Genomic DNA, 144,179 nt, shown 5'->3' on the forward strand with positions numbered 1-144,179 from the left:
CGTATCGTCAGCAAACTTGTAGATGGAGTTGGAACCAAATTTTGCCACGCAGTCGTGTGTGTACAGGGAGTAGAGTAAGGGGCTAAGTATGCAGCCTTGCGGGGCCCTGGTATTGAGGACTATTGTGGAGGAGGTGTTGTTGTTCATTCTTACTGATTGTGGTCTGTTGGTCAGAAAATCGAGAATCCAGTTGCAAAGTGGGGAACCAAGTCCTAGGTTTTGGAGCTTTGATATGAGCTTGGCTGGGATTATGGTGTTGAAGGCGGAGCTGTAGTCAATAAATAGGAGTCGGATGTAGAAGTCCTTGTTGTCGAGATGCTCTGGGGATGAGTGTAGGGCCAGGGAAATGGTGTCTGTTGTGAACCGGTTGTGACGGTATGCGAATTGCAGTGGATCAAGGTGTTCTGGGAGTATAGAGGTGATGCGCTTCATGATCAACCTCTCGAAGCACTTCATTACGACTGAAGTCAGGACCACGTTGCCTGGTTCTTCTTTGGCACCGGTATAATGGTGGTCTTGAAGCAGGTGGGGACCTCGGAGTGGAGTAGGGACAGGTTAAAGATGTCCGCGAATACCTCTGCCAGCTGGTCCGCGCAGGCTCTGAGTGCACGACCAGGGATCCCGTCCGGGCCCGTCGCCTTCCGAGGGTTCACTTTCAGGAAGGCCGATCTGACTTAGGAAGCTGTGATGGTGGATATGGGTGAGTTATGGGCTGCTGGGGCACTCGACAGCGGATTGTTGGTTACCTGCTCGAACCGAGCATAGAATGCATTGAGATCATCGGGGAGGGGTGCGCTGCTGCCAGAGATACTGCTCGGCTTTGCTTTGTAGCCCGCTATGTTGTTTAGTCTTTGCCACAATCGCCGAGGGTCTGTCTGTGACTCTAGCTTGGTTTGATATTCTCTCTTGGCATCTCGGATGGCTTTGCAGAGGTCGTACCTGGATTTCTTGTATAGGTCAGGGTCGTCTGACCTGAACTCCTCAGATCTGTCCTTCAGTAGGGAGTCAATCTCGTGATTGAGCCATGGTTTTGTGAAGGGTAGGTCGTGCCTCACAAGCCTTATAGAGTTCTTTGAGAAGGTGACCAAACAGGTGGATGAGGGTAAAGCAGTTGATGTGGTGTATATGGATTTCAGTAAAGCGTTTGATAAGGTTCCCCATGGTAGGCTACTGCAGGAAATACGGAGGCATTGGATTCAGGGTGATTTAGCAGTTTGGATCAGAAATTGGCTAGCTGGAAGAAGACAAAGGGTGGTGGTTGATGGGAAATGTTCAGACTGGAGTCCAGTTACTAGTGGTGTACCACAAGGATCTGTTTTGGGGCCACTGCTGTTTGTCATTTTTATAAATGACCTGGAGGAGGGCGTAGAAGGATGGGTGAGTAGATTTGCTGATGACACTAAAGTCGGTGGAGTTGTGGACAGTGCGGAAGGATGTTACAAGTTACAGAGGGACATAGATAAGCTGCAGCGCTGGGATGAGAGGTGGCAAATGGAGTTTAATGCAGAAAAGTGTGAGGTGATTCATTTTGGAAGGAATAACAGGAAGACAGAGTACTGGGCTAATGGTAAGATTCTTGGCAGTGTGGATGAGCAGAGAGATCTCGGGTCCATGTACATAGATCCCTGAAAGTTGCCACCCAGGTTGAGAGGGTTGTTAAGAAGGCGTACGGTGTGTTAGCTTTTATTGGTAGAGGGATTGAGTTTAGGAGCCATGAGGTCATGTTGCAGCTGTACAAAACTCTGGTGCGGCCGCATTTGGAGTATTGCGTGTAATTCTGGTCGCCGCATTATCGGAAGGATGTGGAAGCATTGGAAAGGGTACAGAGGAGATTTACTAGATTGTTGCCTGGTATGGAGGGAAGATCTTATGAGGAAAGGCTGAGGGACTTGAGGCTGTTTTCGTTAGAGAGAAGAAGGTTAAGAGGTGACTTAATTGAGACATACAAGATGATCAGAGGATTGGATAGGGTGGACAGTGAGAGCTTTTTTCCTCGGATGGTGATGTCTAGCATGAGGGGACATACCTTTAAATTGAGGGGAGATAGATATAAGACAGATGTCAGAGGTAGGTTCTTTACTCAGAGAGTAGTAAGGGCGTGGAATGCCCTGCCTGCAACAGTAGTGGACTTGCCAACACTGAGGACATTCAAATGGCCATTGGATAGACATATGGACAATAAGGGAATAGTGTAGATGGGCTTTAGAGTGGTTTCACAGGTCGGCGCAACATCGAGGGCCGAAGGGCCTGTACTGCGCTGTAATGTTCTATGTTCTATGTTTCCGGTTGGGGAAACAAAGTGCAGGGTTATGGGGAAAAGGCTGGAGAATGGTAATAAGTCATAATGCTCATTCGGATGGGTGATGCAGACCTGATGGGCCGAATGGTCTCCTTCTGCACCAAACAGCATTGTGGGTGCACCTACACATCGGGGACTGCAGAAGGCAGCTCAGCACCACTTTCTGAAGGGCAACTAGGGATGGGTAATAAATGCTGGCCTAACCAGAAATGCCCATATCCCATAAAAATACATTTAAGAAAACAATTCTGTAATTCTGCTAGGTTGTGCAGGGCACAGTTTTACTGAAAAGGGCATCTGTCTGTCACCGATTGTGTGAATCTACAAAAGTCCCCAGTGGAACCCTGGGCGAATCCATTGGCAAAAACATTCAGTGCAGTGGTAAGCTTCAAAAGCAACAGCACGGGATGCCCTCCAGGGCTGTGTGGCATGGGTTCCTCCTGGGGAATGTGGCCAATATCACATTGCTGGACAAGCCAAGGTATCTACGCCACTGTCTTTCACTCATCTCCATGTATAATCTGCATCTTCTGTGGATCCTCGGTGTCACCAAACACCTTTGTGGATTTTGCCCCTTCTCAGCAGCATCTGGGTCTTCCTACTGCCCCACTGGCTCTTAATCCTCAGGGTGATGGTCTTCCAGAGCTGTGTCAATCAGTGATAGGCTCCATTTCTCTTCGTTCTGATCATTTAAAAAAATTATTAATTCATGGGAGCCAGCATTTACTGCCCTTCCCTAATTGTTCTCAAGAAGGTGGTGCTGAGCTCCCTCCTTGAATTGCTTCAGTCCACCCTACAATTTATAGCTCTCAACAAGGCAGCATTGCCTGCAGTCTCCACTCCTCCTTTTATCTGTGAACAGCTAGGCAATCAATGGTAGTTCCCCTTGAATGGTCTCCCTCCATACCCAAGGCAGGAATCAAGCCTCTAGCCTTTGACATGCCCTCAGTCTTTACATGGCATAGCAAGGAGGGCAACGGGTGGCTGAGCATTCCCCTCAGACATGACTGTTTATTTACAACAGTGGTCTTAATTAGGCTCAAAAGACCCATGTCCTATAATCTTCAGTCAGGTTTCTAGTAATTGTACCCCAGTAGCCTTCACAACTACTATCAATACCTAGCCCTCACATCACCACTGAAAGCATGGTGCCCAGTACACTGGGAATATTAAGGCTTGTGGAGCCCATTTTACCTCGATGCAGTGACCTTTGATTGTTTGATCCTACATCCATTCTCAGATGCTAATTAAGACCAAATGCACCGCAGCATCTAAATTTAATGGATTTTCACCTGCACGTGCACCATTAGTAATGGAGCAAAGTTCATTCAGTTTATGCATTAGATCTTTGAGTCCAGCATTCAGCTGAGCCATGCTCTCCATGGGTTGAGCAGGAAATTTATAGTGTGCCCCTTCAATCGGCTCAAAATTGTTTTCTCTTTGTTTCTCATTTGTCCTGGGCTGCTCCCCAATTGTTTTTTTCTAGCTTGTTTTTCAAACTGCATCATCATTCTTCGGTAAATGTTAAAACGGTGCTCTTGACTTTTGTGTGTGAGACCAGCATCCAACTTGCCCCTCCTACCCACTGAAATACCTATCCAGCCTCCACCAGTTAACCATGACACCATCATTGTTCATGTGGATATCCCTGGTCTCCCTACTGAACCTTATGGTGACTTCCCGATACCGTTTTCTGAGGCCTCCCCTTCAAGCATACTTTTCAGGATTTCCCCCATGAAACCATCCAATACCCACCCCCTTACCAACTACCAAAATCCAGATCCCTCTGCTGAATGTCAGTGTGCCCTCTGTGTCATTCGTAGTGGCATTCCTCAAACCCCAGGACCAAATCCATAGTGACAGACCACGCCTTACATAGCATACTACGCATGACTGTATTTGCACAGAGAGGCCTTCCCTTGCCCAAACCAAAGACATGGTTACCATGCAGAGCCCTCTAATAAGGCCCCTATAGTCCCAGGATCGTCTTTTCAATACACATCCAACAGCATGACATGAGCCCTAGGACTATCTCTTCAATATGCCCCCGATAGCAGGGCCCCTGGACAGTCTCTTCAATATGTCTCCTCCGAAAGTCGGGCCTCAGCCCCAGTACGGCCTCTGCAATATGCCCAAAACAGTCTCTGACATTTCCATGGACAGTCTTATAACTCTTGCCCTTGGTCAGTCTTTCACTACTCTACTTTGCTCCTTGGCCCAGCCCCTAGTCCTGCCTCTGCCTCACCAGTCATCCCTAGTGTTCCCCCATGAACTCCAGTCCTGATTGCATTACCACTGTCCTCTCATATGCTACCCCTCCCCCCCCCCCCCCCCCCCCCCGCCCCCCCATATCCTGCCTCCCTCACATTCCTTCCCCATTGGTCCTGCCTCCCGGGTAGGATCGTTCTAATTATCCAATGGTGGGGCACTTAATTCCAGCGAGTTGGCCTTTTAATTAAGATTCATGCGATGCAAATGAATGCAAATGTGGTTCCTGACATAGATCAGGGAAACCCGACCTGCTTTAACCTGATATTAAAGGTGGGAGAACCAAACTCCAAAATAATTTTCTTTAAGCAATTAACAGACATCTTCAATCACGCCAAACCTAATTGCTGTCACAATTTCCACCACCAGCAGAAGTGGAAAATTCCACCCATGGATACTGTAAAAATCGCCATGAGCCACGAGGATGACCTAGTTGATCCCCCGGTGGGGCTTGTAGAATTAGAGCGCCCACGCTGAGGGGCGATGGCCTAACAGTGGGGCTCGTTAAAAAGTACCGATAAAAGTATTCCAGAATGGGAACCGGCATCTTAGGATGGTACTAGCTGGGAACTATATGTACTCTCCGCCACTTTGCGGACTTGCATTTACTTGGTGAATAAACCTCTCTGTTTAAATCCTACTCGGGATTCCTATGATTGTAATACTGGCCATGAGGAAAAACAGAACTACAGGCTGCAAATCTGGATGTCTCGGACACCGCTGAATCTCGCTACGGGGCGCAAGGTCAGGATAAGTTTTAAAAAGCCGCTCTTCAGGAGGCTAGATGCTTTTGATGCGAGCATAGAAGACTGGACCCAGTATATTAAACAGATGCGTTACATTTATAGGGCGGACGCCATTATAGGAGATGACCGCCCGAAGGTGATCCGACTGCCTGTGGGACCCCTACCGTTAGCTTCATCAAAATATTGACCTACCCTGAGGCAGAGTATGGAGGTGACTAGCGTAAGATGTTCCCATTCAGATGAACAATAGCCACTAAGAGAGAGCCTTGGGACCCAGCCAATGCCCGAGCATTGTCGATGTCAGACCCATTGACCAAGAGCCTCTACAGCTTGGTGAGATGCCTCCCCTGAACCCCAGGAGGAGAACTCACAGCAGGTTGAAGGAATCATGGGGACCAGGAACCCCAGATCTGCCAACAAGCGCTCTGCCCTTAGCGTGGGACACATCCACTTGGAGCCATGGCTTTACACCTGACACAACCCGACGAGTATGAGTACATGCAGCTAAACTGCGTCGCCTCACCAAGAGTGGCCCCCATCAAAATCATTGTCCAGGTTCACGGCTACCCGCTTGAAATGGAGATTGACAGTGGGGCTGCTGTGTTTGCAGCAAACTGCCCAGTCTTCAGAACAGTGACCACGACATCACACAACCCTGCCATGGCAATCTCGGCAAGACATGCCAGATCATCGACATGGATACCATTATTACACATGAGAACACCACCCACCAGGTACGCGGTACATACTCGTGCGACTCGGCCAACGTTGTCTACCTCATACGCTGCAGGAAAGGATGTCCCGAAGCGAGACCATGCAGACGCTGCGACAACGAATGAACGGACATCGTGCAACAATCACCAGGCAGGAATGTTCCCTTCCAGTCGGGGAACACTTCAGCAGTCAAGGGCATTCAGTCTCTGATCTCCGGGTAAGCGTTCTCCAAGGCGGCCTTCAGGACGCGCGACAGCGCAGAATCGCCGAGCAGAAACCTATAGCCAAGTTCCGCACACATGAGTGCGGCCTCAACCGGGACCTGGGATTCATGTCGCATTACATTCATCCCCCACCATCTGGCCTGCGAAATCCTACCAACTGTCCTGGCTTGACACAATTCACACCTCTTTAACCTGGGGTTACCCCATCTCTGGATCTGTAAAGATTTAATCACCTGCTAATGCTCGCATTCCAAGCATTGTCTGGCATCTTTGAATTTGTCTATATATGTGTTTCTGGAACATACCTCTTCATTCACCTGAGGAAGGAGCAGCGCTCCGAAAGCTAGTGACATCGAAACAAACCTGTTGGACTTTAACCTGGTGTTGAAAGACTTCTTACTGTGCTCACCCCAGTCCAACGCCGGCATCTCCACATCATCGGTCATAGGATGACAGAGGTACCAGAAAGTCTGGACAAGAACGCCAACGCCTGGACCTGAGGGACACTGAGGCACATTTGGCAATGTCCACGGGAGAATCGTTGGCCCTTGCGGGCATGGCGATGACTCCAGTTCCTACAGGCAGCAGTCTGTCTGTTTGCCATTGATAGTGATACAAGGGCCCAGGCCCAGTCAGTTGGGCTACGACTGGCTGCAGAGGCACCACCTGGACTGGCAGCAGATTTTCAAGATGGGCACTGGGGAATTGGCAAAGTCCTCGGGAAATATCCGGAGGTTTTCCAGGAAGACCAGGGAAAAATAAAGGGTGCCATGGCTAAAATCTAAGTAGACCCAGAAGCCCAACCAAGGTATTTTAGGGCCTGCCCAGTTCCCTATACCTTGTTGGACAAGGTAGATGACAAGCTCAACTGGCTGGAAAGCTTGGGAATCATTTGTCCTGGATAGTTCACAGAGTGAGCAGCGCCTGTAGTCCCGGTGCTGAAATCGGATAAAACCGCCTACCTGTGTGGTGATTACAACTTGACGGTGAACAAGGCCTCTCGGCTGGACGTGTACCCGTGCATGGAGGATCGCTATGCGAATTTGACTGTCTGGCACTCCTTCTCAAAATTAGATATAAGCCATGCATACCTTCAATTGGAGCTAAATGCAGCATCCAGAAGGTTTGTGACAATCAATACCCATAGAGGTATTTATGAATATACCTGACTTCCATTCGGGGTGTCGTCCAACTGTGCGACTTTTCAGTGGGCCATGGAAAGCATCCTCCAAAGGTGGCAGTTTACTTGGATAATGTCCTAATCGCCGCAGCCACTGAAAAGGAACACCTGAAGAATTTAGAGGAAATCATCCGCTGATTCTGAGGCATAAAAAGGGGCAAGTGTGTATTTCACGTGAAAGAGGTCATATACCTGGGGTACGTTGTCAACAATGATGGCTTGCACCCAACGGAGGGAAACATATGGGCCATCAAACTGGCCCCCACGCCTGAGAATACGATTGAACAATGGTCGTTCCTCAGACTTGATAAATGTTAGGGCAAATTCATCCCGAACTTGGCAATCATTCTAGCACCACTGCATCACTTCTTAAAAAAACACCAGGACTAGGCATGGAGGGCCGCAAGAAGGGGTGTTGCCAAAGTAAAGTGGCAACTATTGTCCTCAAGGCTGCTGACACACTACGATCCTTCCAGGTCACTTTTGATCACATACGATGCCTCCCCATATGGCATTAGGGCCTCTCTCTTCAACAGCTCCTCATATATATCTGGGAGCTTGCCCTCTCCTGTTTCCTCCTTGGACAGGAGTTTTGTCCTGCAGCACCAGGGGTGGTAGCGCCAGAAACAAAGGTACTTCCTTTCTCATAAAATCCCTCACATGCGGATATCTGAACATATTCCCCTTCGGCAACTGATATGTCCCCTCCAGCTCCTCCAGGTCTGAAAACTTCCCTCCAACAAACAAATCCCGAAAGTATTCTATCCCCACCTTCCGCCACCCCCGGAACCTCGCATCACTGGGGCAAACGTATGATTGTCGCAAATCAGCGCCCATAGCGATATGTTTTCCATTCTAAAATGCTGCCCGCGCTGGTTCTACACCCTCAATGCTGATACCACCACTAAGTTTGTGGAGCACCTGGCTGGTGAGAATGGATAGGGCGTCAGAAATAGTACCCTCAAACTGGTCCCTTTGCACGGCACCGCTTCCAACCGCCCCCACACCGACTGCTCCTCCACCACCCATTTATAATGGCCAATCCACCTAATCTTCACATCTTTGGACTGTGGGACTGTGTCGGTCTGGGGCCTCCTTGCAGGCAATACTCGCCATGATCCCAGCAGTTAAGCAGCCCTGAGAGCTAACCCCTCACCCAAGGGAGCGCCTTGAAGGCGCCGGGAACTGACATGCGCCATGATATTGCATGACGTGCAACTGGTGGTCGCACACCAACTGCACATACATGGAGTGGAAGCCCTTCCTATTTATGAAGGGAACTCCCTGATGAGCCGGTGCCAATAGGGGAACAAGCATGCGATTGATCCTCCCCTGGACCAGGAGCATGCCAGCGACGACAGCTAATCTAGCTGTTTGGTAATCTTGTTGGGCCGGTCCAGGTTGAAGGTGATATAATCCTATGCCCGGGCACATAGGTATGTCACCATCTGGCACAGGTGGCATACAGTTTTCCTGGTGTCGGCACGGACGGTGCGGCAGCTCCTCGAAAGAGAGGCACTGACAGTATATACGTGCCCTGATGCTGCGCCTCCTCCTCGGCCTGTTGAAGGCCGGTACTTGAGCCTCACCGACTGGCCCCTGCTCTTCTGGGGCAGGGTCCTCTTATGCAGGGTCCTCCCTGGGCTGGCCCTGGCGCACTTGCTGCTCTGCATCCGCAACAGCAGCAGTGGCCAGAATCTGGTGAGGCCTTTACTCTGAGAGAATGCCGGCCAATGTCTTTTATAAGTTAAAATCAAGGCACGCTTCAGTATTTACAGGAGGTCCCCCACACAGTTCAGTTTGGAGACCATTACTCTCATTCATTAATGGTAATTTTAAATTTGAGTGATAATATAAAATGGCTGATTTTGGGTTATTAGACACCGTACCCATTTTAGTTTCAACGGAAAGGGCAATTGGACATCTAACTCCCATTCTTTCATCCAGGACCGCTAGCACTAAATTTGCACATGTCACATATAATTGGTGTTCTTTTATTAACAAATCTGCTTCTGATTGGCATCAAGTTAGAAAGAATTCTGAAAACCAGCATTCCTGTTTGGTCAACATTACCAATCCACGTTATCATTTCTAAAAGTCTGGCCAATGTCAGCTTCTCTAACCAGGCAGCTGAAGAAGTGTGTAATGAAGGTACAGTACTCAGTGCTAATTTAAATAACATTTTTGTTCCAAATCAATAAATTATAGTAACATTTCAAAACTCAGAATGGCCGGAATTTCCTGGCACCCCTGGTAGCAGTTTTTCCAGCTGAGAGGCAATTCGCCATTGGTTACTGGCGGGACCTTCTGGCCATTTGCATTGCTTACAGTCGTGCCATCGGGCGACCTATCACAAGGCGTAGTCTTCGGCAGGGCAGGAAGATCCCACCAGATGGAAGGACTGGAAAATCCCGGCCTCGTGTTTTTGAGATTATGGGGATAGACATAGTGGTGTTCTTTGTGTTGCTACTACTCAGGATGGATTCGTAGTATACACAAAGACAACAAAAAGCTAAGTTAAATAAACAAAGCTAAAATTTATTACACTACTTATTATACAGTTCGATCACTATTCCTAAAATAAGCAAAATTACAACTAAACTACAATCTACATTATGCTAACACTTGTCTCATGCACACTATCTTAAATTGTTCTCTGCTCTGCTCCTTGTCTCTCTAGCCTTGTCTCGCCTTCTCTACACTCTCGCCTAGATGTCTGAGAGGCATTCCTTTTCCTTGGTATGTTCCCAGCTCGGGGTCAGCTAGAGTATTACATTAATCCTTAATGTGCTAGACATTGTACATAATGTCACAGTTTTCACTTGTGGGGAAATCCAATAGCAAGATACATGAACATAAGATAGTCATTAATAACTTTTATATGGAATTCAAGAAAAACATTTTTACCCAGAGAGTGGGGCGACTGTGGACTGTGGTGGTTGTTGCCAATAGCATTTAGCGGGAGCTAGATCAGTTTGTGAGGGTGAAAACACTAGAAGAATATGTTGATGGAGTGAGGTGCAGTAGGATGTGAGGAGGTTCACAGGAAGCTTAACCACCAGCATAGATCTGATGGGCCCAATGGCCTCTTTCTGTGTTGTAAATCATGTTTTTAAAAAAACACATGCACGTAATGAAAACAGGTTACTCATCCTTTAAATTTAGGGACATGCTAATTTATTCTTTGGAAGCATATGCCTTCCTTATTCAGATGGTGACAGTTGGGCAATGCCCACATAAATTATATAGGGACAAACTAAAACAATTTTGTACGTGGTGCATTTTTTAAAAGCAGAATCGAATTTTACAACCATATGGGTCGCTCAAAAGATTTATAGCATGCCACAGTCATATCCAATTATTTTACTGATTTTAATTTGACATATTAATATATCAAGGAGTTGGCTTCAAGAACGCAGAAAACTAGGTCTGGAAAATGAAGGATTCTTACAGTGAAAAATGTGTTAATAACTTGCACGAACTACATTATCAATTCAGAAAATGACATATTAGGTCAAAGTCATAAAAGGAATTGTAAAGTTCCCACTTCACACAACATATCAAATTATGAAGCTAATTAACTCAAAGAGTTGACTGCTCCGTTAATTACCATTTATATGCTGTGAAAATATAAGCCAGCACTATATTACAGAAGTATGTTATGAATTATAAAATTAAGGTCAGATTTTAATGGGGAACAGCTAACAAAATGCCAAGGGCTGGATTCGAACAATTCAATCGTGCAAACACAAATGTGAAAACAAAGGATTGTGAAGTCATTTTTACTTTGTCAATTTTCTGAATGTTTTGGACTAAATATATGTCTAATAACTGCTTTTGATGTAGATTAGACACAAGGAAAGTATTTTCCAAATCCCCCAGCCATTGCTTGCAGAGCAAGACCTATGAACATGCAAATTAAGAGCCACAAAGCCCCTTGAGCCTGCCATTTAATAAGATCATGGCTGATCTAATTTTAATCTCAATTTCACATTCCTGCCTACCACCAAGAAACTTTCACCCTCTTATCAAGAATCTGTCTAATTCTGTCTTAAAGGTATTCAAGGATTCTCCCTCAACCACCCTTTGAGGAAGAGAATTCCAAAGTCTCACAACTTTCTGAGAGAGAAAAATAATCCTCATCTTAAATGAGCAGCTCCTTGGGCGTCATTCTCCGACCCCCCGCTGGGTCGGAGAATGGCCGTTGGCCGCCGTGAATCCCGCCCCCGCCCCCGCCGATGCCAGCTCCGAAACCCCCCGTCCATCCTTCCTGGGATGAGCCGATGGTTCTCCCGGATCGGGGACCACACCAAGGCTCCCATCTCACCCCTATGTCATCTCCATTGCCCCCAAATCTTTAGCGTTGCCGTCACCACCGGACTCGTGGTGTACCTTGTCGGCGAGAGCGGCAGCGGGGCCGTCACCAGCGCCCTCAGGCTTGTTCCTTTGCAGGACGCCATCTCCAACCTCTTCCATGCCGTCCCCTCTCCCTCCATTTCCCACTTATGGATCATCCATTATTGGCTGCCCAATAATAGCTACCCAGATTCGGCAACGCCAGCCCTCCCTGTCCCTACTACGCTCCAGAAACCCCCTCCTTACCCTCGGGGTCTTGTTTGCCCACACAAAACCCATGATGCTCCTACCTACCCGCTTAAAAAAGGCCTTGGTAATCACAATAGGAAGGCACTGGAACACAAAAAGAAACCTCGGGAGGACCATCATTTTAATCTACTGTACCCTGCCCGCTAGCGAGAGTGGCAACACATCCCATCTTTTGAAGTCCTCCTCCATCTGCTCCACCAGCCGCGTCAAATTAAATTTATGCAGGGCCCCCCAGCTCCTAGCTACCTGGATCCCCAAGTACCGAAAGCTCTTTTCCGCCCTCCTCAACGGTAGGTCGTCTATCCCTCTTCCCTGGTCCCCTGGATGCACCACAAAGAGCTCACTTTTCCCTACATTGAGCTTATAGTTCCAATGAACTTGACAGTAATGCGTTTATGCACTTTTTACACACATTTATGTCTAATTTTAACACTTACAAAGGACATCTGGCTTCCACCAAAGGTGTCCTGGGACTAGATCCAAAGGGGAACCATACCTGCCAAAGGGGTAACCTGGCTATCCAAATCAATCCACAAAGTTCAAACCTGCTCTTACCTGGTCACATTTTCACACGTTCGGCAATAATTTCTGACCAGCGGTGTAAAATCATGGCCCGCTGGAATTACAAGAGTTTAAAGCACACTCTGGAGAACTTTGTTCAAATCTCCCCTGGCTGGAGTTCCTTGAAGTCTGCCGTGAAAGTGTCACCGAGTGCCACACGCAGAGAGGAACGCCAGCGAGGTCAGTGAGGTCACGTACTCTTTACAGCACTGGCGGCCGGAAATCCGATACGTTTAAAGGTCACAGTGTAACTCAGAAGTCAGGGAGACGGTAAATGGATGGGATTGGGGTGGTTGGGAGAATTGCGTTGAGAAGGGCAGAGTCTGAGGGGGTCAGGTGGGGAAGGGGACAGACATCGGAGAGGGGGTGTTGGACATTCGGTGCGGGGGCAGGGGGGCAGTTGACATCGGATGGAAGGCTGTCGGACATCGGGTAATGTGGGTCAGGTTAGGGTAGTGGGGCCGGGTCGGGGTGGGGGGGGGGGGGGGGTGTTGGAGGGATCATTTAGGTCTGGGAGTCTGGATCGAGGGGGACAGTGGGGAATCCCGTGTGGGTAAGAAATACCATGGGGATTTATTTGGGGTGGGAGTGTGTATGTGTGTGTGGAGGGGGGGTGGAGGGGGGGGGGGTCTCCCATGCGGGGCTCGGTCTGGGTCTTTAAAATAGTTACTATGAAGTGCTTCTATGTTCTAACTCTTTCAGAGTAATTATTAGCATAACACTGGCAGAACCATCCGAAGTTAACAATTTAAATCGCTTAGTTAGATGGGTCCCAGCACAGTGCAATTGTCCAGGAGAAGTTAGCGCTTCTTGACAATTACTGAGTAAACCTTTACCTCGGAACTTCCTCGAGGGATTCCCCACTGCACCTTTGAGGTATCCCCCAAATTTGACGCTGGGGTGCCAGGAAGTTTCGGGCAGTTGTGATTCACATTCCTGGTCTACCAAAATCCCACTACAGTGGAGGCAGCTGATGTCCTTATTGGCCAGCAGCCCAGTCCATCACACGAACCCGCCTCCCATCCACTGACTCTGTCTGCACCTCCCGCTGCCTTGAGAAAGCAGACAGCATAATCAAAGACCCCTCCCACCCGGGTTATTCACTCTTCCAACCTCTTCCATTGACCAGGAGCTACAAAAGTCTGAGAACACGCACTAACAGATTAAAAAACAGCTTCTTCCCCGCTGTTACCAGACTCCTAAACGACCCTCTGACCTCTTCATACATCTTCTCTACTGAGTAGAACTACTCCGTATGCTTCACCCGATGCCTGTGTCTACATATTTACATTGTGTATTTATGTTTGCCCTATTATGTATTTTTTTAATGTATGGAATGATCTGTCAAAACTGTACGCAGAACAATACTTTTCACTGTACCTCGGTAGACGTGACAATAAACAAATCCAATCCAAAGGCTTCACAAAACACGTCCAGCCCCCATTCCTGTCCCATCCCTTACCCCCAATGAAAATGAGAAGTGCCATGTTTGGTGCTGGGACTTTTAATTTTAGGTTATGTCAGAAAATTTTTGCTCCGATGGACAGGCTCTCCAGCAGGGCAAAACGTCCAAGCCACAGTTTTGGAATCAAAATGCGTCAGTTAAAATAGTCAACTCACTGTCAAATCAGGCACAGAAAGCAAAATAAAAAGAAGGAAAGAAAGATTAGATTAAGAGGGAAAGCTAAAAGAGGCAGGTAGGAAAGTTTTTTTTTAAAAGTCGTTACTCTTTTTTTTTTCAAACTCCAATAACAATACAGAGGTGAAAGAATGAAACTTCACATTTGTAATCATTCATTTCCAGTGTCAGAGAGCTTGTTTGTAGTAATGATGATGAATCATGTTGATAGAAACAGCTTTTAGACTGAAAGAGAGAAGACTTCATTTTCTGTGGTGAATTTAGTTTGTATCTGCCATGCCAGTACAACAATTTCACACTGTTCAATGCATGTCATTACGTGAGGCTGACAGCAAGACGTTTCCTTCACAAAGCTCGTGGTAAAGTGACACATCTCAGTCAGCAATATCCAAATTTTCCAGTTTAACAACACCCACCCTGAAAGGTTTTTACATCATTTGCATTCAAGAGCATTCACTTACGCTAATTTGATATCAATTCCACTCAAAAGTTAGCATTTGCTATCATTTAACATCAACTGTACTCAAAAACAATCATTTAGTTCTCATTTACCATCCCAAGTACCGTAACTGACATCAATATCATCAATTGCCCCAAACCACAGTGCGCAAATATTTGTGATTGACATCACTTAAGCACTCGGGCACCAAAATATTATTTTTCATATTTGTAAAACTCGATAGCTTCAAACATCATCAAGCTGAGCTAACTTTAGAATAATCAGACCCAGTTTTGATGAGATACTTTTGTGTTTCTCTTTATAACTAACAGCACAAACCTGCCCCCTATCCCCACCTCAACCCCCCAAAATTCAGGGAAATTCATGGACCACTCTCCCCATAGTGGAAGCTTCAGATCCCTATTTAACATTGATGTTGGGATCCTGTGAGAAAACCCTGCCTGGGTGTTTGAAATGGAGGGTGGGATTTTCTGGTTCTGCCAACAGTGGGCCTTCCTGCTGGCTGGACTGGAAAATGCTGGCAGCAAGGTTTTCCAGTCCCTTGCATTTATCTTAAGTGTAAAAACTTAAACCAGAAAACACACTCATTCCCTCGCCCAAAATTCCAGCAGTTTTCTTCCTCCCTCCCCCAAACTCTTTCTCGCTCCCCGCTCCCCACCCCTCTCTCTTTCACCTCTACCCTCAATCCTCTCTCTCCTCCTCACCCCCTCTCTCTCCCCCCTCTGCCACACACTCTCTCTCACCTCCCCATCCCCTCTCTCTCCCCTCGCCACCCGCTCCCTCTCCCTCCACCCCCAGCCACACACTCTCCCCCCTCTTCCTCTCACTAGCTCTCCCCTCCCCACCCCCTTTCTCTCCCCACCCCCAGCCACTCTCTCTCCTCCCTCTGCCGCACATTCTCTCTCCCTACCCCACCTCCTCTCTTTAGCCCTCCTATCCCATCCCTATCTCATTCCCCCACCCTTCCTCGCCACCTCCCCACACCCTCTCTCTCCCCAACTCCTACATCCCCTTTCTCTCCTCTCCATCACTCCCTCTCTTTCCCCCCCCCGCCCCGCCCACGACTCCCTTTCTTCCCACCACCACCGCGATCTCAACCCTGACCCAACTCTCCCTCTGTCACTCCACATCCCCCACCCCGCTCTCACCCCCCCCCCCCCACATCCCTACTCCTCATGCCCCTTTATTACCTTTCCCTTTTCCCGCACCGTTATTTCCCTCACCTTTTCCCCTCCCTTCATTTCCTTCCTTCCTCCCCTTCCCTCCCTCCCTCTCTCTCCTCCCTCTCACTCCCAACTCCACACTTCACCTCTCCCATTCTCTACCCTCCCACCCTCTCTTTCCATTCACCCTGATGCACGATCAATTGCACAAAGACTAAAGCTGGGGACAACTGTGGCTTTATTACAGTCAGATGTGTGGCCTCCTGCTGCAGCTGGCGAAATGGCAGGGTCCGGTGCTTCGTTGCTTCGTTGGGAGCGGCGTAACGGTGGCGGCGAAGTCGGTGCTGGCGGTGGTGGAGGTGGCACCAATGGCGGTGGTGGCGGTGCTGATGCTGGCCAGTCATCGGGGAACTCCGGGAGCGTGCCGTAGTCCTCTTCGTCCTCTAGTGCGGAAAAGGCAAGGGGGGTTGGTCTGGTGGGGTCAATATTGGCGGCGCGGTGGGAGGTGGGGGGGTGCATTGGTGCGGGTGTGTGTTGGGGTGGAACCTGACGGTGCCAGGTCCCTGAGTGAGACAGTATCTTGGCGGCTGTCGGGGAACTCAACGTAGGCATATTGAGGGTTGGCGTGGAGCAGGTGAACCCTGTCCACCAAGGGTTCCACCTTGTGGAGTCGGACGTGCCTACGGAGAAGGACCGGTCCTGGAGCAGCGAGCCAAGTCGGGAGCGACACCCTGGATGTGGACTTCCTGGGGAAGGTAAAAACACGTTCATGGGGTGTGTTATTAGTGGCGGTGCACAATAGTGACTGGATGGAGTGCAGAGCGTCAGGGAAGACTTCCTGCCAGCGAGAGGCTGGGAGGTTCCTGGACTATAGGGCCAGCTGGCCTACCCTCCAAACCTTCCCATTCTCCCGCTCTACTTGCCCGTTTCCCCGGGGGTTGTATCTGGTCGTCCTGCTGGAGGCTATACCCCTGCTGAGCAGGAACTGACGCAGCTCATCGCTCATGAATGAGGATCCCCTGTCACTGTGGATGTAGGCGGGGAAACTGAACAGAGCGAAGATGGTGCTGAGGGCCTTGATGACGGTGGCAGACGTTATATCGGGCTGGCATGGGATGGCGAAGGGGAATCTGGAGTACGCATCGACCACACTAGGAATGTACGTGTTACGGTCGGTGGAGGGAGGGGTCCTTTGAAATCCACGCTGAGGCGTTCAAAGGGGCGGGAAGCCTTCACCAGGCGCGCACGGTCCGACCGGTAGAAGTGCGGCTTGCACTCCGCACAGACCTGGCAGTCCCTGGTGACTGTCCTTACTTCCTCGACGGAGTAGGGCAGATTGCGAGCTTTGACCAGATGGTACAATCGAGTGATCCCCGGGTGACAAAGACTGTTGTGTAGGGCCCGGAGTTGGTCCACTTGTGCGCTGGCACATGTACCTCGGGAGAGGGCGTCTGGGGGCTTGTTGAGTGTACCGGGGCGATACAAGATCTCGTAATTATAGGTGGAGAGCTCGATTCTCCACCGCAAGATTTAATCATTTTTGATCTTGCCCCGTTGTGTGTTACTGAACGTGAAGGCTACCGACGGTTGGTCCATAAGGAGACTGATTCTCTTAACGGCCAGGTAATGCCTTCAATGCCGCACCTCTTCAACGACAGCTTGAGCCTCCTTCTCGATGGATCAGTGTCGAATTTCAGAGGCATGAAGGGTGCGGGGAAAGAATGCCACGGGCCTGCCTGCCTGGTTTAGAGTGGCGGCAAGGGCGACGTCTGAAGCGTCGCTTTCTACTTGGAAAGGCAGTGACTCATCCACTGTGCGCATCCCGGCCTTGGCGATGTCTGCTCTGATGCGTGCGAAAGCATGTTGTGCCTCGGCCGCAAGGGGGAATTGGGTGGACTGAATGAGTGGGCGGGCCTTGTCCGCATAGTTTGGGACCCACTGAGCGTAGTAGGAAAAGAACCCCAGGCAACGTTTGAGGGCCTTAGGGCAGTAGGGGAGGGGAAGTTCCATAGGGGGCGCATGCGCTCGGGGTCGGGCCCGAGAAGTCCGTTTTGGACTATATAGCCGAGAATGGCTAACCAGGTTGTGCTGAACACACACTTCTCTTTGTTGTAGGTCAGGTTGAGAAGAGTGGCAGTGCGGAGGAATTTATCGAGGTTGGCATCATGGCCGCAGATGGTGACATTATCTAAGTACAGAAAGGTGGCCCGCAATCCGTACTGGTCGACCATTCGGTCCATCTCTCTTTGGAAGACCGAGACCCCATTTGTGACACCGAAAGGGACCCTAAGGAAGTAGTAGAGGCGACCGTCCGCCTCGATGGCCATGTATGGACGGTCCGACGTCCGGATGGGGAGCTGGTGGTAAGAGGATTTCAGATCAATTGTTGAGAAGACCCGGTACTGCGCAGCCTGATTGACCATATCAGATACGCGTGGGAGGGGGTACACGTCGAGCTGCTTGTATCGATTGATGGTCTGGCTGTAGTCCACCACCATCTTGTGTTTCTCCCCAGTTTTAACCACTACCACTTGGGCTCGCCAGGGGCTGTTGCTGGCCTCGATAATACCCTCCTTAAACAGCCGCTGGACTTCGGACCTGATGAAAGTCTTGTCCTGGGTGCTGTACCTTCTGCTCCTAGTGGCAACGGGCTTGCAATCCACAGTTAGATTGGCAAAAAGGGAGGGGGGATCGACCTTGAGGGTCGCGAGGCCGCAAACAGTAAGGGGGGGTAAGCCCACCGAATTTGAGGGTGAGGCTCTGGAGGTTGCACTGGAAGTCCAGGCCCAACAGGAGTGCAGCGCAGAGATCAGGAAGCACATAGAGGTGGAAGTTACTAAATTCTACGCCCTGGACCGTGAGTGTGACTGTACAAAATCCTTGGATCGGGACGGAGTGGGATCCGGAGGCAAGGGAGATCCTTTGATTGGCAGTGTGGACCGCGAGGGAGCAGCGCCTTACCGTATCTGGGTGAACAAAGCTTTCGGTGATCCCGGAGTCCAGCAGGCACGAGGTAGCGTGGCCGTTGATTTTAACCGTTGTCGACACGGTGGCCAGGTTGTGCAGGCGAGATTGGTCCAGCGTCATCGAAGCGAGCTGCCTGTAGCCTCGGATGCTTTGGGTGGCGAGCGCGTGCGGTTCCGATGTCGGGATGTCCGGAGACCCTGTGGGGGACAAGATGGCGGCGCCCATGGTGCGCACATTGTGGTGTCGGGACAAGATGGCGGCGCACATGGTGCGCACATTGCGGGGCCGGGACAAGATGGCGGCGCCCATTGGTCGCAAATGGACCCGGGAGGAGAAGATGGCGGCTCCCATTGTGCGTCTGGCGTGAGGGAGCGGGCGATAGCGGGCACGATCGCAGTGACTGCGCGGGCCTGGCACACCGCTGCGAAGTGGCCCTTTTTACTGCAGGCTTTACAAACAGCAGTGCGGGCCGGGCAGTGTTGGCGGGGGTGCTTCTGCTGGCCGCAGAAGTAGCAGCGGGGACCCCCGGGGATGCACGGATCGCTGTGCGGCGCAGGCGTATTGCGAAGGCAGGGCCCCGGCTGAGCAGATCGTCGGCGGGGTCCAGGAGGGGTAGGAAGGGGTAGAAGGGTGGGCAGCGCGGCGGGAGAGGTACGATTGTACGTTATGGGATGCGACCGGGATGGAGAGCGCCAAGGTTTTCGTCTCCGCCAGTTTGAGCGTTGCCCCTTCCAGCAATCGTTCTCGGATGCGGTCCGACGCAATCCCCGTCACGAACGCATCGCGTATGAGGAGATTCGAGTGTTCGGCGGCCGTGACGGCCTGACAGTCACAGTACCGGACGAGTGGGATTAGGGCCCGCCAGAAGTCTTCGATGGACTCACCAGGTAGTTGCGAGCGGATGGCAAGTACCTGCCTGGCGAAGAGCGTGTTTGTCTTCTGTGTGTAGTGCTCTTTGAGGATTTCCACTGCTTTTGTGTAATTCGTGGCGTCTTGGATCAATGGGAACACGCTGGAGCTCAGTCTGGAGTACAGGACATTTATCTTCTGAGCCTCCGTTGGCGCGGGGTCCGCCGCATTGATGTAGGCCTCGAAACATGCTAGCCAGTGAGTAAAGTCTTTCCTGGCGTCGGGCGAGTGCGGATCCAGCTGCAGGATCCCTCCCTTCTCCCTTCCTGCACACCTTAACCCTGTCCTTCCCTCTTTTCCCTTCCCTCACCCCTTCCCCTCCCCAATCCCCCCACTCCTTCTCCCTCTCCTCTCCCTCCCTTCCCCATTTTTCCTCATCTACTCCCTCCCTGCACCTGCCTTCTCTCCAATCCCTCAGCCGTTCCGCACTGCCTAACTCCCCTCTTCCTCCTCCTTCTCCCCCTCCTGCCATCCGCTCCCTCCCCTCCACCCTCCTCCCTACCCCACTCCTCTCTTCCTTTCCCCCCTCCGCCCCCTCTCTTTTGGAGGGAGTGATTGCAGGAAAAGAGGGTGGAGGTTTGGGGAGTGGGGGAGAGAGAGTTCGGGAGAAGGGTGGGAGGTTAAGAGAGAGTGAAAGTGATGGGGGGACGGGCATAGGTCAGGAGGCTCTGGAACATCCTGCCATCCCTCTCCCCTTTCCCTATTCCCAATGCCCCACCCTATTCCTCAATCCTCCCCCCTTATCTTCCCCTTTCCCTCCCCCTTTCTCCTCCTCCACTCACTCCCTCTCCCCTCCTATTCCAATCCCCACCCTATTCCCTCACTCCCGCTCTGCCACTTCCCCCTTCTCCCTCTCCCTCCTCCTTTCTGCTGCCATCCCCTCCTATGCCTCCACCTTCCGCCTTCTTCCCCTCCTCTCTGCCCCTCCTCCCTCTCTCTCCCCCCTCCCCCTCCTCCTCCTGCCCCTCTCTCCTTCCCCTCCCTTTCCCCTTCCTGCCATCCCTTCCCCCTCCATCCTCCTCTCTTTCTCCCTCCTTTCTTCCCTCACCATCAGCCCTCCTCCCTCCCCCTCATCTTTCCCTTCCCATCCCACTCTCCCTTTCTCCCTCCCCTCCCTCCATCCGCCTCTCACCTCCCCATCCACCCCTCCTTCCTCTCTCCCTTCCCTCCATCCTCCCTCCCCCTCTCTCCACCCTTCGTCCACCATTTTCCCAGCCCCATCTCCTAGGGAGCCCCATCTCCTAGGGCCAAGTGCTGTAAAATGGGATTGGAATAGATAGGTGCTTGATGGCCGGCACAGATACGATGGCTGTAAAACTATGTGACACTAACCGGAGATCTTCATTTACAAGGCCGCCTGGAAACCTGACCTTTTACAGCTGGCCCAGCTACAGATTTGAATTGACTGCGGCTTCGGAACCATTAGTAGTAATGGGGAGGTCTGAGAGGTTGTGAGGTGGTGGGGACGAGAGATTTTGGGTGGGGGAGAGATTTCAGAAAAAGAGCGTGGAGATTTGTGGGGTGGGGAGAGAAGGTTCAGGGGGAGAGTGGGATTTTTAAAAGAGAGGGGAAGGGAGGGAACAGGAATAGGTCAGGAAGTCCCAGTGGGGCCTAAGACCTGGAAACCTGACAAAGGGAGGAGAGGAGTATTTGGATGCTGGAAGGAGAGGAGAGAGTTTGGAGGCTGGATAGCTTTGAGTGTGCTGGATAATTTTGAGCTGTTGTATATCTTTGAGCATACCAGATAGCTTTGGGAGTGCTGGACAGTTTTGAGCTGCTGGATATCTTTGAGTACACCAGATAGCTTTGGGTGTGCTAGATGTCTTTGAACACACCAGATAGCTTTGGGTGTGCTAGATGTCTTTGAACACACCAGATAGCTTTGGGTGTGCTGGATATCTTTGAGCACACCAGATAGCTTTGGGTGTGCTAGATGTCTTTGAGCACATCAGATAGCTTTGGGTGTGCTGGATATCTTTGAGCACGCCAGATAGCTTTGGGTGTGCTGGATGTCTTTGAACACACCAGATAGCTTTTGGTGTGCTAGATGCCTTTGAGCACACCAGATAGCTTTGGGTGTGCTGGATATCTTGTTTGCCAGGGCGATACTTAATCTCGTAATTATAGGTGGAGAGCTCGATTCTCCACTGCAAGATTTTATAATTTTTGATCTTGCCCTGCTGCGTGTTGTTGAACATGAAGGCTACCGACCATTGGTCAGTGAGGAGAGTGAATCTCCTGCCGGCCAGGTAATGCCTCCAATGTCGCACAGCCTCAACGATAGCCTGGGCCTCTTTTTCAACGGATGAGTGCTGAATTTCAGAGGCATGGAGGGTGTGGGAAAAGAATGCCACGGGCCTGCCTGCCTGGTTGAGGGTGGCGGCAAGGGCGACGTCCGATGCGTCGCTTTCTTCTTGCAAAGGAAGTGTTTCGTCTACAGCGTGCAATCCAGCTTTGGCAATATCAGCTCTGATCCGGGCGAAACCCTTTTGGGCCTCGGCCGTCAGAGGGAAATGAGTGGACTGTATGAGTGGGCGGGCCTTGTCCGCATAGTTTGGGACCTACTGCCGTAATATGAGAAGAACCCCAGGCAGCGTTTCAGGGCCTTGGGGCAGTGGGGGAGGGGAAGCTCCATGGGGGGGCGCATGCAGTCGGGATCGAGCCCCAGAACTCCGTTCTGGACCACGGAACCGAGGATGGCTAAACGGTTTGTGCGGAACACACACTTCTCCTTGTTATACGTGGGGTTGAGAAGAGTGGCGGAGAAATTTAGCGAGGTTGGCGTCGTGGTCCTGCTGATCATGGCCGCAGATGGTCACATTGTCGAGGTACGGAAACGTGGCCAGCAAGCCGTACTGGTCGACCATTCGGTCTATCTCCCTTTGGAAGACCGAAACCCCATTAGTGATGCCGAAAGGGACCCAAAGGAAGTGATATAGCCGGCCGTCTGCCTCGAAGACGGTGTATGGCCGGTCCGATTTACGGATGGGGAGCTGGTGGGAAGGGGATTTCAGGTCCACCATTGAGAAGACCTGGTACTGTGCAATCTGGTTAACCATGTCAGATATGCATGGGAGGGGGTACGTGTCGAGCTGCGTGTACCTGTTGATGGTCTGGCTGTAGTCCATGACCATTCGTTTTTTCTCCCCAGACTTAACCACTACCACTTGAGCTCTCCAGGGGCTGTTGCTGGCCTCGATGACGCCCTCCCGAAGCAACCGCTGGAGCTCGGACCTGATGAAGGCCTTATCCTGGGTGCTGTACCGTCTGCTCCTGGTGGCGATGGGTTTGCAATCTGGAGTTAGATTGGCAAAGAGGGAAGGAGGATCAACCTTTCGGGTCACGAGGCCGCTCATGCTGAGGGGTGGTAAGAGTCTGCCAAATTTAAGGGTCAGGCTCTGGAGGTTGCACTGGAAGTTCAGGCCAAGGATAAGTGCAGCGCAGAGGTTAGGGAGGACGTAGAGGCGAAAGCCATGGAACTCTACGCCTTGGACTGTGAGCGTGACCGTGCAGTACCCCCGGATCGCTACACGATGGGATCCGGAGGCCAGGGAGATACTTTAATTGGTAGGGTGTATCTTAAGGGAGCAGCGCCTTACCGTATTTGGGTGTACAAAGCTCTCGGTGCTCCCGGAGTCCAGTAGGCAGGAGGTCACATGGCCGTTGACTTTCACGCTGGTGGATGCGTTGGTCAGATTATGTGGTCGGGACTGGTCGATTTCCATGGAGGCGAGCCGTGGTTGATCGTCGGGTAGTGAGGCGGTCGTTGTGTTGAGTTCCTGGAACGCCATTGGTGTCTATGTGCTGCGGGGTGGACAAGATAGCGGCGCCCGGAGATCCTGGGGATTACAAAATGGTGACGTCCATGGAACGCACGTTGCGGGGGTGGAGCAAGATGGCGGCGCCCATGAAACGCACGTGTTGTGGGGGGGAGAAGATAGCGGCGCCCATTGGTCGCACATGGCCTGGGGAGGAGAGGAGGATGGTGGCGCCCATTGTCCGTGACTGGGGGGGTTGGGGGCGACCACAGCCGCTGAACGGGCCTGGCACACCGCAGCGAAGTGGCCCTTCTTCCCGCAGGCCTTACAAAAGGCAGCGCGGGCCAGGCAGCGTTGGCGGGGGTGTTCTTGCTGGCCGCAAAAATAGCATCGGGGCCCCCCGGAGATCACTTGCTGGTGCGTAGCGCAGGCGTATTGGGTGGGTAGCTGCCTGTGGGGCCCATGAAGCGTAGGAGGAGTGGGCCACGCAGTTGGGGGCGTAGGACTGGACATTGCGCACGGCGACCGTCATGGAGAGCGCTAGTGTTTTAGTCTCTACGAGGTCGCGCGTGGCCCCTTCTAGGAGCCGCTGCCTGATAACATCAGAACCAATCCCAGTTACAAAAGCGTCCCGCACAAGGAGATCTGAGTGCTCCTTAGCTGTAACGTCCTGGCAGTCGCAGTCCCGAACTAGTGGAATCAGGGCCCTCCAGAAGTCCTCGATTGACTCACCCGGTAGTTGAGTACGTGTTGCGAGTGCGTGTCTGGCGAAGAGCGTGTTCGTCTTCTGTTCATTATTTTCTTTGCGTCGAGTCATGGCATCAGCGTAATTGGGCGCATCCTGGATCAGCGGGAAGACTTTGGAGCTGAGTCTGGAGTACAATATTTGGATCTTCTGAGCCTCTGGAACAGGGGTCGGCGCCGCGTTGATATACGCTTCAAAACAAGCTAGCCAGTGCTGGAAGTCCTTTCTGGCGTCGTTTGCATGTGGATCCAACTGCAGGCGATCTGGTTTAATCCGGAGGTCTATCTTCTGAATCTAATACGAATAAATTGAGGCACGATCAATTTGACTGGAGATGAAGTTGAATCCAAACTGAGGCTTTATTAGTACCAGATGTGAGGCCTCCCACAGCAGCTGGTGAAATGGCTGCGAGCTGGAGGCCACACATATTTATAACCCGCCACCTGGGCGGAGCTGGCATGCAGGGGCCACAGGTGAACCTGTAGTGCAGGTTCTACCGTACAACCTCTAATATCAGAACACTGTGGTTTACCACACACACCAGCTAGCTTTGGGTATGCTAGATGTCTTTGAGTATGCATGGATGGCTTTGAGCACGCTATCGAACATGATATCAAACTTATCCTAAGTTAGAACTTTTGATGTCAAATTATAATTGAGTCCATTGAGCACACTTGAAAGCAAAAGTGATGTTAACATTTTGGAGTAGGAACATCTGTTCTTGCCTGAATTTGTGTGACAGCTCTCTGGGATTTCTGCACTCCATTACCTCCGCCCTCGTGAACATTCACTGTTTTAACCACTCCACTATTGGCGACTATTCCTTCAGCTGCCTTGGTAATAAGCTGTGGAATTATATCACTAAACCTCTCCGACCAAACCTTTCCTACGTCTTGGTCCCTATTGTCCTCCTTTAAAACACTCTTTAAAATCTGCATCTTTTGCCTTAATGTGACTCAGTGTCATTTGTTTGATAATGCTTGTAAAGCACCTTGGGATGTTTTTTTCTGTTAAAGGTACTATATAAATTCAGGTTGTTGTGATTTGTACATAAATAATGGTAACTCTTTAGCTTCACCATTATTCTGATGCCCTATATCCCAAACATGATTAATAGCTGTATGAGTATGGATCCAACTACAGTCAATAAACTATTGCCTTCAGCAGGCGAGGAAAGAAACGGGAAGAAAGAGAAGAAATAATAAATATGTAAGAAAATAACTGAATCAAAGATGTCTGCATCAACTAAAAATAACGTTTTTGTTAATGATGAGTGAAACCCATGAAATTGGACACCAAGATCCAAGCTTTGCTACACTATTGGGGCTGTTCAGCACAGGGCTAAATTGCTGGCTTTTGTAAAGCAGACCAAGGCAGGCCAGCAGCATGATTCAATTCCGGTGCCAGCCTCCCTGAACAGGCACCGCAATGTGGTGACTAGGGGCTTTTCACAGTAACTTCATTTGAAGCCTACTTATGACAATAAGTGATTTTCATTTCATTATTGCTGTTGAATTAATAAATAACAAAACTTCTCAAAGTTAAATTAGTGTAAAATTAAAAGTTGAAGATTGTCCCAGAGAACAGGGAGTTGGAAGTCTGTTTTATCACAGTAATCCATGATATAAATTTCTTACGTTGAACCAAGATAATTTGCATATATACTAATTCTATATTTACTTCCTTTCTTTTCCCCTCTCTTAAATGGTCAGTAATCTATACTGCATACTAAAGATAGCTCCCCCAATACCTCACCAAAGTGACTGCTTTGCATGTTCGAACCTTAACAGTGAATGCCAGTGGGTCATTAGTATGTGGAAGCGCATAGTTGCACCCAATTCTGTTCACACCTGACTTCCACATCTGTATTTTCCAGCAGGAACCAATTAAAATTTCACGAGTGCCCCCTTCCTGAAGCACAGTATATTGAATCCAATTGTTAGACAGGCCTGATGCTCCAAATGTTGGGTTGGGGTTTGAGTCCAGTGGTGAAGCAACATAGTGAAATGCTCACACTGACATTGAAGAGAACAAAGATCTAGTGGCCTCTTCAATGAAGACGTCTCCTTTCCCAATCTCAGTTTGTTTTTGACAACATGTTAAAGGGGCCTCCAGGGATCCAGCAACAGCAATGCTATGAAGCAAGGGAAGTAGCCAGTCACACTGAGAAATTCTCACAGACAGCAAACTACAAGAATAAAAAACACTGAAACCCATGCTTTGCATCTTTTAATTTCACAGATAGCAAAATAATTTGCTTTTATTCATTTGATGTGGGCATCACCGGCTGGGCCGGCATTTATTCCCCTTGAACTGAGGCCATTTAAGAGTCAACCACAATGCTGCGGATCTGGACTCACATATAAGACAGATGGGGTAAGGATGACAGATTTCCTTCCCGAAAGGACATTAGTGAACCAGATGGGTCTTTACAACAAACATTCATGGTCATTGTTAGACTTTTAAAAATCTTGTTATTAAATTCAAATTTCACCATCTGCCTTGTCGGAATTTTAACTCAGGTTGCCAGAGTGCTAAATTAGTCTCTGGATTACTAATCCAGTGACAATGCCATTTCACTTAGGGGGAGGGGGCAGGGGAGGGGGGGGGGGGGGTTGCATCTACATGAGATTAAGGTGTAAAATAAAAATATCATAAACAAATATGCAATTTATTACATAGAAGAAATCTGACTTGCAAAGAAAAGATAGAATGATGCTTTCAGGGCCAGTGAGGCTGTTTAGTAGTAATAATGAACTTGGTATCCTGTTAAAAATCAAGTTAGATCTTATTGAACAAGACATTAATTTTTCACAGGTTTTCAAAAACTTGGCATTGAGAGTGAAGTTTCCACCAGTTCAATAATTTGCTTGACTCTAAGTGTGGGAAGCTCAACAACGCGCCAGCTGGAGAAGTGTAGAATCACTGACAGAAACTTCTGGATTTCTGCATTTAATTGTGCATGTTTAGACTCCATCAGTTTCAGAGGAGTAATGACGATGAACACTTAACAGTTTCGCTGCTGCCATTACTATCACAGGTTTAGAAATCATAATGTACAAGCAAACAACTTAGTTTTAATTGAAATTTGTTTTAATCCAATACATCACTTTAATTGTGCACCATAATCAAGCTCGATATAAATCCAATGATTTATAACATCACTGGAGAAGGGATTATTCTACACCACATTTTTAACGTTGGCTATTGTTGACCATCACTTTTATAACATAAAACACTGAATAACACTAAAGCAAACAAAGATTGAGTCCACAGTAAACCGTTACTTTCTAGCACAGCATGCAGTACACTATGTACTGTCAGCAATTACAGTTAATATTAATATCGCATTATAATATATTAACACATGGACCTAATGGTAACAAAGGCAGAAAAAATCAAACTGAACTCTCCCCACAGACTGCAATTCTCATGTGCTTCTTCAGAAAGCTTTCGTTCAAATGACTGAGTCTCTCCATGAGCTTTCTATTATCTCTGTGGGATTCTGCAAGAAACACAATGATGATCATAAACTGCAGGAGGCTTGCTCAGTGTCAACAATTTCAGAGTTTACTCCGGCACTGAAGGAAGTAAGGCAGAAAGGCAGCAATGGATTCTTTGCTTTGTGTCTAAAGCAAACTTTATTCCCCCCACCCGCTTCTCCCTCCCCACAAAGTAGCTATCTTCTATTTGGCTCATTGATGGAATGATGGTGTCTAGTTGCAGTTACATTCTGTGGGCCAAAAGTCACAGGTCGGGATTCTCCGAGCCCCCGCCGGGTCGGAGAATCCCCGTGGGGAGGCGCGCATCCTGCCCCACCGCCCCGACGCCGGCTGCCCTATTGTCCGGCGCCATTTTTCGGGGGCCGGCGGGATTCCCGCCACGCCGGTCGGGGGCCGTTGAAAGCGACCCCCTGGCGATTCTCCGGGCCCCAAGGGGCTGAGTGGCCGTCCAGTTTGGCCAGTCGCGCCGGTGTGAATTACTCACCTCACGCACAGCGGGACCTGGCAGGTAAGTGTGCGGGGGCGGTCCTGGGGGAGGCACGGGGGGATCCGACCCGGGGGGGGGGGCCCCACGGTGGCCTGGCCTGGCCCGACATCGGTGCCTACCGATCCTGCAGGCGGGCTGTTTCCATGGGAACTTTCTGTCCTCCACGCCAGGCCCCTGTAGGGCTCCGCCATATTGCCCGGGGGCCAGTGCGGAGAAGAGAAACTCCGCGAATGTGAAAAATATGCCAGCCATTCTACACATGCGCGAAACCCGTGCCGGCCCTTCAGCACCGGCTGGTGTGGTGCCAACCACTCCAGCATCAAACTAGCCCCCGAAAACCTGGAGAATTCCTCACTTTCGGGGGCTGTTGGTGCAGAAGTGGTTGGCGCCGGTTTTCCCGCCGGAGTGGCTATTTCGTCCCCAGAAGTGCCCACAATCTCAGGACATAATCGTAATCCTCATAGCATGTGGTCAGATACATCTGTGACAGGTAGGTTGATGAGAAGCCCTTACCCAGAGTGTAATGTAAAGACTTAGAAGCGATTTTCATAAGATGAAGAATGTGGTGGTACCCAGGGTGAGCAAGAAGGAAAGGGAAAGTGCGGTGACATGCTACCCTTTGCTGCCCTCATGCAGTGTTTTTCATTTCTTCCTACACTGTTGAGCAGTTCTCGGCATAAGTTAGTCAGTGTCAACACAAGAGTCGTATAGTTATTGTTTTGGTCGGTGACAGAAAGATCCAGGAATGTGAGACTGGTGGGTGGATTGCTTGGGAGTATTCATCACTGAAACATGGTGTGCTGTCCTGTGGCATCTAGCGAGCACAGCTGGCACTTAAGTGGGAATGGTGGGACCCATCGAGACTAATGCCATTTAGTGATTTGTTCAGATTACCAGAGGGACCACCTTCTGGCTGGTATCTTGCTGTTGTACAGTGTTCTGGAGGTGCCAGGAGTCTGTAGATTTCTTTTTGAAGAGTTACTCCAAAGTTGCATGGTAATTTTGAGGGAAAACAACTTACACAATTTGTGCACAAAGCCTCTGCTTCAGTTATGTTGGCATCACAGATTAATATCCATATTCCGGCAACATGTATATGGATAATGCTGGCCAAATCAGGCGTGACCTGCTGAAAAGATACTCCTTGTAATTAAAAAGTTTAAATGGAAACAATCTAAACTTGAAAATGTCAAGTGATAGCACTGTGACTATTTCCTTTGGCAGCTTGCTCCATTCTGGGGTTGGTCTTGGGAAGAAAGTTGTTGATGCACAGTTTTGAGGAAAAAAATATTTTTTTGCATTTTGTGTGGATGACTACCTCATGTTTTGTCATTGCCGATGGCACCAAGTACTTGCTTCTGTCAATTTCCATCATATTTTATAGAACTCGGTCAATCTATTTCCCTCCCTCCTCTACTATAGTTATTCCCGTTCAAATTCCATTATCAAGGATGTGACACTGGTGTATATCCCACACTGATTCATGCAGAATAGTGCAGTATATCTTTGGATCGCTTCATTCTTGTTTATATCACTCACTGTACAAGGTTCCCACACACAGCTTGAAAATTCCAGAATTGGATGAGCAGAATTAAACCAATAATATTTAAACTAAAGTTCCCCAATGAAACACCTGTAAAGTTCTACCTGCTGCGGAACAGCATAACGTTCCAACTATAATACATACATTTATTTATGTAGAAGCACACTGGCTGGAATATCCCCAGAGCAACTCGCACTCCTCCAGTTACTCTGCGGTAAACCTATGAGTTTCCACATGTCTTTGGCCAAGTAACACCAGTGCAACGAGTGCACCTCTGTGGAATTTCCTTGCCATACATTTCTTGGCTGCATTTTATTTCATGCAATTTTACACAAGTCCTCCATTTTGAAAAAAAATACAGACACCTGGGGCAGTATGGATTGTATGTGCATCATCCGACTGTCGATTCTTCATATGTTATATCATGAGTATGAGTGTGGGCAGACTATTCTTCCACACCAGGCATCACAACTTACTTAATCCTATCTTTACCCAACATATATACAGTTAGCAGCAGGAATTATTGGATAGTGATCAGGAGCCATTTTCACAGGGATTGATTGCTCAGCTTATTCGCCATAATCATAGATTATCATAGAATTTACAGTGCAGAAGGAGGCCATTCGGCCCATCGAGTCTGCACCCGCTCTTGGAAAGAGCACCCCACCCAAGGTCAACACCTCCACCCTATCCCCATAACCCAGTAACCCCACCCAACACTAAGGGCAATTTTGGACACTAAGGGCAATTTATCATGGCCAATCCACCTAACCTGCACATCTTTGGACTGTGGGAGGAAACCGGAGCACCCGGAGGAAACCCACGCACACACGGGGAGGATGTGCAGACGCCGCACAGACAGTGACCCAAGCCGAAATCGAACCTGGGACCCTGGAGCTGTGAAGCAATTGTGCTATCCACAATGCTACCGTGCTGCCCCAGTTACTCCAGTTACATCATTTATACAAAGTTTCAACAAATGAAAAAAACATGGATTACATTTAAAATTTACTATTTACAATCATCAGATGTCTCAAAGTGCTTCAGAGCCAATGATGTAGTTAGTCACTGTTATAATACAGGAAATACAGCAGGCAATTTGCACACAGCAAGCCCACTCAAACAGTAATGTGCTAATGACCAGATAATGTGCTTTTGTGATGTCGATGAAGAAATAAATATTGACCAGGGACTTAAACCACTTAAAAGGATGACAGGGCACACGGTTTAACATCTCACCCTGAAAGATGGCACTTCAAACAGTGCAGCACTCCCTCAGTACTGCACTGGAGTGTCAGCATTGAGTTTTGCGCACATGTCCTGGAGTGCGTCTTGGCCTCGGAACTTCAGGGCTCAGAGGCAAGCGCGCTATCGACTGAATCACAGCTGTCAGACTCACAGGAGCAGTACATTCTTCCATGGATATTCACAACTTGGCTTTTTGTCCTTTCCTTAAACCACAGAATCTGTGGAGAGTTGTCTTTTACCACTACCTCAGCTAATCCAACACAGTGCTGGTCTGAATTGTTCAAATACCAATCAAATCATCATAGCGCTCGTTGACCTGAATAAAACTTCAATTCCAATGTTACTTACTACATTAAAGTCAATCAAAGAAAGTAGGGCACTGCTAGTCTGTTGCAATCGCCTCTCCCCGATTATTTCAGTAAATTTTTATTACTGAAAAATTGAGATAAATGGCCAAGGTTCTTGACACGACAAAGGTTGAAAGGATTTGGGGAGAAGATAAATCAAGAAAGTTTGGTTTTAAACGACTAGTATAGAGAAAGGAGTTCCACTGATTTGAAGTCTTGGGGAAGAATGGCAATGTGGTAAGGTTTCATAAAAGAGAAAAATTGCACAAAATCTAACAATTGTAGCTCATCAAGGACAAAAGGGAGCGTTTGACCAATTTAGTGAAAGACATTTTTAACAGTACTTGGGCCCACGCTGACGGACAATTTGTCCCTTAATGCAGAACTTGATACATGAATAGAGAAGGCAGTTTCCACCTTTGGTCGACTCTTGAAATGTACATGGAAAAACACCATGCTGACCCTCAGGATGAAGCTGATGGTTCATAAGACTTGTGTCTCAGCACCTTGTTATATGATTGTGAAACATAGACAACTTACAGTTATCAAAAAAGGAAGCTCCACCTTTGCTGCCCGGGACACATTATGGGCAATATCCTGGCAGAACAAAATAATAAATGCAGCAGTCTTCTCAGCAGCAGAGCTTCCAAGTTTAGACGGGGCTTTTTTGACTCAGGGCACATCCGCAGAATGGAGGACTGTCATAGACCCAAATACTTTCCATATGATGAGGTAACTGGAGCCAGACAACCAATGAGACACCCACAGTTCCACTTCAAGGATGCCTACAAGCATGTTATGTAGGCCCCAAGCATTGACTATTGCACCTAGTGCCACTAACTGATGACAGAATAAAATAACAGCAGCTCCTATGCGCTGGTGTGCACCACCACAATGACAAGTGGCTTGGCAACAGACAGCAACATTCAAAATAACAACCCACCGTGAAATTTGGAAAATTCACGTGTGACACTTCTGGCAGAGCCTGCCTCCCAAGGATTGGCCTCTTCAGTCATCAGTATAGGTGCCGCATATTAAGTCACCCCATTTCAAATGGTTGAAAGATTAGACAGGCTCGGCTTGTATCAGATGCAGTTTAGAATACGAGGCAACTTGTTAAAACATATAAGATCCTGTGAGGTCTTGACACAGTGGATGTGGAAAGGATGTTTCATCTTTTGGGAAAATTTAGTACCAGCTGTTACTTTTTAAAAATAAGGGTCTGGATTCTTGTTCCTGAGGCTAAGTGCCGGCACAAACGGAGAACCCTGACCGATTCCAGTACCAATGAGGGGCTAGTACCGGCGCTGCATGAAACGGCCACAGATTGTGCGGAAAACCGCCAGAGAATTGCAGGGTCCCGGGCCACAACCTGCACCGGTCCCGCCAGAAAACATGTCGCCGGCCATGCTCAAACCCTAACCCGCCAACCCCGACCCCACAGACCACCCCCTGTCCACCCCCACCATTCCCCCCAGCCCTAGCAGAAGCCCCCCCCCCCGGCCAGCAGTGCTGGACACTGTCCGCAGCCGACATGCCAGGCTCCCAATCACCGGCACCACACGTGGCCCACACCGTCGGGAGCTCAGCCCATTGGGGGCAGAGCACTGCAGGTAGGCTGGCCGTTGACAACCCAATGGCGATGCAACGGCGCGCAGCGCGCATCCTGATGATGTCGGTTTGGGGGGGGCGGAGCATGGCGGAGCGGCGTCAAACCAGCGCTTGCCCTGATTTCGTCGTCGGAATTCATTCTCCGCTCGATTGCCGATCCCGATTTCAGCATCAGGCTACGGAGAATCCAGCCTAAGGGGTTTCCCATTTAGGACAGAGATGAGGACATTTTTTTTCTTTAGAGGGTTGTGAGTATTTGGAATTCTCTTCCTCAAAAAGCGGTTGAAGCAATATTTTTAAGGCAGAGGTAAATAGATTCTTGATAATCAAGTAGATGAAAGGTCATCAAGGATAGGAAGAAATGTGGGGTGTAGGTTACAATCAAATCAGCCATGATCTTATTGAATGGCAGAACAGGCTTGAAGAGCCAAGTCGGCCAATTCCTGCTCCTTATTTGCATGATCTTTAATACAACTTCCTTTAGAGAAGGAAATCTGTTGCCCTTACCTGGTCTGGCCTACATGTGACTCGAGACACGCAGCAAAGTGATAGACTTTCCCTCAGCAATGGGCAACAGGTGACACCCACATCCCATGAACAAAAAACATGCTGCATTTTATTGTGAGATTTTGATAATTCTACTAATTTTTAGGATTTGTTCTTAGTTGGTAACCATCCATAAATCTATGGATTTTATTCTTTAAATTAAGTGATTCAGTTTGAATTTGTGTCAGTGAGACAATGGACAGTCAAGGCAGTGGGGATTCATTACTGGAAGGCTGTTGTTTGTGAAAACCCAGGCAGTGACTCAGGCCGTGCCCAGGGGATGCCAGGGCTGTGCCTGACAGTGCCGGGGTAGTGCCCAGACACTCCCTGCTGAGCCAATCACTCACCTGAACTCCTCTGGCAGATTCTGCTCATCAGGTGCACAATGTAGGAGATCTGTCGTGATTCAGGGCATGCCAACATGAATGGGTAATCTACCAAGGAGGCACTATCAGGCGTAGAGGCCTGATAATTACATTTACATGTATTCTAATGAGAATCCCGATGTTGAACATCGGGATTCCGTTATGTCATCGTTGGTGGGGGTCAGGGATAATCGGTACGGGAATTTCCGTTGGCATAAGTCGCGTTTTTGGACTCCTATAGGATTTTCCACTTCCCCCACCAATCCCTCCCTGCAACATCGCCCCCCACACCCCCGCCCACCCCGGCCCTCCCCGATAATGTGAAACGAAAATCCCCCTGAAGTGTTTTTAACATTTGTTCTTAATAGTTTTAGTATTTATAGGGATAGGTTAGAGTATGTTCATGTGAATGGTTACAATAGATGCCTTTTTGACAAGAGCATGTGAGTTTGTTTGTGGCAGTTCTGTATCTAAAGGAAATGTGTTATTTGTTTGCAACGGAATGTAAACACTGGAGACCAGGGATGAACATTTTTGCTTTAGTTCTCTCATTACAGGCGTGACTCATGGGCTAAATCGATGGAAGTGATGAACTTAGACTATTTCCGAATAAAGGATTCTGGAATAATGAGAAGTTACGATAAAAGTTGGAAAGTTGTTGTTAGCACAGTGTTACAATGGCTTCTGGGATATGACTCTTCTGGATATCGTTCAACATCACTTCACAGAGAAAGACATCCTCGCCTCTGCTGGGTATTCTAGGAACTTGAGGGACAAGGAATTTAAGATTACGTTTCTTGTGAAGTATATGTAAATCTTGCTTCATTAATTCTATTTGATGCATAAATACTAGTTACTTGTACCTTGTTAGCTCAAGCAAAACCCTAGTGTTAGAAATTAAGCATTTGAACTTAGACACTTTAATTAGAAATGTTTTACACCTGGAAACTCTAAATCCTTACACTTTGACAAATAACTAAATGATACTTAAATAAGCTCAGAGTTGGAATTACCTGTGTGCACAGCAACTGAACATGAGTACTATTGGCTGTCAAGGTCAAGCCAACTCTCAGATTCTGAGCTGATCTATTCACAACGCAAGGATTCAATAAATGGGGAGATACTGACCAAAATGCATGGGCCGTCTTAAAAAGCCGCACTGAAAGGTTTCCAACCTCCAATAATTGTGTGATCAGGTTGTCAGGCAACAGCAGCAGTTTTCAAAGTGATTGCAATTGGGCTTCAAAAAAAACCCAGAGGTTATGACTGACTGATTAAAATAAAAATGCACAGCCAATATCCCAAGTGAGGAAATGAAATGAAAAACAAAAGCCAATATCAAGTGCTTCATAACTCCGTGATTGTGGTCATGGATTGGCTAACCACAGGAGCAGAATATGATTTATGAATACGAAAATGAAAAACTGGTATTAGAGGTAATATCTAGTGGCAAAGTATTCTCATCATTGTTTAGACAAAAGGAGCCAGCAATACATAGATGTAATATACTGACATGTACCAATGTATTATTCCTTAATATGAATCAGTTATTCTTTACAACATTAAAATCTGACTGAAATAAGCCATTTAGTCCCCTCACCTCTAATTGAAAACATAGATTTGTTGGCTTAATTTATTCCATCTCCAATCTGCCCACTTTCAAAGCCTGTCGCCCTTCCTCGAGCCCAAAATCTGCATCTCTGTGCCCAGCTTCAAAGCCCATGGTCCTCTCCTCAGTCCCAAGACCTGGAATTACCCAGTTCACCTTTTAACATGAATTTCAAACTCCCTCCTTAAAGTCATCGATATTTGTTTATGTGTGAAAACCAGCGGCATTAATAGGGTTTGAAAACTACTAATTTAATAGCTGAGAGATAAAGCTCTTTTGTTCTCAGGGGAGAAAATAAGAGAAATGAGAAAATCAGCCAGATGTACCTTTCAGCAGTAGTTAAAAGGAAAATTATAATGTTGGTGTGATCCCCGCAGAGATCAATAACCTGAAAATAAATCAATCCCCAAATCACGCCAATGAATGGAATCAAGGGAAGGGGGATGGTGGAGAAAGGAGTTTTACAACTAATGCCAGAATTTTACACAGGTGGACATGCGCCTGGTCCGGATGTGCAAGAGGCCACTTGAGATGAAGTAGGGGATGCGTCACAATGCCATCGCCCCGTATCACGATATTTCAGTCGGTGAGATCAAGCGGGAGGCAGCTCTGTGCCCGCCAACACTTAAAACGCTGATTAAACCTATTGAAGGGGCAATGGAGTAAAATTGTACATTGTCCGTGCAGATTTTCGTCCACACATGGACAATACTGTCAGATGCCCAATCAATTTTTGGCGAATTGTCATCTAAGGGTGGGATAAAAGGAGGCAGGAGCAAAGGCAGGGTGAGTTGGAAGCAGTGAGTTTAGTGTAGTGATATTGTACAGATTTCTAACAGTTGCAGTGCTTTCTTGTGAGCTTTTTGTGGAGTTTAACTTGTCCTTCGGGCTCTTCAGTTTTGTCAGATATTTCTGAGCATTTCAAACCATTGGCACCTACAGTGCAAGGGGCAGCCCTACCTGCAGTCAGCAGATGGGTATTGTTTACTCAGCAGGGGGCACCACCTCTGAGGAGGAAGAGAGAGCTGAAGGGAGAGGAGGTCAGGTGTCTGCAGGCATCAGCTCAGGGAGACACGTCTGGGAGGAGAGGCACAGTGTGTGTAGGGCCAGCAGGGAGGATAAAGAGGACAAGGAAGATGGGCCCCAAGTAGACACCACGATCCAGTTGCCAGGATATATAGGCAGCGATCCAGCTACCACAACATGACAGAGATCCAGTGCTGCAGGAGGCTCTGCATTGGGCAGCACAGTAGCATAGCACTATGGCTTCACAGCGCCAGGATCCCAGGTTCAATTCCGGCTTGGGTCACTGTCTGTGTGGAGTCTGCACGTTCTCCCCGTGTCTGCGTGGTTTTCTCCGGGTGCTCCGGTTTCCTCCCACAAGTCCCAAAAGATGTGCTGTTAGGTGAATTGGACATTCTGAATTCTCCCTCTGTGCACCTGAACAGGCGCCGGAATGTGGTGACTAGGGGCTTTTCACAGTAACTTCATTGCATTGTTAATTCTGTCTCCGAATTACTTCCAATTGTTTCTGCAATGCTTTGCTCCTCTCAGGCGGATGTCTCGTGGGTGTGAAATATTACAAGTATTTACAAATGTGAACTGGGTGCCATGGCTGCGGAGGTGGAGTGGGTAGCTAAAAAAACACAGAAAAACCATTGAAAACTCCTGGGCTTGCTGGGAGTTGCTGCTCGGGCTGGGGGGAGTAGCGCTCAGTGACTTGGTGCCAAGTCGGTGGACTTGGGGTGTCCCCCTCCGAATTGGGGTAGCCTGGCTCAAACCGCCATTGCTGAATGCTGTTGTTCAAATACTCCAGGCTGCTCACACTGCTGATTGCAGCCTGTGCCCTTTGAATGCTCAGAAGGCCTCTGGTCATTTGGGAGCACACCCAGGCCACCCCTCTGGACACCCTCATACCCCAGATATATCATCAAGGGCCAAGCTCAATCAGGGGCCCACCAGGTTGACACTCCTCAGAAGCACTGCCCCATTGAAGAGGAAGCAGGGAATCAGCAGAGTTCACCTCAACCAGAGGACAGCTACACCGCAGCCTTTGGAACCCTTCCTGGTTCTCTGCCCCTTCTCAGGAAAGCAGACTCACCAGTGACCTCCACCCCTCCGGATCACCAACTGTCTCCTCCTGGTGAGACTGGCAGCGCTGGCTGCCTCTACCATCACCTCTCAGGCAGTGTTCAAGAGGGGAGGCTAGAGTCTGCGGCCATACTGGAGGAGTGGGTCTCCCTCTGTTCCTCACTGGCATGGAGCTGTGGGTCCATCTCGAACTTCCAACCTTGGGGAGCAGGTCTTCTCTGAGCTACTTGGTGTCTGTAGTGAGTGTGTGGTAAGTGGAGCTCTTAAAAACATCTCCAGCTGCCAGGCTATGGCACTAACTCTGGCCCCAATGATAAAACGCCTGCTGAGCCTGCAATTGCCCAGAATTTGCACCAGCAGAGTGCTGGCCCATTAACATGTCCTGAATTGCACCACAAATTGCGCCCAACAGGAACACGATCCGCACACAATTCAGTCCTGATATCAACACTTAGTCTCCCAAACGGAGAATTTTGCTCACTGCTTACACTAAGAGTTTCAAATCTCTCCCAGCCCTGTCAGTAACAATTCTATTCAGTTGAAGAACTAAATGCTTTTGAAAAATTTCTGTCCATCGACCTCAGACAAAAGCTCTTCTCATAGTCATTCAAATAATTTTTAAATTATTTATCTCTATCTGGAGGGCTGCCACATGTAGAGACGACCCGGTGAAACCTAGCAGCCTCCCAGTAGGTTCTGAGGTTTGGCGGGGCGTGGAGGGCGGAATTTCCTTTCGGAAACTCCATAGCCTGCTGAGGCATCCCCCGCCCCACCGAACCCACCCAACAGTAGCAACAACTGCTCTTAGAACATAGAACATAGAAAAATACAGCACAGAACAGGCCCTTCGGCCCACGATGTTGTGCCGAACCTTTGTCCTAGATTAATCATAGATTATCATTGAATTTACAGTGCAGAAGGAGGCCATTCGGCCCTTTGAGTCTGCACCGGCTCTTGGAAAGAGCACCATACCCAAACTCAACACCTCCACCCAACACCAAGGGCAATTTGGACATTAAGGGCAATTTATCATTGGCCAATTCACCTAACCCGCACATCTTTGGACTGTGGGAGGAAACCGGAGCACCCGGAGGAAACCCACGCAGACACGGGGAGGACGTGCCGACTCCGCACAGACAATGACCCAAGCCGGAATCGAACTTGGGACCATGGAGCTGTGAAGCAATTGCGCTATCCACAATGCTACCGTGCTGCCCTTAAGAACAAATAAATCTACACTATATAATTTTACCGTCATCCATGTGCCTATCCAATAGCTGCTTGAAGGTCCCTAATGTTTCCGACTCAACTACTTCCACAGGCAGTGCATTCCATGCCCCCACTACTCTCTGGGTAAAGAACCTACCTCTGATATCCCTCCTATATCTTCCACCTTTCACCTTAAATTTATGTCCCCTTGTAATGGTGTGTTCCACCCGGGGAAAAAGTCTCTGACTGTCTACTCTATCTATTCCCCTGATCATCTTATAAACCTCTATCAAGTCGCCCCTCATCCTTCTCCGCTCTAATGAGAAAAGGCCTAGCACCCTCAACCTTTCCTCGTAAGACCTACTCTCCATTCCAGGCAACATCCTGGTAAATCTTCTTTGCACCTTTTCCAGAGCTTCCACATCCTTCCTAAAATGAGGCGTCCAGAACTGTACACAGTACTCCAAATGTGGCCTTACCAAAGTTTTGTACAGCTGCATCATCACCTCACGGCTCTTAAATTCAATCCCTCTGTTAATGAACGCGAGCACACCATAGGCCTTCTTCACAGCTCTATCCACTTGAGTGGCAACTTTCAAAGATGTATGAACATAGACCCCAAGATCTCTCTGCTCCTCCACATTGCCAAGAACTCTACCGTTAACCCTATATTCCGCATTCATATTTGTCCTTCCAAAATGGACAACCTCACACTTTTCAGGGTTAAACTCCATCTGCCACTTCTCAGCCCAGCTCTGCATCCTATCTATGTCTCTTTGCAGCCGACAACAGCCCTCCTTACTATCCACAACTCCACCAATCCCTCTTGTGGCCAATGCACCACCAGCACACAGCAACCCACTCCCTAGTCACCAAGACCTGTTTGTCAGGCCCCACCACCCCCAACCCCATTTACCTATCTATGAGGTTGCCTCAGCCATCGAGGCACTTTCTCTCTGCAGCTGCAGTCCCAACAAAGGCTCGTGGTGACACTGCTGATGCTGCTGAGTTGCTGGTCCATTGATTGGGCCAACAACTCGAGTAGGGCAGGCTTCTGCCCCAAATTGGACAGCTGCCAGAAATATTCTTCCCTGGGTCCCACTGACAACTGAAGCAGGGTCAACTCATGCTTTCAGCTTCGACAGCAGCACATGTTTTGCCCTCACACATCTCAGCCTCGTGTATGAGAGAGAGTGAGTGAACAAGGAGTGAGACAGTGCGAACGAAAGCCAAAGCAATATAGTTAGAAAAAGTGAGATTGCGAACGATCGAGTCAGTGAGTGAGAAAAGACTGAGAGGAGAGTGAAAGGAGAATAAATGTCAAAGTGAGCATTTGAGGCCTAAATGAGAGAGGGGTTATGGAACTGTTCAGCCCAAGACCGCAAGACACTATAGAGAGTCGTGAACACCGCCTCCCATCCATTGACTCCGTGTACACTTGCTGTTGCCTTGGGAAAGTGGGCAGCATAATCAAAGAGACACCCCCCACCCCCTCCCCCCACCTGGGTTATTCACTCTTCCAACTTCTTCCATCGGGCAGAAGATACAACGTCTGAGAACACACACCAGCAGGTTCAAAAACAGCTTCTTCGTTGCTGTTACCAGACTCCTGAATGACCCTCTTATGGTCTGAATTGATCTCTCCACACATCTTCTCTACTGAGTAGTACTACACTCCGTATGCTTCACCCGATGCCTGGGCCTATGTATTTACATTGTGTAGTGATCGTATGTCCTATGTGTTTTATGTATGGAACGATCTTCCTGGACTGTACGCAGAACAACACTTTTCACTGTACCTCGGTACACGTGATAATAAATCAAATCCAATCCAAAATAGGACGCTTTCGAATGAGAGTTCCTGCACCACTCTTGCGCAATTTACAGCAGCAAGTTTCAAGGTATTATTTATCTAGGACGAGTGAAGATCACCTGCTTTTTGGCCTCTTAACTTCACAGCTGTTACTGAAGTCAATCAATAAGTGACCGATCAGAGGCACACCTAGCATTATGGGAAAAGTATAAATGTCAATGTTTATTTTCGATCACAATAAATGGCTTTGCATTTGAGAACTGACAGAACTCCTCCTTGAAATGTGGAGAGACTCGAGTGTTATGTGATCCAGCGGTTGGAATTCAGGCATTTCAGTGGGGATTCTGCAGCACCAGAATGCAGGCTGCTTGATCAGTGATCCAGTTACAATTAATGAACTTTTCGGAGAATATACAGAAACTGTAATTCACCAGATTTAGCAAAAAGTAAAATGTAGGCTGTATCATTATGTTGTTAGTGCATTTGAAAACAACATTGTACAAGCTCATTGTTCCTAAATCTATTCCTACGTACGTAAGGAATAGGAGTCAAAGTAGGCCATATGGCCCCTGGAGCCTGCACTGCCAGTCAATACAATTGTGGATGATCTTCTGCTTCAATCCCTGCCCCACCCCTCTGTCCCTTGACTTCCTTAGCGTGTCTAAAAAAATCTATTGATTGCACTCTTAAATTTTTCATCTTGTCCTCCCACCCCAAATATTGCAAAATAAATCATGTTGGGCACTTCCGTGTAATTTAAACTGTTCCTTTAAGCATTGTAGCATTTTTTTTGTTTTGCAAGGGTAGTTAGACAGAATTGTTTCCTTCCCAAGGTCATCCTATTCAGTCGTTCCAGTAAGTTTCCAAGGTAACCATTTTTTTGAGAGGTTTCGAACTTCACATTCATTGACTGCTACATTCATGATCAATTTGTATCCTCCAGTGAAGTCAATGGCCTCCTCTCTGCGGGTTCTATACCTGGCTCGGAATCAAATAATCGCACCATGCCCTGAAATAATTGCCACTAACTCACTGCTGACATTGCCACTTGAGGAAAAAATAGGATTGATGAGATTCATTGATTCGTCCTTCACTATATTCTATGACAATTAAGTAGGATGAGGTCAGAAGATTCGGACGGTTTAATTTTGTGGGCTCGTTGTTCAAGCTCCATTCCGAGTTTTCCATTTTACTTTCCTTAATTTTCCAGATCAGTGATTTTTGTGCTCGGAGACATTGGGTAGGGTTTTCCAGTCCAGCCCATGGCAGGGCCAGAAATAACTGCCCGAAGTCGACGGACCTTCTGCTGGTCCGTCAAATTTTCTGTCCCACCCGCAACAATTCCCACAGCAGGCGGCACCCAATAAAAGTGACGTGTACCTATCAGCGCCCTTACTGAAAACATTTGTGATTTTATAGTTTGTTGATTTTAAAATACTGGCATTTTTGTCAAGTTTTGCTTCATTTTTTCATGTTAAACCCAGCATTGCTCCTAAATAAGTAATAATTTAGGGATTTGTTTTTTAACTGTAAAATCTGTTCATTTTAAATCCCATGGTAGCTGGCCTGGAAAATTCGCAGGATGTATTCCAGCAGAAATTCATCTGATTCTGCCAATGTTTACATGGCCAGGTGCAGAGCTTCGAGGCCTTTGACAGTGATGGAGAACGTCTGTGACACTATTTGGCAAAGACTTTGGAAATGCCTACAGTAGCCTTCTCGCCGAGAAGAACATCACTCATTCAAAGCGAAATGCTTCAATCCAAATTGTTTTTTTTTAATTTAGAGTACCCAATTCATTTTTTCCAATTTAGGGGCAATTTAGCATGGCCAATCCACCTACCCTGCACATCTGTGGGTTGTGGGGGCGAAACCCACGCAAACACAGGGAGAATGTGCAAACTCCACATGGACAGTGACCCAGAGCCGGGATCGAACGTGGGACCTCGGCGCCGTGAGGCAGCAGGGCTAACCCACTGCGCCACCGTGCTGCCCTCAATCCAATTTTGTGGGGGCTCCTTATAGTCGGGGGTCCAGGCCCCAACCTCTACCGGGCCTACAGTTGGGGCTTACTTAGGTCACAGTTTGGCAGATGGAGCCATATCTGGAACTATTGGACATCAGATGCCATTAGCCATGGGTGCAAATCCCGTCAAGGCCGCAAAATAGCGCATGAGGCCAAAAACAGGATTTCTGCCAGCGGGATTTCCAGTCTCGGTGTTCCTGCGCCCTCCCAGATGATGCAATCAGGTTCAAGCCCAGGAAGGGCATGAACCCGATTTGAATGAATTTGAATCCATTTCAATATCATTAGCGAGGTAATAGTCGCTTCTTCAGACCTCGATGAATTTTCCCACCCACCAGCGAGAATTTTCCCACCCACGTGGGTGCAATTCAAACTTACTTTTTTAAAATGGGAAACAGGTGCCATGACCTCTGAGAGGTAGGAAAGAGGTCAACACCACTGTCTCCACCTAGAACCAGGATGTACGGGAGACAGTATCCACTGTCCAGCTGTAGGGTGGAAGGGTGTTGCGGTGGGGAATGTTGGGGACAAGGGGCGTGGGAGGTTCGGGGTCCATCTCTGGGATGGGGGTCATGACTGGGGTGTGCTGTCCTGGAGCCTTCAGCCTGTGTCTTTTAGAAAGTGTTCACAGCCCTGAATGCGTCTGGAGCCTGGCTGTATTATTAAAATGGATACAGCCCTGAATGAGGCTCCTGCCTGTGTGGTCAAGAGGTGAAAGTGATTGGTTAGTTTCCAGCTGTTAGTGGCATGGGGGTATAGGATGTCTGAGGGTGTGGGCTCATGAGGTGGGGGGAATAGTGCAATGAGACTGAAGAAGGCCAGCCTAAGGGGCTGGTTGGATGAGACCCCGACACAGAAAGTGGGACAGTAATCAAACTGAGAGGGGGGGGGGGCGCTCACTAGAAATGACCCAGATGTCTGCCTGCTAGGTTCGTCCACCAAAGTGCGTGTCTCTGCGATGGTGGATGGTGTGGGTGATAGCTGTGACACGTCATCCATGTCCTCCTCGGAGATCTCCTCCAAGGTACTGTCAAGGGTGGAAGAAGGGGCTCTGCTTATTGACATGTTTCATCAGTTGATATTGTTGTAAGGTAAGGGACATGGTTTAATACATGGCCCGGTGAAGGGTTTGGACAACAAATACTTTACTTGAAACTGGTCATCTGGATGAAGGTGCAGTGGCTCCTCACTTTTCTGTCATAGGCCAATCTTGTTCTCTGTGCAGGCCCAATCCTGGTTCTCCCCTGTGAGTTCCATGTCCCTCGCTCCCAAAGGAGTCATGATCCTTAGTTCGGGCATACCTCCACCCCTCTTCTTCCTCTCTCTCCAGTGTGGGTAATCTTCTCCTCAGGGACACAAAAAGGGACACTGTAAGCTGGACACATGGCAGGTCAGAGGTCGAGGACAACTGGCATGTGTGGGCACTGTGCTGAAGCTGGGAAGGGTTCTCATGAGGATTGTCGAGGGGGGGGGGGTTGCAGTGTGAGGATGATGAGGTTCAGGAGGGTACCCTGACTCGATTGCTCGATGCTCAATTTACCCAGGGGTTAGCATGAGGCACTCCCACAAGGTCACCAATCCAGCCCCACCAAGAGGGCGGGGGGGTTTAGTGTCGGAAAAAGTGAATGACCTCCTGAAATCTGCAAGGATGTGTGCTTCCATCTCCCCGTGGCATTCGACCGTGCCCACCACCGTGTCCAACCCGGTGCCCACTGTTTTAATTCACCGGGTCTGCCTATCTTTGCACAGTTTCTCGCAGTGAAGCTGCTCTCTCTTTCCTGCTTTTTTACTCACCAGGCCTGTCCCTCTCGCTCTGTTCTTGTCCCTTTGCTTCACTCTTGCCCCATGGAAGTCGGTCCTCCCCCAATTATTTATTTTTGCTCTTGGTTGCCTATTTTCCTTTCGTATTGTCATCCTAAACCTTACGATGCAATCATCACTGTCTTCTAAATGTTTCCCCACTGACACTTGCTTCACTTGGCGCACCTCATTTCCAAGAACCAGTTCCTACAGTGCATCCTTTCTTGTTAGGCAGGACATATACTGCTATATAGAATTGTCCTGACAAATAGGAACACTTGCCCCTCTCTGCCCTTTACACTATCACTATCCCAGTCTACATTTGTCCCCCATTATGACTACTTTATAATGTTAGCATTTATGTCAAGAGGGCTAGAATACAAGACCAGGGATGTACTTCTGAGGCTGAAAAAGGCTCTGGTCAGACCCCATTTGGAATATTGTGAGCAGTTTCGGGCCCCGTATCTAAGGAAGGATATGCTGGCCTTGGAAAGGGTCCAGAGGAGGTTCTCAAGAATGATCCCTGGAATGAACAGCTTGTCGTATGCGGAACGGTTGAGGACTCTGGGTCTGCACCCGTTGGAGTTTAGAAGGATGAGGGGAGATTTTATTGAAACTTACAGAATACTGCGAGGCCTGAATAGAGTGGACATGGAGAGGATGTTTCCACTTGTATGAGAAACTAGAACCAGAGGACACCATCTCGTATTAAAGGAACGATCCTTTAAAACAGAGATGAGGAGGAATTTCTTCAGCCAGAGGGTGGTGAATCTGTGGAACTCTTTGCCGCAGAAGGCTGTGGAGGCCAAATCATTGAGTGACTTTAAAACAGAGATAGATAGGTTTGTGATCAATAAGGGGATCAGGGGTTATGGGGAGAAGGCAGGAGAACTTTGGGGATGAGAAAAATATCAGTCATGATTGAATGACGCAGCAGACTCGATGGGCCGAGTGGCCTAATTCTGCTCCTATGTCTTATGGTCTTATCTCTCTGTATTTCCTTGCAGGTTTATTCCTATCCACCTTGCCACTAGCTGGTGGCCTATAGGCTACATCAAGCAATGTAATTGCACCCTTTTGTTCCTTAGCTCTAGCCAAACTGATTCTGTCCTTGAGCCCTCTGGGACACCCTTTTTCTTCAGCACTGCAATGCTCTCTCAATACCACCACTCCTCCTTTCCTATCTTTCCTGAACACCTTGTACCCAGGAATATTTAACATCCAGCCCTGCCCTTCCTTGAGTCAGGTCTCTATTATTGCCACAACATCATATTTGCACATTGCAATTTGCGCTTGTAAATATATCTTATTTATTATACTCCGTGCATTCATATGCAAGCACATTATGCCTGATTTGGACATAATTTATTTTGCCTTTATTCCTACTTCACCTATTAACTTACTATTCTCTATTCTAATGCTCTCTGTTGCTCTCAGTATTTTGTACACCCTGATATTCCTCTTTAATATTCTTTGCTGGTGCCCACACCCCTGCCAGGTTAGTTTAAAGCCCTCTAAACAACACTAGTAAAATGCCCCACAAAGGGATTCACGCCCAGTTCTGTTCAGGTGCAACCGGCCCAGCTTGTACAGTTGCCAACTTCCCCAGAGCCAGCCCCAGTGTCCCAGGGATCCAAAAGCCTTCCGCCTGCAACACATTTTCTGCCACACATTCACCTGTCTTATCCTTCTATTTCTGTATTCACTTGCACATGGTGCTGGGGGTAATATAGAGATTATGACATTTGAGGAACTGCCTACTAATTTTCTATCTTTCTCCCTAAATTCTCATTGCAGGGCTATATCCCCCTTTCTACATACTCAGTTGATACCAATATGGTCCATGACCACTGGCTGTTCACCTTCGCCCAGAAAAATGTCCTGCAGCAACTCTATGACATCCTTGACCCTAGCACCAGAGAGACAACATACCATCCGGGAGTCACATCTATTCCACAGGAATGTTTGTCTGTTTCCCTAACTAATGAATCCTCTATTGTTATTGCTTTTTGGCTGGTTTAGTTCAGTGGGCTAGACAGCTGGTTTGTGATGCAGAACAAGGCCAGCAGCGTAGGTTCAATTCCCGTATCAACTTACCCGAACAGGCGTCGGAATGTGGCGACAAGGGACTTTTCACAGTAACTTCATACTTGTGACAATAAAAGGTTATTATTATTATTTATTCTTCCGCCCTTTCTGTACCGCCGATCTGCTCGTGGTAACTGCAGTGCACTGAGCAAACAGTGCCCTCACCAGCTTACAAAACCTATTTGTGAGCAGGACCCCAGGGAATTCCTGCATTACCTGTCTAGTTCTCTTGGACTGCCTGGCGGTTGCCCATTCCCTTTCTGCCTCATACTCCTAACTCTCCGTAGGTCCACCTCTCTGATTGTGCTATCCACATGCTCTCAGCCTTGTGGCCACAGTGACTCCAAACACTGCTCAAGTTCTGAAACCCAGAGCTTACATTTCTGAAGCTGGTAGTATTTCCTGTGCATGTGATTGTCTAGACCACTGGTAGTATCTGTGACCTCCCACATAGTACAGGACAAGCATTGCACATAACCAAGTGCCCTGCCATGCCTCCATTTCACATCCCTAAGCTAAAGCTATTTTATTTTGCATTACTTAAATTACTTTATTATTCTGGTTCTGACTTTCCTTTATTCCTGGGGTTTCCCACTTAAACCCAAGTAAAGCTACTTTTTTTAAAAATGCACTTTTTTAACTTACAGCAATTTAAAGACAGTCCCGAACAGCAGTTTCTTACCAGCCAATTAACTTATGATTTTCCTTTGAGTTCACTATTTGTTTTTTCTCACTCTCCTTTTTAACTCAGTGTGGACAGCTGACTCCCAAGCTTCAGTCCCAATTTATACTTTCCCATGCTGGGTTGCTCCCTCAAAGGTCCACCACTCTCCAACTTCAAGGTAAGCAATGTAAGCCTTGGCCTCAATTTATACTCTGTCACTCTGGGTTGTTCCCTCAAAGATTCACCACTCTCCAACCCCAAGGCAAGTGATGTAGGCCTCGAGCCTTGGCCTCAATTTATACTCTGTAACTCTGGGTTGTTCCCTCAAAGATCCACCACTCTCCAACTCCAAGGTTAGTGATGTAGGCTTCGTGCCTTGGCCTCAATTTATACTCTGCCACTCTGGGTTGCTCCCTTGCAGCTCCGGCCCCTCTCCGACTCCCAGGTAAGTGCTGCTGAAGTATAACTTCCTCCCTGCAAACAATTACCCTCTCAATGTCTTCCATATGCGCTAAAAAGAGTGACATTTTTCAAAATGTTGTACCTTCTCGTTTTCTTACAACGGTGTGAATTTCTACAGACCTGATTAACCATTTTTCATATTGCCAAAAATGAATTCAGATTCATGCTGGTCTTCTGTTTGATGGGGTCAGCCACCTTCCAATAACTTGCCCTGATGACCATTCTTCACATGGAAGCCGAGACAGTCAGGAGTTTTTTTTTTCTTATTGCTACCAACATGGTAATCTGAAAGAACGTCACCCATCTTTCATAGAAGCCACCAAACCTTTAAACCAATGGAATGCAAATGGGCAGACATCCATTCTACCAGATCACTGTCTGTGCACTGAAAATGTGAATAACTCCCAAATGCCAACTACGCCCAACAGTGCCTTATCTGCAATCCGTGTGCATGTGCTTTCCAGCATGGGTTCCTCGAACCAAGAGTGCCCTGGAATTCTTTTCAACACTCAGTACGGCATCATTCATGCTTACAAAATATTCTGTTCAGCTGCCAGCTTGTTTGTTGGTATTCCTGTGCATGAAATACAGGACATCGCAAAGCAAATGTTGCTCATTCGCCTCACTGTTCACTGTGACTGCAGAAACAAAGGATCCCACATCCAGTCCCTCTACTATTAACTTAATAGTAAGGCATTTATGTTAAAGGGTGTGAAGGGTAATTTTTCAAACTTGGTGCTTAGGCTATGGAACCAGTGAATTTTGCTCTTCAGGGGAAACACTGTGTGAATACTTACATCCATGATATGGAGGTCCTGAGGATCCAATCTCCTATCTTCAAGAGGCTTCCTTAAAATGCTGAGGGATAGGTGAAGAGATGAAGAGGAAAAGAAAGCTCAGCAAACACTCACTGCTGCCCAGAAATCTGTTTCAACACTGAAGGAGTGTCCTGAAGGGGGACTTGGTTAGAGGTTACTGTTGCAGCCAATTACAGTTAATTTGGATCAATGAGCAACTCCGTGCACCCATATGGCAATCCACCCCCACTTGTGCTACCGTGCTGCCCAAATCATGAGGCACGGCCCTCCTACCTCTGATATCATGGCCTGAGAGGGATAAATGAGAACGGAGAGAGACAAATTGAGCTTTGCCGCTGCTACGTCCTTTGTGTAATTAACACCTTCTTTCAGAACACACCATGCCATAAGGTGTTCTGGAGACATTGAAGATCAGAGCATTGGCACCAGCTGGACCTGATCATCATCAGATGTGACGCTCAGAACAGCATTCTCAACACATACAGCTACCACACCATTGGCTGCGACACACATCACCACCTGCTATGCACCGGGCTTCGGATGCAATCCTTGATGTTTTTTCATTCAAAGCAGAAACGCTTTCCGCATATCAGCATCAGCCATACTGCCTCCCAGATAAACTTAATGATTCTGTCACTCAATTCAGCAGGCACTCTCGCATCCCTACACATTGTGCAGAATTGAAATGGAACATACCTCTACAATGCTGCACTGTCAACGTATGAAAAGCAAGAGTGGGAAGAAATTGATTGGTCCAAGGCTAACATCACAGCGATGGAACCTGCCATTGAAGCCAAGCGGTCTGCTCTCTTTAATTATAAGTGAGATCCAAGTGGGGAAACTCTGAATACACTAAAAGTCACTCGAAGTAAAGTCAAACTAGGCGGTGTGCCAGTGACGACTGGTTAGAACTCTGCCAGAATACCCAGATGTTCTTTGACAGGGATGTCAGGGTTCATGTATGAAGGGGTCAAAGAAGACAACAGCTCATCAACAAAGGAAACCGTTACATTGAAAGCAAAAGCCAGGTCATCACTGACCGCGCTAAACAGTTGGCGAGATAGGTGAAACACTTCATTGAGTTGGTACTCTAGGGAGAGCACTGTCAATGAGGAAGTTAGGTACCATAGAAGGCCTGCCTGTCATGGCAGAGCTGGATGTCAAGCTCATAGTGAAGAAGCTTAGCAAAGCCATTGACTCACCTGTCCTGGGTAAAACTCCAGGTACTGACGCTATACCTACTGAACTTATTAAGTATGAGAAACTCAGACTCCTGCAGCTTCTGCACAAACTTCTCTGCCTCTGCTAGAGGGAGGGGCATTGCCTCGGGTTTGTGTGATGGAAAGATTCTGACCCTGTACAAGAATCAAGGGCGAGTGCAGTGATTGCAACAACTATCGAGGCATCTCCCTGTTGAGCATTGTGGGAAATGTATTTGCCCATGATACCTAGTTAGACAGATCCTGGCTGAATCTTGAATCCCAATGTGATTGCGGAACTGTAAGATCTATAACTGACATTATCTTCAGCTGCAAGATGTTGCTCGTTAACTTTAGCCTTAGTTTAAAGTTCTGTTCCATCACCTTTGCTCTTGAGTCGCCAGGTGTCTTTCTGATACCGCCACGTGGTTCAAGTCCGAGTAATGATCAATAATCCACCACACCGCTTAGTAAGAGTTAAATCAACGCACATTTATTATATACAGTAATCAATACTTATACATTAATTCTACTTCTAAGCTACTTCCTACAACTAACAGGCCAATACTTAACTTTGGAAATGGCCCACCAGGCCAGGGAAACAAATGGCCTTTCGTATGGGTTCTGAGCCTGCAGGATTCAAAGCTGGTACAGGTCGATAGCCAGGAGCGCCTATCTCGTAGCGAGCGTTGAAGTAAGACTTACGATTTTAGCGGCTGTTGCAGAAGGTCAGCAGAAGGGTCTCGAAGGATGGAGAGAGGAGCAGAAAGGCCGATTTGAACTTGGACTCTATACTTATAGTCCCCAGGGGCTTCACGCCTTTCGGGGCGGACCCTGTACGTGGTTCCAAGTGATGGGACTTTGTCCCAATCACTTGGTTCGATATTCTCCAATGCTGGAGCGATTCCTTGATCGTTGGGCGGTTTTGGGGTGGTCGTTCACCTCGCTTTGTGTAGGCTCCTGCTGGCGCCGAAAAGTCTGGGTTGGCTTTGTGTGTCTAATTTGTTGCACATTGTTCTCGGGGATTGCTACTTAATATTCAGGTGGCTGGTGTGTTGTTATGCTGATCGCTGCAGGTATCGATTCTGTCTGGCCTCCCCAGAGGCGAATACACAGTTTTACCTACAGCTGCCTGGTTGAGTCCTGTTGGCTGATTTTCCCATCAGCCTTTTCCATTTGCCATTTTAAATCGGGGTTTGGCCATTCTAATCGGGAGTTAGCCATTTTAACTGGCTACAAAGAGAACAATGGAGACCACTATCTATTGCCTTCTTCAATCTCACCAAAGCATTTGACCACCTGTGCAGAGGTGGTCTATTAAACATGCCGGGGAAATTGGCTGCTTACTGAAGCTAGTCACTGTGATCTCCTCTTTCCATGACAACATGATGGGTAAGGCCAGTTAAGACAGGGAAGCATCAGAACCTTTTGAGATCTGCAGTGGAGTCAAATAGAGTTATGTTTTGACACTGGCTCTCTTTGGCATATTCTTCACTTTACTACTGTCTTCAGCCTTCTGCATCTACAGAGGGAGTCTACTACATACCACAACTGATGGAAAGCTGTTCAGCTTTGAACGCTAAGATCCAAAACAACAGTGCACCAAGTCTTCATCAGAGAGTTGCTCTACATTGACAATTGCATCAGCATTCCATACTGAGGGACATCTGCAGTGGCAAATGGACAGACTCTCTCATGCCTTTGGTTTGACCATCAACTTCAGGAAAACAAATGTCATGGCCCAGGATGTTGCCGTACCATTATCCATGAACACTGACAATGCATCCTCAGCACACTCCTCTACTGTGTTGAAACTAAACTAGGCAGGAGAAAAGGCTGAACAGTGTCCACTGCTGTGATCTCAGAAATATCCTCCACATCTTTGGCTGGACAAGGTCACCAACTCAGAAGTCCTGCAGACTGCCAATTCCATCTGCACACGCCCATTACAAAGACAACGATGCCTGTGCTGGCTTGACCATGTTAAACAGATGGATATTCGATATTTAAACATTTGCATACTCCACAGACCCTCTGAACGGTGAATTGGCCATTGAATCAAACTTCCTGAGTGTCTATACCTGTGCTTCATGGACACCTGCAAGTGAGATATGAAGATGATGGATATTGACACTGACAACGGGGAGACAGTCATTGACAGTTGCGATCTCTGGAGGATGACTGTTTGGAAGGACATTGGGAGAGGCGAGCAGAACAAAAACTCAGTTAATTGAGAAGTGGACCTTGATATAACAGGCCAGTGAATCCTGCACCTTCTCAGCCCACTGTTTTCCTCTGCAGCAAATGCAGCAGAGACAGCTGTTTTATTACACTTCTGCTAGTATGTTATGTTGTACTACTGAACGTAACACATGTTATTCAATACTGTTGTTGATGAGGTTTTCTGAATCTTGATGAGAAAGGCTCGAAGTTATCCAGTAATAACAAAAGATTTATTGAGTAACTAAAACAATAATATCCTGAGTTCTTTACTTTAATATTTATACTAGCAATAAGGTTAACAAGACCTAAATACAGTAACTATGGTTATCTACTGTAATGACCTCCAATTGGCATTATTGGTTGGCCAATTGGAGTATGAGCTCCCTCAATGATAGCTCATTGAGGGGGCCCATATAAGCACCTGTGTAGGTTTTGTGAACCAATCTTAAGTTGACTGGAATGCTCGCAGCATTGTTTGGAGCTGCTCTTGGATATAGTTATTGCAAATAAATACTGGTGTGGTGACGGAACCCCTGCCTCCTGTGGATTATTACAGTGGTGATGAGGTAAACAAAGAACCTTGCGGAGACCAGCTGCCGCACTCGGAGGGTAAGTCTTGCTCTTTCAAAAATGCCGTTTTGGGGGAAGTTAGATGCATTCGACCCGACTATTGAGGACTGGTCCCAGTACTGTGGAGAGAATGTGTTACTTCTTCCAGGCCAATGAGATAATGAAAGACGAAAGGAAACGGGTTATACTGCTGTTGGCGTGCGGACTCTCAGCCTTCGCCATTATACGTAGTCTAACTAATCCCGATACGCCGGACACGATACCTTTCCAAGAATTAACAAAATTGGTGGAAGAGCACTATGACCCAAAACCACCCCTCATTTTGCCTAGGTACAGATTGTACACAATGAAGCAGGAAGACAGAGAGTCCGTCACAAATTTCTTGACCCGCCTGAGAAAGCTGGCGGAAAAATGTGAGTTTGGCCCGACGCTAAATATAATGCTTCGGGACCGGTTAGTGTGTGGCATAAATTACCTCACAATACAGGAGCGCCTGTTGGCGGAAACGCAGCTAGACTGCAGGCGGGCGTTACAGCTCGCATTGTCCCTAGAAAAGGCAGAAATTGGGGCGCAGGAACTACAGGGCACGCCAATGGAGGTAGATACCTGTGAGAAGGACTATCACAATGGGTCCAGCTATCAGGTAGCCACCCTCAGGAAAAGCCTGAGGAATAGAGGGCCAAAGAAAAACCCCAGAACTGCCCCCAAGTCTGCTAGGACTAACTGGAGACAGAGGGAACTACCGGCTGAGGCTCCCCCAACACAGAAGGACCGTTTCTGGCACCAGACAGAGTGGGGTAACAGCGACAGAAACCCTAGAAGGAGGTGGCAAAAGAGGAATAGCAGGTGGGGATGCAGGGAAGTACACAACCTAGATGCCCCATCCTCCTCCGAAGGGGAACAGTTATATAATATTGCGACGAAGAAAGCAGAGCCTATTAAGATTGCCCCACGGGTGAACGGTCGGCCGACAATAATGGAAATAGGCACGGGTGCAGCCGTATCAGTAATGGGAGTGGCAGCATTTTAAAAAATCAAAGATGGACTCCAGCCACTAACCCTTACAAAAACATTGACAAAACTTAAAACCTACACGGGGGAACACCTGGAAATTCTAGGCATGACTCAGGTACCCGTGGAATATGACAAACAATTGCTCAGATTACCGTTGACGATAGTAGAGGGCTCCGGACCGAACTTAATAGGGTGGAACTGGCTGAAAGACCTAAAATTAGATTGGATGAAAATTTTCCAGAGTGGAAGCGGGCAGTTGAGTGGAGTACTCCAAAAATACCCGGAGGTCTTCCAAGAAGGTTTGGGGGGAATTATAGGCGCCAAAGCAACTTTGCACGTGGACCCAGAAGCCCTTCTGAAATTTTGTAAGGCCAGGCCGGTACCTTTTGCATTAAGGAAGAAAGTAGATGACGAAATTGAAAGGTTACGGCGCGACGGCATTATCAGACCAGTACAGTTCTCGGAATGGACAGCGCCGGTGGTACCAATTTTGAAGCCAGATGGCTCGATATGTCTCTGTGGAGATTTCAAACAGACGGTAAACAAATACGCATTGCTGGACAAATACCCGATCCCGAAAATAGACGACCGATATGCCTAATTGGCAGGTGAGCTTTTGTTCACGAAACTGGACATGAGCCACGCCTACCTGCAGTTAAAACTGGACAAGGACTCCCAGAAGTTCGCTATGATCAACACCCTGAAGGGACTTTTTCGTTATACTAGGCTATTCTTCGGAGTGTCATCAGCCTGCGCTATATTCCAGCGTACGATGGCAAATATTCTGCAGGGACTACCACAGGTGGCGATTTATTTGGACGATGTCTTAATCACGGGTAGGACAAACAGGGAACACTTAAGGAACCTGGAGGAAGTGCTCAGGCATTTCGCAAAGGCAGGCGTACGGCTGAAAAGAGAAAAATGTGTTTTTCTGGCCCCATAAGTGACGTACCTGGGATATAAAGTAGACCAGTCGGGCTTCCACCCATTGGAAGACAGAGTAAGGGCAATAAAAGAAGCCCCAGCTCCCACCACGGTCCAGGAGCTATGATAATTTCTAGGGTTGGTAACCTATTATGGCAAATTTATTGAAAATAGGGCGTCCATCCTAGAACCCCTTCACCAGCTAGTAAAAAAGGGCCAAGAATGGAAATGGTCCACCCGCCAAAACCGAGCATTTAGGGACGTTAAGGAACAGCTGTCATCCGAAAATGTCCTAGAGCATTATGACCCAAGGAAGGAGTTGGTGGTCACGTGTGACGCATCACCTTATGGGGTAGGAGCTGTCTTAGCTCATAGAGGAAGGAATGGGGAAGAACGGCCAATAGCCTATGCTTCAAGGACCTTGGCGATGGCTGAGAGAAAGTACGCCCAAATTGAGAAGAAAGGACTGGCGGTGATATTTGCAGTAAAAAAATTTCACCAGTATCTGTACGGGCGGAAATTCACCATAGTGACGGACCATAAGCCGTTATTAGGGTTATTAAAAGAAGACCAGTCAATACCCCCGATTGCATCAACTAGAGTCCAATGCTGGGCGTTGCTACTGGCGGCGTATAGATACGTTCTGGAGCACAGACCGGGAACGCGAGTAGCAAATGCAGATGCTTTGAGCAGACTTCCCCTCCCAGACACCCTGCCGCTAATACCGAAAGTAGAGGAGACAGTAATGACTCTAAATTTTTTGGACACCCTACCAGTGGACGCACAACATATTCGGTTGTGGACGCAAAAAGACCCAGTTGTAGCCAAGATGAAGCATTTATTGCCAACAGGGGAACTGGAGAGACCAGTGGAACCCAGCAGAAGGGACCAAATAACCATAGAAGACGGTATCCTATTATGGGGAGCCTGGGTAATAGTCCCAGCTCAGGGCCGTCGGGCAATCTTAACCGAGTTACATCACGGACACCCAGGGGTGTCTAAAATGAAGATGCTAGCTCGGAGCTACGTTTGGTGGCCAGGATTGGACACCGACATAGCAGCCTTGGTACTAGGTGCCAGGAGTGCCAACAGGGGCAAAGAGTGCCACCAGCTGCGCCATTGCACCCGTGGGAATGGCCAGGCAGACCGTGGACCCACCTGCATATTGACCATGCCGGCCCTTTCATGGGCTCAATGTTTTTGGTGATAGTGGACGCCAACTCCAAATGGTTGGACGTCCACCGGGTAAACGCGGCAAGCACAGCATCGACAATTGAAAAGCTCAGGGCCTCATTTGCAACACATGGACTTCCGGAGGTATTGGTGTAGGACAACGGAACAGCATTCACAAGTGGGGAATTTAGAAAATTCCTAAAGGGAAACGGAGTCCGCCACATCAAAACGGCCCCTTACCATCCAGCGTCCAACAGCCCAGCAAAAAGAGTGGTCCAGATACTAAAAGCGGGACTCAAGAAGCAGCCGGCAGCGTCAATGGACACAAAGCTCTCCCGCTGGCTGTTTGATTACAGGACCACACCGCATTCCACAACGGGCATACCGCCAGCTGAACTCTTAATGGGAAGGCGGCTGCGAACGAGGCTGAGTCTCCTTTTCCCAAATTTAACGGGGAAAGTGGAGAAACAACAGGAGGTCCAACGCAGGGGGCATTATAATAGTCGGCAGCAGAGACATTTCCAGGTGGGGGCACCGGTTTGGGTCAAGAATTATGGGAATGGACCAACGTGGGTCAAAGGCACGGTAAAGTCCCAAACAGGACCCATATCCTATGAAGTTTCGATAGGAGGTAAGGTGCTGAAGATACACCTAGACCAAATAAGGGCAGCGGAGCCACACCTGGAGGCAGGCGAAGCAGGACAGTCTCAAGCGGGCATAGCCCAGACGGAAAAGATACGCACACCCCAGCCCCGAGCAATTTCTCCAGACCTTGTCATCCAGTCGTCAGAGTCGGAGAGGGACACGTTCGACGAGGCCGCCGCGACACCTCTCCCCGAGAAGGAGGAAGAACAACTTCCAAGGAGGTTGTCAAGGAAACGACGGGCCCCTATAAGTTACACCCCACCCACGTCGGAGAACGACCCGGCGGACGACACAGAGGTGACAGACCCGGACATGAGGAGCAGGAAGAAGCTCAGAGGAATGCTATCTGGCAGGAATTCCTCGGACCTTGGGGGGGGAGGGGTGTAATGACCTCCAATTGGTATTATTGGTTGGCCAATTGGAGTATGAGCTCCCTCAATGATAGCTCATTGAGGGGACCCATATAAGCACCTGTGTAGGCTTTGTGAACCAGTCTTAAGTTGACTGGAATGCTAGCAGCACTGTTTGGAGCTGCTCTTGGATATAGTTATTACAAATAAATACTGGTGTAGTGACAGTACTCCTGCCTCCTGTGAATTATTACATCTACACTAACACTCTGAGCTAATCTACATTTCTATCCTCTAGTCACAATGCACCCAAAAGAGGCCGAGGAGCAGAATGAGCTTGCTTTTATACCCCTGTTAGTACTTCCCTCTCGTAATCATCTGATTTTACCGATTACACATTAACCCCTTTTATACATGCACATACAGAGATCACTACATCCCCCTTTTTTTGTTACATATTTTCTGTATGTTGTAAAGAAAATTGAACAAACATAATTGATGCAGTTTGCAAATGCATTACATAAAATCAATGAGTTAATCAGTCCAATGGTCACAAGTTCAAATGATTAAGTTTGCGTCTTCTTCTACTTGATCTCCTAAGTGGACATGGAGTCACTGAAGTTTTAATGTCCTTCTGTTCACTGTCAGATGGTTTATAGCATTGTTGAGTGAGTGAATCATGTAGATGCAACGTTGGAAAGACAGGTTTAGGAAGTTGAACCTTTAGTAAGTCTCGTCAATTATGTCTAAACAGCACACCCTCATCAGACTTTACAATATAGGAGCGTGGAGAGCTGCTTGTCGTATTACCGTTGCCGTGGGCGACCATCCTCCATCCAGATGTCGCAAGCGAACCATGTCATTAACTTTCAATGGTTGCAGTGGTTTTGCATGCTGATCATAATGCTGCTTTTGTTTAAGACATTGGTGTCTTAACTTGTCAAGCTTTTGAATGATCCGGATTACTGAACAGTATGGCTTGTAATGGAATGAAAAATGAAACGAAAATCGCTTATTGTCACAAGTAGGCTTCAAATGAAGTTACTATGAGAAGCCCCTAGTCGCCACATTCCTGTTCGGGGAGGCTGGTGCGGGGAGGCTATTCTCGCATCTCGGTTGAAAAGCATTTGAGCCGGCAATAGCCCTGAGCTTAACGTTGAGGATCTATATGACAATAGAGCCAAGTGAATGTCGGAATGAGAGTCATTCGCCTTGCTTATAAGCTGTTTAACAATGTGCACACCTTTCTCAACTTTGCCATCTGATTGCAGACAGTGTGGACTTGATGTTATGTGTTTAAAATTATTCTGATTGGAGAACTCCACCCACTCCCAGCTCGCAAAACAAGGACCATTATCGAACATGACGTTTTGTGGAATTACATGCCTCGAGAATACTTCCTTACAAGCCTTGATTACTGACGCAGAAGTGAGATCCGGAAGTTTCATCACTTCAGGAAAATTTGAGTTGTAATCTATGATGAGAACATAGTCTCGACCCGTGGAATGAAACAACTTTAGTCCACGGTGACGTAGTTACCTCATGCTGCTGAGGTGGCTCCTGACATTGTGCCGGTTGATGCTTTTGACATGTGGCACATTTCATCTAAAACCAGGTTGGGGGGAGGGGCGGGGGGAGTCAACTCAGGCCAATTTAAAAAGAGCAACTTTAACTCACTCCCAGTGAGTTCTCCCAGTGAGCCAGAGAAGACACAGACAGAGTGAGGCACAGCGAAGAGTGATTTGGGGGATTTGAAGCCAGGTGGGAATTCGAAGCTGGGTGGGGAGGAGGTGCTTTTTATCCTTGGTAAGTGACTGGAAAGTAGTTTTTCTTTTCTTTTGTTTATTTTTTATTTTTTCTTTCGTTTTATGGAATTGTAGTTGTAAACGTTAACCTAAGGTTTAAGACATGGCAGGAGATCCCAGACCCATATCATGCTCCTCGTGTGCGATGTGGGAGCTCAGGGACACGTCCACTGTCCCTGGCTCCTTCACGTGCAAGACGTGTGTCCAATTGCAGCACCTGTTAGACCGTTTGACGGCCCTGGATCTGCGGATGGACTCACTTTGGAGCATCCACGATGCTGAGGGCGTCGTGGATAGCACGTTTAGCGAGTTGGTCACACCGCAGGTGAAAGTTACTGAGGGAGATAGAAAATGGGTGACCAAATGACAGAGCAAGAGTAGGAAGGCAGGGCAGGTGTCCCCTGAGGTCATCTCCCTGCAAAACAGATATACCGCTTTGGATACTGTTGAGAGAGATGGCTCACCAGGCGAAAGCAGCAACAGCCAGGTTCATGGCACCGTGGCTAGCTCTGCTGCGCAGGAGGGTAGGAAGAAGAATGGCAGGGCTATAGTGATAGGGGACTCAATCATAAGGAGAATAGACTGGCGGTTCTGCGGACGCAACCAAGACTCCAGGATGGTATGTTGCCTCCCTGGTGCAAGGGTCAAGGATGCCTCAGAGCGGCTGCAGGACATTCTGGGGAGGGGAGGGTGAACAGCCAACTGTCGTGGTGCACATAGGCACCAACGATATAGGTTTAAAAAATGGGATGAGGTCCTATAAGCTGAATTCAGGGAGTTAGGAGTTAAACTAAAAAGTAGGACCTCAAAGGTAGTAATCTCAGGATTGCTACCAGTGCCATGAACTAGTCAGAGTAGGAATGTCAGGATAGATGGGATGAATGTGTGGCTCGAGAGATGGTGCAAGAGGGAGGGATTCAAATTCCTGGGGCATTGGAATCGGTTCTGGGGGAGGTTGGACCAGTACAAACCGGACGGTCTGCACCTAGGCAGGAATGGAACCGATGTCCTGTTTAAACTAATGTGGCAGGGGGATGGGATCCGATATAGGAAGTCCTGGGGAAGTAAAATGGGGCCAGAAACAAAAAGCAGTAAGGTGGAAAGTGTAAGGCAGAGAAGCTATAGTCAAAAATCAACAAGGGCCACAGTACAGAATACAATGACTGAGGAGAGTGTGAAAAGGGAGGTGGCCAATGCAGGATTGAGGATGCTGTGCCTAAATGCGTGCAGTATACGGGACAAATGAGCTTGTTGCGCACATTAAAATTGGCCGGTACGATGTTGTGGGCATCACAGAGACGTGGCTGCAACGGGATCAGGGCTGGGATCTACATATCCAAGGACATATGTCCTATCAAAAGGACAGGCAGATGGGCAAAGGGGGCGGGTTGCATTGTTAGTAAGGAATGAAGTTAAATCGATAGCAAGGAGCGATATAGGATCAGAAGGCATAGAATCTCTGTGGGTAGAGTTGAGGAATCGCAAAGGTAAAAAGACCCTGATGGGAGTTATGTACAGGCCCCCTAGCAGTAGTCAGGATGTGGGGCAGAAAATAAATCAGGAGATAGAAACGGCATGTAAAAAAGTCAATGTTACAATAATCATGGGGGACTTCAATATGCAGGTGGACTGGGAGAATCAGGTTGGTAGTGGATCCCAAGAAAAGGAATTTGTGGAATGTCTAAGAGATGGTTTTTTGGAGCAGCTTGTGACAGAGCCTACTAGGGAACAGGCAATTCTGGATTTGGTGATGTGTAATGAGCCAGACTTGATTAGGGAACTTAAGGTGAATGAACCCTTAGGGTGCAGTGACCACAATATGATAGAATTTACCCTGCAGTTTGAGAGGGAGAAGCTACAATCAGATGTAATGGTATTACAATTATATAAGGGTAACTACAAAGACATGAGGGAGGAGCTGGCCAGAGTTGATTGGAGAAGGAGCCTAGCAGGGAAGACAGTGGAACAGCAATGGCAGGAGTTTTGGGGGGTTATTAGGGAGGCACAACAGAAATTCATCCCAAGGAGGAGGAAACATGCTAAGGGGAGGATAAGGCATCCATGGCTGATGAGGGATGTCAAGGTCAGCATAAAGGCTAAAGAAAAAGCATACAAAGTGGCGGGTATTAGTGGGAAACCAGAGGTTCGGGAAGCCTTTAAAAGCAAGCAGAGGACAACTAAAAAAGCAATAAGGGGGGAGAAGATGAAGTACGAGTGCAAGCTAGCTAGTAATGTAAAGGAAGATAGGAAGAGATTTTTTTCAATATATTAAAGGTAAGAGAGAGGAAAAAATAGACATGGACCACTAGAAAATGTGGCTGGAGAAGTAATAATAGGAAACAAAGAAATGGCAGACGAACTGAATAGTTACTTTGCATCAGTCTTCACGGTGGAAGACACCAGTAGGATCCAGAGCTCCAGTAGAACCAGGGGGCAGAGATGAGTGCAGTGACCATTACTAAGGAGAAGGTTCTGGGGAAACTGAAAGGTCTGAAGTGGATAAGTCACCTGGACCAGATGGACTACACCCCAGGGTCCTAAAAGAGATAGCTGAGGAAATTGTGGAGGCATTGGTGATCATCTTTCAGGAATCACTGGAGGCAGGAAGGGTCCCAGAGGACGGGAAAGTGGCTAATGTAACACCACTGTTTAAGAAGGGAGGGAGGCAGAAGACTGGAAATTATAGGCCAGATAGCCTGACTTCGGTCATTGGTAAGATTTTAGAGTCTGTTATTAAAGATGAGATTGCGAAGCACTTGGAAGTGCATGGTAAAATAGGACTGAGTCAGCACGGCTTCGTCAAAGGGAGGTCGTGTCTGACAAATCTGTTGGAGTTCTTTGAGGAGGTAACAAGCAAGTTAGACAAAGGAGAACCAGTGGATGTGATTTATTTAGATTTCCAGAAGGCCTTTGACAAGGTGCCGCATAGGAGACTGTTAAATACGTTAAGAGCTCATGGTGTTCAGCGAAAGGTCCTGGCATGGATAGAGGATTGGCTGACTGGCAGAAGGCAAAGAGTGGGATGAAGGGGTCTTTTTCAGGATGGCAGCTGGTGACTAGTGGTGTGCCTCAGGGGTCTGTGCTGGGACCACAACTTTTTACAATATACATTAATGATCTGGAAGAAGGTACTGAAGGCACTGTTGCATGTTTTGCGGATGATACAAAGATTTGTCGAGGGACAGGTAGTATTGAGGAAGCAAGGGGGCTTCAGAAGGACTTGGACAGGCTAGGAGAGTGGGCAATGAAGTGGCAAATGAAATACAATGTGGAAAAGTGAGGTTATGCACTTTGGAAGGAGGAATCTAGGCATAGACTATTTTCTAAATGGGGAAATGCTTCGGAAAGCAGAAGCACAAAGGGATTTGGGGGTCCTTGTTCACGATTCTCTTCAGGCTAATGTGCAGGTTCAGTCGGCAGTTAAGAAGGCAAATGCAATGTTAGCATTAATGTCAAGAGGGCTAGAATACAAGACCAGGGATGTACTTCTGAGGCTGTATAAGGCTCTGGTCAGACCCCATTTGGAGTATTGTGAGCAGTTTTTGGCCCCATATCTAAGGAAGTTACCCGTACAAGCCTCCCCGAACAGGCGCTGGAAAGTGGCGACTAGGGGCTTTTCACAGTAACTTCATTTGAAACCTACTTGTGACAATAAGCGATTTTCATTTCATTTTCATTTTTCATTTTCAAGATTGTGCTGGCCTTGGAAAGGGTCCAGAGGAGGTTCACAAGAATGATCCCTGGAATGAAGAACTTGTCATATGAGGAATGTTTGAGGACTCTGGGTCTGTACTCATTGGAGTTTAGAAGGATGAGAGGGGATCTTATTGAAACGTACAAGATACTACGAGGTCTGGTTCGAGTGGACGTGGAGAGGATGTTTCCACTTGTAGGAAAAACTAGAACCAGAGGACACCATCTCATATTAAAGGAACAATCCTTTAAAACAGAGATGAGGAGGAATTTCTTCAGCCAGAGGGTGGTGAATCTGTGGAAATCTTTGCCGCAGAAGGCTGTGGAGGCCAATTCACTGAGTGTCTTTAAGACAGAGATAGATGGGTTCTTGATTAATAAGGGGATCAGGGGTTATGGGGAGAAGGCAGGAGAATGGGGATGAGAAAATATCAGCCATGATTGAATGGCGGAGCAGACTCGATGGGCCAAGTGGCCTAATTCTGCTCCTATGTCTTATGGTCAGTATCATGTCTGTATTGTCATCATTAATCCCAGGCCAATACACAGATTGCCTTGCTCTTTTTTTGCAGTTTTCGTTCCCGTGATGTCCCTCGTGAATCCTATAGAGCATCTCTGACCTGAGAGTTAGTAGAATGGTGATTCTGTCATTTCTCAGTAGTAGTCCATCCACTACTGTCAATTCAGTTTGAATATTTTGAAACTGCGGACACCGCCCTTTCGGCCAGCCATGCTGAAGGTTATGAATTACCTGGAGCAAGGTCGCATCTTTTTGTATCGCAAGATGAATTTGCTGGAGCTTCTTGTCAGCGGCTAGGAGAGTGTCCTTGCACAACTGCACTTGAGCTTCAATGTCGTCAATGGACGTAGGAGGTGAGCTGCCAGTATCAATGGATCTGGATAGTGTGTCGGCTATGATGAGGTCTCTACCAGGAGTGTAGACTAGTGTGAAGTCATACCTCCTCAACTTCATCATCATGCGTTGTAGGCAAGGAGTCATGTCATTGATGTTTTTTTTAATGATGTTGACCAACCGTCTATGATCAGTTTCTACGATGAACGGAGGAAGCCCGTACACATAGTGGTGAAATTTTGTGATACCTGTGATCAATCCAAGACACTCCTTCTCTATCTGTGCATACCTGCACTCTATGGCGGTCATCGCTCTAGACACGTATGTAACTGGAACCCAGTCTGATTGGTTATCTTGTTGAAGAAGCACCGCACCGATTCCATCTTGACTGGCGTCGATGGAGGTCTTTGTAGGTCTATTGGGTCGAAGAAAGTCAGAATTGGAGCTGCTATCAATTGATGCTTGAGATCCACCCATTCTCCTTGTTGGCGTGGAATCCATTCAAACTCTGTGCTCTTCCTTATCAAGTTTCATAGTGCCGACGTCCTCGTCGACAAGTTAGATATAAACTTTCCAAACAAGTTTACGAATCCAAGAAATCTGATCACAGCTTTTTTGTTTTTTGGCTGCTGCATTACCTGGATTGCAGAAATCTTTTCATTATCTGGCCTTACACCTGAGCGGAAATTGTATCACCCAAGAAGTTCAAAGATGAGCGTGGAAACGTGCACTTGGATTGGTTGAGTTTTAATCCAAACTGATGAATCTTTTAAAAAAACTTTCTTAGTCGAGCAATGTGGTCATCCTCTGTCGTTGACCAAATGGCAATGTCATCAACATATACTCTAACACCTTCAATGCCCTCAGTCATCTGCTCCATGACTCTATGAAAGATTTTGGAGGCGGAGATGATCCCGAAAGGCATGCGGTTATAACAGTATCGTCCAAAAGACGCGTTGAACGTACAAAGCAATTTACTTGAATCATCAAGCTGTATCTGCCAGAAACCTTGAGAAACATCAAGCTTGGTAAAAATGTGAGCATTTGCCATCTCACATGTTATCTCCTCTCACTTAGGGATAGGGTAGTGTTCCCTATGAATGGTCTTGTTCAGATCTTTGGGATCTATACAGATTCTGAGAACACCTGATGGCTTCTTGGCACAGACCAATGAGCTGACCCAGTCAGTCGGCTGTGTGACTTTTGAGATTATGCCTTGAGATTGTAGCCATTGCAACTCTAATTTTAACCTTTCACGCAAAGGAGCTGGTACCCTCCTAGGCGGATGAATAACAGGTTTTGCATCTTTCTTGAGCAAAATTTTGTATTGGTAAAGTAACATACCCATACCACGAAATACGTCAGGATATTCACTGAGCAGTTGCTGGATGTCATCATCCATTCATGATGTGTCATTTGTATTCATGAAGATTCTCTGGAAAAGCCACAAGTCTACAGGCTTGAGCATCTAACAGCAAAGATTTCTGGTCATCCACGATCTCAAACCATAGTACTTTCTTGACCTTCTTACTGACTACTCTTAAATGGCATGATCCTCTTGAAGTGATCTGGTTACCATTGTAGTCTTTTAACTTGCATGCAGCAGATATCATCTCGTGGTTTCCAGGGATGGATGCTTGTCATCAGGTTTGCGGATGCTCCCGTGTCAAGCTTGAACAAATTGGGAAGTTGTTCACTTGCACCGTTGAGATCCATTCACTGTTAGAGTCAATGACATTGACTTTGCAACATTGGTCTTGGTCGGTGCTTGAAGTTCCTCTGCTGAATCTATTATTCCAACGAAGAATGTGTTCTCCAAGGAATAAAAATCTTCATCGTCAGAAAAACTTTCTTTGGGTGTTTGATGCTCCATTGTATCAACAGTGCGAACCTTGAAGTTTACTTGTTTCTGTGTTGAAGAGGGATATTTTGCTGTTGACTTGCACTGGAGGCAAAATGATTAAGTGTGGAACACTTTAAACATCTTTTCCCTTGAGCAGGACATTTCCCTTTTAAATGGGCGTTGCCACAGCGGTAGCAGGTCATGACGTCGACTCTTTGACGCACGTAGCACGTTCGCGCATGCGCAGACTTCATTTCTCGTGTCTCGCATTTTGGAGCGAACAGTGCATGTCCCGGGCTGGAATGTGCATGCGCAAGGTAGCTGCCGTTTTGAGGATGTTTTGCTGTCTGCGACACCATTTTAACATCCTCAACCTAGTGGAGGATTTTAGCATCGTTCTTTTGTTGTAAAAAGTCAAGGTACTGATTTTTTTTTTGTTCTTGCGATGCGCACTTTTCTACCTCGGTTTTTAGAGTTAGATCATTTTGTTGTAAAAGTGATTCCCTTAAACTTTCATCACATAGTTCATAAACTAATTGATCCCTAATTATTGAGTCTCATAAATCAGCAAAATTACAGGCTTGTGCTAGTAACTTGAGGTCTGTAACAAAATTAGTAATTGGCCCGCCGTTTCTCTGGAACCTACTGCGAAATGTAAATCTTTCCAGGATCTCATTAGTCTGCATTTTGCAGTGGTCTTCACATTTTGCGATTATCACATTAAATTTAGTTTTGTCTTCACCTTCCAAATAATTAAAGGAGTTATGGATCTCTAAAGCTTGCTGACCTGCCAGGGACAGTAGCAGTGCTATTCTTCTTGCTCCAGAGGCTCTGTTTAAGTCATTAGCTGCCATATATATTTGGAACTGTTGTTTAAACATTCTCCAGTTACTACTTAAGTTACCAGTGGTTTACAGCTGCCGTGGAGCTTGAACAGTGTCCATCAAATCGGTTGGTCGTCAAGGATCCGAATGTTGCAAAGTCGTCCACAGTTGAGCAGTTGGTACTTTATTTTCTTTCTTTTTTTCTAACCTAATCTGACTGGTACTGTTTTTTTAAAGCCAATTATCCTTGTACCATGTTTTATTACACTTCTGCTAGTATGTTATGCTATACTACTGAATGTAATAGATGTTACTCAATACTGTTGTTGATGAGATTTTCTGAATTTTGATGAGAAAGACTCAAAGTCGTCCAGTAATAACAAAAGGTTTATTGAGTAACGAAAACAATAATATCGTGAGTTCTTTACTTTAATATTTATACTAGCAATAAGGTTAATAAGATCTAAATGCTGTAACTATGGTTATCTACGCAAATACTCTGAGCTGATCTACACTTCTATCCTCGAGTCACAATACAACCATAAGAGAGCGGGAAACAGAATGAGCTTGCTTCTATACACCTGTTAGTGCTGCCCTCTAGTGATCATCTGATTCTACTCATTACACATTAACCCCTCGTGTACATGCACATACAGAGATCACTACAACAGCCATTCCAGACTGGAACCCCTGAGTCATACCTGATGATGCTTAACACCGATTTGACCACTATGCCCACAACCGAGCGGTCTTCAGTGACAGAAAGCTGCCACAAACGTCCAGAGAGGTTTCTTTTGAATAGGGCAGCAACAAATCGAATGTTTGGTAGACACAGTATATGAGGTCATGCAGAGGAATGCCTGATTGTCAGGCTTCTAATCTGCAATTGTGTGTGGGTGGGCATCCTTCATCTGTTCCAAGGCTAGGTATCACTGGGGGCTGATGTTCTGCAGTATGCAATAGACAGTTACAATTCTGGGCAGCTTAGCGCCATGCAGAAAGATGATATAATATGCTTACAGCAACCTTATAAAATCTTAAGAAATGTATTGAATATATTGAATCTCTCTCTCTCACTGTCTCTCATGACAGCTTGCTGGGTTAACAAACTCAGGACAGTTTATGCCTGGTTTCTCTGGCAAGCACATAACTCTTGCATAGGCCCGGAAACAACATTCTTAAACTGGATAAGGTTGGACCCCGTGATCCATTTGTAAACCAACTGTGTGAGTAAAAGCTAAACAGGATGTCCTAACAAGCAGTAAGTCACCACCCTGACTTGGAAATATATTGCCGCTCCTTCACTGCCACTGGGGCAACATCCTGGAACTCCCTCCCCGTTATGGGCCAGGGTTTAGAGAACCCCAAATTGTATCATGGAGTTCACCTGACCCACAACTTTTAATAGATTGTGGTATGGGGAGCACACGGCCCACTCTACAGGTGTGGTACAGCGGAAATGGAAAAGTATTTTTTAAAGCAAAACAATGTTTATTCTATGAACTCAAGTTAACCTTTTTAAAACATACCGTGAACATCTTAGCAACCATTAATTCAAATACAACCCCCAAAGAATACAACATTTAGTAATGCTTAATAACTTCCCAAACAACATCCAGAAGACAAAAGAAACACCTTTCAACAGAAGCACATTAGGTTAAAGTCATTACTTAGTTTTAAATCACCAGGATCGATTTACAGTCTTTAGATTACAGAGAGAAACTCATACACCTTCTGGCTGTGACTTCAGCTATCCAGCTCTGAAAATGAAACTAAAACACACCCTGCAGCCTGCTCAAAAACGAAAGTAAAAAGCTGATAGGACAGCCCAGCTCCACCCACACTCTAACATCACTGCAGTAATATGAGCAGCCAAACATTTCTTAAAGCGACATTCTCATGACACTCCCTAACAGCACAGTGGGTGCACCTACAGCTCAAGGACTGCCCCGGTTCAAGAAGGCAACTCACCACCACCTTTTGTAGGGCAACTAGGAATAGGCAATTAATCCTGGCCTGGGGCAGCACTGTGTCGCAGTGGTTAGGACTGCTACCTCACGGCGCCGAGGTCCCAGGTTTGTTCCTGGCTCTGGGTCGCTGTTCAGGTGGCGTTTGCACTTTCTCCCTGTGTTTGCGTGTGTTTTGCCCCCACAACCCAAAGATGTGCAGGGTAGGCGGATTGGCTATGCTAAATTGCCCCTTAATTGGAAATGAATTGGGCATTCTAAAATAAAAAATAAAATAAATGCTGGCCTAACCACCTACGCCCACATCCTGTATATTAATTTTAAAGAAGGTGACTTCAGGAGCGTAGTGATAGGCAAAAGAAGGGCTAACTTTGAGTAACTGCCTGTGAGTAATTGGATAAATGGGATTGAACAAGTGATTTACCAACCAGCCTCTGGAAATAAGGGGCGGGATTCTGTATCAGCTGGCACCGGAATCATGAAACGTGATTGGACGGAGAATAGGTCGTGAAGCCAAAATTGTGGCAGGTGCCCGGTGCACGCCAGAATACCATGCTCTGATGCATCAACAGCGGCGTCAATGCGTTCCACTCTGCATGTACAGTAAACGCCGTTGGCATATCATTAGTAGACCTGACCCGGTATTCTCCGGGGCATCCTTGACGCTATGCCTCGGCTGGGGGGAATTACCGATGGCGTGTTTCATCCTGTGGTTTTAAAAATTGGGAACAGGCGTGGTGGCTGATAAGGGAGAGAGGGACTTGCAGAGACGCGACTGTGGGCTCCCGGCCCTGCTGCTGGCAGGGCTTCAGCGGAATGGGTGCGCTCCAGCGCAACCAGCGCCATCTTGTAGTCTGGGATGGTGTGTGTGGGGAGAGAAGTGTGTATATGCGGCTGCAGTTCATCAGCTTCCTGAGTGTCAATCACAAACCTGACAAATCGTGCACCATTTCTCATTGGAATCGATTGTGTTCCATGTGCTGCCGGTGCTAGCCCCTCAGCGGTCACTGAATCGGTCCAGGCGCGGTGCCAGCTTTGCTGTCGTAAAATTCCACAAATCCTGCCCTGGTTAGTCTCAGGAACAGAGAATTCGGCCATATGCATCAGGGTCCTGCCTGACTGATATCACTGATAGCCCTGACTCAGCTTAGAATGAAGCTGAGGCATAAAAGTATAGAGATATGATTACCTTTGCAGTCCCTGTCAATTCCATCCCTGAGTGAATGATGCCTGCAGATTATTCTAACAGATAGCTCAATTCCTTCTCTGCCTCTCTGGTGAAGTAGAGGATGTGAATACAATTATCTTCAGACAATTTTCAGATGCATACCTCGGTCTGAATGCAAGGAAGTATAGGAAAGGGCAAATAGGTCAATCCAGCTCTGGTGCAGCTGAACCTGAATCCCTCCTTTCATTCACAATGAAGAGGAACATCCACAAGAACTTGTGTATTCTGATCCGTGATTGTTAGAAAGTCAGCAGAAAAACTCCAGCGTCTGAAATTTAGCAATCAAAAATCCAAGCACAAATAACATCATTCATGATCATGAAAATATAAAATAATCACTGCACTAGGTATTTTCTTCTAAGTATCAAAAAAATTAAGTCTTGAGGTTATTGCCATGAATGGATAATACTTGTGACAGTAAATTTAAGTGATTTATGTCGGTAGTTAATCATCGTACCACAGAAAATAATGTCTTTTTTTTAAACCCGCCAATTTCGCTCATTTTTAATTAAGTATAAACAACACAACTAAATTATTTCAGAAATCCAGGTTTTTTTCCCAAACATACCATGCATGGCTATTTTGTCTTGTCATGGGAGTTTTCACAGATCTTTTTATTATTCAAATCCTTTGCATACGTTACCTGAAGTTTGTTAAAATTATGTTAGTGTCTTTTTAAATAAAAATAATAATAATTGTCTGATGTGAAAATCAAATTACTTTTAAAAATTGGAACACATCTCAAATGTTATGTGACTGCTCATTCCTTACACAAAGCAAACATACTGTATAATCCGTGTACAGATTAGGATTTTAGAATTTACCTCAATAACTAAAAGGGAATCTCCAAAATAATTGTATTTAAAATAATTTATTTTAAAGATGGCAGTTATTATTTAAGGGCATTGAATCTGGTACAGTGAGTGGCTCAAAGAGGATAATTCTTTCCATTAAGCTAAGTCCATAGTCCATTTCATACCCATATTTTTGAATATTTTTAAGCAGTGTTTCAGCACATTAAGTTGTTTCTGGTAAACCCAAATGTACATAAATGATTTCAAAACAACGATAGTTCAGTGGAATAAAAACATAAAATGCTGGAAATGCTCAGCAGGTCAAGGAGCATCTGTGGAGAGAGAGAGAGAGATAGAATTAACAGGTTTCGGGCTGCCAGCAACGTGACCAAATGGGGATCTCAACCACCGCCATCCCCCCCCCCCCCCCCCCCCCCCCCCCCACCCCGCCCCACTTTCCGACAGCAGGTCTGGCACAAGAATATTCCCGGAGGTAGCCTCCTAGAGTCCATCATCCAATTAATGACAGCATCAGGCTGGTGATGCTACCAGGCCTACCTGAAGGCCGGTAGCTCCAAAGCCTTGGCACACCCACTGGTAGAGTTAGGCACTGCAAAGGTAGGCATGGAATCAAAAGATTACCTCAATGTGGAGATGGGCTTAGGCCGAAAAATTAATAATTAATGTTGCGGAGAGCCAAGCAGGCAGTCCCTGGGACGACTGTTCCAACCTGCAGCTCTCTCTTTGAATCATGGGACTCCTGGTTCCCATGGCTCCCCCAGCCTGCTGCCCAGAGGCCGTTTCCATGGAGCTGACAGTTTCCCCTGCTGTCAGGGTCCACTCTGCCACTTTTAAAATGCTGGCAAGCCTCTAATTGGAAAAGTGACCTCTAATTGGAATCTTAAAATAATGCTCATTGGCTGCCCACCTCCAGCCAATCCAGGTCGCTGCGCACCACTGGAAACTTGCCTGGTGGGCCGAATGCGTTAGGGAGCCTTCCTGACATGGTTCCCCATTATTTTCCTAGCACATTCCCCAAATCCACTTCCGTCTGACCAAGGCCAGGAAAATTCTGCCCATTAGCTCTGCCTCCATAAATGTTGGCTTGCTGACCTGCTGAATTTTCCTGTTCCTATTTTAGATTTGCAGCACCTACAGTGCTTTGCTCGTGTGATAGCTTAATGGAAGCATTTTCAAATTGTGCACACTCTTAATTCTCAGATGATTTAAAGTGACCTCCAAATAAAGTAGAGAATGGGCTTTGTAACTTCTCCCTGTTCCTGGTTTGCAACACCACATTTACAGATCCCTTTCGCTACAAATTGCCAATCTTTCACAATCCAATCCTGGCATCACAACATTTCCTCAATCACTTTGCCTTCTTACCTATTTTTAAACCTTGTTGTGTCGTGCAGTGTCGGTCATATCCCTTCATCTGGTCCTTCAGTTGCAAAAATCTAGAAAATGAAGAATGTTTCAAATATATGCCAATAAACTAATAACAATAAACTCGTCAGTATTCACACAGGAAAAAGACAATGTTGTCGAGGAGAATACTGAGATTCAGGCTACTAGACTAGAAGGGCTTGAGGTTCATAAGGAGGAAGTGTTAGCAATTCTGGAAAGTGTGAAAATAGATAAGTCCCCTGGGCCGGATGGGATTTATCCTAGGATTCTCTGGGAAGCTAGGGAGGAGATTGCTGAGCCTTTGGCTTTGATCTTTAAGTCATCTTTGTCTACAGGAATAGTGCCAGAAGACTGGAGGATAGCAAATGTTGTCCCCTTGTTCAAGAAGGGGAATAGAAACAACCCCGGTAACTATAGACCAGTGAGCCTTACTTCTGTTGTGGGCAAAATCTTGGAAAGGTTTATAAGAGATAGGGGGCAAAATTCTCTGGAAACAGCACGATGTCTGCCGACTGGTGCACAAAACGACGCAAATCAGACGGGCATCGCGCCGCCCCAAAGGTGCGGAATGCTCCGCATCTTTGGGGGCTGAGCCCCAACCTTAAGGGACTAGGTCGGCGCCGGACGAATTTCCGCCCCGCCAGCTGGCGGAAAAGGCCTTTGGTGCCCCGCCAGCTGGCGCGGAAATGACATATCCGGGCGGTGCATGCGCGGGAGCGTCAGCGGCCGCTGACAACTTCCCACGCATGCGCAGTGGGGAGAGTCTCTTCTGCCTCTGCCATGGTGGAGACCGTGGCGGAGGCGGAAGGGAAAGAGTGCCCCCACGGCACAGGCCTGCCCGCGGATCGGTGGGTCCCGATCGCGGGCCAGGCCACCGTTGGGGCACCCCCCCGGGGCCAGATCGCCCCGCGCCCCCCCCAGGACCCCGGAGCCCGCCCACGCCGCCTTGTCCCGCCGGTAAGGTAGGTGGTTTAATTTACGCTGGCGGGACAGGCATTTTAGCGGCGGGACTTCGGCCCAGCCGGGCCGGAGAATCGAGCGGGGGTGCCCGCCAACGGTCGCGGCGCAATTCCCGCCCCCGCCGAATCTCCGGTGCCGGAGACTTCGGCAACCGGCGGGGGTGGGATTCACGCCAGCCCCCAGCGATTCTCCGACCAGGCGGGGGGTCGGAGAATCTCGCCCAGGATGTATAATCATCTGGAAAGGAATAATTTGATTAGAGATAGTCAACACGGTTTTGTGAAGGGTAGGTCGTGCCTCACAAACCTTATTGAGTTCTTTGAGAAGGTGACCAAACAGGTGGATGAGGGTAAAGCAGTTGATGTGGTGTATATGGATTTCAGCAAAGCGTTTGATAAGGTTCCCCACGGTAGGCTACTGTAGAAAAAACAGAGGCATGGGATTCAGGGTGATTTAGCAGTTTGGATCAGAAATTGGCTAGCTGGAAGAAGACAAAGGATGGTGGTTGATGGGAAATGTTCAGACTGGAGTCCAGTTACTGGTGGTGTACCACAAGGATCTGTTTTGGGGCCACTGCTGTTTGTCATTTTTATAACGACCTGGAGGAGGGCATAGAAGGATGGGTGAGTAAATTTGCAGATGACACTAAAGTCGGTGGAGTTGTGGACAGTGCGGAAGGATGTTACAAGTTACAGAGGGACATAGATAAGCTGCAGCACTGGGCTGAGAGGTGGCAAATGGAGTTTAATGCAGAAAAATGTGAGGTTACTCATTTTGGAAGGAATAACAGGAAGACAGAATACTGGGCTAATGGTAAGATTCTTGGAAATGTGGATGAGCAGAGAGATCTCGGTGTCCATGTACATAGATCCCTGAAAGTTGCCACCCAGGTTGAGAGGGTTGTTAAGAAGGCGTATGGTGTGTTAGCTTTTATTGGTAGAGGGATTGAGTTTCGGAGCCATGAGGTCATGTTGCAGCTGTACAAAACTCTGGTGCGGCCGCATTTGGAATATTGCGTGCAATTCTGGTCGCCGCATTATAGGAAGGATGTGGAAGCATTGGAAAGGGTGCAGAGGAGATTTACCAGAATGTTGCCTGGTATGGAGGGAAGATCTTATAAGGAAAGGCTGAGGGACTTGAGGCTGTTTTCGTTAGAGAGAAGGTTAAGAGGTGACTTAATTGAGGCATACAAGAAAATGAAATGAAAATGAAAATCGCTTATTGTCACGAGTAGGCTTCAATGAAGTTACTGTGAAAAGCCCCTAGTTGCCACATTCCGGCGCCTGTTCGGGGAGGCTGGTGCGGGAAGATGATCAGAGGATTGGATAGGGTGGACTGTGAGAGCCTTTTTCCTCGGATGGTGATGTCTAGCACGAGGGGACATAGCTTTAAATTGAGGGGAGATAGATATAGGACAGATGTCAGAGGTAGGTTCTTTACTCAGAGAGTAGTAAGGGCATGGAATGCCCTGCCTGCAACAGTAGTGGGATCGCCAACACTAAGGGCATCCAAATGGTCATTGGATAGACATATGGATGATAAGGGAATAGTGTAGATGGGCTTTAGAGTGGTTTCATAGGTCGGCGCAACATCGAGGGCCGAAGGGCCTGTACTGCGCTGTAATGTTCTATGTTCTATTAAAAGAATTCCACGTGTGACAACACACAGTTGTACAGTCAAGTGGGATAGGTAGTGGTTAAGGCAGGAGGCACTCTGTCCTGACCTCAGGAGCACTAGGTCCAGGAGATTTTAACGCCCTCTAGTTGCCTAGGGTCAGTTTCCTGTCCAAAGTCATCAGAAAGCAGCAACTGGTCAACCAGCAGGAGTCTCTGTCTGAGATCAACCAAACAGTGCCCAGAGCCCAGGTAAATCACAAGGTGGGGTTTTCAGAAGGGGTTGGCGATCAGAGCTGGAGTGAGGTTTGGACAGCTGGGTCAGGGGAGGTATCAGCTTTTCTTCTAGGATGCAGAGGAGCAAGACTGCCCCACAAGAAATGAAAAAGTTTCACCTCTTTGGGCCTCTTCAAGCTTCAACTTCCTGTTGATTTGATCTGATGAGAAGTCACAGTTCCACAACATGCTGCTTTTTTATTCACGCAGGGTAGGTCAGGAGTCCTATCCGACAACAGCTTTCGCCTTTGGGTTTCATGGGTATGATTATCATCAACAAGGCATACTTTTCTTAATCCTCCCTTCCTCACAACAGTCCTGAAGGTGTCACAATTCCAGAGTTCCTTTATAACCAATCAATAACACCCCATTCACGGTTTGGTTATTCCTTGGAAAACATTTAGCTTGTTAGCATCTCTGAGCTAGTCTCACAGCTTCCCAGGTTTTATACATTTTTTAGCCAGCATGCATAGTATCTCCAAAAGTTCCTATCTCTTTTTCTGCTTAAACAAAAAACTGACACCTTCCTGTGTGATTTGTTTCTTCATTACAATAATCCTCTGTATCCCTCTTTCTGTCTCTGCCTGCTTTCACTTTATGTCTGCATCTATGTGCTGATCATCTTCACCCTCTAGTTTCTCTTCTTGTTGCTCTCTTTTATGTCTGCAGCTCTCCTTTGTGTCCACCAGCCATATGGCATCTTTCTTAACTTCGTCCCTCTTGGCACTAATGTCCAACTTTGGAGACCAACTTGGTCACATGGACCAGTATCTCTTATTATCCCAGAAAAATGCAATTAGTCCCTTTGCAACTGATGCAAACTCTTACACATTCTTTCAGGCATTCTTAAAAACAATTACAACTTACATAGGCATTTTAAAGAAATTACAATCTTTCCTTACTGCATTGTTTCTGGTCGAAGGTCGTCGCAGTGAAGGCATTGGAGAGGGTGCAGAAAATATTGACAAGCGTTCCTAATAGTTAACCTCTACTGAAAATTCTGTATCATGGAAATATCCCTGACATCTCTTAACATCTTGGGCGGGATTCACCGACCCCGCGCCGGGTCGGAGAATCGCCGGGGGGAGGGGGCGCGATTCACGTGACGCTGCTCTGACGCCCGTCCGCCGATTTTCTGGTCACCGGAGAATCGCCGTCATCGGCTTGGTCAGCATGGTGCTGGTCGGGGCTGCTCAACACGCCCCCCCCGGCGATTCTCCCCACGCGATGGGCCGAGTGCCCACCAAGTTAGGCCAAGTCCCGCCGGCACCGTTCTCGTATGGCCGTACCCAGCGGGGCCTCAGTGTTCATGTTGCGGGTGGCGGCCTGGTGATGGGGAAGGGGGACCCGACCCCAGGGGGAGGCCTCCACGGTGGCCTGGCCCGCGATCGAGGCCTACCAATCGGTGGGCGGGCCTATCCTCTGTGCCGGGCTCCTGTAGCTCTCCGCCATGTTGCGTCGTGGCCGGCGCAGAGAAGGCAACCCATGCCCATGCGCGAATCCGTGCCAGCCGTAGCACGCATATGCGGACCCGTGGCGCCCGTTCTGACACCCGGATCGGCAGCTGGAGCACATGAGGATCTCCAGTGCTGTGCTGGTCCCCTGTGCGGCGCAGGATCGCTGACCCTAGGGGCCAGATGACGCCGTTGTAAAACACTCCGGCATTTAGGACGGCGTCAACACTTAGCCCCAGGATCAGAGAAACCCCCCTTGTTTTCAAAGCATTTATTACCTTTCAGACCCCTCAATTAAACAGATCCATGTCTTCCTTGAGCAATGGACTGGACTTTACTGGATTCGCTCGTTTAGTTCCAGTTTAGTTTTCATACATCCTTTGGCTCTAGATTTCCCGCCAATGTACCTTTTCCAATTCATTTATTTGGTTAAGCATTTCAGTCACCTATTAATCTCTTTCTCTCCAGGGTACCTAACCCAATTTGTTTCATCAGAGCTATATTTCATCATCCCAATCTCTTCCTGATGCTTGGTTGCTAGACTTTGTCAAAGGCCAAAATATCCATTTTAAGCTGAGGCACTGAAAACTGCATACAAACCTCCAAGGGGGTGATTTTCCTTGGGGCTTCTCACGCTCTGCCGACATTACTTCTGTATTTATTTATTTTTATATTCTACACCTCTTGTGATGAAGTCTGAGGAGAGATGCTGGAACTTTCTTTATTAGAACTTTGCCACAGGCATTTTGCTGAGGCATAAAACACTGCAGGCTGGATTCTCCACTATTGGGACTATATCCCCACACCGGCTTCAAAACGGTAGTGTTTTAGGCAGCCCTGCAGGAAGCTAGCAGGGAACCGGAGTAGATCTCGCAGCTTTTGCTACAGATACGGGCCCCTGCACTTCCGGGTCGGAGGCCGCGCCATGATCCATGGTGGACGTGGACCGCGGAGCTAGACGCAAAAAAGAGACCCCTCGATCGGCTGCGCGTCCGACCCTCAACCCCCGCACAAGCATTCCCCAGCCGTCTATAAAGCCAGCCTTGGTCTCCGATTGGCCCTACCGGGCCAGGGAGCCCGCGGACTGAGTCCGCAGCCGCCACGTGAGTATCCCGACCAGCTGGAGCATATTAGTTCCATGCTGTCGGTACTTCGACCGGTCAGGGGCGGAGAATGGCGGAGCAGGCCTCTGGCAATGGCCCCAGGTAGGTCTCAGGCAGTGCGGTGTACTCCCCGAGTAAGCCGCTTTTCGGGGCCTGAAGAATCGATGAACCTGAGGGAACATGGATTCTCCGCCCCTGCGCCAGCCGCGATTTCAGCGTGAGGGTGCGGAGAACCAATCCCATAAAGTATAATAGGAGAACTATACGAAGCAGAGAGTTATAGGGAAAGAACAGGACAGTGAGGCTAGTTTGGGACTGATCCAATAGAGAGGCTGCACAGACACTAAATCTCCCTTTCTGTGCCATAAACTTCTATGCTTCCAGAGTTTTAATGACCGATTTATCTGAACATCCAAATTCTGATGTCCACCGAGTGCTTCCCTAATTAGACTGAATAACTGTCTGCCCATTCTCCCCCCATTGCACATGACTAGATTACAAGTTGAAACAGAAAGGGAGCAAGTCTTCCAAGCCCAAAGGTATGGGTGTGAGGATGATTAACCTACAGCTGTTGCCTCACACTGCCTGTTCATTAACATGATAGCTCGCTAAACATGCTGTTCAGTGACTGCAGACTACAGCAGGGAGCCAAATGTTGTGCCAGGTTAACACCACTTAAAGATAGCCTGCGCAGCCTAAAGTCAGTCTGCGTCACTTAAGGGAGAGGTGCATTCTGGCTGGAAGGGGCGCTGCAACTATTTGTGGATGAGACAGAGTAGGAAAAGAATCAATTATGGCACAATAGGGGAGAGAGTATGCTTTCCATTTCTCCAACACTGATGTAAAGATTCAGAATAGAGATCTCTCCATAGGGGATCAGGGTGTTTTCCAGGTAAACTCTGTGAAGGCAGCTGGAATCAGATAGGTCAATGCAATAAGAATCATCCCAAGGACCAGGATGCAGTCCCACAAAATTTGAGTGGTCAAGGTCAGTGACTGCATCTTCAAATGTCATTTCCCAGATGTTGGACACCATCCAGGAGAAAAACAGCATGCTTGATTGGCACTCCATCAACCACCTTAAACAGTTTAGGCCATCTACAAGATGCATTGCACCAAGGCAAATGAGACATGGCAGGGGTGCAAGATATCCAGATTGCCTAAATCTCTGACATCAAGAATTTGGGAAAAATGGGGCAGTAGGAACATTGTTAATGTTATTATATTTATAATGAAATGGCATAGAGTTAGTGTAACAGGGTGTCATTTTGCGTACAGAGTGTTCTTATAAGCCTTTCTCCTATGTAATTGTTTTATTGGCTTGTATCACTCTCTCCAGCCCACCTGCCTTCACCAGGTTATGCAGGATGTCAGCAATCCAGAAAAAAGGCTAGCAGCCTCGAGAAAATGTCTGCTCCTTGATTCAACAACCCTCCCCCCGGGCCCATCACCAGCGAGGTGCCCATGCCCCACTTGGACATCTACCCATCGCATCTGGAGTCTTTGTGCATCCCCTTCCAGTAAACGATGTGGCATCCCTTTGACCCTCTTGTTTGTGAGCTTTACATGCAGCATTGTCAGGGTTCAGCTTTCCTCCCCTCAGTCTTCCATTGTCCATCTTCTTCATCCACATCCTTGCACCTCACTCTGCCACCATGAGCCCTCACCCTCCCCCCATTTGCTTGCACAGTCCGCTTTCCACATTGTTGCAGAGTCCCTTGGAACAGTGCAGTCCAGATAGCACCAAGGACAAGGAGACCCCTTAACTTCCCAACACCAGATACACTACTTCTCCAAGGCGGTGATATAGGAGGGTCCATGGGTCCAGCAGCATGATTTTATCCATGAAGACGAGCTCAGCATGGAGATGGAGGGCAGGAACCAGTCTGCCCTGGCAGAGTAGTGGTGACAGCATATCAGGAGAAGCGCTGCAATATGGCAGAAAGGCTTTGTTGCACTCACCTCAAAGTCTCTTGTGAACTGAGGACCGCCTTGTGCAAGCCACTCTTTATCAGTCAGATTTTAGACGGATGTAATTTCACACAGGGGTGAGGCAAGATTGGAAGGCCTGACAGGATTCCAGTGGGCGACTGTTTTAATAAGCATTCATGAGACCCAAATGAATGCAAATGGCATTCACACCACCAACCAGAGGGAAGACCGACCAACCATTAACCCGCCATTGGGAGAATTACAAGATTTTGTGGCGGTGGTTTTCTGACTTTTTGGCTCCCGTTACATTCTCCATTCCCGCCCCCACCAAACCCACCATGGGGAGGATGGGAGAATTCCGGCCCTAGATTTCAGCCCTCTCCATACCTACTGTAGATATATACATAGTTCAGTGCTGTTAATAAAGTCTCCCTTGTAACTTATACAAGATGTTGTCCAAGCAGTATCCTTCAAGTGCAGCGACTACAGAATATGTCATGGTTCACACAGTAGCATCCATCAGTGATATCAGAGCTTCCTCTTGCCATTGTCTCTGGCTGTTTGCCACTGGGGGTGCAGGTGCAGCTGCCTCAATGAGAAGGAATGGGACACAGCAGGGTAAGGCTGCCAGGGAGAGCATATAGGCAGCACCAGCCGACCCACCCAGGCTTAGCAGTGGTGAGATTGGGAGGAGACTGGAGAGGAGAGAGAGCTACAGCAAAGGGACTAATCCTGATGACACCGAGGCTCTCCCAACCAACTGAAAATGCCTATTGCACAATTTGATCCTCCAGCCATTGAGTTGACTGTTTGGCCCAGATCTCTGAACAAATGCAGGAAGATTCTGCTGCTGGTGTTTTTACCTTGCAAAGAGTTAATCCTCTCAGAAATTTTTGAAAACAGTGGTCTCCCACTGCTATGTCAGCCATTTGTGACAAGTGGGGTATCAATTACTGAGTCCACAATCAGCCTTTAGGGGCCCAATCCAGTCCTGCACAGTGATTGCTAGCTTTGGATCAAATTCTACATGGTCTCACCTCACTTGCCTTCAAGATCTTCGGAATCTCTGCTTCCCAAGGGTGTCTGTCCCACCTAAAGAAATATGTGTTTTGTAAGGAATGTGTTATAATCCCAATGGAGGTCCCGGGATCAGGACCAAACGATTTCCCATGACTTACCCAGAATGAGCTGCCCCTTTAAGGGGGCGGGGCTTCCCCTTAACAAGGAGAGCCCCAACTCACATAAAAACCACGGTCTGGGTGCAGGTCAGGGAAGGAGACCCTTAGGGGAGTGGCTGAGTTTGGACTTGTATCATAAGAAACCTTGTTCGTTCATATCTACCCATCGTCTATGCATCCTGCTAACCGCGGATTCAACAGAATGGCTTCAGGATTTGGATTATAGTGCTGGCTAAAATCCTACACTGGAAATGAACATGAAACATACACCAAGATGTGTTCCAAATGTTTCCCAAAAGGCCACGATGGGCCTAAAACAGCACACTGCAAGACAGCAACATGGGGCGAAAGTAAGGGCAGCTGCTAGTTTAGGGCAAGGAATCTTCTTTCCCCAACAAAATTCTTCGGAGGCAGAAAATATATCACTTATTGAAGTGACAAGTGCATACCATACAGTAAAACATGGTGACTCAGATCATACAAGGGTCTATTCCTTGAAACGTGGACCTCAGCTATACCCTGATTCCTCCTCCCCTGATAAAAAAAAAAGTATGTGGATGGACAAAGGCAGAGCAAATTGTCACAAATGTTCTTAGCAAGTTGAACGTTTGGGTTGCTAGCTGAGCTGGAAGGTTCTGAGTCATTCCACCATGCCCCTCCCTTTTGTTCAACCACAACAGACACCTCTAATAAAGGAAATTGGAAGATGTACCCTATTTGTGCATGTCCTGCATTGCCAAAGATGGACATGGTGTCTACTCCTGATTCTGTTTTCCATGTTTCTAACAAGTGTCAGCTTCTTCAGTTGATAATAACAATGCCAATTTTGGGATTCATCGCTCTGCACACAAAAATTTTCTGAAAAAATCCCAAAGCTTCTCAAAGCCAGTAACTTGGCTCACATTGTCAGCAATGCATTCAAAGTAGGACAATGCAAGTTAGATTTTGACATTGTTCCTGTGGTGATGAAAATATCTGGTCACTTCTCTTCAATGGCAGTGTAACATGAAAAGAGATTGTAGAGTTTGTTGATCTGGAGTGCACTGAGCTCATAAAGCATTTATACACTGGTTGGCATTGGGAAAAGCTAGGGATCTTATTTTGAAAGCGTGGCCTACATTGTTCCCATACTTCAGAAGCACGGATTGTTCAAAGCATTTGCAGAGGCTCCTAATGATAGATGAAGAGCAGCGTGAAATTGATAATGAATGTGCCGCTGTAAAATTTTGATAATTCTACTAATTTTTAGAATCTGAAGGGCGGCACGGTGGCACAGTGGTTAGCACCGCTGCCTCACGGAGCTGAGGACCCGGTTTCGATCCCAGCCCTGGGTCACTGTCCCTATGGAGTTTGCACATTCTTCCCATGTCTGCGTGGGTCTCACTCCCCACAACCCAAAGATGTGCAGGGTAGATGGATTGGCCACACTAAATTGCCCCTTAAAAAAAACTTTAATCTGTAATACCTATGAATTTTAGGTTGTAACCACAGTTTAAAATTAAATAGTTCAGTTTTGACTTGTGTAATGATATCCAGATCAGCATATCATGGTGCAATCACACACACACTGATGGACAGGCAGTTGGACCAACCAACACACACACAACATCGCAGCCAATCACCAGTGAGAGCACACGCACTATAAAACAGGGAACACCACAGTTCCCGCTCATTCTACCAGGAGATAGCTCAGAACACAGAGCTCACAGCATTCCACTCAGACATAGATCATGTGCTGAGTGCCTCACTAAGATAGTGATAGGGCTGGGTCCACAGGTTAGCTGGTGAAGCACGTACCCAAGCCAGTAGTTAGTTGTTACCGTTGATTAGACAATAAAACAGAGTTCTACCAGCTAGAGCCGTGTCGGATCATTTGTGCAACAGAACACCCAACACGACAACTTGTTGGGCAATTAACAGTCAAAACAGTTGGAGAAACAGGAAAAATAGATGTTTGTGAAGAAACAAACTTGTTTTATTTTTTTATGACGGAGCTCATTTGAATCGAGCTGAAGCTGTCTTAGTGGCCAAGATATGATTCAAGTGTTTGTTTTTAAGTTGGTTTGAAGGAATGACGAAAACAGTGCGAACTTAAGATGACACCTTGGGCTGGATCCTCCAGCTCCTCAGCAGCATGTTTTTCAGCAGCGAGTTGTTCGCTGGCGGCGGGATTCTATACTCCTGCCACTTGTCAATGGGACTTTCCATTTAAACTACCCCACACCTCCAGGAAACCCATGGGCGGGGGTGTGCTGCCGGCAGGAAAAGCAACTCGCAACGGCCGGAGAATTCCAGCCCTTACGTTTAAACAAACCATGCATTGCTTTAATGGATCGGTACCAGAGAGGAAACCCGTATTCGCTGATATTATGATAAGAAGTGGTCTTAACTGTTGATTTCAACAGCTTTAGTGTGGGGCTTGGGTTAAGATATGTTGTCAAGGAAATGTAACTATTTATGACTTCTCTGTCGCTGGAAGGAGATGTGCATTTGTTTGTGATGGAATGTAAACTTCTGGGGGCGGGATTCTCCGGGAATCGGCGGGGCGGGCAGAAACGGCGCAGTGGAGTGGTGGGAACTAATCCGGCGTTGGGCCGCCCTAGCACCTTCAGGAGCTAGGACGGCGCCGGAGTGGTTTGCGCCCCGTGGGCCGGCGTGGAAGGCCTTTGGCGCCTAATATATACAAATCACCTAATATATACATCACCCTCTGTTAAAATTGAGTCCGGCGGGGGTGGTGGAGAACTATATACAAGTACATATTTTAATTACAGAGAAGAAAATGGAGTCCAGATCAAGTTACAGGTTCAGTCGGTCCGAAGACTTGATCTGCCGTCAGGAGCGCCGCAGTGGTGGCGGCGATCCCAGTGTCGGTCTGGTCCTCGATGACTCCGGGAGCGTGCCAAAATCCTCGTCATCCTCGAGCATGGGCAGGGGAGGATAGATTGTCCTGGGGCGGGGGCTGCGGTGGGGTGCGCCGGGGAAGGGGAGGGTGGCGCTAGGTCGGAGGGGTGTGTGTGTGTGTGTGGAACCAGCTGGTGCCAGGTCCCTGAGGGAGACAGTATCTTGGCGGCCATCAGGGTACGCTACGTAGGCGTACTGCGGGTTGGCGTGGAGTAGCTGTCCCATTTCAACCAGTTGGTCCGCCTTGTGGAGTCGTACGTGCTTACGGATGAGCAGGGGTCCTGGAGCTGTGAGCCAAGTCGGGAGCGACACCCCGGAGGTGGACTTCCTGGGGAAGGCGAAGAGATGTTCATGGGGTGTGTCATTAGTCGCAGTGCATAGGAGCGACCGAATGGAGTGCAGTGCGTCGGGGAGGACCTCCTGCCAGCGGAAGACCAGGAGATGTCTGGACCATAGGGCCAGCTGGACGGCCCTCCAGACCGTCCCATTCTCACTCTCCACCTGCCCATTTCCCCGGGGGTTATAGCTGGTCGTCCTGCTCGAGGCAATACCCCTGCTGAGCAGGAACTGACGCAGCTCATCGCTCATGAATGAGGATCCCCTGTCGCTGTGGACGTAGGCGGGGAAGCCGAACAGAGCGAAGATGGCATTGAGGGCTTTGATGACGGTGGCAGACGTAATATCGGGGCATGGGATGGCGAAGGGGAATCTGGAGTACTCATCGACCACACTGAGGAAGTACGTGTTACGGTCGGTGGAGGGGAGGGACCCTTTGAGGTTCACGCTGAGGCGTTCAAAGGGGCGGGAGGCCTTCACCAGGCACGCACGATCTGTCTGGTAGAAGTGCGGTTTGCACTCCGCACAGACCTGGCAGTCTCTGGTGATTGCCCTGACTTGCTCGACGGAGTAGGGCAGATTGCGGGTCTTGATGAAGTGGTACAAACGTGTGACTCCCGGGTGACAAAGGTTGATGTGCTGGGTCCGGAGATGGTCCACCTGTGCGCTGGCACATGTACCTCGGGATAGGGCATTAGGGGGCTCGTTCAGCTTACCGGGGCGATACAAAATCTCGTAATTGTAGGTGGAGAGCTCGATCCTCCACCTCAAGATTTTATCGTTTTTGATCTTGCCTCGCTGTGTCGCTGTTGAACATAAAGGCAACCGACCATTGGTCGGTGAGGAGAGTGAATCTCCTGCTGGCCAGGTAATGCCTCCAATGCCGCACAGCTTCAACGGTAGCTTGGGCCTCTTTTTACGGAGGAGTGCCAAATTTCGGAGGCATGGAGGGTTCGTGAAAAGAATGCCATGGGCCTGCCTGCCTGGTTGAGGGTAGTGGCCAGAGCGACGTCTGATGCATCGCTCTCGACTTGGAAGGGGAGTGTCTCGTTGACTGCGTGCATCGCGGCCTTGGCGATGGCAGCCTTAATACGGTTGAAGGCCTGGTGAGCCTCGGCCGTTAGGGGAAAAAGAGTGGATTGGATGAATGGGCGGGCCTTGTCCGCATTATTTGGGACCCACTGGGCGTAGTAAGGAAAGAACCCCAGGCAATGTTTGAGGGCCTTGGGGCAGTGGGGGAGGGGGAGCTCCATGAGGAGGCGCATGCAGTTGGGATCGGGCCCCAGAACTCTGTTTTGGACCACATAGCCGAGGATGGCTAAGCAGTTTGGCTGAACACACACTTCTCCTTGTTGTAAGTGAGGTTGAGGAGAGTGGCGGTGTGGAGAAATTTGGCAAGGTTGGCGTCATGGTCCTGCTGATTGTGGCCGCAGATGGTGACATTATCTAGGTACGGGAAAGTGGCCCGCAGCCCGTACCAGTCGACCATTCGGTCCATCTCCCGTTGGAAAACCGAGACCCCGTTGGTGACGCTGAAAGGAACCCTGGGAAAGTGTTAAAGGCGGCCATCTGCCTCAAAGGCAATGTATTGGCGGTCTGCCTTACGGATGGGGAGCTGGTGGTCGGCGGATTTAAGTCCCACAGTTGAGAAGACCCGGTACTGTGCAATCTGATTGACCATATCAGATATTTGTGGGAGGGGGTACGCCTCGAGTTGCATGTACCAATTGATGGTCTGACTGTAGTCCACGACCATTCTGTGTTTCTCCCCAGTTTTCACCACTACCACCTGGGCTCTCCAGGGGCTGTTGCTGACCTCGATGATGCCTTCCCGAAGCAGTCGTTGGACTTCGGACCTGATGAAGGTCCTGTCCTGGGCGCTGTACCGTCTGCTCCTGGTGGCGATGGGTTTGCAACCTGGGGTTAAGTTTGCAAATAGGGAAGGTGGGTCGACCTTTAGAGTCATGAGGCTGCACACAGTAAGGGGTGGTAGGGGCCCGCCGAATTTCAATGTTAGGCTCTGGAGGTTGCACTGGAAGTCCAGGCCGAGTAGTAAGGCAGCGCAGAGGTTGGGGAGGACGTAGAGGCGGAAGCCATTAAACTCCATGCCCTGGACAGTGAGAGTGGCTATGCAGTACCCCCGGATCGCCACAGAGTGGGACCCAGAGGCCAGGGAGATTCTTTGATTGGCGGGGTGTACCGCGAGGGAGCAACGCCTTACCGTATCGGGATGAATGAAGCTCTCGGTGCTCCAGGAGTCCAGCAGGCAGGAGATCTCGTGCCCATCGATTTTCACGTTTGTAGAGGCGGTTGCTAGGTTGTGTGGGCGAGACTGATTAATCGTGACCGAGGCGAGACGTGGCTGATCGTCAATGGTGGCAGACGATGGGGTGCCCAGGGGGCATGGATCCTGGTAAGATAGCAGCGCCCACGGGCCGCAGGAGCCTAAGGGGAGACAAGATGACGGCGCTTGATGTTCCTGGGGAGGACAAGATGGCGGCACCCATGGGCCGCATGTGGTGGGGGTTGAACAAGATGGCGGCGGCCACGGGCCGCACGTTGTCTGAGGAGGGCAAGATGGCGGCGCCCACTGGCCGTGCGTGGTCCGAGGAGTGGAAGATGGCGCGCCCACTGGCCGTACGGGGGGGGGAACGGAACAATCGCGGCAACTGAACGGGCCTGGCACACCGCCGCAAAGTGCCCCTTCTTGCCGCAGGCCTTGCAAAGGGCGCTCCGGGCTGAGCAGCGTTGTCGGGGGTGTTTTGGCTGTCCACAGAAGTAACATTTGGGGCCCCCGGGGTTGGTTGGCTGCCGCGCGGCTCAGAAGTGGGGTTGGCTGAGTGGAGTCCCCGATGGGGCGGCCGTCTGCGGACTCCACGATGTGTAGGAGGGGTGGGCCGCACGGCCAGGAGTGTAGGCCTGGACGTTGCGCGAGGCGACCGTCAGCGAGAGCGCAAGCTTTTTGATTGCCGCGAGGTCGAGCGTGGCCCCTTCTAAAAGGCATTGGCGGATGTAATCTGACCCTATCCCCATAACAAAAGCGTCCCGCATAAGCAGGTTCGAGTGTTCCGTGGCCGTGACGGCCTGACAGTCACAGTCTCTGACTCTGAATTAGAGCACGCCAGAAATCCTATACTGACTCACCAGGGAGTTGACGGCGCATGGAGAGGATGTGTCTGGCGTAAAGTGTGTTAGTCCGGTGAGCGTAGTTTTCTTTCAGTAACGCCATGGCTTTGTCATAGTTCGGCGCGTCCTGGATAAGCGGAAAGACGTTGGAGCTCAGCCGCGTGTAGAGGATCTGAATCTCCTGAGCTTCCGGAATTGGGTCTGGTGCAGACCTGGTGTAAGCTTTGAAACAGGCTAGCCAATGTTCAAAGTCCTTTTTGGCGTTGCCTGACTGCGGATCCAGCTGCAGGCGATCCGGCTTAATGTGGAGCTCCATCTTCTGAAAACATTAGTGTAATAAATTGATGCACGATCAGTTACACAAAGACGAGAGTTGAATGCAACGGAGGCTTTATCACACTGAGATGTGTGGCCTCCTACAGCAGCTGGCGAAATGGCTGCTGTATGGGGAGCACACATATTTATATTCCGCCTACTGGGCGGAGCCAGCAGGCAGGGACCTATCCCCGTACCTGTAGTACAGGGCCTTACCACACATCTCCTAATATATACATCAGTGGTGACTACCACAGTTATTTTAACAAAAGACCCTGCTCCCATGCCCACATGTCTGTCCTTGGCCTGCTGCAATGTTCCAGTGAAGCTCAACGCAAACTGGAGGAATAACATCTCATCTTCCGGTTTGGCATGCTACAGCCTTCCGATCTCAACATCGAATTCAACAACTTCAGATGATTAGCTCAACCCCACCCCGACCCATTTCTTTTCATCCCATTTAATTTTAACTGTCTTTTCCCATTTCTTTCTTTCTTGTCTTTCTTAATATTTATTAACCCCCCCCACCCCCCCATCTTATTCACCTTTCCTTACCCTTTCTCCTCTTTGCAAGAAAGAAAGAAATGGGAAAAGACAGTTAAAATGAAATGGGATGAAAACAAATGGGTCGAGGTGGGGTAGAGCTGATCATCTGAAGTTGTTGAATTCGATGTTGAGACCGGAAGGCTGTAGCGTGCCTAACCGGAAGATGAAATGTTGTTCCTCCAGTTTGCGTTGAGCTTCACTGGAACGTTGCAGCAGGCCAAGAACAGACATGTAGGCATGGGAGCAGGGTCTTTTGTTAAAATGGCAAGCAACAGGAAGGTCAGGGTCCTGAATGCGCACAGACCGAAGATGCTTCCCCTCCCTCCACATCTACAGTTCACCCTCTGATGTTAGTTTCTCTGCTGTTTGGTCTTTCACATCTTTTGTTCTCTCTGGGGACTGCCATTAGCACTCTTTGCCCTTGGTTTCTGTGGCCATTAGCACCCGATTTCCCTGGGTTTCTGTGGCTCTGACTCATCTTTCATTCTCACTCCACAGTATAAATATTTCCCACTTTCTCTGTCTGTTAGCTTTGACAAAGAGTCATCGGTCTCGAAACGTTCGCTCTTTTCTCTCCCTACAGATGCTGCCAGACTTTCTGAGAGTTTCCAGCATTTTCTCTTTCGAAGGCAGACATTGCCTGTGCTGACAACACCAAGAGCTCCTGGGGTCTTGAGAAATCGGAAACTTCTATGGTGCCTTCACTGCTTCTTGTTAAGTATATGTAAAATCGTGCTTAATAAATTCCACTTGATTGTTGGTTATTCCTTGTAGGTCAAGCACAATGGAGGACCCTAGAGTTAGAAATTGAAAATCGGACTGTACGAGTTTGTTTTAATTAGAAGGGTTTTATGCCTCACAATCCTAAACCTTGCACCGCCATCTACCTAAAGTTCGATATCAACTTGTTCCCTTTGTTTGAAGCCAAACTAAAGCCATACTCCATGGAAACATCGACTCCTGAGCTGGATGATGTCATTCAGCAATTATGTCCTAAGCTCTGCAGAAGATCAATGGATTGGTTCTTTTGCTTCAAGCATGCACTGGCTCAGCTCCCTGATCATCAAAAGGAAGAAATGTCAAGCAACTTCATTCCTTGCATCTAGGCAACAAGCTTGTATCTTGAAAAGTGATCTTACCGTTGACTGCAAGGTTTCACATTTACATCAAGTTTTTATTGGGATCAGTTTCAGTCGGAATTGTATGAATAAACACAATTTTTTTTTTCCAATTCTCTTTCCGCACCTGATGTGTTGGGTGTTCTGGATCACAAACAGGTCACCAACACTGGAAGTGGTGCAACTCTATTTTATTATAAGGTTAACTATATTAACACACTTGAACTGTGGGTAAATGCAATACCAGCTTTAACTGTTGACCCTTGCCTAGTCCTAACCAGGTGATGCACTCAGCACATGGTGAATGTCTGTGTTGCAGGCTGTGAGCTCTGTGCTCTGAGCTGGCTGCTACTAGAATGACTCCTGTCCCCTGTCTTTATAGTGCATGTGCTCTCACTGGTGATTGGCTGCGGTGTTGTGTGTGCTGATTGGTCCAACTGCATGTCCATCAGTGTGTGTGTGTCTGCACCATAATATACTGGTGCATATTATGACATCCCCCTTTTATATAAAGAACATGTGCCTGTGTGACAATAAACATCGTGTAGTGAATGTACCTGACTATGTGTGTGCGTGTTATTTACATGACTATGTACATGAGGCTAATCTATTTACACGGGAAGGTGCCTGGTGCAGAGAAATAGGGTGTCACACCAACAACGAAATGAACATTATATACAAACTACTGGAACGATGAAACAGGATAACAGAACAGATCAAAGAGTCCAACATTGTAAAACTCATAAATCAAGTCTCTGAGGTGGGCGACGAATTCTGGTTGACTGCCTCAAGGGTGGATCAGGAGCCACCGGCTGAGGATCGGGCTGGGCCACGGCAGAGTGAGGAGGATGCAGAGTATTCGGAATCTCCATATAGTCCAGGTTGGGGACAACAGGAGGGCGTGGCACCGGTGGAGGATCACGTAGCGAGCGTGGAACGAGACGAAGGGCACGCCGATTGCGGCGGCGAATGGAACCATCTGGCAGATGAACCAGGAACGAGCGGGGAGACACCTGCTGAAGAACCACAGCAGTTGCAGACCAGCCACCCTCCGGAAGATGGATGCGGACATTGTCTTCCGGCGCCAGAGCAGGGAGATCAGTCGCCCGAGCGTCATGCGCCGCCTTGTGTTGTGCACGAGACTGTTGCATCCGCTGAAGGACCGGAACGTGGTCGAGGTCTGGGACGTGAATGGACGGCACCGTGGTCCTGAAGGTGCGACCCATGAGCAGCTGGGCTGGCGACAGGCCCGTGGAGAGTGGGGCCGAACGATAGGCCAGCAAGGCGAGGTAGAAGTCGGATCCTGCATCGGCAGCCTTGCAGAGGAGAAGTTTGGCGATGTGGACGCCCTTTTCCGCTTTGCCATTGGATTGGGGGTGCAGGGGACTGGATGTCGCATGCACAAAGTTGTACCTGCTGACAAAGTTGGACCATTCCTGGCTCACGAAGCAGGGTCCATTGTCCGACATCACAGTGAGTGGGATGCCGTGACGAGCAAAGGTCTCCTTTGCAGGCACGGATGACTGCCGATGATGTGATGTCGTGCAGGCGTATGACCTCCGGGTAGTTCGAAAAATAGTCTACAATCAGAACATAGTCCCTGCCGAGCGCATGGAACAGGTCAACGCCTACCTTAGACCAAGGGGACGTGACCAACTCATGGGGCTGTAGGGTCTCACGTGGTTCGGCCGTCTGGAACCGCTGACAGGTGGGGCAGTTGAGCACTGTTTTGGCGATGTCCTCATTGATGCCGGGCCAGTACACAGCCTCTCGGGCCCTCCGTCGGCACTTCTCCACGCCAAAATGGCCCTCGTGTAGCTGTTCCAAAACGAGCTGGCGCATGCTGTGCGGGATCACGATGCGGTCCAGCTTCAGGAGGCCACCATCGACTACTGCCAGATCGTCCCTGATATTGTAGAACAGCGGGCATTGGCCCTTGAGCCATCCGTCCGTCATGTGGCGCATGACACGCTGTAGTAGGGGTTCAGCTGCAGTCTCGCGGCGAATGTGGATAAGGCGTTCATCCGTGGCCAGCAGATTGGAGGCCGTGAAGGCCACATGGGCGTCAACCTGGCAGACGAACCCCTCTGGGTCACACGGGGTGTTGACTGCCCTGGACAGAGCGTCGGCTATGATCAGGTCCTTGCCCGGGGTGTATAGGAGCTGGAAATCGTACCGCCGGAGTTTAAGCAGAATGCGCTGGAGGCGAGGGGTCATATCATTCAGGTCTTTTTGTACAATGTTGACCAGCGGGCGATGGTCGGTCTCGAATTGGGGGAGGCCGTACACGTAATCATGAAATTTGTTGACCCCAGTCAACAGGCCCAAGCACTCCTTTTCGATCTGCACGTGGCACTATTCCGTGGGCGTCATGGCACGTGATGCATATGCAACGGGGCCCCATGATGAGGCCTCATCGCGTTGCAGGAGCACCGCCCAATGCCGGATTGGCTGGCATCCGTTGAAATTTTTGTTTCCTTCGTGGGATCAAAAAATGCCAATACCGGGGCCGTGGTAAGCTTGGTCTTAAGCTCCTCCCATTCACGCTCGTGGGCGGGAAGCCATTGGAAGTCTGTCGTTTTCCTGACCAGGTTCCGGAGAGCTGTGGTATGGGAGGCGAGGTTGGGGATGAACTTCCCCAGGAAGTTGACCATGCCCAAAAATCGGAGGACCGCCTTCTTATCCGCTGGCTTCCGCATGGCCGTGATGGCTGCCACCTTGTCCGCATCCGGCCGCACACCCAACCGGGATATGTTGTCCCCTAGGAACTTAAGTTCCGTCTGGCCGAAGGAACATTTGGCTCTGTCGAGGCGAAGGCCTTGGTCCCGTATTCGTTTGAAAACGCGCTGGAGGCGACTGATATGCTCCTGCGGGGTGGTGGACCAAATGATGATGTCGTCAACATAGACGCGCACACCCTCAATGCCCTCCATCATTTGCTCCATGATCCGGTGGAATACTTCTGATGCCGATATAATCCCAAACGGCATCCTGTTGTAGCAGTATCTGCCAAACGGGGTATTAAAGGTACACAGCTTTCTGCTGGACCTGTCTAGTTGAATTTGCCAGAATCCTTTTGAGGCGTCATGTTTGGTGAAGATGTTGGCCCGAGCCATCTCGCATGTGATCTCCTCGCACTTGGGGATAGGGTAATGCTCCCTCATTATGTTGCGATTCAGATCCTTTGGGTCAATGCAGATCCGGAGCTCGCCAGAAGGCTTCTTTACACATACCATGGAACTGACCCAGTCGGTTGGTTCCGTCACTCTGGAGAGCACTCCTTGGTCCTGGAGGTCCTGCAGCTGCTGCTTGAGGCAGTCCTTGAGGAGTGCTGGGACTCTGCGAGGTGCATGAACCACAGGCATGGCGTCTTGTTTGAGCAGGATTTTGTAAGTGTATGGAAGCGTGCCCATGCCTTCGAAAACGCCGCAGTGCTGGTCGATGATGACATTGAGTTGCGCCCTGATGTCCGCATCCTGGAAGGCAGACGTGTCCTCTGGAGTGAGAGAGTGTACTCGTTGAACGAGGTTTTGGAGTTTGCATGCCTGTGCGCCTAGCAGAGAGTCCTTCGAGGAGCCCACGATCTCGAAGGGAAGGATGGCTTTTCTCGAGTTGTGCGTCACTTCGAGTTGGCATGAACCGGTAGCAGGAATGACGTTGTCATTGTAGTCCACTAGTTGGCAGGTCGACGGAAGAATGGTTGGTTTAACCCCAAGGGTCTGAAAGTCTGACCACGCTAGGAGATTAGCGGAAGCACCAGTGTCCAGGCGGAATCGTATCTGGGATCGGTTGACCGTCAGGGTGGCACACCACTCGTCGTCTGGATCAATGCTGTGCACCGACAGCGGCTGCTGGTTTTGATTCGGGGGCAGCCTGTTCTTTGTTATAACAGCGACTCGAAAAGGCTCCCGCGGGTCCTCGGTGTCACTGATCTGCGGAAAGTCGGAATTGGACTCGGTGAACGTGGGTTGAATTGCCCGAACGTTCCTGCGAGGCTGGCTGAAGCGATGCGAATTGGCAGGCTGAGCTGCTCGACAGCAGGCAGCATAGTGGCCAAGTCTGCCACATCGTGGCATTTTCGCGATTTTGCAGGACATTGAAATGAAATGAAATGAAAATCGCTTATTGTCACAAGTAGGCTTCAAATGAAGTTACTGTGAAAAGCCCCTACTCGCCACATTCCGGCGCCTGTTCGGGGAGGCTGTTACGGGAAACAAACCGTGCTGCTGGCCTGCCTTGGTCTGCTTTCAAAGCCAGCGATTTAGCCCTGTGCTAAACAGCCCTTTTCTGCTGGACCTGTCTAGTTGAATTTGGCAGAATTCTTTTGAGGCGTCAAGTTTGGTGAAGGTGTTGGCCCGAGCCATCTCGCACGTGATCTCCTCGTACTTGGGGATAGGGTAATGCCGCTTTAAATGGGCGGAGCCACAGTTGCCGCACGTCGTGACGTCAGTACATTCGTTGCGCCACCGCGCATGCGTGTTGCGGTCCTGCGTGGTGCGCGCCTGCGCATCACGTTCCTCCACGTCACCGTCCCCTCGTTTGGCGCGTACAAGCGCGAGAGGCCGTGAAAAGCGCACGAAATGGCCGCCCTCATCCAGGCTGCAGCCTTGGAGGTGTTCCATTGTTTGGACCCATTCCACCTCGTGGGGACCATTTCAGCTGCCTGTATGTGGGAGTACCGGCTGGTGGCAATTTCATGCAGGGCACAGGTCTCGATGGCAGTCGCTAGGGCGAGTTGCTTAATTTTGAGGAGCTGCTGACGCAGGGGGTCCGACAGAACACCAAATATGATCTGGTCGCGTATCATGGAGTCGGAGGTGGGCCCGTAGCTGCAGGACTGCGCAAGGATGCGGAGGTGTGTTAAAAAGGATTGGAAAGGCTCGTCCTTACCCTGCGAGCGCTGCTGGAACAGGTATCTTTCGAAGCTTTCATTGACCTCTATGCTGAAGTGGGTATCGAATTTGAGGAGAACCGTCTTGTACTTTGTCGTGTCCTCGTCGTCTGCGAATGTGAAGGAGTTGAAGATGTGGATGGCGTGTTGCCCGGCCGTGGAGAGGAGCAGAGCAATCTTCCTGGTGTCCGAGGCGTTCTCCCTGTCCGTGGCTTCGAGGAAGAGCTGGAAGCGCTGTTTAAAAATCTTCCAATTGACCCCGAGATTGCCGGCGATGCGGAGCGGCGGCAGCGGGTTGATGTTCTCCATATTTCAGGATGCCAAAATGCTGATTAGTTGCAGGTGGGTCTCAGAAGTGCTAGTATGCAACCACTCCTTGTACCATGATGCGTTTGGTGTTCTGGATCACAAACAGGTCACCAACACTGGAAGTGGTGCAACTCTATTTTATTATAAGGTTAACTATATTAACATACTTGAACTGTGGGTAAATGCAATACCAGCTTTAACTGATGACCCTTGCCTAGTCCTAACCAGGTGATGCACTCAGCACATGGTGAATGTCTGTGTTGCAGGCTGTGAGCTCTGTGCTCCGAGCTGGCTGCTACTAGAATGAGCGGGAACTCTCCTGTCCCCTGTCTTTATAGTGTGTGTGCTCTCACTGGTGATTGGCTGCGGTGTTGTGTGTGCTGATTGGTCCCACTGCATGTCCATCAGTGTGTGTGTGTGTGTCTGCACCATAATATACTGGTGTATATTATGACAGCACCTAGTGATGCGCCAAGGCAGACTTTTTATCGGTTTCTATTGCCATTAATTCCTGGAACAGGTTGCTAGCCTGTCACCAGGATTTTATAGCTTGAGAGGCGCCACTTCACATCAAGCGTGGCTAAACAGGAGTCTCCCCCACACACTCAACCTGTTCAGCCGTGTTATGAAAGCACCTTCCTTGGCCATCAGGTCCTGGGGTGGGACAGAAACGTAGATCTTCTGGCTCAGAGGCGGGGACGCTACCCATTGCGCCACAAGACCTCCGAATGTAAATTATGCACATGTGAAAAAGTAATCAACTTTCAAACCTATTTCAATACCTTTGAATCATGATTTAGGTGGGAAGTGGGTATCTTTTACATATTTTCAAATTTTGACTGAATCTTTATTTTCAATGCAAATAGGGAAAAATAATGCACTGAACAACACCATTTCAAAGTGAAAAATGTGAAAGCTGCTCATGGTGGGAGAAAATGCAGCAGAGAAATTGCCTGTGATTGCAGGAGCATCTCCTTTCAGATCTGCTACTTCCACTGAGCCTTTGAACAGTGAGTCCATGGGCTGGATAAAGTATGGGATTGTGGCCTGACATTCCTAAGTTGGACAACCCTGGTATACCTAGTGGCAAGGAAGTGGAAGCATGGTTTCAGCACCCCAGCAACCTGCTCTATCACATTTCCTGTGGCAACATGGCTTTCATTGTACCCAGCTAGCCCACGTGAGTGGACTGTGCACCATCAGCCGTTTTGTGAGCGGTAAGCCCTTCTTTCCCAGCGGTCGCCCTTTGGTTTGCCATGGTGCCTGAAATGCAGATGGCACATCAGGCTGCTGAAGGATGAAGGCATCATGGGTTCTGTCAGGATACCAGGCATTAACCTGCATGCTGCATACACCAACCTCAATGTTGAGAATGTGGTTTGGTTGATGCATGTCTCAGCAGTGCCCACAAAGTGTCAATGGCCCCCACACCACGAGAAAGCTGAAATCCTCACAAAGCCACGTGCTCACTCAGCCTGCTTCTCTCTGTCAAGAGAGAATAAAACGTGCTCGGCCCTCTTGAAATACAGACCCTCAGCAGCCTCCTGTATGCCATTTTTGGATGGCAAACTGGAGATATTACCTGCTTCAGTCTAGAAAGAACCAGATGCATTACCATTTATCTCCATGGACACCTTCGCAGCTACTGATGCTGCCATTCCCACCCTGGGTTGTAGTAACTGACAGATTTCAGGCAAGAGCATTGCTTCCTGAACATCCTAGGTGAATCTGGCTTCCAGCTGAGAGCTCTTATTCTCTTCCTCTTTCTTCTAACAACTTGTCCTCCCCAGTCACCTCTACTCATTTCCTTCCCAAAAGATAATGCAGACAACTGCACCCATGTTGAGAAGAAAGTGTGCAGAATTCTTGAAATCAGAACAACATCCTTCAGCATGTGTTACACCACACCTTGTACACTTCAGCAACTATTAAAAAACACTCCAGAAACCACCAAACACTTCTACAGTCTTAGCAACAGCCAATACAATCATTTAGTAACTCCCCTGAAAGTGGCTGATGATCCCTTTAAATAGCACTGGTACCGGGTCCTTCCTGTTGCTAGGCATATCCAGTGTCCAAGTTTTTAAAAAAATATATATTTTATTAAAATTTTTCAAACAAAACTTTTTCCATTTTTACAACTCAACAAGGTATTATACATTAACTGGTAAGTAACATAATTTAAATAATATAGTGAACTAACAACGACAACTAAAAAAGAAAAAACAAATAGCAAAAACACAAAATAGTGCTCCCCCCCCTCTCCCCCCTGGATGCTGCTGCTGTCATTTCTATCTATTCATTATCGTTCCGCGAGATAGTCAAGGAACGGTTGCCACCGCCTGGAGAACCCCTGAGCCGATCCTCTCAACGCAAATTTTATTCGTTCCAATCTTATGAACCCTGCCATGTCGTTTATCCAGGCCTCCACGCCTGGGGGTTTCGCTTCCTTCGACATGAGTAGAATCCTGCGCCGGGCTACTAGGGACGCAAAGGCCAAAATATCGGCCTCTTTCGCCTCCTGCACTCCCGGCTCTTCCGCAACCCCAAATATAGCTAACCCCCAGCCTTGCTTGACCCGGATCTTCACCACCTTTGAAATGACCCTTGCCACGCCCCCCCAGAACTCATGCAGTGCCAGACATGACCAGAACATGTGTGTGTGGTTCGCCGAGCTTCCCGAGCACCTCCCACACCTGTCCTCCACCCTGAAAAACCTGCTCAGTCTTGCACCTGTCATATGTGCTCTATGTAGATCCTTAAATTGAATTAGGCTAAGCCTGGCACATGAGGATGAGGAATTTACCCTACTTAGGGCATCAGCCCATAGCCCCTCCTCAATCTCTTCCCCCAGCTCTTCTTCCCATTTCCCCTTCAGCTCCTCTATCATCGCCTCCCCCTCGTCCCTCATCTCCCGGTATATTTCGGACACTTTGCCCTCTCCGACCCATACCCCAGAAATCACTCTGTCTTGGATCCCCTGCGTCGGGAGCTGCGGAAATTCCCTCACCGGTTGCCTTGCACATGCCCTCACTTGCATGTATCGGAAAGCATTCCCTGGTGGCAACTTATATTTTTCTTCTAGCGCTCCCAGACTTGCAAACGTCCCGTCTATAAACAGGTCCCTCAGCTTCCTAATTCCTGCTCGTTGCCAACACTGGAACCCCCCATCCATCTTCCCTGGGACAAACCTGTGGTTATTCCTTATCGGGGACCACACCGAGGCACCCGTCACTCCCCTGTGTCGCCTCAACTGCCCCCAGATCCTCAAGGTTGCCACCACCACTGGGTTTGTGGTGTACCTTTTCGGGGAGGACGGCAGCGGCGCCGTCACCAGCGCTTTTAGGCTCGTTCCCTTACAGGACGCCATCTCCAGCTTCTTCCACGCTGCTCCCTCTTCCTCCCTCATCCACTTACAGACCATCGACACATTGGCGGCCCAGTAGTAGTCGCTCAAACTCGGCAGCGCCACTCCCCCTCTGTCCCGACTACGCTGCAGGAACCCCCTCTTTACTCTCGGGGTCTTTCCTACCCACACAAAGCTCGTAATGCTCCTGTCTATTTTTTTTTTAAAAGGCCTTTGTGATCAGAATGGGGAGGCACTGAAACACGAAAAGAAACCTCGGGAGGACCACCATTTTTACTGCCTGCACTCTGCCCGCCAACGATAGCGGCACCATATCCCACCTCTTAAAGTCCTCCTCCATCTGCTCCACCAGTCGCGTCAGGTTAAGTCTATGCAGTGTTCCCCAGTTCCTGGCCACCTGGATCCCCAGGTATCGGAAATTCCTTACCACTCTCCTCAGCGGAAGAGCATCTATCCCCCTTCCCTGTTCCCCGGGGTGCATTACAAAAAGCTCGCTCTTCCCCATATTTAGTTTGTATCCCGAGAACTTTCCAAACTCCCTAAGTATCTGCATTACTTCTGGCATCCCCTCTACCGGGTCCGCAACGTATAACAGTAGATCACCTGCGTAGAGCGACACTCAGTGCTCCTCTCCCCCTCTAAGCACACCCCTCCACTTGTTAGAATCCCTCAGCGCTATGGCCAGTGGTTCAATTGCCAACGCGAACAGTAACGGGGACAGAGGACGCCCTTGTCTTGTACCCCTATGTAGCCGCAAATACCCCGATCTTTGCCGGTTTGTGACTACGCTTGCCACCGGGGCCCTATATAAGAGTCTGACCCATCTAATAAACCCCTCACCGAACCTGAACCTTTTCAGCACCTCCCACAGATAGTCCCACTCCACCCTATCGAATGCCTTCTCTGCATCCATCGCCGCCACTATCTATGCCTCCCCCTCCGGTGGGGGCGTCATCATCACCCCCAGCAACTTTCGTACATTAACATTCAGTTGTCTCCCCTTTACAAACCCTGTCTGGTCGTCATGCACCACCCCTGGGACGCAATCCTCTATCCTTGTCACCATCACTTTTGCCAGCAATTTGGTATCTACATTTAGGAGTGAGATAGGCCTGTATGACCCGCATTGCAGCGGGTCCTTATCTCGTTTCAGGATTAGCGATATCGTCACCTCCGACATTGTCGGGGCAGCATCCCCCTTTCCTTAGCCTCATTAAAGGTTCTCGCCAAGAGCGGGGCCAACAGATCCATATACTTCCTGTAGAATTCCACCGGAAACCCGTCTGGTCCCGGGGCCTTCCCTGCCTGCATGTTCCCCAGTCCTTTAATCACCTCATCCACCTCGATTGGTGCCCCCAGACCTGCCACCTCCTGCCCCTTCACCTTCGGGAACCTTAGCTGGTCCAGAAAGTGTAACATTCCTTCTTTTCCCCCCGGGGGTTGGGACTTATATAGCCTCTCATAAAAGGTCTTGAACACCTCGTTCACTTGCCCTGCTCTCTGCTCCATATTTCCCGTTTCGTCCCTAACTCCCCGATCTCTCTCGCCGCCATCCTCTTCCGAAGTTGGTGGGCCAACTGCCGGCTCGCCTTTTCCCCATACTCATATTGCATCCCATGTGCCTTCCTCCACTGTGCCTCTGCCTTTCCCGTGGTCAGCAGGTCAAACTCCGTCTGTAGTCTTCGTCTTTCTCTGTATAGCCCTTCGTCTGGGGCCTCCGCATATTTTTTATTCCACCCTCAAACTTTCCCCCACTAATCTCTCTCTTTCTTTGCCCTCTTGTTTCGCCTTGTGGGCTCTGATGGAGATCAGCTCTCCTCTAACCACCGCCTTCAGCACTTCCCATACTACCCCCACCTGAACCTCCCCATCGTCGTTGACGTCCAAGTATCGCTCAATACACCCCCTCACCCTTCCGCAGATCCCCTCATCCGCCAGTAGTCCCATATCTAGTCGCCAGAGTGGGCGCTGCTCCCTTTCCTCTCCTAGTTCCAAATCCACCCAATGCGGGGCGTGGTCTGAAATGGCTATGGCCGAGTACTCCGTTCCTGTCACTTATGGGATCAGTGCCCTTCACAAAACGGAAAAGTCTATCCGGGAGTATACCTTATGGACATGGGAGAAGAAAGAGAACTCTTTAGCCATCGGCCTGGCGAATCTCCACGGATTCACTCCCCCCATTTGTTCCATCAATCCCTTAAGCACCTTGGCCGCTGCCAGCCTTCTCCCGGTCCTGGATCTGGGTCGGTCTAGCCCTGGATCCAGCACTGTGTTAAAATCCCCCCCCATTACCAAGCTTCCCACCTCCAGGTCCGGGATACGTCCCAGCATTCGCTTCATGAATCCTGCGTCATCCCAGTTCGGGGCATATACATTCACCAGCACAACCGCCTCTCCCTGCAGTCTGCCACTCGCCATCACATATCTGCCCCCACTGTCCACCACTATATTCTTAGCCTCGAATGATACACGTTTCCCCACCAATATTGCCACCCCTCTGCTTTTCACGTCCAACCCTGAGTGGAATACCTGTCCCACCCATCCTTTTCTTAATCTAACCTGATCCGCCACCTTCAGGTGCGTCTCCTGGAGCATGACTACGTCCGCCTTCAGTCTCTTTAAGTGCGCAAACACCTGTGCCCTCTTAATCGGCCCATTTAAGCCTCTCACATTCCACGTGATCAGTCGGATTGGGGGGCCATTCACCCCCCCCCCCCCCCCCCCCCCCCCCCCCCCCCCGTCGACTAGCCATCCCCTTTTTTAGGCCATCTCCTCATCCAGGTCCCGCTCACCCGTCTGTCCCCCAGGCAGCGCCTTCCCGCCCCGATCACCTCATCTCTTACCAGCTCCCCCTTGCCCTCAGCAGCAGCAACCCAGTTAATTCCCCCCCCCCACCCCCCGCTAGATCCCTCTCGAGCTTGGTTATTCCCCCCATATTGCTTCCGGAAGTCAGCTAACTCTGGCTGATCTCGGCTTCCCCCGTTCACTCTTTGACCTCCCTGCATGTGGGGCTCCCTTCCTTCCTGCGCCCGTTTTCCCGCTATAATTTCCATAGCGCGGGAAAATACCCGCGCATTCCTCTCGGCCCCGCCCCCTATGGCGCAGTTCCCTCCTTCCCCTTCCCTGTCCCTTTTTCCACCGGCGCCCACATTTCTTCGTGTCCCCCCATCGGGGGGAGAAAAATTCCCCGTCCAACATTACTGTACAATAGCCCTCCCTTTCCCCACTTTACATTCCTGTACCACCACCTCGCTGCTTCTCTCCAAACATCAGACTCTCAAATCTAGTCCAGTTTCTCTTCTTGGATGAATGTCCATGCCTCATCCGCTGTCTCGAAGTAGTGGTGCTTGCCCTGATGCGTGACACACAATCGCGCCGGCTGTATCATTCCAAATTTTATTTTCTTCCTATGGAGCACAGCCTTGGCCCGGTTAAAGCTCGCCCTCCTTCTCGCCACCTCCGCACTCCAGTCCTGATATACCCGTATCACCGCATTCTCCCATTTGCTACTCCGTGCCTTCTTGGCCCAGCTCAGGACCATCTCTCTGTCCATATAGCGATGGAACTTCACCACTATTGCTCTTGGTGTTTCACCTGCCTTTGGTCTTCTCACGAGGACCCGGTATGCTCTCTCCACTTCCAGGGGGCCCGTTGGGGCCTCAGCTCCCATTAGCGCGTGGAGCATCGTGCTCACATAAGCCCCAACATCAGCTCCCTCTGCTTCTTCGGGGAGACCTAGAATCCGTAGGTTTTTCCTCCTCGAGCTGTTCTCCAGGGCTTCCAGCCTTTCTATGCACCTCTTGTGTAGTGCCTCGTGTGTCTCCGTTTTTACCACCAGGCCCTGTATCTCATCTTCATTCTCGGCTGCCTTTGCCTTCACTCCATGGAGCTCCATCGCCTGGACCTTTTGTGTTTCCTTCAGTCCCTCGATCGCCAGTAGCATCGGCGCCAGCACCTCTTTCTTAAGCTCCTCCACACATCGTTGGAGAAACTCCTGCTGGTCCGGGCCCCATACCATCTGGGCTCCATCCGCCGCCATCTTGCTTCTCCCTTCTCTTCTCTGCCGCTGCTCCAAAGGGTCCTTCGCAATCTGGCCACTACCGCCGCTCCTTTCCATACACACCCGGGGGGACTTCATCCTTCGTCACCCCACACTGGGTTAGGTCGAAAAAAAATTCCGTTGGGGCTCCCGATAAGAGCCCAAAAGTCCGTTAGCACGGGAGCTGCCGAAACGTGCGGCTTACAGTGCATCACCGCAACCTGAAGTCTCCAGTGTGCAAGGTTAAGAATGGTCATTAGCATAGACTCCAAAATGGCAGTGCTGACATCAAATCAATGTTACTCATGAATTCATGTCACAATCTCCCACTCTGCATGTTAACACCTTGTAGTGAGGATGTATTTTAACCACAATAACCCTGAGTAAAGCCACACAACAGTAGCCGCGAAGGTCAGTCCCCCTTTGAGCTTGATGAGTTGTCATCTCTCAGACTCATTCATGACCATTTATTTGTCCAGGGGTATCCTGCTCCTCTGTTACAGTCATTGAAATATTGGATTTGAACTTCAGTAGGTGGGACCTGAAAAGTCAGATGAACCAATACTTTCCCATCCCTAATATGATAGTGGTGGAATGTGTGTTTTACCAGGTCGGTGCTATGATTCTGGAGCACAGTAAGAAGTCTTACAACACCAGGTTAAAGTCCAACAGGTTTGTTTCGATGTCACTAGCTTTTGGAGCGCTGCTCCTTCCTCAGGTGAATGAAGAGGTATGTTCCAGAAACATATATATAGACAGATTCAAAGATGCCAGACATTGCTTGGAATGCGAGCATTAGCAGGTGATTAAATCTTTACAGATCCAGAGATGGGGTAACCCCAGTTTAAGGAGTGCGAATTGTGTCAAGCCAGGACAGTTGGTAGGATTTCGCAAGCCAGATGATGGGGGATGAATGTAATGCGACATGAATCCCAGGTCCCGTTTGAGGCCACACTCGTGTGCGGAACTTGGCTACAAGCTTCTGCTCGGCGATTCTGCGTTGTCGCGCGTCCTGAAGGCCGCCTTGGAGAACGCAAACCCGTAAATCAGAGGCTGAATGCCCTTGACTGCTGAAGTGTTCCCCGACTGGAAGGGAACATTCCTGCCTGGTGATTGTCGCGCGATGTCCGTTCATTTGTTGTCGCAGCGTCTGCATGGTCTCGCCAATGTACCATGCTTCGGGACATCCTTTCCGGCAGCGTATGAGGTAGACAACGTTGGCCGAGTCACACGAGTATGTACCGCGTACCTGGTGGGTGGTGTTCTCACGTGTAATGGTGGTATCCATGTCGATGATCTGGCACGTCTTGCAGAGATTGCCATGGCAGGGTTGTGTGGTGTCATGGTCACTGTTCTGAAGGCTGGGTAGTTTGCTGCAAACAATGGTTTGTTTGAGGTTGCGCGGTTGTTTGAAGGCAAGTAGTGAGGGTGTGGGGTGACCTTGGCAAGATGTTCATCTTCATCGATGACGTGTTGAAGGCTGTGAAGAAGATGTTGTAGTTTCTCCGTTCCGGGAAAGTACTGGACGACGAAGGGTATTCTGTCGGTTGTGTCCCATGTTTGTCTCCTGAGGAGGTCGATGCGGTTTTTTGCTGTGGCGCGTTGGAACTGTCGATCGATGAGTCGAGTGCCATATCCCGTTCGTACGAGGGCATCTTTCATCGTCTGTAGATGTCTGTTACGTTCCTCCTCGTCTGAGCTATCCTGTGTATATGGAGAGCTTGTCCATAGGGGATGGCTTCTTTAATGTGGTTAGGGTGGAAGCTGGAGAAGTGGAGCATCATGAGGTTATCTGTGGGTTTGTGGTAAAGTGAAGTGCTGAGGTGACCGTCCTTGATGGAGACGAGTGTGTCCAAGAATGCAACTGATTTTGGAGAGTAGTCCATGGTGAGTCTGATGGTTGGATGGAACTTATTGATGTCATCGTATAGTCGTTACAGCGATTCTTCACCGTGGGTCCAAAGGAAAAAAATATCATCAATGTATCTGGTGTATAACGTCGGTTGAAGGTCCTGTGCGGTGAGTAGGTCTTGTTCAAACCTGTGCATGAAGATGTTGGGGTATTGGGGTGCGAATCTGGTCCCCATGGCTGTTCCGGCGTCTGGATGAAGAACTTGTTGTCGAAGGTGAAGACGTTGTGATCCAGAATGAAGCGGATGAGTTGCAGAATTGCGTCTGGAGATTGGCAGTTGTCGGTGTTGAGTACTGAGGCTGTTGCAGCAATGCCGTCGTCATGGGGGATGCTGGTGTAGAGTGCCGAGACGTCCATTGTGACGAGGAATGTTCCTGGTTCAACTGGTCCGTGGGTGCTGAGTTTCTGTAGGAAGTCCGTCGTGTCGCGACAGAATCTGGGTGTACCTTGTGCGATGGGTTTCAAGATGCCCTCGATGTAGCCAGGGTGGTTCTCACACAGGGTCCCATTGCCTGATACGATAGGACGGCCTGGTGTGCTGGCCTTGTGTATTTTCGGGAGGCAGTAGAGATCTCCAATGTGGGGAGTACGTGGGATGAGAGCACATAGGGTGCTCTGGTGATCTGGATCCAAGGTCTTGATCAGTCTGTTAAGTTGGCGGATGTGTTCCTTGGTCGGATCTGCGGGTAACTGTCTGTAGTGTTTTTGGTTGTTCAGTTGACGGTATAATTCTTTGCAGTAGTCCGTTCTGTTCAGTATGACAGTGGCCCCTCCTTTGTCTGCTGGTTTGATGACGATGCTGCGGTTGGTTTTGAGAGCGTGGATGGCATTGCGTTGTGCTTGGGTGACGTTCGGGGCTGTCTTGTGAATGCGACTGATGAATCTGGCATTGACGCGACTCCTGCCGGCTTGAGCATACATGTCGAGTCTAGGGCAGCGGCCTTCCTGAGGGGTCCAATTCGACTCTTTCCTCTTCGATTGCCGCACCGCAGATCTCTCGGTCTGCTGTTCCGGTTCATTGGTAGTCTGCTTGGGTTCACTGTTGGCCTCTGGGGGTCTGTGGAAGAATTCCCGGAGCCTCATTCGCCTGATGAATTCCTCCGTGTCTGCCGTGAGACTGATGGGGTCCATTTTGGTGGTGGTGCAGAAATTGAGCCCTCTGCTGAGGACTTCGATTTCATCTGGTTGAAGGGTGTTGTCTGACAAGTTGACAATAGATTTTCCTGTATTGTTTTCTACTGTGGTACCGGGGGTGGCTTGGTTGCTGCTGGTGGTGATGCCGAGTTTCTCAAGCTTGTACGATGGGTTTCAAGATGCCCTCAATGTCGTCAGAGAGGTTCTCACACAGGGTCCCATTGCCTGATACGATAGAACGTCACCCAAGCACATCGAAACAAACCTGTTGGACTTTAACCTTGTGTTGTAAGACTTCTTACTGTGCTCACCCCAGTCCAACGCTGGCATCTCCACATCATGGCTACCATCGACACCGCAAACTGCCGGCTCAAAGTGGGAGGATCTCCAGGAAGATCGCGCATATAGACACTGACATTAAGTTTCTACAAAGATGCAAAAAAGCAGACAAGATCCCGAAAGGGCTGCAGATCACAAACCCACTCAAGTCGACCTACAACACAGACTATGCTGAGAGACTCTGCCGTCGCACCTCTCTCACACTCCTCAACCACCTCGTCCGCCAGCTCTACAGCAGACGACGCAACCTGGAAACCAAGATAGAGGCCATATTCTCAACTTGCGCTCAGGACGCAGCAGACCAGCTGCGGAACACCGCCAAACAGATGAGACAACAATACTATGCCACCTATATGCACACCAAGAACAGAAAGCTTGAGAAACTCGGCATCACCACCAGCAGCAATCAAGCCACCCCCGGTACCACAGTAGAAAACAATACAGGGAAATCTATTGTCAACTTGTCAGACTACACCCTTCAACCAGACTAAATCGAAGTCCTCAGCAGAGGGCTCAATTTCTGCACCAGCACCAAAATGGACCCCATCAGTCTCGCGGCAGACTCGGAGGAATTCATCAGGCGAATGAGGCTCCGGGAATTCTTCCACAGACCTCAAGAGACCAACAGCGAACCCAAGCAGACTACCAATGAACCGGAACAACAGACCGAGAGATCTGCGGTGTGGCAACCGAAGAGGAAAGAGTCGAATTGGACCCCTCCTGGGGGCCGCTTCCCTAGACTCGACGTGTATGCTCAAGCCGTCAGGAGTCGTGTCAATGCCAGATTCACCAGTCGCATTCACAAGACAGCACCGAAGGTCACCCAAGCACAACGCAATGCCATCCGCGCTTTCAGGACCAACCGCAGCATCGTCATCAAACCAGCAGACAAAGGAGGGGTCACTGTCATACTGAACAGAACGGACAACTGCAAAGAAGTATACCGACAACTGAACAACCAAGAACATTACAGACAGTTACCCGCAGATCCGACCAAGGAACACATCCGCCAACTTAACAGACTGATCAAGACCTTGGATCTAGATCTTCAGAGCACCCTACGTGCTCTCATACCATGTACTCTCCGCATTGGAGATCTCTACTGTCTCCCGAAAATACACAAGGCCAACACACCAGGCCGTCCTATCGCATCAGGCAGTGGGACTCTCTGGCTACATCGAGGGCATCTTGAAACCCATCGTACAAGGTACACCCAGCTTCTGTCGCGACACGACGGACTTCCTACAGAAACTCAGCACCCATGGACCAGTTGAACCAGGAACATTCCTCGTCACAATGGACGTCTCGGCACTCTATACCAGCATCCCCCATGACGACGGCATTGCTGCAACAGCCTCAGCACTCAACACCGACAACTGCCAATCTCCAGACGCAATTCTGCAACTCATCCGCTTCATTCTGGATCACAACGTCTTCACCTTCGACAACAAGTTCTTCATCCAGACGCACGGAACAGCCATGGGGACCAAATTCGCACCCCAATACGCCAACATCTTCATGCACAACATCTTCATCGACTGTTCCAACGCGCCACAGTAAAAAACCGCACCGACCTCCTCAGGAGACAAACATGGGACACAACCGACAGAATACCCTTCGTCGTCCAGTACTTTCTCGGAGTGGAGAAAATACGACATCTTCTTCACAGCCTTCAACATGTCATCGATGAAGATGAACATCTTGCCAAGGTCATCCCCACACCCCCACTACTTTCCTTCAAACACCCGCGCAACCTCAAACAAACCATTGTTTGCAGCAAACTACCCAGTCTTCAGAACAGTGACCACGACACCACACAACCCTGCCATGGCAATCTCTGCAAGACGTGCCAGATCATCGACATGGATACCACCATTACACGTGAGAACACCACCCACCAGGTACGCGGTACATACTCGTGCGACTCGGCCAACGTTGTCTACCTCATACGTTGCAGGAAAGGATGTCCCGAAGCGTGGTACATTGGCGAGACCATGCAGACGCTGCGACAACGAATGAACGGACATCGCGCGACAATCACCAGGCAGGAATGTTCCCTTCCAGTCGGGGAACACTTCAGCAGTCAAGGGCATTCAGCCTCTGATCTACGGGTTAGCGTTCTCCAAGGCGGCCTTCAGGACGCGCGACAACGCAGAATCGCCGAGCAGAAGCTTGTAGCCAAGTTCCGTACACATGAGTGCGGCCTCAACCGGGACCTGGGATTCATGTCGCATTACATTCATCCCCCAACATCTGGTCTGCAAAATCCTACCAACTGTCCTGGATTGACACAATTCACACCTCTTTAACCAGGGGTTACCCCATCACTTGATCTGTAAAGATGTAATCACCTGCTAATGCTCGCATTCCAAGCATTGTCTGGCATCTTTGAATCTGTCTATATATATGTTTCTGGAACATACCTCTTCATTCACCTGAGGAAGGAGCAGCGCTCCGAAAGCTAGTGACATCGAAACAAACCTGTTGGACTTTAACCTGGTGTTGTAAGACTTCTTACTGTGCTCACCCCAGTCCAACGCCAGCATCTCCACATCATGATTCTGGAGGGCAGTGGCGACAATTCCTCTTGTACAGGGTCAAAGCACAGAAGTTATTTTTAGTCGCCAGTGATTGCAAGAAATGTTCTGCTATCCAACTTTAGCACAGTGAAAGGGATCATGCAAAAGCAATACTTCAAATAATCTTTCCTATTTTATGTTAATCCCATGCTTGAAGGACTTCCAAAACGTGTGCACTAAGGTGAGTGTGTGAATCTTTATCTTTAATGTGATCTAACTAAACCTCTTCATCATTTGACTCCAGCCAGAAGGAGTCAAGGTCACTACAATTACTTAGCTGATGACCTCCACCCATGTATCTTGCAACTGAACTTTCCCGAGAGGTGCCCTTCAGCTCTAAATAGAGCCAACCTCCTTTGGTGCATCCCCTGCAGCATCAGCTCCAGTTCTTCAATATTAAAGAGAACATTTCTTCTTTCTGCCATATTGAGCAAGTATTCGGCTTTTCTGCTATCATTACAAACTCGCTTTAAAAGCCCTTCAAAGGCTGCTGACTTGCCAGATTTTGTGGCTTTCTTTCCGATTCACACCTAGCTCGACGAACATATGCTCCACGTGTGGCAACATGATCTTGCATCACAAGAGTCAACCAGGTGTGCCCTCTGAGCTGACAGCGCAGTTGAACCATGCAGTGCCATGGGTCAGCTTCACTTTGTCCTGCCTTCCACTTTGGGATTTCATACATGCAAGGTAGGGATTAGTAGATGTAGCCCAATAAACTTTCTAATGCCGCTACATTGAACCTAAACAGTGAATGTAAATTTACATACCAAAGAAACATTTTCTTTTCAGCATAAATATTAAAACTGTTGACTGCTTCATTGACCCAAGACCCAATCCTAGGATTTGGGCGGCACGGTAGCACAGTGGTTAGCACTGTTGCTTCACAGCGCCAAGATCCCAGGTTCGATTCCCGGCTTGGGTCTACACGTTCTCCCCGTGTCTGCGTGGGTTTCCTCCGGGCGCTCCAGTTTCCTCCCACAAGTACCAAAAGACGTGCTGTTAGGTGAATTGGACATTCTGAATTCTCCCGCTGTGTACCCGAACAGGCGCCGGAGTATGGCAACTAGGGGCTTTTCACGGTAACTTCATTGCAGTGCTAATGTAAGCCTACTTGTGCCAATAAAGATTATTATTAAATATTCGCTTCCCATCGAAGCATTTGAATATGATCGACGAAATGGCCTTCTTCTTTGCTGTAATCATTCCTGTCAGATATGTCTAGCTTTTTAATGTAATGATTAAGAGACATGCTTGTAAATCATCTATCTCTTTCAACAGATTTTTCTATTTGAAAGCAAGACACTATTCAGAGCTTGTCAAAGTCATATTCAATATTGTTTGAAAGGGCAATGTGGTAATTAGACACAAGAAAGGAATAAAAAGGATTCTTTGCTCAAAATTAGGAGGATGTTTTACGAACATATGAAGCAGAGCAGGTGTAGGCCATTCGGCCCCTCAGGCTGCTGCGCCATTCAATAAGATCATAGCTGATTTGACTGTTCCCCCAACTGTACATCCCCTCCTAGCCCCGATAACCTTTGAGTTCCTTGTTGGTTAAGAATCTATGTACTGTTACGACACTCTGGGCTAGTGCGTGGTCAATTCCAGACCCACTTGACCTGGAGTGGCAACATGGCTGAAATTAATTTCTATTTTAAAATACTTGAGGTCTTTGGCTGCCCAATAACTACAGTCACTGGGTTTGTAAATTTAAACACAATTAACTGTTTGATCAGTCACACTAACTATAATGAAATAGGTAACAAATAAAACTGGTTAACTACCATCTAATCTCTAGCTCCCCTCCCTTTTAACTCTCCCCATCCTCTATACACACACACACACACACACACAGACAAACAAACACACAGACAAACAAACACAGAGGGGAAAGAGGGGTGTAAAATAATGATGAAACTAAAAGGATAAGGGTCAGATGGACGTCTTCCAGATAATTTCTTCTTCAGTCTAGGTCTTGTTATCTTGTTTTTCAGCTTTTAAGGTTTTCACTGTAAACTCACAGAAATAGCAGGCAGCCAGCATTCGAGAGAGAGAGACAACATCTTCTTTCAGGGTCTAGAGCTTCTGCCTTCAGACAGTAGACAACAGAGTAGCGAGAAAGAGAGCTGCCTCCACCTTGTGGGTCCAGAGGTTTCTCCTGGGTCCTGTCCGAATACCTAACCTGACAGCAACCAATCGCTGTTGGTTGCCAGGCAGAATACTGTCCCTGGCCAAACCATTGGCCACCAGCCAACAAATCAAAATGAACCCCTCCAATCTCTTGGGTGCCATAAAGTCTGTGTTCTTCTGCCCAAAATGCAAAACTTTATAACATGGTGTAATATATTGACAGCTTGAGTTCCTTACTTCCTCTGCTTAACTTAAAGGTATGCCTCCATTAAAGATCCTTGGACCAAAAATGATAAAGACAAATTAAAGAAATTGGAACTAAGGGAATCAACATAAGGGCCCCACACTACTTTGGCCATAAAAGTATTCAATGACCCTGCCTCCATTGCTCTCTGGGAAGAGACTTCCAAAGACCCATGGATCTCCAGAGAAAAAATGTCTTCTCGGGCGGGATTCTCCGACCCCCCGCCGGGTCGGGGAATCGCGCGGGGGGGGGGGGGCGGCGTGAATCCCGCCCCTGCCGGCCGCCGAATTCTCAGGCACCGAAAATTCAGCGGGGGTGGGAATCGCGCCGGTCGGCGGGCTCCCCCCAACGATTCTCCGGCCCGCGATCAAAGTCCCGCTGCTGTCATGCCAGTCCCGCTGCTGTCATGCCAGTCCCGCCGACCTGAATCAAACCACCTACCTTACCGGCGGGACTGGCGGCGCGAGTGAGCTCCGGGGTCCTGGGGGGGCGCAGGGCGATCTGGCCCCGGGGGGTGCCCCCATGGTGGCCTGGCCTGCGATCAGGGCCCACCGATCTGCGGGCGGGCCTGTGCCGTGGGGGCACTCTTTTCCTTCCGCCTCGGCCACACCCTCCGCGATAGCCAATGCGGAAGTGACCCCCCCCCCCCCCCGCGCATGCGCGGGGATGACTTCAGCAGCCACTGACACTCTTGCGCATGTGCGGACTTCCGCCGACCGGCGGAATCCCTTCGACCCCGACTGGCGTGGTGCCAAAGACCTTTCCCACCGGCCGGCGGCGCGCCAACCACTCCGGCGCGGACCTAGCCCCTCAAGGTGAGGGCTTGGCCCCTAATGGTGCGGAGAAATCCGCACCTTTGGGGCGGCCCGACGCCGGAGTGGTTCACGCCACTCCATCCCGACGGGACCCCCCGCCCCACCGGGTAAGGGAGAATCCCGGCCCTCATCTCTGTCTTAAATAGGAGACCCCTTATTTTTACAATGTGTATCCTTGTTCTAGTTTCTCACAAGAGGGGAAACATCCTTTCAGAATCCTGGCAAGTCCCCTCACGATCTTATATATTTCAGTAAGTTCACATCTCATTCTTCCAACTTACAGATTGTTTAAAACACTTAATACATTTTCGTTTTGAAACCCTCAGCAACAAAGGGCAGGACTGTCTGAATTGAGAGGCGGACCTGGCACAGAGGCCAAGTAGGGGCCACGTAGCTACAAGGGCGGGTGATGAGACATCCTCTTGGATTTGCCCATCTGCAGTCAATTAATGGCTGTCAGGGAAGGAAGCCAGCCAGTAACAGATGGCGGCTGGGTGGAAAATCAACAAAGGAAGGCACAATATTTAAGGGAGTATCAGCTGCCTTCATAGAGTCTGCACACACCAAGGGCATTGGAAGGGGTGTTGGCCATGCAGGAATGGCTGGTGTCAGAAGCTAGGTGACGCTAAGGTTCAGTGAAGCCTCACAGGAGCTGAGGGATTGGTGAGAGGTGTTCTCCCCTGTGGAGGAAAGGAGGAAACCATCAAACCTCAGAAGGAAGGCATGGCTGGACATGGCTGAGGAAGTCAGCAGTCATGGAGTAGTCACACAAACATTAGTGCAATGTCAGGAGTGATTTAATGACCTGCTATAGTCTGGCAAAGTGAGCGGCATCCATAATAGCAAACTCACAACCCTACATGTCCTAAAAGGTGCTCATGAGATATGATATGAGATGGCTGGTCCATCTATCAGACCAGGGACCAGTGTCTACAGTGAGATGCAGAGTCGACTCAAACTGGGCACCCACGGTCAGTCAAAGAGAATTATTGTATTGCTACAGTCTGAATAGCCGCTTGCAGTAGGTCTCCCAGTGGCATGATGCTGGACATGGAAAATGGCTCAGGCTGACAAGCACAGCTGGGCAATGAAACATGTGTCAATTTGTATGCATGCAGTTGAAGGAAGTGTTCTCACAATGTTGGGAGCAGAGATGAACAGGAGTTGGGGTCCCCTTCAGAATTCAAATCTCAGGATGCATTATGTGCATTTCTGTCCCTGTTCCCAGGGGCCATTTGTACCAATCTGCATGCGATGGAGGAGTCCATCCATGCCATGCATAGTGCCATGTTCCTGGTGTGTGAGCACATACGAACATGCAAACAAGGAGCAAGAGTAGACCAATCAGCCCCTCGAGCCTGCTCTGCTATTTAATCAGTTCATGGCTGATCTGACAGTAACCTCAGAACTGCAGCCCACCGACCCCCAATAACCTCTTACCCCCCTGTTTACTGAGAATCATTCCATCTCTCCCTTAAAAAGATTCAAATACTTTGGTCACCACCTTTTCAGGAAGAGAGGTCCAAAGACTCACAACTTCTAAGAGAAAAAATTCCACCTCATCTCCATTTTAAATGGATGACCCCTTATTTTTAGACAGTGACACCTAGTTCTAGATTCTCCCACATCTTGTCCACATCCACCCTGTCAAGACCCCTCAGGATCTTGTATGTTTCAATCAAGTTGCCTCTTACTCTTCTAAACTCCAGTCGATACAAGCCTACCCTGTCCACCCTTTCCTCCTAAGACAATCCACCCATTCCAGGTATTAGACTGGTAAACCTTCTGAGAACTGTTTCCAATGCATTCCACCCTTCCTTAAATAAGATGGTCAATACTGTACACAGTTCTCCAAATGTGGTCTCATGAGTGCCCTTTACAACTGAAGCATAACATCCCTATATTTTTATTCAATTCCCCTCACAATAAACAATAACATTCTATTAGCGTTCCTAATGTATTACTGTACTTGCATACTAGCCTTTTGTGATTCATGCACTAGGACACCCAGATCCCTCTGCACCTCAGAGCTCTGCAATCTCTCACCATTTAGATAATATGTTTCTCTTTTATTCTTCCTGCTAAAATGGGCAATTTCACATGGTCACCCCCATTGAGAGTGGTGAGCCTCGTGGAGATCCAAGTGCAACATCAACATACAACTTAGTGAATGCAAAGAGGTGTGCACTAGCCTCCATAGTAAGGGCTCTCCAAAAGTAGTGTTGAAATACAGGTAGGTAAGATGGCCCTAAAATGCCTTAACCTGAGGTCAGATGTCCAGCCACTCCTGGGAAAGAGGGAAGAGAAGGCCAGGTTGAAATTATGGAGGACTGGATGCTATAGGCCCATGGGGGCTTTTCTCAAGGCATTATTTGCAATATGTTATGGGTCAGGGTTTAGAGAATCCCAAAGTGTATCATGGAGTTCACCTGACCCACAACTTTTAATAGATTGTGGTATGGGGAGCACACGGCCCACTCTACAAGTGTGGTACTTCAGAAAGGGAAAAGTTATTTTTTAAAGCAAAACAATGTTTATTCTATGAACTCAAGTTAACCTTTTTAAAACAAACAGTGAATACCTTAGCAACCATTAATTCAAAGATAACCCACAAAGAATACAACACTAAGTAACCTGTATGCTGTCCTTTTACACCCAAAAGACTTAACAAACCTTTAAACAGAAGCACATCAGAGTTTACATTCAATACTGAAAACTTTTATAATTCTGAATTCACCAAATGATTAAGAGATAGTCCTTCATGGCAGAGAGCTCAACAATACAGCTGCTTTGGCTGACTTCAGCTGCAACACACTGAAAAACGAAACCAAAAAGACAGATATACCCAAGCTTTTCTCAAAGTGAAACTAAAAAGCAGAACCAGAGCTCAGCTCCACCCACACTCTGACATCACTGCAGTAACATGAGCAGCTAACCATTTCTTAAAGCGACATTCTCATGACACCTCCCCCCAAAGAAAAAAAACCCCATCAACTTCAAGATGGTTTCATTTTTCACCTTTTCACCATCCTTTAAGAAAGGTACACAGTAAATTTACTTTATCGTTTCAAAAAACAACACACGCAAACAGGTATAATAATATAGTCCATTTCTTTTTTTTCCTTCTTCCTCCAACTGAAATCCTTCTCGATTAACAGTCGCTTTGAACAAGGAGGTCTCTGCACGATCCGTCCATTGATCTCTACGCCTCGGCATTTCTCTTTAAAGTCAGATACTTTAGTTCAATCTGAACACAGAGTCCCTTGCAATTCTCCAACACAGGAGCATTGGTTATCACAGCTTTCAGGCCGTCAAATGCCTGTTGACACTCCGCTGTCCACTGGAATTTGTTACACTTCTTGAGCAAGTCCATCAGTGAAGCAACCATGCTACAAAAATCTTTCACCAATGTTCGATCAAATCCACTCATGCTAAGAAATCGCATTATTTCCCTTCGTCTCGAGGGTATCGGAAGCTCCTCAAGGAAAGTGACTTTGGCTTTTCCAAATTCACTTTTGGCTAGGGTTATCACCAAACCCGCCTCCTGAAGTCGATCGAATAACTCCATCAGATGTTTTAAATGGTCTTTCCATGTCTGGCTGAAAATTACCAGATCGTCGATATACACCGCACAATTGGGTAATCCTGAAACAACTTTGTTAGTTAACTGTTGAAATGTGGCTGGGGCGTTTTTCATGCCAAATGGCATAACTTTGAATTGGTATGTACCATTTGGAGTCACAAAAGCTGAAATCTCCTTTGCTCTTTCGGATAAAGGTACCTGCCAGTAACCTTTAAGTAAATCAATTTGGAAATAAAAGCTGACTGTCCCACTTCCTCAATGCAATCCTCCAAACATGGGATAGAATAAGAGTCCGTTCTTGTAACTGCATTCACCTTTCTATAGTCCACACACAATCGTTGGGTACCATCTGGTTTAGGTACCATCACTATGGGTGAGCTCCATTGGCTGCAACCCACTTCAATTGTGCCATTTTTAAGCATACTCTCAATCTCTTTGTTAACCTGTGCCAATTTTAAAGGGTTAAGTCTGTCTGGATGTTCTTTGATTGGAACAGCATTCCCCACATCTACATCATGTATAGCCATTTTAGTACTTCCCAATTTATCTCCACAAACTTGCCCATGTGATATCAATAACTCTTTCAGGTCAGTTCATTTTTCCTCTGGAAGATAACTCAACAATTTATCCCAATTTTTAAGAATATCCTCATTTTCTAATTTAATTTGAGGTGTGTCAAATTCACAGTCATCTGGATTTGTTTCGTCACTTTGAGTTAGAATCATTAAAATCTCCTGCTTTTTCTCTCCTTCCCTTTCAAAGTACCTTTTAAGCATATTCACATGACACACTCGGTGAGTGTTCCTTCTATCTGGTGTTTTTACCACATAATTCACCTCACTTAATTTCCTTTCCATCTGATATGGTCCCCTAAACCTTGCTTTTAAAGGTTCACCTACAACTGGTAACAATACTAAAACTTCATCTCCACTGGCAAAACTACGAAGTTTGGATTTCTTGTCCGTGACCCATTTCAGCACATTTTGTGCAACTTTCAAATGTTGTCTAGCCAATTCACCTGCTCTATTTAATCATTCCCTAAAATTTGACACGTAATCCAATAATGTAATTTCCGATTTCTCAGTCACCAATTTTCCCTTAATCAATTTAAGTGGTCCTCTTACCTCATGACCAAAAATTAGTTCAAAAGGACTAAAGTTGGAGGACTCATTAGGAGCATCCCTAATTGCAAACAGTATGAATGGAATTCCTTTATCCCAATCCTCTGGATAATCTTGACAAAACGCCCTCAACATTGTCTTTAATGTCTGATGCCACCTTTCTAACGCTCCCTGCGATTCTGGATGGTACGCAGTTTATTTAAATTGTTTTATTCCTAAGCTACCCATAACTTCTTTGAATAACCTTGAGGTAAAATTTGATTCTTGATCCAATTGTATTTCTGTGGGTAGTCCATATCTAGTAAAGAATTGAAGTAACTCCTCCACAATCTTTTTAGCTGTAATATTACGGACTGGAATGGCCTCTGGAAACCTAGTAGACACATCCATTATCGTCAAAAGATATTGATTCCCACTTTTTGTTTTAGGAAGTGGTCCTACGCAATCAATTAGGACCCTTGTAAAAGGTTCCTCAAATGCTGGAATGAGTATTAAGGGTGCTGGTTTTTTCACTGCTTGAGGTTTCCCTATCACTTGACATGTGTGACATGATTGACAACATTTAACTACATCTTTATGTAGTCCAGGCCAATAAAAATGTTTCTGGATTTTAGCTTGAGTTTTCCTGATTCCTAAATGAACTCCCACTGGTACCTCATGTGCAACTCACAACACCTCCTTTCTATACCCTACCGGCAATACTACTTGATGAACTTCTGCCCACTTTTCATCCGCCTGCATATGTAAAGGCCTCCATTCTCTCATCAAGACATTACTTTTAAGGTAATAACACTCTGGTATACACTCAGATTCCTCTTCCGTGTATGCTTTCTGATACATCCGTTTTATTTCATAGAATTTACAGTGCAGAAGGAGGCCATTCAGCCCATCGAGTCTGCACCGGCTCTTGGAAAGAGCACCCTACCCAAGGTCAACACCTCCACCCTATCCCCATAACCCAGTAACCCCACGCAACACTAAGGGCAATTTTGAACATGAAGGGCAATTTATCATGGCCAATCCACCTAACCTGCACATCTTTGGACTGTGGGAGGAAACCGGAGCACCCGGAGGAAACTCACGCACACACGGGGAGGATGTGCAGACTCCGCACAGACAGTGACCCAAGCCGGAATAGAACCTGGGACCCTGGAGCTGTGAAGCCATTGTGCTATCCACAATGCTACCGTGCTGCCCATCTTTCTGTTGTAACTCCGCCAATTTTCCTGAATATCCGGCCTATCCTCCACCTGTTCTTGTTCTTTTTCAACCATCTGATCAAAAATCGTTACTGATAATTGCACTTCCACTTCATCTTCACTCTTTGATTTCTCCTCTTGGCTTAACCTGTGATTTTGCGACCTTGTTACTACACAATCCAGAAAAATCCCAGGATATTTGTCCTTCAACACTTCAGTTGTCTGATTTTCCACTGGCTTATCAACCGCAGTAGGCATTACTCCCATCTGCGATCCAGCTATATCATTACCCAAGATAAACTGTATTCCTGGACAAGATAGTTTCTCTATTACTCCTACTACCACTTCACCACTCTTCACTGGACTTTCCAACTTTACCTTATATCGTGGAACGCTACTCCTCTCACCCGGAATTCCACATATTGCCACCTTTTCTGGCAACATTCTTCCCAAACTACATAACTCTTTATCTTTTACCATTAAAGATTGACTAGCTCCCGTATCTCTTAAAATTGTGACTTCTTTACCTGCTCCTCCTGATATACATGAGTAAACTTTACCCACACAAGTAAAACATTTTAAGAGATCTGACATCTTCTTATCAATCACCTCTTGATCAGGCTGTACAATCGTTTGCACCTCCTTTGCTTCCCTTGGGCTTTCCTTTACCACTTTAACAAACCCCACTGTCTTATCCTGTTTTCCTACATCAGCCTTCCCAGTGCTTTTTTTCAACCACCAACACTGTGACTTTACATGGCCTAGTTTATTACAGTGAAAACATTTGAAACTTTTCATGTCTCTTCCACCCTCCTGGATTTATTTTTTAGTCTGACGTACACTCTCCTTATTATCTCCCATCAGATCACCTTTACCTCTACCACTTGAATATTTCTCATGTCCCCAGTTTCTATCCCTCACAGGCTGAAACTGATGTCTGAAAGCAAGCTTTGATTTATGAACTAATTCATAATCATCAGCCATTTCTGCTGCTAATCTCGCAGCTTTAACCCTCTGCTCTTCCACATGAGTTCTCACTACATCAGGAATTGAATTTTTAAACTCCTCCCAAACAATAATTTTTCTGAGAGCTTTATACGTTTGGTCTCTTTTCAAAGCCCTTGTCCACCTATCAGAATTACTCTGTTTGAGCCTTTCAAACTCCATGTATGTTTGACCAAATTCTTTCCTTAAATTTCTAAACCTTTGTCTGTAGGCTTCAGGCACTAGTTCATATGCACCTAAGATGGATTTTTTCACCTCCTCATACCTCCTCCTCCGGTAGTGATGCAAACACTTCACTCGCCCTACCTACCAGCTTTGTTTGAATCAGTAAGACCCACATGTCCTGTGGCCATTTCATTTGTTTAGCTACCTTCTCAAATGAATTGAAAAAGGCTTCCACTTCCTTCTTGTCAAATCTTGGCAATGCTTGGACATATTTAAATAGATCACCGCCACGCCTTCGACTTAGACGCTCTTTCTCGCTATCCTCATCACTACCATCCAAGTGTATGTTTCCCTTTATGCCTGCCAATTTTAACTGACTGTCATGTTTCATGGCCATTTTCTGAAGTTCAAACTCTCTCTCTCTATCTTTTTCCCTGATCTGCATCTCCCTTTCTCTTTCTTTTTCCTGTCTATCTCTTTCGTATTGAAGCTGCTTTAATTCTTTCTCATATTCCATTTGTTTAATTTGCAACTGAATTTGTGCCATTTCCAATGAGTCAAACTGTATCTCAGGCAACTTTAAATGTTTAACCACCACCATAATTACCTCATCTTTTCGCATTTTGTCAGGTAATGTTAACTGCGATGTTTTTGCCAAACCTAACAGTCTGCTTTTAGTCTCTGTCCATAATGTACTGCGTGTGACCGTCTCCACCCCCAAAAACCTCTGAGCCTCTGAAAGAGCCATTGTTCACAACACACACCCTACTTAAACTAGAATCCCACACCTGAAAAGCAACCACAATATGCTCATCCCTCACTGTCTTTAAGTTCACTAAGCCAATCCGATAGATAGACTTTTATCCCCCTCGAGCCCCCAATTGTTATGGGTCAGGGTTTAGAGAATCCCAAAGTGTAACATGGAGTTCACCTGACCCACAATTTTTAATAGATTGTGGTATGGGGAGCACACGGCCTACTCTACAAGTGTGGTATTTCAGAAAGGGAAAAGTTATTTTTTAAAGCAAACAATGTTTATTCTATGAACTCAAGTTAACCTTTTTAAAACAAACAGTGAATACCTTAGCAACCATTAATTCAAAGATAACCCACAAAGAATACAACACTAAGTAACCTGTATGCTGTCCTTTTACACCCAAAAGACTTAACAAACCTTTAAACAGAAGCACATCAGAGTTTACATTCAATACTGAAAACTTTTATAATTCTGAATTCACCAAATGATTAAGAGATAGTCCTTCATGGCAGAGAGCGCAACAATACAGCTGCTTTGGCTGACTTCAGCTGCAACACACTGAAAAACGAAACCAAAAAGACAGACACACCCAAGCTTTTCTCAAAGTGAAACTAAAAAACAGAACCAGAGCTCAGCTCCACCCACACTCTGACATCACTGCAGTAACATGAGCAGCTAACCATTTCTTAAAGCGACATTCTCATGACAAATGCCAAAGGATTCTCAGTCCCTTTGGCACTGTCCTGAAGGCTGCACAAAGCCTGGACGACAGAAGTGGCCACCGCATGAATGCATATGACAACCACCATTCCCTGCCCCCTTGCCTAGTGCTAGGGCCCTCTAGGGGCCAGGCAGCCAGAGGATGTCCATTGTGGTCATCTGATGCACCGACCAAAAAAGGTGGTGATTTGCTCCCACATCAGGCCCCAGGCAAACACTATGTAAGACCACCCAAAAGCATTCACATAAATCCACCTAGTTTCACTTGAGATCTCACTGGAAGATTACTTGTAGTTGAATACCGAAGTGTTAGATGTGTGTCGAAAATTAAAGGTCTTGTACTGCATTTTTTAACAGTTCGTCTGCTAATTTCTGCACAAGTCAGTCGTTACCAGATGGCAAGTGCTTTAGATGGAGGGCATGAAAAGAGTACAGAATGAGGGCGCTGTTGATGGTAGCCCTTGGTATGATGTAATGATGGGTCCACAAAGATGGTAATGGTATTTAATGAAAGCCACCAAGACTACCTCAGGGATCATCTCGAGGGGTGATTAATAGTTTCTCAGGAAAAATGTATACTTATAAGTGAGTCACATCTCTCTCTAGTATGCATGTCAAGGCCCATTGGCATCAGACTTGAGGGTGAATTTCATTTGCTGTCCTGTCTCGAACCGAGGAGGAGGAGGCACCGAACTTAATGTGCTTGGCATTCTCCAACGCTTTACCTCTCTGGATCGCCAGGTTGTGCAGAACTGTCATGGAAATCATAATAAAGACAAATTCCTCGAGGTTCGATTTAAGAAAATTTATTGACACAAATATATTTGTGGAGAGAGAGTGTTCCAGCTGCAAAAGCTAGTGCACTGCACTCTGAGTAATACAGTCGAAAACCATTATATTTATAGTGTCAAATAAACAACTTTGAAGAGATAAAGCTTGGGAACATATGCAAGAGGAAATATGAATGTTTTGCCCTTGGTTTAAAAACAATTCGCGTACACATTTTGTTGTCCTTCGGAAGAACAACTTATCATAATAAGGCCAGTACCACATACTAAGCAGTATTTATTCTACGTTACTTGACCTACTTATTTTGCTCAAAAGCAGTGTTAAAATATAGTCAATATTCCCAGCATGCTTCTAAATTGGTAACTCATTAACTTCCCTTTCACAAGAACGCAGCATATCAACTCTTTGCCTGAGATGAGGCAGATGAGGTTCAGACAGGGCATTGGAGGGATACAAGATAGCCAGGAGGGAACTGAAGAAAGGGATTAGGAGAGCTAAGAGAGGGCATGAACAATCTTTGGCGGGTAGGATCAAGGAAAACCCCAAGGCCTTTTACACATATGTGAGAAATATGAGAATGACTAGAGCGAGGGTAGGTCCGATCAAGGATAGTAGCGGGAGATTGTGTATTGAGTCTGAAGAGATAGGAGAGGTCTTGAATGAGTACTTTTCTTCTGTATTTACAAATGAGAGGGGCGATATTGTTGGAGAGGACAGTGTGAAACAGATTGGTAAGCTCGAGGAAATACTTGTTAGGAAGGAAGATGTGTTGGGCATTTTGAAAAACTTGAGGATAGACAAGTCCCCCGGGCCTGACGGGATATATCCAAGGATTCTATGGGAAGCAAGAGATGAAATTGCAGAGCCGTTGGCAATTATCTTTTCGTCCTCACTGTCAACAGGGGTGGTACCAGGGGATTGGAGAGTGGCGAATGTCGTGCCCCTGTTCAAAAAAGGAACTAGGGATAACCCTGGGAATTACAGGCCAGTTAGTCTTACTTCGGTGGTAGGCAAAGTAATGGAAAGGGTACTGAAGGATAGGATTTCTGAGCATCTGGAAAGACACTGCTTGATTCGGGATAGTCAGCACGATTTGTGAGGGGTAGGTCTTGCCTTACAAATCTTATTGAATTCTTTGAGGAGGTGACCAAGCATGTGGATGAAGGTAAAGCAGTGGATGTAGTGTACATGGATTTTAGTAAGGCATTTGATAAAGTTCCCCATGGTAGGCTTCTGCACAAAGTAAGGAGGCATGGGATAGTGGGAAATTTGGCCAGTTGGATAACGAACTGGCTAACCGATAGAAGTCAGAGAGTGGTGGTGGATGGCAAATATTCAGCCTGGATCCCCGTTACCAGTGGTGTACCGCAGGGATCAGTTCTGGGTCCTCTGCTGTTTGTGATTTTCATTAATGACTTGGATGAGGGAGTAGAAGGGTGGGTCAGTAAATTTGCAGACGATACGAAGATTGGTGGAGTTGTGGATAGTAAGGAGGGCTGTTGTCGGCTGCAAAGAGACATAGATAGGATGCAGAGCTGGGCTGAGAAGTGGCAGATGGAGTTTAACCCTGAAAAGTGTGAGATTGTCCATTTTGGAAGGACAAATATGAATGCGGAATACAGGGTTAACGGTAGAGTTCTTGGCATTGTGGAGGAGCAGAGAGACCTTGGGGTCTATGTTCATACATCTTTGAAAGTTGCCACTCAAGTGGATAGAGCTGTGAAGAAGGCCTATGGTGTGCTCGCGTTCATTAACAGAGGGATTGAATTTAAGAGCCGTGAGGTGATGATGCAGCTGTACAAAACTTTGGTAAGGCCACATTTGGAGTACTGTGTACAGTTCTGGTCGCCTCATTTTAGGAAGGATGTGGAAGCTCTGGAAAAGGTGCAAAGAAGATTTACCAGGATGTTGCCTGGAATGGAGAGTAGGTCTTACGAGGAAAGGTTGAGGGTGCTAGGCCTTTTCTCATTAGAGCGGAGAAGGATGAGGGGGCGACTTGATAGAGGTTTATAAGATGATCAGGGGAATAGATAGAGTAGACAGTCAGAGACTTTTTCCCCAGGTGGAACACACCATTACAAGGGGACATAAATTTAAGGTGAAAGGTGGAAGATATAGGAGGGATATCAGAGGTAGGTTCTTTACCCAGAGAGTAGTGGGGGCATGGAATGCACTGCCTGTGGAAGTAGTTGAGTCGGAAACATTAGGGACCTTCAAGCAGCTGTTGGATAGGTACATGGATTACGGGAAAATGATATAGTGTAGATTTATTTGTTCTTAAGGGCAGCACGGTAGCATTGTGGATAGCACAATTGCTTCACAGATCCATGGTCCCAGGTTCGATTCCGGCTTGGGTCATTGTCTGTGCGGAGTCTGCACGTCCTCCCCGTGTCTGCGTGGGTTTCCTCCGGGTGCTCCGGTTTCCTCCCACAGTCCAAAGATGTGCGGGTTAGGTGAATTGGCCAATGATAAATTGCCCTTAATGTCCAAATTGCCCTTGGTGTTGGGTGGAGGTGTTGAGTTTGGGTAGGGTGCTCTTTCCAAGAGCTGGTGCAGACTCAAAGGGCCGAATGGCCTCCTTCTGCACTGTAAATTCAATGATAATCTATGATTAATCTAGGACAAAGGTTCGGCACAACATCGTGGGCCGAAGGGCCTGTTCTGTGCTGTATTTTCTATGTTCTATGTTCTATATTCCATGGCTTCCCCTAATCTTTCCAGGCATCTGAACTTGATTTTCGGAAGTCCTATGGTTTGTTCAATGGTGCGCTATGTAGTCAGGTGACACTTGCTCTTTGTTGGCTTCAGGCCATACACTCCGGCATAAAAAGATTTGCTGATCCTCAGGATATCAGACTGCGATGATTTTACCTAGTCATCTTCCTCCTTCAGGCTGCTGATCACAGAGGTCTCTTTGTGCACCTTTTGGAAGAAGAAACGCAAACACATTATATCCTGCTCCACAGAATGGACTCTGAATAGGAAGATGACCTTGGAGGCATCCAAGGCAAAGATCAAGACTTGCTGGCTCTTCACCTCTTGGAGATCCTCCTTAACATCAACCCCCATCGACTGCAGCCGGGGCTGATTCTGCATTCTTGTCTGGAGTCAGGACATTTCTCCCCCGTCTCTCCCTCTCACCTTCTGAACGCGTTTAAGGATGAAAAACCTCTTGGTTGCTTCCCACCGGAGCGGCGGAGACTCAACGTGGAGCTTCATGGTTCTCCAAACATTGTAATCCCTCTCGAGTTCCTCAATGTTGTCTGAAATCAACAATTTCACATTCAGCTTCAATGTCCCCCTGCCAACCCTCTGGTGTTTCTGCAAGTGACAGTCAGCCAGTAGGAGGCAGTGGTCAGGGAAGAAAACAGGTTTGACGTTGGATCTGACCGTGAATGCATGGGACACAAACAGGAAGTCAGCCCTGGAGCAAACGGACCCCGTCTGGCCACGACCATGTATATCTCTGCTGCGTTTCATTTGCAAGGTTGCTGAAGGCGTTGTGCAGCTTGACAAATTTTGCCATTCCCATCAGGAGTCTGGACGTGGTGTCCAGTCTGCTGTCGGTACTGCCGGATCGTCCAGCCACATTGATGATGTAGTTGAGGTCACCACCCGAAATGACGTGCCTGAAAATGACCAGCAACAGTGGGGACTGCTGGAGGCCTGCCAGCTGCCCGTTCTTTATGGTTGGGGAGTACATGTTTATTAGTCTGAGGGGAACGTTTTTTGTATGTGATGTCTGCTATAGTGAAGCATCCACCCATCACCTCCCTAACTTAGATGATGGTGAAGTTGCCCCTCACAGTCAACGCCCCCCCCCCCCCCCCCCCCCAGCAGAATACCCAGGCCAGAGAAATAGCAATCATTTCCTCCCAATCAGATGGAAGGCTGGTGGGAGTCAACCACCGTCTGTAGCTGCTGGGGTTCGGTATCCCACACTCCTGTAGGAACAGCCAGTCAGCTTTAACATTGGCCAGATAACCAAAGTTAGCAACACATCGCAAAGTAGCTTTAATGCTTCATATGTCAATAGAAGCAATTTTTAAACTCATTTTAAAATGTAGATTTACCAGTCACAAAGCCCAGAGTCTATTCAAATATCAACTGGATGACATCGGGGGGGTTTGTATCCATCGAGTTCTGCGTTTCCCTCAGTAGTGTTGTTACTGCAGACCGATCCTCATCTCGGACATTGCTGCTCCAGGTATCCCAGACCTGGAGTATGTCCTTCTATTTATTTTCCTGGGTCTGGGATGCGATGGTTGCATTGCTGCTCCTGTAGGCCGGTAGTTGGTGTTCCCGGGCCTTTTTTTGCCTTCATCGACTATGGTCTGGGGTCTCTGTGTCTCCCGTTCCGCCTTGGAGCTTAGCCACTTATTTTGTCAGTGGCAGCCAAATTATCCTTCCTCATCTGAGGAGGAGGAGACACTCCAGGCGCGAGCAGAAAACGGCCTCTTTTTAGCATTCAAAAGAATAATGACATCTAATATTTTTAGTTTCTTCCACTTGCGTGTTTTGTTGGTCACCATTAGCCAGGGTCCTTCTTATTCTGCTTCCTCCTCTTCCATTGATTCAAAAAGGTGGTGTTTCATCAGGGTCTGCTGAGACTTCCACTTTTTGCTCAGAAACCTTGCCTACTTTTACAGTATCTTGTGCAGCGGTGTCCTTGTTCTTGTTGGAGGAGGGTACATGAGTCTCCCTTTTTAATTAAAAAATAAATAAATTGAGTGAACCCAATTCTTTTTTCCAATTAAGTAGAATTTAGCGTGGCCAATCCACCTACCCTGCACATCTTTGGGTTGTGGGGGTGAGATACACGCAGAAACGGAAAGAAGGTGAAAACTCCAAAAGGACAGTGACCCGGGGCCAGGGTCAAACTCGGGTCCTCGGCGCCATGAGGCAGCAGTGCTAGAACAAAGAACAAAGAACAAAGAACAAAGAAATGTACAGCACAGGAACAGGCCCTTCAGCCGCGAAGCCTGCGCCGACCATGCTGCCCGGCTAAACTAAAATCTTCTACACTTCCGGGGTCCGTATCCCTCTATTCCCATCCTATTCATGTATTTGTCAAGATGCCCCTTAAACGTCACTATCGTCCCTGCTTCCACCACCTCCTCCGACAGCGAGTTCCAGGCACCCACTACCCTCTATGTAAAAAACTTGCCTCGTTTATCTCCTCTAAACCTTGCCCCTAGCACCTTAAACCTATGCCCCCTAGTAATTGACCCCTCTACCCTGGGATAAAGTCTCTGACTATCCACCCTGTCTATGCCCCTCATAATTTTGCTAACCTCTATGCCACCGTGCTGCCCTTTAATTTTTTTTTAAATTCATTTATGGGATGTGGGCGTCGCTGGTTAGGCTCATTTATTGCCCATCAGTGAAGGAACGATGATATATTTCCAAGTCAGGGTGGTGAGTGACTTGGAGGGGAACCCATGACTCTGCTGCTCTTGTCCTTCTCGATGGTAGTGATCGTGGGTTTGGAAGGTGTTGTCTGAGGAACCTTGGTGAGTTACTGCAGTGCATCTTGTCAATGGTACACACGGCTGCAACTGTCCATCAGTGGTGGAGGATTTGAATGTTTGTGGAAGGGGGAGCAATCAAGCGGGCTGCTTTGTCCTGGATGGTGTCGAGCATCTTGAGTGTTGTTGGAGCTGCACTCATCCAGGCAAGTGGAAAATATTCCATTACACTCCTGACTTGTGCCTTGTAGATGGTCTACAGGCTTTGGGGGGTCATGACGTGAATTACCCACTTTAGGATTCCTAGCCTTTGACCTGCCCTGGTAGCTACAGTATTAATATGGCTAGTCCAGTTCAGTTTCTGATCAATGGTAACCCTCTGGATGTTGATAGTGGGGGATTCAGCGATGGTAATTCCATTGAATGCCAAGCGCCGGTGGTTAGATCCTCTCTTGCAGGAGGTGATCATTGCCTGCCACTTGCGTGACGCAAATGTAACTTGCCACTTGTCAGCCCAAGCCTGGATAATGTCCAGGTCTTGCTGAATTTGGACATGGACTGCTTCATTATCTGAGGAGCTGCGAATGGTGCTGAACATCGTGCAATCATCTGCAAACACTGACCTTATGATGGAAGGGCGGTCATTGATGAAGCAGCTGAAGATGGTTGGACGCTACTCTGAGGAACTCCTGCAGTGATGACCTGGAACTGAGATGATTGACCTCCAAACACCACAACCATCTTCCTTTATGCCAGGTATGACTCCAACTAGTGGAAAGTTTTCCCCCTGATTCCCATTGACAGCAGTATATATATTTTTTTAAATTTAGAGTACCCTATTATGTTTTTTCCAAAAAGGGCGCAATTTAGTGTGACCAATCCACCTAACCTGCAGATCTATGGGTTGTGGGGGTGAAACCCATGCAGACACGGGGCGAATGTACAAACACCACACAGACAGTGGCCCAGGGCCGGGGTTCGAACCCGGGTCCTCAGCGCCGTAGGCAGCAGTGCTAACCACTGTGCCATGTGCCCCACCATTGACTCCAGTTTAGCTAGGGCTCCTTGATGCCATACTTGGTCAAATGCTGCCTTGATGTCAAGGGCAGTCACTCTCACCTCACCTCTGGCATTCAGCTCGTTTGTCCATGTTTGAACCAAGGCTGTGATGAGGTCAGGAGCTGAGTGACCCTGGCAGAACCCAAACTGAGCATCCGTGAGCAGGTTATTGCTGAATAGGTGCCACTTGATAGCACTGTTAATGACTCCTTCCATCACTTTGCTGATGATGGAGAGTAGACTGACAGGGCAGTAATTGGCTGGGTTGGATTTGTCCTGTTTCTTGTGCACAGGACATGCCAGGTCAATTTTTCACATTTCCGGGTAGGTGCCAGTGTTGTAGCTGCACGAACAGCTTGGCGAGGGGTGCGGCAAGTTCTGGAGCACAAGTCTTCAGTACTATTGCTCGGATATTGTCAGGGCCCATGGCCTTTGCAATATTCCTTGTGCTAATCTTCTTGGTTGCACTCCCACAGATTATTTGCGGAGACGTAGCACACCATTTTGGGCAGGATGTCCAGTTGTGCCGTGGGTATGTCAAACTTGTGGCTGCCCTGCGTGGAAGTGAAGCTGGATGGAGGGTGCAGCATGGCTCTGTTCGCTTCTGTCTCCAAGGTCACCTTGACCTGGATTTAGCTGGTCCAAAGCCCAAAAGTGTCTTTGACTTCAGTGCAGTTTCCATTCATCTCAACGTAGCCAGTGTAGAAGGTGGAAAACTGAAAGCCCCGGCGACCAACCCCACCATATTCCTGCTTTCGGCAGGTGAGCTCTGGACCACACATTTTTCCGCTGCTAACTGTCACCCTCCTGCTCAGAACGAGTGGGAAGTTTGTATTTGATCCAGAAATACATTGAATAATAATTCTGCAAATCTATCCAGACATCCAGAAAGATTTGCATGAACCAGTCAGCAGATTATGGAGGCTCGCCATTATGCAAACGACATAATCATTTGAATTTCATATCAATCACTCAATTATTGAAGGAATTAAATTACTTTGAACTTTGAAACAGAAATAGCCTTTCTGATCTCAGAATCAAAAGATAATGCCTGAAGTTTAAATTGAGCAAATTGGCACAAGCAAATGTACACAGTTGCAGCACATGCAAAGAGGCACAGGTGTCTAACCAGGCTTTGTCTCTCTCCAGATCCACACTATTTGTTTCTAATTTTACAGATATTAGCATTTGAATGACTGCATTTGTGCACGCTGCACCAGGGACAACAGACAGAAACTACCAGCAGCACGCTGAAATATAAGACAGATTTCCAGCAGTGAGAAATGGTTTGTCACTTCTTTGTTCTATTGCTAAATCAATAAACGAGTTGAACGTTATGCTCTGTGGTATTGTCTCTATAGTAGCAGGTGTTTTCCTATTCATCTTTTGCTCTGGCATAATAAAAACTATTTAGCGGAAAGAATTCCGGCGCAGAAAGAATTGCCCTGGAGTGAAGTGGGTGAGCAGGGTCCCAAATTTTGCGGCAGCTCCCCACGAGATTAACACCACATCGGTCATGAATCCGCTTAGTTGCTGCAACATTTCAGGCTGCTGTGAAATCCTTGTTGTACTTTTTATAACTATGCAAATGAAGACAGCACGGGCAGCACAGTGGCATAGTGGTTAGCACAGTTGCTTCACAGCTTCAGGGTCCCAGGTTCGATTCCCGGCTTGGGTCACTGTCTGTGCGGAGTCTGCACATTCTCCCCGTGTCTGCGTGGGTTTCCTCCGGGTGCTCCGGTTTCCTCCCACAGTCCAAAGATGTGGAGGTTAGGTGGATTGGCCGTGCTAAATTACCCTTAGTGTTCAAAAAATGGTTGGGTGGGGTTACTGGGTTATGGGGAGGGTGGAGGTGTGGGCTTGGGTAGGGTGTCCTTGCCAAGGGCTGGTGCAGACTTGATGAGCCGAATAGCCTCCTTCTGCACTGTAAATTCTATGAAAAGTCTATGAAGACCGAAAGGACCATTTCGGAATATGGGTTATGTTACCCACCTGCCGGTCACTCAGAATAGCTAATATCATTCTTACCATGAAGGCAAGACCTTTCTTAACATCGGATTGTTTATTTGACTTCGAGGCAATGGAGACTGAGGGGAGTTGTAACCCCTGAGGCTGACTGGGTTGGGAACATGTGCAAAATATTTCAATGTGGCAAAATGTTTTAACTGGATTTTCATATTTAATTCCTGGTGGCCAGCCAGGGTTTTCAGCTCTCAGAAATCCCAGCCTAAAAGGGGTTGTAAAAGCCAGCTCCACGAGGTAAATTTACCATTCGTCAGCAGTCCCTCGGAATCGAAGATGACATCCATCAGGCTTGATGAGTCTTCAGATGACGGAGGAGCCCAATTCTGGATCCACAAGTTCTGCACAGTGAGAGAATGTTGTTGAGCAGGTAGTAGCATTCACAGCCTCGGGTTGGCTTCTCTCTAATTCCTCTGTCGCCATTCAGCCTCACTGTCAAGTCGTATTATTGCACTGCTTGTGGGCCAGGAGGAGCAGGACCCAACAAGCTAATCTGCACACAATTTGAGCTCTATAATCAGCTATCCCAAAACGTTTGCTGTCTGGCACACTCGCACCCACAATGTCAGATGCCCCCACAATATTCCACCCTCAGGATGATATCCTATCGCCCTGATGTCCAACCCCACCAATGATCAACCACCCCAACAATGTTCAATACCCTGCAAGATATGACTTCCCCATGATGTCCCATCCCCCAATATCTGACCCTTCCCCCACCTCACTCCCCTCAACCATGATGGACTTACTTGACATCTGTCTTCCCACTGGACAGGTAGCCATGTCAATCTAGCTGCCCATTGGACAGGAAACCTGTTGAAAGCTTTTGCAGAACATCTAAGAAAACCAGCCAGTTTCTCCCCCCCCAATCACCATCCCTCCAAAAAAATACTTGGTAAATTCTGCTTTCCCTGTCTCACTCTCTATCCAGCCACAACCTGATTCAATGCAACAACCGCCCCACCCCACTCCACCTCCCCCGCCGCCCCCCTCCCCCACCTTCATTCTTAGATCACTGGAAAGTATGATTCTAAAGCTCCAGGTTTCCTCACTCAATTAAATGCCTTTCATCACCTCAGGTCACCAAGATGAATTACTTTCAAAATGTAATCACTCTTTTTTAGGTAATAGTTGAACCAAGTTAGGGAAATCCCTAGCAGCGCAGAAGAGGTGTTGAAAGACTGCAGATAGATTGAGTAAGGTTAATGCCAACGCCTACACAGTCACAAAGAATGTCATTATGCTTTTGATTTTAACTACTTACAATGTCAGCGCCAGCATGAGTGCAAGAAGGGAAGCTTAGTGGTCAATAGTTCAGTAAGAATGAGGAGAAATGAATAGGAGATCTCATGATGAGCTCAAAAAGGACATGATTTCGGATTGGTGGGAAACTGCAGAGAGTCGTGAGTTCAGGCAGGAGGAGAGCCAAAGTGGAGATTTGACTTGGTCCAGGCAATGGGGAGGAGGGAGGAAATCCGAAGAAGAGGTTGAATGGGTGGTCTCAATGTTCATAATAAAGAGTTCCTCATATTTACTGCACGGGGTGAGCCTGGAGGGGGTTGGGGTGAGGTGGGGGGGAAGGGGGGTGCGGGGAGGGGGGTTGCTGGAAGTGAATTAAAGTTGGTTCACAAAGCAACATTGGCTCGGGCATCAAGAGAACTCCCACACCTTTTTAGAGTATGTGGTGACATGCATCACTGTAAGTACACACGGGGTTAATGTTAATACACTACAACTAAGTAAACACTAGAGGGAGCACCGGAGATGTCATGACATGCAGGCATACAGCTAATGAACACATAGAATAGGACACGACCAATGGGCAGTCAAGACACCCAGAGGTGACACTACCACAAGGGGGCAACCCATATATAAGGACAGGGCACACATGCTCTGTCTCGTTCCACAGGCGACACTTAGAGAGAAGGACAGGGGCAGATCAGAAGCATCACACCCACCACGTGGATTAGAGCAGACTGATTAGTTAGACTGAGTTACTATAGCAAGATTAGCAGGAGAGTCAAACTCATAGAGAACTGTGCTAATGGTTCAATAAATCACACTGAACTTACTTCAACGTCTGGAGTATCTTTTGGTCAAGGCTGCATCGAGTTGCAGCCTGTGTTACCCCAGAGTACATAACACATCAGAGTACAGTTAGTTGGAGAGACAAAGTGCCTCTTTGAATGAGAGAGAGAGATAGGCCATGAACTCCTGTTTCTGTTCAACCTGCTGTGTCTATCGTTGCCAGTGAGGCTAGTTGACCTGTCATTGAAGTAGGTCCTTCTGAGGTGGCATCAACTGTAGACCACAGAATCACCCATAAAAATGCTGAGCCTGTGACTGGGCTACAGAGATCTGGGAAGAGCCGGTGGTCTCGGGACCGATTGACTCTTTGATGGACTCTCTATCCTTGGTTATCCCTGTTAACTGTTGTAACATTTATGCATAGTTATGGTGTAGAGTATTAAGGGTCTTAAGGGGGGAGGGGTGTGGTAGGGTAGCCCCTTTAAGGGAGCGAGCTCCATGGACCACATGAACGACTCATGGCCAATCACGCAAGAGTACATGAACCCCTGTCATTGGGGAGTTTGCAAGGGGCCCTAATGAACAGGACCCCATCAGGTGTGGACCAGGGAGCTGTAGAGTAAAGACATGGGCCGGGATTCTCCGGTCTCCGACGCTGAAATCACGTTCGGCAATTGGCTGGAGAATCCACGTTGGTGGCGAAATCGGGAGCAGTGCCACATTTGCGATGCTCCGCCTCCTCCAAAACGCGTACTCTAGAAGTATGCTGCACACCTTATGGATGGCCTCACGACTTGACCTGAGGCCCACCCATCCGATGCTCCGCCCCCGACGGGACACGTTCCCGACGGCGTGGTTTTCTCATGCTATTTGTTTTCGGGAACTAGGCGTGGCGGCTGCAGACTGAGTCCAGCACCACCACAGTCGGGGGAGAGCCGATCCGCGGCAGGGGGGGCTTTGGCAGGGACTGGGAGCACTGGTGAGGGTTGGTCCATGGGTGGCGAGCCTGGCAAAATGGGGGCATTATATGGCAGGCCAGATCCACGCGCGGCCGATGCCATGTTGCACGGCGTGGACACTGCAGGCCACCGCCATGCGTTTGCGTGGCCACGGACCCGCCAATTCTCCGGCCATATCGGCAGCTAGAGCCGGGTGCCCTATGATGCGTGCCTGCTAGCCCCACACCAGGCGCAGGAGCGGTGGCCGTTTTGAGCCGTTTTTTGGGTTGTAAAAGGCCAGCGTTCCCACGGCGGCGTCCGCACTTTGTCTCAGAATCGGTGAATCCAGCCCCTGGGATGGGATTCTCTGTTTTGGGAGATGTTGGGCGGGATTCTCCAGCCGCCGACACTGAAATTGCATTCAGCGATCGGCCGGAGAATCCCCATTTGCGCCGAAATTGGGGGCGGCGTTGCTTTTGCAATCTCCGCCCCCTTGAAAACGACGTACTCAAAGAGTACGCCAAACACAAAGATATCACCGGAGGCCCTCCCCCGTTGCTTCGCCCCTGATGGGCCGAGTTCCCAAGGGCATGGAGCACTTATGGTTTTTTTTGTGAACCCTGCGTGGCGGCGGCGGGCTGAGTCCAGCACTGCCAGTGTCGGGGGGGGGGGGGGGGAGCCATTTCACGGGTGGGGTGGGCTTTGGCGGGGGCTGGGGGATGTTCCGGGGGTGGCGATGCTGATTACAGGGGGGGCAGTTTTTGGCAGGCCGAGGCAGGCTGCCGCCGTGCGCATGCATGGCCACGGACCCAGCAATTCTCTGGCTGTACCCACAGGTAAAGACGGGGGGATTTACGCTGCATGCCTGCTAGTCCCCCACCAGACGGAGGATCAGTGCAGTTTTTGCGCCGTTTCTTGAGCCATAAAAGGGCACTGTTCCCATGCCGGCATCAGCATATTGTCTCCCAATCGAAGAATGCAGCCCAATGTGCTCCTGCCAGAGCTGAATTGCACCAGTTTCATGATCCCCTTGCGGTAAAGGGGGATGCAATTCCGTGTTCCACGCCATGCAAATTTGCAAAGCTTGGAATACAAGGGATTCCCAAGGAATATAGACAGCACTAAGTTTACTGTTCCTCTCCCGTACAGTCAGATGGCCAGCTCACTCCATGCAGGCTAGCTTGGAATACAAGGGATTCCCAAGGAATATAGACAGCACTAAGTTTACTGTTCCTCTCCCCTACAGTCAGATGGCCAGCTCACTCCATGCAGGCTAATACATGAATAATGTTCAGTTGGTTGAGCTGCTAAGAGGATGCTGTCACCAATGAAGCCATGCACCACCTGAGGGTTTTTCGTTCTGAAACAGCAGAGTACATGAAGCAAATAGGAAAGAAAAAAAATAGCTTATACTTATCAAAGAGATCGAGATGTGATTTCGAACAATACACCTTCTGCTTTGAAACCTATATTTGAAACATGGCTGAAGTTCTAAAGATATTCTATTTGATGTTTCTAACATTCAATGTACACATGAAACACAATTCATGACTGTTTGAACTACTCTGGAAAAATAGTTGACTCAGACAGTATTCAAGGTGCTTTACTTAATTTTGTTTGTGATAGATTGTGAAAAAAACAGTGGTATCCATTTGATCATGAGGACACATAGCATTACAGGAACAGCCTGTGCAAAGATCTTAGCCAGGATTCTCCGAGAACCGCGCCGGGTCGGAGAATCGGCGATGACGCCGGATATTCCCGCCACGCCGCTCCGATGCTGGGCCGCGATTCCCCACCGACGGGAGAATTGAGGCCAGTCGCACGCACATTTTCAACCGGCCCCGCAGCGATTCTCCGCAGTCGACCGGCCGAGTTCCCACCGTGTTCCGCCGTCATGGTTTTCAAACCTGGTACTACCTGGCGGGAACTCGGATCCGCGGCCGCGATGGACGTCCTGGTGGGGGGGGGGGGATCAGACTCCGGGGGGCCTGCACGACGGCCAGGACCGCGATCGGGGGCTGCCGATCGGCGGGCGCGTGTTATCTGGAGGGGGCCTACCTCCTTCCACGCGAGCCCGCTGTGTACTGGATTCCATTATCAAGGATTTCATAACACAGCATTTGGAAAGCAGTGATGTAATCAGACAAAGTCAGCCTGGCGTTACGAAAGGAAAATGATGTATAGAGCATTGGTGAGGCCGCACCTGGAGTACCGTGTGCAGTTTTGGTGTCCTTATCTGAGGAAGGATGTTCTTGCTATGGAGGGAGCGCAGCGAAGGTTTACCAGGCTGATTCCTGGGATGGCGGGACTATCATATGCGGAGTGACTAAAACAATTAGGATTATATTCATTGGAGTTTAGCAGAGTGAGCGAGGATCTCATAGGGACTTACAAATTTCTAACAAGATTAGACAGGGTAGATTCAGAAAGAATGTTACCGATAGTGGGGGAGTCCACAACCAAGGGGTCATAATTTGAGGATAAGGGTTAAAACTTTTAGGACTGAGGTGAGGAGAAATGTCTTCACCCAGAGAGTGGTGAATCTGTGGAATTCGCTACCGCAGAAAGTAGTTGAGGCCAAAACTGTAATTTCAAGAAGGAATTAGATATAGCTCTTGGGGCTAAAGGGATGAAGGGATATGAGGGGAAGACGGGATCAGGGTATTGAACTTGATGATCAGCCATGATCATAATGAATGACAGAGCAGGCTCAAAGGGCCGAATGACCTCCTCCTGCTTCTGTTATTTATGTTTCCATATTTCAGTTTTTTAAATTTGGAATATTACTTGGGCCTTATTTCATGTTTAATCCGTTTATTTGAGGTCAGGCTACACTAATTCTTTTATCAAGACTGTTATTTGCCTCAATATGAAAATGTTGCGTTAATAAATTCCCAAAAGCAAGCCAAGAAGCAACTAAGCATTATATTCTTTGTGAAACACCAGAAGTATCTGGTTCAAGTCTAATTACAAAGAAATAGTTCAGGTTCAATTGAGAGAAATACATTTCTGACATTGAATGAAAGAGGTTTTTACACAATCCCCCATTCAAAGACCATTTGGGGTTCTTTGTTTTGCGTTCGGAACTGACCCTGAGGATAGCTATGCAGTTTGCAAATATATTGCAAAGCCAAGACTGTCTAATCTTGCAATAAATCTCCAATTTGATACTGCAATGGAAACCTTCGGCCAATGTACAAACAGGCACTGAACAGTTTACTATTGGAATAGAAATATTAGTTTCCACTGGCCTGAGAAACAGGTTTGCTTATCCTCATTAATTAAACAGTGGAAACGTAACGTTCAGATAGGTATTAGAGCCCAATAGCAATTTCATTACGACACTGGCACCCTGATCAATTTACACAAAGTGAATGAGGGTATTTGAATAATGTCATTAAATAGGGCCCAACTATCTCCGAATTCCCCCAGATTCACTCTGTAATCATGAGTGAAAATAATACCATGTTATCACGGAGGTGGAGCTCTGCTTGCAAAAAATCTGAGGGACAAGTTTAAAAAAAACTATCCGTTTACTTTAGCTGGGTAAGGTTTTGAAGTGAATCCTGCGAGCCATCAAAAAATGGCAACCGTTTCTTTAAAAACTAAATGTTTACATGTATCAACGTGCAGTCTAAAATAAATCTCATTAATTGAGTTTGACATCTAAAGTAATTGATTTGTTCTGCATTGAATGTGACTAATTTTCTACTGTTAATTTAAACTCTAAAAGCGCTGGAAGATGAAATACATAGCGTTTAAATTCAAGACATAAATGTTCTCCTTATAAATTTGGAACTTGATGCTTAATTAAAAATGATGGTCTCGAACTTCAGTGTGTCTGATGGTGTTCACCTCCATTACTATTTTTATGAGGTAATGTCTCAACAGATCAGCCTTTAGTGGGAGCATCTGTGGAGAACCCTCAGTATTCAAAAACAAAACTGGTCAAAAATTAAGCTATCCCAATCAATTACACAGCATTTAAATCATTAGAAATAACAAGGGAATTGCTGCCTTCACAAATTTTTAGCAAAAGGCATTTCTAAGGAAATGGATACCGAAGACCAGAATTTCTCCAGAGTGAGTCCAAAGCAAGGATGCATTCTCGTTGGCCTGGTCTTTTCAGACTGCGGGGTCACCCTTCCTTCCATCCGAAGAATCGGCGGGGAACACATCCACATTGACTCCGAGTGCTCCGTAGCCAATTTACACTTTAATGAGCATTAAGAGGCTGCGGGTTGGACTATCGTCCCTCACTCAAGCGGACCTCCCACTTTACAGTTCTGACAATCTGATTGGCCGGCAACTCTCCAGTCCCTGCAGTGACAGTGCAGTAGTGGACTAAGGAAGAAATGCAGGAGGAGGCCAGAGACCAAGTCTGACAACCAGAGGCCCAGGTCGTTTTTAAGGGGTTCCCAGGGTGAACAGAGTAGAGAAGGCCTGAGGTGGCGATCGGGGTCTCAGGACAGAGACCGGGGAGGAGCGAGGTTTAGAAGCCACCGGACCTTAAGGGGAAGCATCTGAGACATAACTTTTTAAAATAAATTTAGAGTACCCAATTCATTTTTTCCAATTCAGGGGCAATTTAGCGTGGCCAATCAACCTACCCTGCACATCTTTGGGTTGCGGGGGTGAAACCCACTCAAATGCAGAGAGAATGTGCAAATTCCACACGGACAGTGACTCAGAGCTGGGATCGAACCTGGGACCTCGGCGCTGTGAGGCTGAAGTGCTATCCACTGCGCCGCCGTACTGCCCTTCTGAGATGTAACTTTGATGTTCTAGACTTGTCCCCACAGAGGTTCAATCTTCCCACCAACCTAAAAATTCAAGCTGGGCAGGAAACAGCCGTTCAGTGGCCATTGATTAAGGGCCTCAATTGCGTCAAAGGCGGTCTTCCCATCTGAGGCCTTGCCTACCCTGGGGCAGCATGGTAGCACAGTGGTTAGCACAATTGCTTCACAGCTCCAGGGTCCCAGGTTCGATTCGCGGCTTGAGTCACTGTCTGTGCGGAGTCTGCACGTTCTCCCCGTGTGTGCGTGGGTTTCCTCCGGGTGCTCCGGTTTCCTCCCACAGTTCAAAGATGTGCAGGTTAGGTGGATTGGCCGTGATAAATTGCCCTTAGTGTTGGGTGGGGTTACTGGGTTTTGAGGATGGGGTGGAGGTGTGGGCTTGGGTAGGGTGCTCTTTCCAAGAGCCGGTGCAGACTTGATGGGCCGAATGGCCTCCTTCTGCACTGTAAATTCTATGATACCCTTGTGTTAAATCACTGTGTGGTCAGGGTGGGCGAGCACCCGGAGGTATTCCTATCCCTAAAATTTCATGCAGCCCCTCACCTAAAGCCCCACTGGTGGGGGGCATAAAATTTGGCCATAATATTTACCTAACTTCTAATTTCGAACTTGGCGGCTCAATTTGAGCATTTGAGCTCTGGGAGGGGTAGGATAGGGTCAGGTGTGGAGTTACACTGCTGAAATCCAAAATCATGCAAGCAATTCATTATATTTCCAATTAATTAACAGTTGTGATTCTGACCCTTGACAAGGTTCCCACTAAAAGCAGGCTGGACACTACTTAAGATGCAAATATTGCAGCCCCGTGATGTCATTCTTGTAGTATTAGCATCAAAGAAGGGGAGTCCCACATGTTTGGTGGAGCTGAATGGCCAGGTGAGGACAAACCCTGCAAAGAGTTCTGGAGCCTACCCTGTCCTGGCCTTCCTCTGATTTCCTGCCCTGGCCTCCTCCCAATCACACAATGTGCAAGCGTCTCAAGCCCTGGCTGATTCCACCATGAAGTGAGGATCGCCTTCAACCCACTATTCACGGGTTCATGACCGTCTCCTACATCCAGTTTCCACTCCAGCCCATCAACCAGATAATGAACCAGAATGGGTTTTTAAAAGAGTCCAGCAAGTTGTCGATAACTGAAGCCTTGTTGTTACGATCAGCAGGGCCTCCTTGTCCCTAGTCTGTCCAAGTGCACTGTACACCTGTAAAAATCAAGACCTAGTTGCCTAGAAGAAGGTGTCATGAATGGCTACCAGCCAAAGATGAACCCACTGGAGACATCAACCAAGTTGGCCTTTTTGGTAGGAAAATGTACATGCTGTTCAAATCGCCCTCTCACGACTGCTTGTAAAGTTCCACAAATTGAAATATTTTCATCCACAGAGATACATAAAACAATCTTTCACCAATTGTCTGAGAGGATTACATTCCAGGATAATGTTTTCTTTTATATAACAAAATAAATGTATGTTAAAGGTCTCCACTGCATATAAGTCACACACGTAACACATGAATGTGAACTAATCAAACCAGACGTGTGTAGAGTTTAAATTTTTATTTAGTTGACAGAATATGAATTCCTTATAGTACACAAATTTTGACAAAAATTAAACTTAAAATCACAAATAGAATTTACAGTTTTTAGCTGATTAATGTGAGACCATGTTATGTATTTATATTGATTTCTGAGAAGCAACACTGAAGCTGTACTGGGCACGATATAATGACATTTGCATGACATCGCCGGAAGTGATGACACTGATCGCTAGCACGGGTAACGGTGCAGAGTAAAGAAGCAGCCTGTACTGAACAGGCCTCGTTAATAAATCTCCTTCAGTTTGTCAGTCTCCATGCCTCCTAGCATCAATCCTGTGGACACAACATAGAACATACAGTGCACAAGGAGGCCAGTCGGCCCATCGAGTCTGCACCGACCCACTTAAGCCCTCACTTCCACCCTATTATACATACCACTCGGTTACTTTTAATCCATTTTCTCCTCAGAGAATTGTATCAAATAAACATTGGGGTTTGTCCTATCAATTATAGGGAACAGTCTGGTCCATACTGGTTTGTTCCCTTATCACATGTTTAATGTCTCCATCTTGATATTGAAACAGGTGCACGCTTCTTGCTGAAAATTGTATTTATTTAATTTTTAGATCTTCCGAATTCCAAGCCACAAACTGATTCATCTGATTGACATATTCCACCATTTTGTTCAACGATTCAGCTAGAACCTCCCTAGGTTACTGGGGGTTCCTAGGTACTAGTTTTACTGTCATGTATCAGAAAATATATGCCTGTTGGTGGAACATCCCGTGATCGGTAGTGAGATCAGCAGCGTGCCTTGCATGGGCTTCCAGTTCTCTATTTTAGATTGTATGAGCAATACCTCATAATAAACCTCTCATTGTGTTTGTAACAAATCCACGTGCGTGGCACCTCCATACCTTTTCTCTTTGCGAAACTCAGAGAATATAACAGTTAACCATCAAACATCCTGTCATAGCCTGGTAAAGCAAGATGTCCGTCATTCGGTGTGGTGTTGATCGCATTGCCATCAAACACATTGACAACATATGAGCCCTATGTGTGGGGTGACCGTAAGCAATGTTTTTTTAATACTGCTCCCTCTTTCCACCATTCCCGAGATTGGGGATGGTGGAAGATGTTTCATTTTTCTTGATGTGGAGATGCCGGCGTTGGACTGAGGTGAGCACAGTACGAAGTCTTACAACACCAGGTTAAAGTCCAACAGGTTTGTTTCAATGTCACTAGCTTTCGGAGCACTGCTCCTTCCTCAGGTGAATGAAGAGGTATGTTCCAGAAACAGATAAATAGACAAATTCAAAGATGCCAAACAATGCTTGGAATGCGACCATTAGCAGGTGATTAAATCTTTACAGATCCAGAGATGGGGTAACCCCAGGTTAAAGAGGTGTGAATTGTATCAAGCCAGGACAGTTGGTAGGATTTCGCAGGCCAGATGGTGGGGGATGAATGTAATGCGACATGAATCCCAGGTCCCGGTTGAGGCCGCACTCATGTGTGCGGAACTTGGCTATAGGTTTCTGCTCAGCGATTCTGCGTTGTCGCGCGCCCTGAAGGCCGCCTTGGAGAACGCTTACCTGGAGATCAGAGGCTGAATGCCCTTGACTGCTGAAGTGTTTCCCGACTGGAAGGGAACATTCCTGCCTGGTGATTGGTGCACGATGTCCGTTCATTCATTGTCGCAGCGTCTGCATGGTCTCGCCAATGTACCACGCTTTGGGACATCCTTTCCTGCATCGTATGAGGTCGACAACGTTGGCCGAGTCGCACAAGTATGTACCGCGTACCTGGTGGGTGGTGTTCTCACGTGTAATAGTGGTATCCATGTCGATGATCTGGCATGTCTTGCAGAGATTGCCATGGCAGGGTTGTGTGGTGCCGTGGTCACTGTTCTGAAGACTGGGTAGTTTGCTGCAAACAATGGTTTGTTTGAGGTTGCGCGGTTGTTTGAAGGCAAGTAGTGGGGGTGTGGGGATGACCTTGGCAAGATGTTCATCGTCATCAATGACGTGTTGAAGGCTGTGAAGAAGATGACGTAGTTTCTCCACTCCGGGGAAGTACTGGACGACGAAGGGTATTCTGTCGGTTGTGTCCCATGTTTCTCTTCTGAGGAGGTCGGTGCGGTTTTTCGCTGTGACGGGTTGGAACTGTCGATCGATGAGTCGAGTGCCATACCCGTTCGTACGAGGGCATCTTTCAACGTCTGTAGATGTCTGTTACGCTCCTCCTCGTCTGAGCAGATCCTGTGTATACAGAGAGCTTGTCCATAGGGGATGGCTTCTTTAATGTGTTTAGGGTGGAAGCTGGAGAAGTGGAGCATCGTGAGGTTATCCATGGGTTTGCGGTAAAGCGAAGTGCTGAGGTGACCGTCCTTGATGGAGACGAGTGTGTCCAAGAATGCAACTGATTTTGGAGAGTAGTCCATGGTGAGTCTGATGGTTGGATGGAACTTATTAATGTCATCGTGTAGTCGTTTCAGTGATTCTTCGCCGTGGGTCCAAAGGAAAAAAATGTCATCAATGTATCTGGTGTATAACGTCGGTTGAAGGTCCTGTGCGGTGAGTAGGTCCTGTTCAAACTTGTGCATGAAGATGTTGGCGTATTGGGGTGCGAATTTGGTCCCCATGGCTGTTCCGTGCGTCTGGATGAAGAACTTGTTGTCGAAGGTGAAGACATTGTGATCCAGAATGAAGCGGATGAGTTGCAGCGTCTGGATGAAGACCTTGTTGTCGAAGGTGAAGACGTTGTGATCCAGAAGGAAGCGGATGAGACAAGCTCTCCGTATACACAGGATCTGCTCAGACGAGGAGGAGCGTAACAGACATCTACAGACGTTGAAAGATGCCCTCGTACGAACGGGTATGGCACTCGACTCATCGATCGACAGTTCCAACCCGTCACAGCGAAAAACCGCACCGACCTCCTCAGAAGACAAACATGGGACACAACCGACAGAATACCCTTCGTCGTCCAGTACTTCCCCGGAGCGGAGAAACTACGTCATCTTCTTCACAGCCTTCAACACGTCATTGATGACGATGAACATCTTGCCAAGGTCATCCCCACACCCCCTCTACTTGCCTTCAAACAACCGCGCAACCTCAAACAAACCATTGTTTGCAGCAAACTACCCAGTCTTCAGAACAGTGACCACGACACCACACAATCCTGCCATGGCAATCTCTGCAAGACGTGCCAGATCATCGACATGGATACCACCATTACACGTGAGAACACCACCCACCAGGTACGCGGTACATACTCGTGCGACTGGGCCAACGTTGTCTACCTCATACGCTGCAGGAAAGGATGTCCCGAAGCGTGGTACATTGGCGAGACCATGCAGACGCTGCGACAACGAATTAACGGACATCGCGCAACAATCACCAGGCAGGAATGTTCCCTTCCAGTCGGGAAACACTTCAGCAGTCAAGGGCATTCAGCCTCTGATCTCCGGGTAAGCCTTCTCCAAGGCGGCCTTCAGGACGCGCGACAACGCAGAATCGCCGAGCAGAAACCTATAGCCAAGTTCCGCACACATGAGTGCGGCCTCAACCGGGACCTGGGATTCATGTCGCATTACATTCATCCCCCACCATCTGGCCGGCGAAATCCTACCAACTGTCCTGGCTTGATACAATTCACACCTCTTTAACCTGGGGTTACCCCATCTCTGGATCTGTAAAGATTTAATCACCTGCTAATGGTCGCATTCCAAGCATTGTTTGGCATCTTTGAATTTGTCTATATATATGTTTCTGGAACATACCTCTTCATTCACCTGAGGAAGGAGCAGCGCTCCGAAAGCTAGTGACATCGAAACAAACCTGTTGGACTTTAACCTGGTGTTGAAAGACTTCTTACTGTGCTCATTTTTCTTTGATTCCCAACAGTTTTTGTAATTCTGTGAAAAATTTGCCAGTGAAATGTGACCTTTATTCACTGCCCACCTGAATCAAAACAACCCATCTGCAAATCATCTCACACAATAGAATCCCAATTGCAGTTAGCGCAACAGAGAAAAGCCTCTATCAGTTTGGTTAAGTTATTCAAGATAATGGGTGTTCTCGAAAGTTTGGAAAGGGACCAACAAAATGGATGTGGTTATGTGTCCATGGTTCCTTCAGGGCTGAACTGCTACATTGTAATTCTCAATTTAAATGGAAGGAGTGATTAAGTTGCAGCAAGGTCAAACATCACTGGCCATCTGGCCACAATGGATACTATTCCAGGCCATCATACCATTTTATTAATTTTCTGAAGAATAGACTCAGTGAAATAGGTCGTCCTACCAGTTGAGCATGGAATAAATGGAAGTACACTTCTCTGAACATCAGAGGGATGCAGACAAAATGAAAGGAAGCAAGGCTAGGACAATTTAGGTGGGTGGCATCATCAGATCCACTGGATTGGCCTGGTAGTATTAAAGTTGCAATATGAGGCTACGGAGTAGGTTGTGTGGGGGGGGGGTTATCCTGATGGTGCCAGTGGACAACATTTAACTTTACCAATTCAATATGTTTTTTGATAAAACAGGATAACAAATGACCCTCACCCTTGTGATCAAACATTGTACGCCCTTGTCAGAAGAAATGGCAACAACATGAAATCAACAGCATAATCACAAGGCAAGAAAGTCCAAGATTATTGATGAACTGCAGGATAATAACATCATCTATGTTGCTTGAAAAGCCAAGGCCATGACAAGATTGTCGAACAACACTTGGGATCTTGTGGTAAACCACTGTTGCACCTCTATTAGGTGATGTATGGTAGGACCTGTACTACAGGTACGTTGGTAGTCCCTGCCTGCTGGCTCCGCCCAGCAGGCGGAATATAAATATGCGTGTCCTCCATGCTGCAGCCATTTCGCCAGCTGTTGTGGGAGGCCACACATCTTAGAGCAATAAAGCCTCAGTGGTACCCAACTCAAGTCTTTGTGCAATTGATCGTGCATCAATTTATTGCTCCAAGATTTTCAAAAGATGGACCTCCGTATCAAACTGGATCACCTGCAGCTGGATCCGCATTCAAGCAACGCCAAAAAGGACTTTCAACACTGGCTAGCTTGTTTCAAGGTATACATCAACTCGGCGCCCAGCCATGTCTCGGAGGCTCAGAAGATACAAATCCTGTACTCAAGGTTGAGCTCCAGCATCTTTCCGCTAATCCAGGACGCGCCGAACTACACCGAAGCCATGACGCTCCTCAAAGACAATTACGCTCAGAAGACAAACACGCTCTTCGCCAGGCACGTACTCGCCACTCGCCCTCAACTCCCTGGTGAGTCCATAGAAGACTTCTGGCGGGCCCTAATCCCACTCGACCGGGACTGTGACTGTCAGGCTGTCACGGCCACTGAACATTCAAACCTCCTTATGCGGGACGCGTTTGTTACGGGGATTGGGTCGGACCTCATATGCCAGCGACTGTTAGAAGGGGCCACGCTTGGCCGAGCAGAGAAAAAGAAACTAGCGCTCTCTATGATGGTCGCCTCGCGCAACGTTCAGGCCTACACCCCCAGCCACACGGCCCACCCCTCCTATGCATCGTGGACCCCACAGACAGCTGCCCCAGCGGGGGCCTTACCCAGCCAATACGCCTGTGCCACGCACCAGCCAGCGAACCCCAGGGGTCCCCAATGTTACTTTTGCGGCCAGCAGAAACACCCCCGCCAACGCTGCCCGGCCCGCGCTGCCCTTTGTAAGGCTTGCGGCAAGAAGGGGCACTTCGCCGCGGTGTGCCAGGCCCGTGCAGTCGCCGCTATCGCCCACACACCCCTCGTTTACGGACAATGGGCGCCGCCATCTTCACCTCCCCGGACCACGCATGGCCAGTGGGCGCCGCCATCTTCAACCCTCAGACCAAGCGCGGCCAGTGGGCGCTGCCATCTTCCCCTCTGAGCAAAACGTGCGGCCCATGGGCGCCGCCATCTTGTTCAACCCCCGCTGCGTGCGGCCCATGGGAACCACCATTTTTTCCTCCTCAAGATCTTCAGGTGCTGCCATCTTGTCTCCCCCATGGCACATAGGTACCGCCAGCGTACCAGGTCCTGTGCCCCCGGCTCCCCATCATCCGACACCAGCGACTACCACACAACTCGCCTCAGTGACCATCGACCAGTCTCATCCGCACAACCTGGCCATCGCATCGACCAGCATTAAAATCAACGGACATGTGACCTCTTGCCTGCTGGACTCCGGGAGCACCGAAAGCTTGATCCACCCGGATATGGTAAGGCGCTGCTCCCTCGCGGTACACCCCGCCAACCAAAGAATCTCCCTGGCCTCCGGATCCCATTCCGTGGCAATCCAGGGGTACTGTACGGTCACACTCAAGGTCCAGGGCGTAGAATTCAGCGTCTTCCGCCTCTACATCCTCTCTAACCTCTGCACTGCCCTACTACTCGGCCTGGACTTCCAGTGCAACCTCCAGAGCCTAACCCTGAAATTCGGCGGGCCCCTACCACCCCTCACTGTGTGCGGCCTCACGACCCTAAAGGTCGATATGCCTTTCCTCTTCACAAATCTAACCTCGGATTGCAAACCCATCGCCACCAGGAGCAGACGGTACAGCACCCAGGACAGGATCTTCATCTGGTCTGAGGTCCAGCGGCTGCTTCGGGAAGGCATCATCAGGGCCAGCAACAGCCCCTGGAGAGCCCAAGTGTTAGTTGTTAAAACTGGGGAGAAACACAGAATGGTCGTGGACTACAGCCAGACCATCAATCGGTACACGCAGCTCGATGCGTACCCCTCCCACGCATATCTGATATGGTCAATCAGATTGCACAGTACCGGGTCTTCTCAACGGTAGACCTCAAATCCGCCTACCACCAGCTCCCCATTCGTAAATCGGACCGTCCATACACTGCCTTCGAGGCAGACGGCCGCCTCTATCACTTCCTCAGGGTTCCCTTCGGCGTCACCAACGGGGTCTCGGTCTTCCAAAGGGAGATGGACCGAATGGTCGAACGGTACGGTTTGCGGGCCACCTTTCCGTACCTAGAAAATGTCACCATCTGAGGCCATGATCAGCAGAACCACGATGCCAACCTTGCCACATTTCTCCGCACCGCCACTCTCCTAAACCTCACCTACAACAAGAAGAGCGTGTTTAGCACGACCCGCTTAGCCATCCTCGGCTATGTGGTCCAGAACGGAGTTCTGGGGCCCAATCCCGACCGCATGCGTCCCCTCATGGAGCTCCCCCTCCCCCACTGCCCCAAGGCCCTCAAACGCTGCCTGGGGTTCTTTTCGTACTACGCTCAGTGGGTCCCAAACTATGCAAACATACAGTCAACCCATTTTCCCCTGACGGCCGAGGCACAACAGGCCTTCGCCCGTATCAGAGCCGATATCATTAAGGCCGG

Source organism: Scyliorhinus torazame, chromosome 1 (assembly GCF_047496885.1).
Source record: "Scyliorhinus torazame isolate Kashiwa2021f chromosome 1, sScyTor2.1, whole genome shotgun sequence".
Classification (NCBI taxonomy): Eukaryota; Metazoa; Chordata; class Chondrichthyes; order Carcharhiniformes; family Scyliorhinidae; genus Scyliorhinus; species Scyliorhinus torazame.